Source organism: Scyliorhinus torazame, chromosome 8, assembly GCF_047496885.1.
Source record: "Scyliorhinus torazame isolate Kashiwa2021f chromosome 8, sScyTor2.1, whole genome shotgun sequence".
Lineage (NCBI taxonomy): Eukaryota > Metazoa > Chordata > Chondrichthyes > Carcharhiniformes > Scyliorhinidae > Scyliorhinus > Scyliorhinus torazame.
This window is the reverse complement of record NC_092714.1, coordinates 257,086,087-257,208,027: the sequence shown is the minus strand read 5'-3', so window position 1 is coordinate 257,208,027 and position 121,941 is coordinate 257,086,087. Positions and strand designations below refer to the sequence as shown.

The 121,941-nt window shown below is 48.1% G+C and overlaps 2 protein-coding genes across 3 annotated transcripts in view; one reads left to right on the top strand and one right to left on the bottom strand.

The window, feature by feature from the left end:
• The first annotated feature begins 7,166 nt into the window (after nt 1-7,166).
• Nucleotides 7,167-94,807, top strand: zhx3b (zinc fingers and homeoboxes 3b). 2 transcript variants are annotated; one of them, XM_072515150.1, is made up of 4 exons: nt 60,363-60,528; nt 62,676-62,876; nt 82,354-85,337; nt 92,862-94,807. In XM_072515150.1, exons 3-4 carry the CDS (start codon nt 82,526-82,528, stop codon nt 92,870-92,872), a joined length of 2,823 nt encoding a protein of 940 aa, XP_072371251.1. In that variant the 5' UTR covers nt 60,363-60,528; nt 62,676-62,876; nt 82,354-82,525; the 3' UTR covers nt 92,873-94,807. The 2 variants fall into 2 exon arrangements, with proteins under 2 accessions (XP_072371250.1, XP_072371251.1); XM_072515149.1 differs by lacking the exons at nt 60,363-60,528; nt 62,676-62,876 and adding an exon at nt 7,167-7,452.
• Nucleotides 94,808-116,598: 21,791 nt separating this feature from the next.
• Nucleotides 116,599-121,941, bottom strand: part of plcg1 (phospholipase C, gamma 1) — a 206,915-nt gene continuing 201,572 nt past the window's right edge. The window contains exon 32 of the mRNA XM_072515148.1: nt 116,599-117,128. Within this exon, the coding sequence (XP_072371249.1) occupies nt 117,089-117,128 (40 nt within the window). The 3' untranslated portion in view covers nt 116,599-117,088. The remainder of the gene's footprint in view (nt 117,129-121,941) is intronic.

The window sequence follows — 121,941 nt, the reverse complement described above, 5'->3', positions numbered from 1 at the left end:
TCTCTGCTCATCCACACTGCCAAGAATCTCACCATTAGCCCAGTACTCTGTCTTGCTGTTATTCCTTCCAAAATGAATCGCCTCACACTTTTCTGCATTAAACTCCACTTGCCACCTCTCAGCCCAGCGCTGCAGCTTATCTATGTCCCTCTGTAACTTGTAACATCCTTCCGCACTGTCCACAACTCCACCGACTTTAGTGTCATCTGCAAATTTACTCACCCATCCTTCTACGCCCTCCTCCAGGTCATTTATAAAAATGACAAACAGCTGTGGCCCCAAAACAGATCCTTGTGGTACACCACTAGTAACTGGACTCCAGTCTGAACATTTCCCATCAACCACCACCCTTTGTCTTCTTCCAGCTAGCCGATTTCTGATCCAAACTGCTAAATCACCCTGAATCCCATGCCTCCGTATTTTCTGCAGTAGCCTACCGTGGGGAATCTGATCAAACGCTTTACTGAAATCCATATACACCACATCAACTGCTTTACCCTCATCCACCTGTTTGGTCACCTTCTCAATAAGGTTTGTGAGGCACGACCTACCCTTCACAAAATCGTGTTGACTATCTCTAATCAAATTATTCCTTTCCAGATGATTATACATCCTATCTCTTATAAACCTTTCCAAGATTTTGCCCACAACAGAAGTAAGGCTCACTGGTCTATAGTTACCGGGGTTGTCTCTACTCCCCTTCTTGAACAAGGGGACAACATTTGCTATCCTCCAGTCTTCTGGCACTATTCCTGCAGACAAAGATGACTTAAAGATCAAAGCCAAAGGCTCAGCAATCTCCTCCCTAGCTTCCCAGAGAATCCTAGGATAAATCCCATCTGACCCAGGGGACTTATCTATTTTCACACTTTCCAGAATTGCTAACACCTCCTCCTTATGAACCTCAAGCCCTTCTAGTCTAGTAGCCTGAATCTCAGTATTCTCCTCGACAACATTGTCTTTTTCCTGTGTGAATACTGATGAAAAATATTCATTTAGCACCTCTCCTGTCTCCTCGGACTCCAGGCACAACTTCCCACTACTGTCCTTGACTGGCCCTACTCTTACCCTAGTCATTCGTTTATTCCTGACATATCTATAGAAAGCTTTAGTGTTATCCTTGATCCTACCTGCCAAAGACTTCTCATGTCCCCTCCTGGCTCTTCTTAGCTCTCTCTTTAGGTCCTTCCTAGCTAACTTGTAACTCTTGAGCGCCCTAACTGAACCTTCATGTCTCATCTTTACATAAGCTTCCTTCTTCCTCTTGACAAGTGTTTCAACTGCTTTAGTAAACCACGGTTCCCTTGCTCAACCACTTCCTCCCTGCCTGACAGGTACATACTTATCAAGGACACGCAGTAGCTGTTCCTTGAACAAGCTCCACATTTCCATTGTGCCCATCCCCTGCAGTTTTCCTCTCCATCCGATGCATCCAAAGTCTTGCCTCATCGCACCATAATTGCCTTTCCCCCAGATATAACTCTTTGCCCTGCGGCATATACCTATCCCTTTCCATCACTAAAGTAAACGTAATCGAATTGTGGTCACTATCACCAAAGTGCTCACCTACCTCCAAATCTAACACCTGTCCTGGTTCATTACCCAGCACCAAATCCAATATGACCTTGCCTCTCATTGGCTTATCTACATACTGTGTCAGGAAACCCTCCTGCACACATTGGACAAAAATGGACCCATCTAAAGTACTCAAACTATAGCGTTTCCAGTCAATATTTGGAAAGTTAAAGTCCCCCATAACAACTACCCTGTTACTTTCGCTCCTATCCAGAATCATCTTTGCAATCCTTTCCTCTACATCTCTGGAACTTTTCGGAGGCCTATAGAAAACCCCTAACAGGGTGACCTCTCCTTTCCTGTTTCTAACCTCAGCCCATACTACCTCAGTAGACGAGTCCTCATCAAACGTCCTTTCTGCCACCGTAATACTGTCCTTGACTAATAATGCCAACCCTCCCCCTCTTTTACCACCTTCCCTGAGCTTACTGAAATATCTAAACCCCGGCACCTGCAACAACCATTCCTGTCCCAGCTCTATCCATGTCTCTGAAATGGCCACAACATCGAAGTCCCAGGTACCAACCCATGCCGCCAGTTCACCCACCTTATTCCGGATGCTCCTGGCATTGAAGAAGACACACTTTAAACCACCTTCCTGCCTGCCGGTACACTCCTGCAACTTTGAAACCTTACTCATGACCTCACTACTCTCAACCTCCTGTATACTGGAGCTACAATTCAGGTTCCCAAGCCCCTGCTGAACTAGTTTAAACCCTCCCGAAGAGCATTAGCAAATTTCCCCCCCAGGATATTGGTACCCTTCTGGTCCAGGTGTAGACCATCCCGTTTGTAAAGGTCCCACCGACCCCAGAATGAGCCCCAATTATCCATAAATCTGAAACCCTCCCTCCTGCACCATCCCTGTAGCCACGTGTTCAACTCCTCTCTCTCCCTATTCCTCGTCTCGCTATCACGTGGCACGGGTAACAACCCAGAGATAATAACTCTGTTTGTCCTAGATCTAAGTTTCCACCCTAGCTCCCTGAATTCCTGCCTTCCATCCCTATCCCTTTTCTTACCTATGTCATTGGTACCTATGTGGACCACGACTTGGGGCTGCTCCCCCTCCCCCCTTAAGGATCCCGAAAATACGATCTGAGACATCACGCAATCTGGCACCTAACCTGCACATCTTTGGACACTAAGGGGTTGTTTAGCAATGGCTCATCCATCTAACCTGCACATCTTTGGACTGTGGGAGAAAACTCACGGGGAGAACGTGCAAACTCCACACAGTCACCCAAGGCAGGAATCCAACCTGGGTCACTAGTGCTACCCACTGTTCCACCCTTCTCTCCATGCTCCTCTTCCAAATAGTACCATGGGTCCTTTACATTCTCCCTGAGGGTCTCTGACAGTGTAGCACCATAGTTTCCACCATACTCAAGTCTTAAGAGCGGGACCTGAACTTGGAACTTTCTGAGTGAGAGGCGAGGATGCTACCAGCTGACGTAAACACGGTTGCACGATGGGCGGTATGGTAGCACAGTGGTTAGCACTGCTGTTTCACAGCACCAGGGTCCCAGGTTCGATTCCCGGCTTGGGTCAATGTCTGTGCGGAGTCTGCACGTTCTCCCCGTATCTGCGTGAATTTCCTCCGGGTGCTCCGGTTTCTTCCCACAAGTCCTGAAAGACATGCTGTGAGGTGAATTGGACATCCTGAATTCTCCCTCTGTGTACCTGAACAGGTGCCGGAGTGTGGCGACTAGGGGCTTTTCACAGTAACTTTGTTGCAGTGTTAATTTAAAAAAAAAATTTAGAGTGCCCAATTCATTTTTTCCAATTAAGGGGCAATTTTAGTGTGACCAATCCACCTACCCTGCACATCTTTGGGTTGTGGGGGCGAGACCCACGCAAACACGGGGAGAATGTGCAAACTCCACGCGGACAGTGACCCAGAGCCGGGATCGAACCTGGGACCTCGACGCCGTGAGGCAACAGGGCTAACCCACTGCGCCACGGTGCTGCCCATTGCAGTGTTAATATAAGCCTACTTGTGACAATAAAGATTATTATTAATTATTAATCAAACCAGGATTTTCTGATTGTTACCCTGTGGTGTGTGTTGGAAGGTCGAAATATGGTGAGAGGATATCTATGGTGCTCTTCACTGACAAAAGAGTGAAATCAAGGCAGCACGGTGGCGCAGTGGTTAGCACTGCTGCCTTAGGACGCCGAGGTCCCAGGTTCGATCCTGGCTCTGGGTCACTGTCCATGTGCAGTTTGCACATTTTCCCCGTGTTTGCGTGGGTTTTGCCCCCACAACCCAAAGATGTGCAGGGTAGGTGGATTGGCCATGCTAAATTGCCCCTTAATTGGAAAAAATGAATTGGGTGCTCTAAATTTATTATAAAAAAGAGTGAAATCACGAAGCATTTTCTTAGGCCAAAGGTAATGGGAATTGGCAACTCACCACCCCCCAGAGGTCTATGAATGTGAAGGTAATGGCATAGATTTTTGTGAGAGGGGGTATCGAGGGATATGGAGCGACATTAGGTAAGTGGAGATGAGATGCAGATGAGCTATGAGGTAATTGGACAACAGAGGAGGCCCAAGAGGTTGAATGCTCTATCACTGTTCTTCTGATCCTAACTTGTCTGCCAACACTTCCCAGTGCATTCATGGAACTGCGTCCCAGCAGACGTTTAGTTTGGAGTGGATTAGTAAAATGACACTGTGCTAGTGGCATGTACTGGAACAAAGTGCTGAAAGTGCCCTCGTAGGAGGTCACCACTATTACACAAATAGTCCACTTTCACTGATACATGTGAAGTGCAAATAAACACAAAACCATAACCTGTTTTGTCTCATTGATGAAACAATTAACCCACTGGTCTCAGAAAGCATCACACATGATCCCTATGCAGAGCTATCTGTACACACTCAAAAGCCACAAAATATAGGCAAGCAGTCGAGGTGACCTTCCCTGCTGGGCTTATGCATCCTGGACCTGTGAAAAAAATGGTTTGTGGCCAGGACTTGTAGCCGAATCAACAGGGAAGTCATCCATCCAAATTGTTTCCATTTTACGCACCAGGTGATTGCAGGAACCTCGCACTGAAGCACAGCAAAAAACTGAGCAGCAGCACCTTCTTAACCTCTCACCGTGGAGCTCAGTCCATTTGTTCACTGGGTTGCAAAAGAGTTTTATGGCCTGAGTATTCCAGCAGTGTTTTTAGAAGAGGCTAGGAGCATTTTCAGAAATAATTGTGCAGTATATCTCCAGCATCTTACTTCGGTCAATATTCTTGCACCGTTAGAATCTGTTATTCGCACAGTGGTAACTACAGGATGCTGTTCATCTTTACCTCTTATGCCATTCTTCACCTGTAGTGGACTTTCCAGGTTTGAAACTCAGCCTCTGGGCTACATAGGCCCACAAGCCCTGGAAAACTAGCTCTGAAAGCCCAGGCAGTATTTTTTTAAATACAAATTTACAGTACCCAATTATTTTCTTCAAATTAAGGGGCAATTTAGTGTGGTCAATAATAATAATCGCTTATTGTCACAAGTAGGCTTCAATGAAGTTACTGTGAAAAGCCCCTAGTCGCCACATTCCGGCACCTTTTCGGGGAAGCCGGAACGGGAATTAAACCCGCGCTGCTGCCTTGTTCTGCATTACAAGCCAGCTGTTTAGCCCACTGTGCCTTCACCTATCCTGCATATCTTTTTGGGTTGTGGGGGTGAAACCCACGCAGAGGTGGGGAGAATGTGCAAACCCCACGCGACAGTGACCCAGGGCCTGGATCGAACCCACATCTTCAGCACCGTGAGGCAGCGGTGTTAACCCCTGCACCTCCTTGCAGCCCAAGCCCAGGCAGTATTTACATTATATTTCTTATTTGGTTTGATTTTGCCTCTCAGCCAGGAGCTTTGGGCGCTATCCCCATAACCCCACATAACCCATACATCTCTGGACACTAGGGGGCAATTTTAGCATGGCCAGTCCACCAACCTGCACATTTCTGGACACTAAGGGCAACTTTAGCATAGCCAATCCACCTAACCTGTACATCTCTGGACACTAAGGGGCAATTTTAGCATGGCCAATCCACCAAACCTGTACACCTTTGGACTGTGGGAGGAAACCGGACTGTCGGGAGGAAACCCACGCTGGCACGGGGAGAACGTACAAACTTCACACAGTCACCGGAGGCCCGAATTGGACCCGGGTCCCTGGCGCGGTGAGGCAGCAGTGCTAATCACTATTGCCCCTTGTTTCTCCACAGATGCTGCCTGACTTGCTGAGTATTCTGTTGTCATTTCAGATTTCCAACATCCGCAGCACTTTGCGTTTAAATAGAAACGCTATTTGCTATGAGGAACATTAAAGATAGGAGGCTCTAACGGCACACACCCAGATTGGGGTTGTCCAATTTTGCTCTGTACTTCTGGTGGGGACAAGGTGTTCGTCGATATCACAATTGCATCGCCTGTTGTTATTAGCTGATTATTATTCCGCTCTTTAATTTCAGTCATATTAAATTTCAGTTTCAAAAGCTGTCTAGTAGCTAACCAATGGATTCGGGGGGACGCTGTAACCCCGACATCAAGGATCACAACTTTTATTCAATAAGAATTGTTTACAGCAGACACGTTGAAAAAGGATCTCGCTTTTACTAAATGTGTTTACTTTGACACACTCAATATTTTATTTTCTTCTTGATAACGATTTCCTGACCTCTTCACCGACAGATATGATTCTCAAGGTTAACCAGAGTTTACTGCTGCCGGGAACAGGAACAGATGAAATAATACTCGCCGTTACTTCGTGTGTGTGTGTGTTTGACGCTCAGGAATGCGTAAGACGATCTGTGTCAGAGGGAATTCCCAGGTTATGAGGTTTTAAAGACAGGAGGAGGGGGAATCCCTTTGAAATAAACAGTACCCTGGCAACAAGAGCGAGAGACAAGAGGCAACACTGGCAGCCACTTGGAGAGAAAGCGATCACAGCCACTCAGCAGAAAGGGACCATCAGGGGCAAGATTAACAGGTACAAGGCGCTCATTTCAAACACTCCACACACCCTCTGGTGTGGCCGTGCCGATAGTCGACCCACGAATGCCGCCTTAACTCATAACCGGCCCAGAACTAGCAAACCCCCCAAAGTTTGTATTAAAATGGACACTTATTTTTTTTCCAAGATGCAACATTTTTGCACATTTCTGCTGATCTAGAGTGGCCAGAGAGAGAGAGGGGGGGGGGGGGGGGGGGGGTATTGAGATGTAAACAGCAGCAAAGCAACAGTTGTGACATTGTGTGTCCATTGATTGTGGTAAAGCGCAGTGAATTTCACATCGGAAAGGGATTAGAAATGCCACTGTTGTTTGTGTTTTCAGGATTGGAAGAGTTAGATTGGAATATAGATATTGTGGACAGGTACATTCTGGTTTGCTGTATCTCGCCTCCCCCCCACTAATTGTCCCCGGGGAGCAGTAAGGAACCCCGCACTTCGCCACCTTTTTTAATTCCCCCACAAGTGTGAGCAACTTCCAAAGTATTTTGCATCGTTCGTAAGGGTTGGTGACGTTGGCCATCACGTGTGTCAGCGTTCTGGCGTCCGATGTGGGTTTTTTTTTGGGGGGGGGGGTGTTTGTATCTGTGAACCTTTTTCGTTTCGCCTTTCGCTCTGAGTGCTGGTGAATTTGGAGTTTTCTTTTTAAAATTGAAAAACATTTCAGCGGGTCGAGGATCAGACACACACACAGACACCAGGGAGCAAATTCAGCAGGAATCGGATCAAAGGAGAGGAGGAAGGGTTGCCTCTGTCGGTCGGGGCTTTGAAGGAGCCAGTTAATATATATATATATTTCTATAGAACATAACGCGTGAGGAGGAGGAGGCAGAGGCAGTAGCAGCTGGATCGTGGAGAGGGTGAGTTGTGTTTGGGAAGCGTTAGCTGATTTTGCTACTTTACATTGATACTCGATTGTTGCCACGTTCCAGAAGGCGCTACAATGTTGCCAATTCTGCCTGCGCCCACTCTTCCCCTGTGGGCTACCCCGTCTCTCTGCGTCTGGGTCTCACCTCCCATCCCCTGTCTTCAATCCCCTAAACACAGACGGGGGGGGGGGGGGGGAATAGGCAACCAGACCCAGGGAGAAAAGTAACCCAAATAAAATGGCGGCACGGCCACAGAGAGAGAGCGAGAGAGAGAGCGAGAGAGAGAGAGTGTGTAACGATCCGAGGGGATGAAATGAAAGGGGATTTAGGGAACCACTCCAGTTAGGCTCGGTTCTCTTCTCTCCTCACCTCCCGGGCAACTTGAGGGTGTCCAAGGTGTAACACACAGACTGGCTGCTATTCCAACCTCTTTATTTCCTTTACTTCCCCACTCCTTTTTCCTGGGGGGAAAAAAATAATGGAATCAATTGTAATTATGATAGTATGTATTCACCCCACCCGACTGTCAAAATTAGCACGAGTTTCCCCCTCTTTTAAGTGGAGGCTGCGAAATGCGATTGGGGAAGAGGTGAAATAGAGCGCGCTGATATTGATTCTTGAGGCTGCAATTGACCACAGTGAAACCGACCAGCGCTCGATGTGTCCATTCAGCGTGTCTGTGCGGGGTCAGCATAGTCTCTGGTTTGCTAGCATGTTCCATTACACAAATACCCCACGCTTTTTATATCGCTTTAACCAGCACACTGGGGTGGAATGTTACAGTTGCTATTTAACATTGTCAGCTTTGGACGACAGTGCGTCTGTGAGAGAGAAGCCACCGTCGTTTGCATCTAAATAATGTGTCCTTTTTTCAAGAAGAAAAGGTAAACGGTTCAAATCTTTTAAAATCAAGTGACTTTTTTTTTAAAAATGGGCATTACTTGTTTTAAATGGCTCACTTGGGGGAGGGGGGACCCTAACCCTACTCCCCCCCCCCCCCCCCCGCGGGCTCCCCGGCTCATGTAACGTTGCAAATGGAGAGCATCCGATTTGCTACTTTTTTAAAGGGACAGGGTCTGTTTCTTTGTTTTCTATTTGCTCTGGCCTACTGTAAATCAAGGCCGGGAAGGATTTCCTGACTGCACATGCGTCTTAAAGCACCAGTGACTCAGAGGACTGTTGAGTCGAGTCGGGACGCCGAGCTTTAGAAACGAGCCTGAGAACGGATATTTGCAATAAGATTGGAATTCTCATTTGCAGCTTTACAAGACATACCACATCCATGACTTTTACAGAGAATGGCAAGTGTGCTGGAATAGTTACAAATAATGTATTTGTTGTTAAACAGCGTCTTCCCATTTGTCAGGCAGTCAGATTGATACTTTCATTAAATCAAAACAAACCACTAAGAGTTTCTTTTGACTTCTAACTCAACCCCCCCCCCCCCAAATATTGATGTAACTCCACATTATTACAATTAAGAGAGTTTCATTCGTTTGGTCTTTTTAATGTATTGGATTTTTGAATCATGCATGTTTAACTTCTTTAAAGTTTCTCCCTCTTCCTATTCCCACCCTTTTTATTGTATTGTATTCTTACACTCTTTCCCCCCCGCCCCCCCATGTCTGCTCACTCTATTTCCCCCTCCAATCACAACGTAAAAGGGAGTGTAAAGGACCAGGCAGAAGTACAGGCCTCATCCACTCCACCCCAACATTGGCCCATTGTTGGGCATAGGGGCTGTCAGACGGTTGATATGGGTAACTATGCTCCCCTCAGGAGCCCTCCCCCGCCCCGTGGATACAGTCTTCAGCTAAGCAGCCAGTAACAAAATCATTCCATCTGTGGGAGGCAGGGCAGAATGCTGATCTCATCCCAAAACCAAGCCTCTTTTTTCATGGAAAATTTTAACTTGATGTTTTGCCTGGATCCCATTCAGTTGATTGCAGGTAGGGTTGTGCGCATAACAATATTAACCATCTTTTGGTGGAGGGGATCATTTGGAATCTGCTGCTTTTACAAAGCCATAAAGAACAGGGGTGGTTTTCATACAGGAGAATACACTGATGACTCCTCCCAGCCTGTGTGGGTCTCTGTGACTCTCATTTTCCCTTTTGTGAATTTCCCAACCTTGCCTGTCCTCTATGTCACTCTCTTTCGTCTTCTCCCTCCTTTTGTGTATTGCCCTTGCACTTTGTGTATGCTCTTTGACTCTCTCTTCCCCCCGGCCCCATTCACTATGATTATGGCTCTCTTTGATTTTAATGTTGTGTGTCATGTTGGTACATCTGTCTCCTTTGCCATCCTCCACTGCGCATGTGTTTTCTGCTGGCCATCCTTATTTTTCTTGTTCTGTCACTCCTTTTGTTGGCCTACCTTTCCTTGGTCACTACCGTCTGCTTCGTGCCCATGACTAATCCCCACACGCATGTGCTCTCTCTCTCTTCTCCCTCCCTCTCTTCACACTCTTCCATTTTGTAAATTCCTCCTTCCCTTCCTTGTCTCTCACCTCATGCCAAATGTTTTTAAAAACAAGTCAGCCTGTTGAGGGGGCAGTGAGCTTAAGATTTTACTTTGAGTGTAACCCTCACTCAGTTCTGAAGCAGGGGGGCCACAAACTTGCCTTTAAGATTTCTCTTATCATCTCTTGTGTAATTTGAGAGGCACTTTCGTACTTTAAGCTTCAGCAGTTTGGTTACAGGGGAGTAGCTTCTCATTACATTGTTAAAACTTGCATCTTTGTCCACATTGCAAAATCATAGACCACATTATGGTGAGCCTGTGTTGCTTTTGGCATATGAGAAACAGCTTGTTTACATGGTGCTCCGCAATGGGGGGCGAGAGACACGGTTTCTCCTCTGTTAACTGGATTTTATGTATTGTAAAAGTGTCTTTAAGGTAAATTGAACACCGAGATGTTATAGCTCCCCCCAAACCCTGCGCTTACAAAGTAACTTTCCAGCAGGCGCCAGCCACTTCAGCTCTTTGAGCCTGTTTCAGTCTTCAGTTCGATCTGGCTGTATCTTAACTCCCATTTATCCGCCGTAGTTCAATGTCCCTCAATAACTTTTACTTAACAATAATCTTGCCGATCATCATTTTGTAATTTTCAGTTGCCCTCTAACCTCGACAGCCTTTTGGGGCAAGAAATTGCCAGATTCCTCCAACTTATTTGGTGTGAAGAAGTGCCTCTAATTTTAAGGTTATGTTAAAGGCGATATATAAATGTACGGCATTATTTTATGACCCCTGTGTAAATGCACGCAGTTCTGGAGGAGGAGAGCATGGACGTTGCCATGCAGCACGGTAGCATTGTGGATAGCACAATTGCTTCACAGCTCCAGGGTCCCAGGTTCGATTCCGCCTTGGGTCTCTGTCTGTGCAGAGTCTGCACATCCTCCCCGTGTGTGCGTGGGTTTCCTCCGGGTGCTCCGGTTTCCTCCCACAGTCCAAAGATGTGCAGGTTAGGTGGATTGGCCATGATAAATTGCCCTTAGTGTCCAAAATTGCCCTTCGTGTTGGCTGGGGTTACTGGGTTATAGGGATAGGGTGGAGGTGTTGACCTTGGGGAAGGTGCTCTTCCAAGAGCCGGTGCAGACTTGATGGGCCGAATGGCCTCCTTCTGCACTGGAAATTCTATGATATGCCCAATAACTGGTTTGGCCCAGTGGGCTAGACAGCTGGTTTGTGATGCAGAACAAGGCCAGCAGTGCAGGTTCAATTCCTGTACCAGGTTACCAGAACAGGCAGCGGAATGTGGGGACTAGGGGCTTTTCACAGTAACTTCATACATGTAACAATAAAAGGTTATTATTATTATAACGTGAATTTATATAGTGCCTGTCCCTTTAAGTGTTGAACATTCCTGTGTCCTTAACAAGTGTTACCAAACAGAATTTGGCACTGAGTTGCACAAGGTGGTATTTGGACAGTTGACAGAAGTATTGGTCAAAGAGGTTGAGGCTGAGGAGCATCTTAAAAGAGGAGGGAGAAAGGCAGAGAGGGTTCGGGAGGGTGTTCCAGAGTTTAGAGCCAGACAGCTGCCAATTGTCGATCAATTAAATCGGGGCAGAGAAAGAAGCCTCAATGAATCATAAAAGTTTCTTTCAGATAGCTCCATCAATGACTGTGCAATAGGATGTGACCTTGAGAAGCAAAGACCCTCATCAATATAATCACCTAACCACACAGTTTAATTAAAATAAATACATTGCATTCATCCACAACTTAAGATTTTTATTTTGGGTTATAAACTTGGACATCAGGGCGGCACGGTGGTGCAGCGGTTAGCACTGATGCCTCACGTGCTGAGGACCCAGTTTCCATCCCCCTGGTCACTGTCCGTGTGGAGTTTGCACATTCTCCCCGTGCTTGTATGGGTTTCGCCTTCACAACCCAAAAGATGTGCAGGGTAGATGGATTGGCCACGCTAAATTGACCCTTAATTGGGGCAAAAAAATAATTTGGTCCTGTAAATTTCTTTAAAAAGAAAACGTGGACATCATTGGTGGGGTAGCTCATTGAATATTGCACCTATGGAGTTGCAACAAAATGCTAAATAGTTGAGGGAGTTAATGCTGCACTCTGTGGTGGGATTTAGTCTCACTTTTTTTGCATGTGTGTGTGTACACATTTTATACAATACAATTCCATCCATTTCTACTGTCTCTGCCCCTTTGTGCCTTCAAGCGGCTGTTCAGCGGATCGTTCCAGATTGGCTATTTTTCATAGACCCATCCCCTCCCTCTCTGCATTTATTCCTGCTGTGGGCAACATCTGTCCGTCCCACCCTGCCCCTTCTCACCCCATCCCTGTCCGCCCCAGTTGATATTCCTGGAACAGGGCTTCATGATATCACTGTTTGGGGAATTCTGAACAAAATGTCTGCTCCCAATCTGCCTCTGCCTCCCGACAGCAGAATTGTTTGGCTGCCTTTGTAGACCATAAAACATGTGGAAAGATTTGGCGTGTTCGGGTGTATCTATTTTACTACATGCTGTGAGCATGACGTGGTGGCTTCAATGACTTTAGGCACCTGCATAATTTTTTTCCATTTTTCAATGTCTGGGCTCTTATTCCCCCCCCTTCCCCCAACAGCCCCTGACTACCCGTTTACCAAAGACTGGTTTTCTTTTAATGGACTTGCATGAGAATAACCAATGCTTTCGGGCTAGGCTCAGTGCGCTGCTAAATATGTCATCTCTCCAGACGACTGCTGTGTCGTTTTTTTTTTAATGCCATCGCTTTCACAATCCATTCATTTCTGGACCTGTCTCCTGCTTTTGTGAACTGATTTCGGCTTTTTTTGTTGTTGAAAAAAGTTGCTTCAAAACCAGGCTGTCTTTACAATTTGTGTAGTTTTTATTGATACATTCCAGCAACGTAATTAAATGCACATCCAGCTGTTTTGTATTTCATGGAGAATTTTAAATCACAGCAAGTGACAAAATAAGCAAATTGTTTTTTTTCACCAGTTGAAATTTCAGGCCTTGAAGGAGGAAGGCCACAATTTTGATTTTAGGAGAATAACCCTTATTTTATTTTTTGTGGGTGGAGGGGGAAAAGCAAATTCTTCACTCCTCCCCATGGTGCACGCTTGCTCCCAACTGTGCTGTGCTTCTTTTGCTTGCTCTACGGTACGTCAGCAGCGGCAAATCTTCATTTTGCAAGCTTTGCTGGTGATATGTCGCAGGCTGGGGTGACCCTCATTGCCCAGTTCGATCATGTCTGTGCCTGGATAACAATTGGGTAAACTGGTTCACTTCTTTCCTGGCTAGTTCACGGCCCCCCCCCCCCCCCCCCCCCCCCCCCCCCCCCCCCCCCCGCCGCAGTACAGTCTGGGGACACTGGCTGATTGTACTGACTTCATTGCTCCTCTGGCTGTGACGAGCCCAGTCAGCAGAGATCATGGGTTGAACCTGTGCACAGCATGTAGTTCAGTTACACACCAATCCATTCGAGAAGCTATTGATGTCTTTTAGGAATAGCTTTGTTTTTTGTATGGCAATGGCTAAAGTCATTAAGTTCTTTAAAAACAAAAGCCAAAGAGCCAATGTGTAATGGGCTGATCCACTGAATTGCTTGTTCCATAGAGTGGTTAAAGGATGATCCTTAGTTCAAATTCCCCTCATCCCCTAGTATCTGTGATTCTCTCCGTCAATTCCCCGACATCTGTTAGTGTTCAATTTTAAGTGGTTGACGCTCCACGCACTAATTGCAATGTGGGCTCAAATTTTTAACCACATTCAGTAATGTAATCATTTTCCTTTTTAATCGCTATTAATTGGAAGAGCCCCTTTACAGCTGCATTTTAATCAAAATGTCTTTACATCCAGGGCAAATTCTAGTTAGGGTTCTGTAAATTTTTAACCACGTATAAATTGTACTTGTACAAAATATCCAGTAGGGACATAAGGTCAACCATACTGTGCCCCGAAGACGGGAATTATGCCAAATATCTTCAACCAGCCACATCACTAATGAGTTAACCAATTGTTAAAATGTTTAACTTTCACTTCCCCCCGCAATTTGGTATATAAGTTGTACAAAGTTTCGACTTGGCCCGGCAGTAGTTGGTGCAGAGGCCTCTTGGCATTGGGGGTGTGTGGGAAGGGAAGGGGAAGTCGAGCATGGCTTGTGGAAGGAAGGGGTATCTGTTTTTATGCACCATTGGTTGGGGAAAAGCTGCCAGTTGTCTGAGTTCTCTTATGCCGTGTGATGCCAGGATTTCTTGCAGCGTGTCAATTTATGGTCTACGTGGAAATCAAATCTTGTACACCCGGCTAAATGTCGTTTTTCAAATAGCCATTTGAAATAGTGTGCAGATCTAGCCATGCTAATTGTCAGCCGTGAAGTCATTTGTTCCTTTCGATGTGCCTCTTCTCATTTTAATACTGTATCCATTTTTCAACTATTTCATGCACCCCGTGTCCAAGCACGTAGTGCTTGCTCAAACAAACAACGAGGGCTGCTTTGCGTTCATTGCTTGCCTCGTGGTAACAATAATGTGCATGATGAATTTTGAATACGTTTTATGTAACTGGAAAAACACAAGACTACTTAGGCTTGAGAAGAACCAAATGAGCTGGTCACTACAATAGATATAGCTGCTGAAACAGATGGATGTATAGAAGATGTTTCCACTTGTGGCAGAGTTCCAAACTAGTCACTGATAGATCTGACAAGAAATTCAGGAGAAACATATTGGTGCAGAGATTGGTTAGAATGTGGGACTTGCTACCACAAGGAGCAGTTGAGTTAAATGGCATTGATGCATTTAAGGGGAAGCTGTTTTCAGGAAAAAGGAGCATGCTGATAGGGTTAGATGAAATGGGGTGGTGGAAGGCTGGCACGGACCAGTTGGTCAAATGCTCTGTTTCTGCACTGTTACGGTAAGGCTTTATGTAAACATAATGTCCAGAAAATGTTAATCTGAGGCTGCTATGTGAGATAAATCATAATAGTGAATCGAAGGTGAATAGGTACAAACTGATAAAAGGCAAATTTAGGAGCAATAGCAACTAAGCTTAGCTTGGAGTGATTAACCTGTGGAAGAGATGCAGGATAATGGGGGAAAATCTCAATATCTCTTTCTCGATGGATGAGCCCAGGTTTTCCACTTATATGGATCTTGTGAACATCCTTGAAAAAGCAGAGAATCTTGGACATGTTGCCGGTATTGCATTCTGTCATTAAGGTAAACTAAAATCTGTATGATCTTCTTGCATCAACTCATGCACCACCATTTCTTATTCAATATGGTAAACTACTGTCCACCCATAGCTTGTCTGTATTTCTGAGTCTCTACTAAATGTGAACCTATCAACCAGGTAGGATAGGTGGGCTACCAATTGTGTCTTTGTATCTGTTTCCAGGCCTGGATGTAGAAAGTACTGGGTTGTAATAACTGGCGACAAGGGGCTAACAACTATGAAGGAATATTAACAGTAAAAGGCGCCATAGTCCCAGATGACCAGAGGTTGCTTTCCCCTTTGATAGGGAGAGCTGACTGGTGGTGACACATCTCGGGTGAGGGGCAAGGTTGCGAAGGCAGGGCCACCATGACTAACCTCAGCCGCTACGGGAATTGAACCCGCGCTGCTGGCCTCGCTCTGCATCACTAACCAGCTGTCCAGTCAACTGAGCTAAACCAGCCACCCCCGCCCCCGCGTATTAACAGTACTGAGCAGCTCTTGCATGCTGTGTCTGCCCACGCCCTGGACTTCTACACTACAGATGCATGAAAACAGGCCCTTCGGCCTAACTTGTCCATGCCACCCCTTTTGTACCTGCGTCATCCCAATGTCGAGATGATCACTCGGTCTACTGTGGGAGCTGGAAGAAGATGTAGTTGCCTTCCTTTACACTGTAGGCAAGCCTTCCCCCAGTGCGGTGCTATTTTAAAAAATATATAAATTTCAAGTACCCAATTTTTTTTTTCCCCCAATTAAGGGGCAATTTAGCGTGGCCAATCCACCTACCCTGCACATCTTTGGGTTGTTGGGGTGAGACCCACGCAGACACTGGGAGAATGTGCAAACTCCACACGGACAGTGACCCGGGGCCAAGATTCAACCCTAGTCCTCGGCGGCGTGAGGCAGCAGTGCTAACCACTGTGCCACCGGGCCGCCCACCAGGGCGGCGTTATAACTAGCTGTTCTGGGGAGTGGGAGTTGGGGTGGGAGAGGTGGTGGTGAGGGTGCAGGGTGAATTGTTGCAGACTCCCCTTCTTTGTGTGAAGTAACCTAAAGCCCAGCAGAGACTGTGGTCCTGCCCAAATCCCACACTAATATGTAGTACTGGCAGAGACTGCCTGCTACCTCTTCCAGAAGGGATAACCTTGAGGCAGAGGCCCTTGTGACTGAACGGCGTAATATCCAGATATTGAGACTTTTAGAATGTAATTATGTGCATTTTTGTGGGGAGGGGGGAAGAAAAACAAGGCTATGCATGAGACACTGTGAAGCCCAAGTGAGCCATGACTTTTTTTTGAAGGGATTGAGTCATGCTGAGGGTTTATGTGTGCAGGGACCCGAGCTGCAACAAGCTTTGCTCCATAATCGCTACATGTTCCTGTGTGTTTACAGGCCTTGTGCCACACCCAGTCTATTTATTCAGCTTACAGTGTTTCATCTTCGAGGGTTGCATCTATCAGCATTTGGAAACCCCACTCCCTCGCCCTGGCTCACTCCTGATTTTTTTAAATATATGAGGAAGCTGGAGGCTGGCAGATGGGATAGTGCTGCATAGAATCTTGTAGAACATCCTGCGGCAGCTGAGCTGTGCCAGCAGACACTTTGTCAACTGCACTGCCAGCAGATGGGCAATTTTTTCAATACTAGCCCGGAGTAAATGGGAGCGACGTGAAAAATATGGGGGAGAAAGCTGCTTTAGAATGGATGGGGTTGAAGTGAGTCTGTCCTTGGATGTATGTGTGAATGGAATTCTGTTCTTAATGCTGCCTTTCATGTCCTTGGGAAGTCTGGCCTGGTACTTGTGGCATTTAACACTTTTTGAAATGCAGTCACTGTTACACAGGCAAACGTAGCAACCGATGTGCACACGGCATCATCCCACAGCAACATCCCACGAGAAACCGATGAGACAGGTGACCTCTGTGCTCCTGAAATCTTTCCCCGAGGCAGTGATGTTGATGTTTGAGAAACCACTTCAACTGCCCAGGCCCAAAGCTCTGGTATTTCCTTCCCCTCAGTCTCTCCACCCCGCTCCCACTCCCTCTCTCTCCCTCCCTCTTTCCCCTTCTTCCCTTTTAGTCACTCCTTCAGAACACAGCGTTTTGCTCTTGGTCATTGGTCCGCTTATATCCTTGTATGCCTTGGATGGCAAATGATGTCTAGCCACCTTCCACTGAGCCGCCTTGGGGCATTTTCCCACCTTTTTACTATGTAAAAGGTGCTATATAAATGCAACTCGTCGCTGTGGACTTTACTACACTTGGGTGGTGTTGAAATAACTATTTTATGTTGCAGTCTGTGAAGGACCAATTTGTTTCACACCTTTCAGATCTTGGCTGGGTGGTTAAAACACGAGGGCCAGAGTGGTTGTGAAATATTCGATTGTCCTCTTGGAAAACCAGGAGGCTCTCGCCCGGTTTTCTCGCTGTTTTTTTATTCCTCGTGCTTCCCAAGGGACTGAGCTTTGTCCAAATTGGCTGCTGCATTTGTTTACACAACAGAATAGGTGATTCATTGGCCATAGAGCACTGGACTTCCAAAGGATGCAAAGATACTACATTAATAAATGTAGGTTTCAACCAATATATAGATAGAAAAAGAGTTGCTCCTCAATGACCCAGAGTCCTTATCCAGTAACTGACCATACAAGCAAAAAGTTTCTGAATAATTCTGCTCTTTCTTAAGTTGACTGAGTGTAGCAAGAATTGTGGTAAGAACGCTACACTTAGGGCAGCACGGTGGCGCAGTGGGTTAGCCCTACTGCCTCACGGCGCCGAGGTCCCAGGTTCGATCCGGGCTCTGGGTCACTGTCCGTGTGGAGTTTGCACATTCTTCCCGTGTTTGCGTGGGTTTCAACCCAAAGATGTGCAGGCTAGGTGGATCGGCCACACTAAATTTCCCCTTAATTGGGAAAAAACCGAATTGGGTACTCTAAATTTAAAAAAAGATTTAAAAAAAAAAGAATGTTACACTTAACTCCAGCAGCCCTCAATGCAGAAGGAGGCCATTCGGCCCATCGGGTCTGCACCAATCCTCTGAAAGAGCACCCTACCTAGGCCCATTTCCCCCGCCCTATCTCCGTAACCACATCTAACCTGCACATCCCTGTAATGGTTAACTTTGGCATGGCCAATCCACCTAACCTGCACGCCTTTGGACTGTGGGAGGAAACCGCAGGAAAAGCATGCAGACACTGGAGAGCGTGCAAATTCCACACAGATAGTGACCCAAGCCGGCTTTGACCCCGGGTACCTGACGCTGTGAGGCTCCAGTGCGAACCACACCGGCCCTGTGCTGGAGAGGGTGAGAATTTGGTCAGGGTTCCACAATGCGCTATTGCCTACCCTCCCAACCTTTTCAATCTGTGCTGGAATTGTAAATGTGTGGGCATGGGGAGAATATAGAAACAGGCTTGTCAGTAAGGCATTTTGTGGGTGAATAGCCAGCAGACATTGACTGTGGAGGTTCACGTGTGACTGATGGCCAGATGACTAAGATACCAGGGAGTGCCTTTGCAATTTTATCCGAGCACGTCATCAACATGTGGGGAAGGGGGAGGAAAACTGAGAGATGAAAAATAAGTTCTGGCCTCCGCTGCATTCGCCTTCAGTTGGCTGGACAGTTTCAGGGCCCCTCTGTAACTAGCTCCACCATAGACTAGTGCTCCAATCTTCATTGTTACACTGGGACTGATCAAAGCAAAGGGGCCCTGAATACAAGATATTATAAATCAATAGGCGATTCAGGACAAACTTCATTACTTAGTGGTTAGAATGTGGAGCTCACTGCCAAATGGAGCCGTTTAGGTGAATAACATAGATTCATTTAAGGGGGAGCTAGAGAAACGTGTGAGGGCAAAAGAAATGGAAGGGAATATTATCAGAGTTCAGTGGAGTAGGGTGCAAAAATATAAGAAGTAAGAGTAGAATATATGGCCCCTCAATCTTTACCAGTATTCAATAAGATCTGAGACTCTCCAGTTCATTTTTATACCCCTTAATGCCCAAAATGAGGAGGCTCATGGGAAGTATTAACACCAGCATTGATCAGTTAGGTCGAATGGCCTGTTTCTGTGCTGTATTCTGTGCTGTAAATTCCATGTAATAGAGAAAAATAAATCGAGGATTTGTGTGAGGGTGGTGGTTGGGGCCAGCAGGTTTGCTGTTTCTGTCCTTTGATGGGGGTGGAGGAGTACGTGTCCCCCTGCTCGGTGCTACTCGGATGGAAACACTTAACGTGAATGGACTATTTGGGGAGTGGAAAGAGTTACGTGCGGATTATGTTTGCTGTAACACATGCTGGAGTTCTTGGGCCTTATCATTTTAATGTGGTTAAGCATCCATGGCATTTTCCCTAATTTAAAAAGTAACTCGGAAACAGATGTCAACTGCATTGACTGTGTTGTTATTTTTCTGTCTCTGCGTTTAATGAGGTAGAAATGTGTGCAGACTCTAGAAACTAGTTCCTGCATTATCAACCTTGAAACATCTATATATTCACTGGAACAGAAATTGTGACCACAGTGGCACCTTGCATTGTGAATAAGTTTGATTTGTGTACAGGTTTGAGTTCGGTTGGGAGTTGAACACTGGTAGGGACTCTTTATATTTATCAGGTTGGTTGGTGTCAGCTGAGAGCATTCCGTGCTTTACGTGCTTGAGGCCTAGTGGGACATGGTGTTATGGTAACAGTCAACCATAGTGTTGCTTTCAACATGGGTGTTTGTCCTATTGAGAGACTTACACGAAGGCCCAGTTCTAATGTGCCTTCACTTCACTTCACCATGCACCCATTCATATGGAAGCAGATTGGCAGGCTAGATGATTGTTGGGTATCACCGATTTTGCCTTTGCTCAACTTTCAGCACATTGATTCCGGGGATGAAAGGGTTGATTCCGGGGATGAAAGGGTTGATTCCGGGGGTGAAAGGGTTGATGTATGAGGAGAGATTGATACTCTTTTATATTCCAGCTCACACTTGCTGGAGTTTAGATGAATGAGAGGGGATCTGATCGAGGTATATAAAATATTAAAGGGGATTGATAAAGTACACGTAGACCAAATGTTCCCCCTTATTGGGCAATCTAGAACAAGAGGTCACAGAGAGATGGTTGAGAGGCGGTAGATTTAGAACTGAGATGAGGAAGAACTACTTCTCACAGAGGGTGGTGAATTTGTGGAACCGGCTGCCCCATAGTGCGGTGGAATGTGAGTCATTGAATGGTTTCAGGCAAAGGGGATAGATAGATAGATTTCTTGTAAAAGAAAAGGGTTAAAGGGATATGGGGAACAGGTAGGGAGGTGGATTTGAGACCAGGAAGAGATAGCTGTGATCTGATTGAATGGCAGAATAGACTCGAAGGGCTGAATGGCCCACTTCTGCTCCTAATTTCACAAATCAAGGAGTCACCGGCTAGTAGGAATGGCTCTTCTGGCTTTGTTATTTTCCTCCCCAGCCCCTTTCCTCCCGACCCTCCCCAGTTCAAACTGAAGGCTGTAGAAACCCAGTGACGGCCTGGCCAAGGTGAAGCTGCCACATCGCAACATCTGGGTCTTCAAAAGATAGTGAAGGCACCAAAATGCAATGGTCATATGTGCCATGGTTTTTAAAACTGGCTCGTCAATGAATCTGATTTTGTACAATAGGAAAGCAGCCTCACTCACTGAGGGATTGAATCTGAGACCTTCCATATCTGCATGGCTCAGGATAACACTGCGTACTGTCCTTGGCGTATCCTTGGAATAAAATATTATTAATTGTTACTTGCTCTCGTGACTGTCCTCCGTCTATCCCCCCTGCTCCCTTAAACTTTAGTTCATCTAAAAGTCTCACTGCCTGCATCTTAAATTGCACCAGTTTCAAAGTTCCATTTACCGCTGATCCGGTCCAGCAATTCTATTTTTAAAAATAAATTTAGAGTACCCAATCATTTTTTTTTCCAATTAAGGGGCAAATTAACATGGCCAATCCACCTATCCTGCACATCTTTATGTTGTGGGGAGAGACCCACGCAGACACAGGGAGAATGTGCAAACTCCACACTGACAGTGACCCGGATCGAACCCGGGTCCTCGGTGCCGTGAGGCAGCAGTGCTAACCGCTGTGCCACCGTACTGCCCCCTCCCCCCAAACAATCTCCCCCGTGCTTTCAAATTCCTCCATTGCCTCACCCCTCGATGCTGTAACTTCCTCCACTCCTGCAACCCACCAAGATCTTTGCATTTTTCCAATTCCTACAACTTGTATGACCCTGCTATGAAGCGCTCCACTGTTGGGTGGCCTGGGCCGTCAGCTGCCAGGACCCTAAGCTCTGGAATTCCCGTCCTAAATCTCTCCATATCTCTACCATGCACTCCTCCTTTTAATGCTCCTTCAAACATCTCGGCCACCTGTCCTAATATCTCTTTAAATGGCTTGCTGCTGTCGTATATTGTTATATAATCCTCTGGCGATGCACCTTGGAGCATTGTACGACCATAAAGGCATGATATAAATGCAGGATAAAAGCAAATTACTGCGGATGCTGGAACCTGAAACGAAAGAGAAAATGCTGGAAAAGCTCAGCAGATCTGGCAGCATCTGTCGGGACGGAAAAGAGCTAAAGTTTCGAGTCCAATGACTCTTTGTCAAAACTAACAGTCAGAGAACGTGGGGAATATTTATACTGTGGAGTGAGAATGAACGATGAGTCATAGCCTCATCTTGCTATTCATTCTCACTCCACAGTATGAATGCAAGTTCCTTCTGTCACTAGGTCAAAATCCTGGCAGCACGGTGGTGCAGTGGGTAACACTGCAGCCTCACGGCGCCAAGGTCCCAGGTTCGATCCCGGCTCTGGGTCACTGTCCGTGTGGAGTTTGCACATTCTCCCCGTGTTTGCGTGGGTTTCGCCCCCACAACCCAAAGTTGTGCAGGCTAGGTGGATTGGCCACGCTAAATTGCCCCTTAATTGGAAAAAATGAATTGGGTACTCTGGCCACTGTCAGCTGGCTTATTGATGAGAATGATGGAAACTGTACAGGCGTTAAACATACAAAGAACATTTATTTGTTGGTGACTGATCCTTCTGACTTCACACGGACAATGAAAACACTGAACAAAGTTCCGTTTATGGTAAGCTATCTAACCATCTTCCAATACCGCATCTGCCTTTAATAACCTTGGGTTGTAGGTGGTGGGTAATTATTACAGCCGGTTATATTAGGTCAGGATCGGAGTGAAGGTGAGCGCCTTTCTTGTAAAGTAGCTGCCCGATCGGCTGGCTGGGACGTCAGCTTGAGCTCAGGTTTTGGGGAGGAAGCTAGGAGTTTATGTTTACATGGATTCGTTACACTATTCCCGACTAAACTTACCCGGGCCTTTCTGGCTTTGTCGCTTTTTAAAATCTATTTAAACAGCGGATTTGATATAAACTCCTGCTGCAACAACATGTTAACATGTCGCTGGTCGTTTAAAATGGGAACGAGCAATTCTATTTAAAGGGTTTGAAGGTTGACCTGTTTACAATTCCCAAACTATCTCTGTGCTCAGTGTTGCACTCCCCTCCCTTCCCTTCCCCTCCTCTCCCCACCTGGACGTGGCGAGACTGCAGGGACAGATTCTGCTGAAGGAAAAACTCTCCCTTCTCCCCCCCCCCCGCCCCCCAAACACATCCCATCTGCTCTTTTCACATGAGCTGTCAGTGACCAAGCTCTGGGCTATTTGCTGGAAGCTCTTGAAGTTGCTATTTATACCACATTGGCCAGCTAGTAGTGGGGATTTTAATTGCTGTCCAGGGTCGTTTGACACCTCTTTGTCTTACCGGGATGGAAGGGGGGGGGGGGGGGGGGGGGGCGGGTGCGGTGTTGGGATGATTTAAAAGGGATTTTAGTTCAAGTGAGAATTTGCTCCTACATCGAGCAGTTACTAACCCGATTGCTCTGACAGGCTAACTGAGGTGCCATCAATAACTTTCTCTTTCTCAGTTAATTGTTTGTTTATCTTGTCTGCCATCACCAGCCCCCTTCCCCAGCTAAAGCCAAATGACTAACCTTCAACCTCGAGCGGTTGGAGTTTTAAACTTGTTTTTCTTATAACCAGGACCTGTGACCAGAGCAGTGACTGGGGTGACATTATTTTTCAGCTGGCAAGGTTGAGCTCTGTCCTTTTCTGTCTGGTCATTGTGGGAGTTTTATTACCTGTATTATGTTGCAGGCGCTATAGAAATCTAGTGATACCAAGAAGGACGGTAGAATGCTTGGTCAGCGTCGCTCCTACAACCAGTGCCATTAAAAAGAGGCTACCTGCCGATTTAATTGCTTTGGGAGGGCCGAGGGAAGCTGCAAACACTCAGCACGCCAGGCAGCATTTTTGGTTAGGGAAAAAGCAGAGTTCACAATTCAGGTCACTGACCTTTCATCAGAATGTAAATTGCATTGGTGTTTCTGGAATATTCCTGGCGCATTATACCTGCTGAGTTTGCTTGCGTAACAGCAATTGCAGCATTGCAAAAAGTATTTCATTGTCTGGTGCGCTTATCACGGGCGCTATCTGAAGGTGAGAACTTTATTTTTTGGAGTGCTGTTGTAACAGCATTTAAATAAAAAATAAAAATTTAAAGTACCCAATTCATTTTTTCCAATTAAGGGGCAATTTATCGAGGCCAATCCACCTACCCTGCACATCTTTGGGTTGTGGGGGCGAAACCCACACAAACACGCGAATGTGCAAACTCCACACATTCAGTGACCCAGAGCCAGGATCGAACCTGGGACCTCGACGCCGTGAGGCAGCAGTGCTAACCCACTGCGCCACCGTGCTGCCTTCTGTTGTGGCAGTATGAATATTAGTGCTTACATTACATGTAAAATGGTGGTTGGATCAACCTGCTGTCTTGCGCGACGCTAATTTGATGTGGCCCTTATGTGAGCCACTTTATTGTGTGGAATTGTCTTTTTTTGTTGTCCTTTGTTGAGAGCTGAGAACTTTGTATCCTACAATCCTCAAATCAATTTATTTATTAAAATTTATTTTTTTTTCGAATACCCAATATTTTTTCTCCAATTAAGGGGCAATTTAACGTGGCCAATCCACCTACCCTGCACATCTTTGGGTTGTGGGATGAAACATGGGGAGAATGTGCAAGCTCCACATGGGCAGAGAGCCAGGGCCGGGATTCGAACCCGGGTCCTCAGTGCCGCAGTCCCACTGCGCCACATGCCCCCCCCCCCAATCAATTTATTCTTATCCCAAATCAATTTATTCTCATCAAAATTAAATGGATTTTTATCTTTTCGTTTATAAGGCATGTGTTCTTGGGTATCAACGTTGGCTTCTTGTTGCCATTGCCTCTTTGTCAGAAAATTGCATGCTGAAGTTCCACTTGAGCACAGAATTCAGGCTGACCCCTGCAGTACTGAGGGATTGCCGCACTGTCTTTTGGTTGAGACAATATGTGAGAGGCCCTGCGTTCTTTCCTCAGGTGGGTGCCATAGATCCCATATCGCCTTTCAAATATAACCCTGGTATATCTATCTCCCTCAACCGTTATAATTGGGGCCGATTATCTGGGCGTGTAGCTGTATTTCAAGGATGTTTGTGGGAGCTTGCTGTGCACATATCAGCTTTCCACAGAAAAGCAGTGACACTTCAGATTGGCTGCAAAGTGCTTTGGTACGCCCCTGAGGTTGTGAAGGGCGCAATTATATGCAAGTTCTTTCATTAATGCAAACTGGATTATCTGCCTGGTCAACATATACCATTTAGTTATTGCTCATCTGTATAATGGTGTCTAGGATTACAGAAGTATTTGATTGTTAAATAAAACCAAATTTGTGCCAGACTTAGCTTGATCCAGTTTAAGGTGGTCCACAGGGCCCAGATGACAAAGATGTGCAGGTTAGGTGGATTGGCCACGCTAAATTTCCCCTTAATTGGGAAAAAATGAACTGGGTACTTGAAATGTTTTTTAAAACTGTGAAAATTACAAATAGAACAAAGAACAAAGAAATGTACAGCACAGGAACAGGCCCTTCGGCCCTCCAAGCCCGTGCCGACCATGCTGCCCGACTAAACTACAATCTTCTACACTTCCTGGGTCCGTATCCCTTTATTCCCATCCTATTCATGTATTTGTCAAGATGCCCCTTAAATGTCACTATCGCCCCTGCTTCCACCACCTCCTCCGGTAGCGAGTTCCAGGCACCCACTACCCTCTGCGTAAAAAAACTTGCCTCGTATATCTACTCTAAACCTTGCCCCTCTCACCTTAAACCTATGCCCCCTAGTAATTGACCACTCTACCCTGGGGAAAAGCCTCTGACTATCCACTCTGTCTATGCCCCTCATAATTTTGTAGACCTCCATCAGGTCGCCCCTCAACCTCCTTCGTTCCAGTGAGAACTGGAAATGCCTCAATAAAATATTTTCTGAAAACAAAATTGTACTTGGTGGCAATATTTACAATGATTAGCAAACCTGTATAACCTGGCCTCCTCTCTAACACTGATTCCATTGACATGGATATGGATGGACTGGAAGTGGCAGTGCACTCCTCATTATACATGTATGCCCAAGCTGTAAATTACTTCATCTTCTGGGGGCCCTTTCCTGATTGAAGATCTGGATGTGAGATTGGCATGGATGTCCACAGAACTGGTAGTGATTTTCTGCAGCTGCACCACCTCTGGGTGTGTTGGCAGCTGCGTGTTTGGTGTAGAATGATGGTTCTTGAAGTGTGCTGCACCAAGATTGACTAGTGTTTTCCCAAGGCGGGTGGTTTGCCGTACGGAAATTTGTATGGCTCTTTTTTTTTTGTATCATTTGCATTGAGACAAGTCCCCACAGAAGATCTAATTTGAATCTCTGCAGTCATCTATGCTTGCCCATCAATGTTGAATTTTCTGGAAGGTGGTCTTCATGTTGTTGAACCCAGCATTGACATGGGCACCCCGCCCTGTTCAGAGGGTTAAATGCAAAATCTGCCCTTGGGCATCTGCAGAAGATACTTGACTGCTAGGGGGAGCCTGAGGGCCAGCTTTGCCTACTGCTATTCCCGCGGCTGAGTTTGGTGACATTTCTTTTACCTCCCTGCCCAATGTGGAACTGCATTCCACCATTCCACAGAGGGAGGCGGTTGTGTCGTGGTAACGACACTGGACTAGTAATCCAGAGATCCAGGGTAATGCTCCGGGGACGCGTTCGAATCCCACCATGGCCAGTGGTGACATTTGAATTGTCTGATAATGTCCATGAACCCATTGTCGATTGTTGTTAAAACCCATCTATATTCTTCTAATATTCTTCTATAGGGAAGAAAATCTGCCGTCCTTACCTGGGGCATCTCCCTGGTCTGGCCTACATATGACTCCAGATCCACAGCAATGTGGCTGACTTTGAAATGTCCCCTCGAGCACAATTAGGGATGGACAATAAATGCCAGCCAGCAATGCCCACATCCCGTGAAAATACTTTTAAAATGTTGGCGCTCCATTGCACTTGTCTTGATCCTCTGTCGGTGATTAATTCTGAGAATATTCATTCCCTGTGGGTCTTGAGAGGAAAATACGTTTCCACAAAGGATGCGGTGAATTGGCAATCTCAAATCTATCTGATGTAACTAGGAGCTTTTAATAGTTGACTTAAGGACTGAGACACCGATGCAGTATTTAATACAGCGCAGGAAAGGATCCTTCATATTTAGCAGAATTTATGCAGTGTTGATGTGAAGTAATGTTATTTACAGAGTGACTTATTGTAATGATGTTGCTCAGACAATAAGCTTTAACAATTTCTCTGGAAATCTGGGTAAACCTACCCGGCAACTCTTGTTATCGCTGTCACCCCGTTCGCCAATCAGACAGAAACACTGATCAATACCAATCCATTTTGCTGCTGCTGTTGTTCTTGTTTGCTGATGGAGGGAACTTTCAACGAGGAAGGAAAAGAAGACACCGTTCTAACACAGCCAGAACATTGTCAAGTCTCTTCCAAACTAAATGCTGCGCATGTACAGGATCAGTTGTTTGGTCAGGTCTGAAGTAGCGAAGATGTAAGCCATAACTCTCGGCAATAGATTGTTTTGTTAAGTTGAAGCAAGTCCAGATCTCACAAGGCGCTGTGGGACATCAGCAGAAGAACTGTACTCTACCACAGTCTCGAACCTCATGGCCCGGCAAATTCCTTATTCTGCCATCAGCATCCAGTCAGGGGACCATCTGGTTCAATGAAGAGTATAGAAGAGCAACACCTCGGACGCGATTCTCCGCTCCCGCGCCGGTTGGGGGAATCGCCTGGTGCTCCATTTTTCCCCGCGACGCCGGTCCGACGCCCTCCCGCAATTCACCCAAGCGGCCAGAATGGCCCCGTCGAGTTCTGCGCAGCGCAGGCCAGAGAATTGCCCGGGACACCCAAAACGGCGATTCACCGCTACACCCGCTATTCTCCGGCCCGGATGGGCCGAGCGGCCTGCCCAAAACGACGGCTTCACACCGGCGCCATCCACACCTGGTCGCTGCCGGCGGGAACAGCGCGGGAATGCTGGGGGGGGAGCAGCCTGTGGGGGGGGGGGGGCGAAGGGGGTTCTATCACCGGGGTAGGACTCAAAAGGAGTCTGGCCCGCGATCGGTGCCCACGCCTCTCTGAAGGAGGACCTCCTTTCCTCCGCGCCCCGCAAGATCCATCTAACATCATCTTGCGGGGCGGCCTCGGGGAGGACGGCAACCACGCATGTGCCGACTGGCGCCGGCCAAACCGCGCATGCGCGGGTGATGCCAGTTACGCCAGTTATGCGGCGTCGGCCGCATCATTTAAGCGGCGCTGCTATTACGCGGCGCCAATGCCGGCGCGCGCTGACGACGCTGCTTTTGCGACATACCCCCCCCGAGTTTCTCGCGGCCCCGATCCTAGCCCATTTTGGGGCCCTGAATCGGTCGAGATCAGGGCCGTTTCGCGCCGTCGTGAACCTCGATAACGTTCACGACAGCGTGGGCACTTAGTCGCGGGAGCGGAGAATCGCGCCCCTTGTGTCCCTGAAAATTAAGTTCCAACCCGGTGAAGCTATGACACAGGGCTACGTGCATATTCGAGACAGAGCTAAATAACGCCATAATTAATCAATCAGATTAAACCTCTGCAGTCCTGCCAGATCCGGTTGTGACTGATAATGGACAATTAAACATCCAACAGGAAGAGCAGTTTCCATGAACATCCCCATCTTCAATTATGATGGAGCCTTGCATGTGAGTGCAAAAGACAATGGTAAAGAGTTTATAACCATACTTGCTGAGTGCATGATCCATCTTGTCTTCCTCCTGAGATCCCACCATCACAGATGCCAGTCTTCATTCAATTCACTTTGTGTGACCGCATTGGATGCCACGAATTCTGTAGGTCCCGACAACATTTTGGCTGTGCTACTGAAGACCTCCAAGTTCCCACAGCCTCTCCACCATCTATCAGCTATTTTAAGTCAGGAATGTGATGTAAAATCGTGCCCAGAATGCCGATACAATCCAGCATTTCACCCCTGACTGCACATGATGTTCAGCACCATTCGGACTCCTCAGACAATGGAAGCAGTCCATGTCCAAATGCAGCGTGACCTGGAAAATATCCAGGCTTGGGCTAACAAGTAGCAAGTTACATTTGTGCCACACAAGTGCCAGGCAATGATCATTTCCTACAAGAGAGAATCTAACCATTGCCCCTTGACATCCAATGGGATTACCATTGCTGAATCCCCCACAATCAACATCCTGGGGGTTACAATTGATCAGAAACTGAACTAGACTCGCCACATTAACACTGTGGCTACTAGGGCACTTGAAAGGCTAGGAATCCTAAGGCGAGTAACTCGCCTCGTCACCCCCCAAAGTCTGTCCAAAATCTACAAGGCGCACGTCAGGAGTGTGATGGAATACTCTCCACTTGCCTGGATGAGTGCAGCTCCAACAACATTCCAGAAGCTCAACACCACCCAGGACAAAGCAGCCCCGCTTGATTGCTCCTCCTTCCACAAACATCCAACCCCTCACCACTGATGAACAGTGGCAGCCGTGTGTACCATCTACAAGATGAACTGCAAATAACTCACCAAGGTTCCTTAGACAGCACCTTCCAAACCCACGACCACTACCATCTAGAAGGACGAGCAGTGGGTACCTGGGAACCCCACCACCTGGAGGTTCCCCTCCAAGTCACTCACCACCTCGACTTGGAAATATATCGCCGCTCCTTCAGTGTCGCTGGGGCAAAATCCTGGAACTTCCTCCCTGACAGCACTGTGGATGTACCTACGCCTGAAGGACTGCAGCGGTTCAAGAAGGCAGCTTATCACCACCTTCTGAATGGCAACTAGGGATGGGCAACAAATGCTGGCCTAACCAGCGAGGCCCACATCCCGTAAATGAATAAAAAAAAGAAATCCTCCACTTTAAACATTCGCTCCCTCTACCACCAAGGCACCCTGACAGGAGTGTACACCAACTACGAGGTGCATTGCAGCAACTTGCCGAGGCTCCTTTGACAGCACTTTGCAAAACCCACAACTGTTAACAACCTAGAAGGACAAAGACAGCAGAGGCACGATCACACTACCAGCTACAAGATCCCCCTCCATGCCACGCACCGTTCTGAATTAGAAATATATTGCTGCCATTCCTTCACTGTCGCTGAGTCAGTATCATAGATCATAGAATTTACAGTGCAGAAGGAGGCCATCGGCTCATCGAGTCTGCACAGGCCCTTGGAAAGAGCACCCGACTTAAGCCCACACCTCCACGCTATCCCAGTAACCCTACCTAACCTTTTTGGACACGAAGGGCAATTTATCATGGCCAATCCACCTAAGCTGCACATCTTTGGACTGTGGGAGGAAACCGGAGCACCCGGAGGAAACCCACGCACACACTGGGAGAACGTGCAGACTCCGCACAGACAGTGACCCAAGCCGGGAATCGTACCTGGGACCCTGCAGCTGGGAAGCAACTGTGCTAACCACTGTGCTACCATGCCTTCCTATCTGTACATACGTCAGCTGAATTACAGATGGATGCACACCAGCCATCTCTTGAGCAATTGAGGTTAGCTCTGCCAACGAGGCCCAAATCGTCTGAATTAATAATTTAGAAAATAATATCGAAGACCTAAGATTCAAAATAACCAAGCCTGACGTGAAGTCTTTGCTGTGTTTCTCCGAGGTGAAGTTTAAAGGGGTTGTGAATCAACCTGAATTTCCTCAACCATAATTCTAATTGTGCAGTAAACGTTTCAACACAGCTCATTAAATATTCAGCGTTCAGTTGAATTGACCGATATTAGCGAATATATTCTGAAAGGAAATTGCAGTGCGTCGCTACTCAGTTGTTTAAAGAGTAATATCTTTGCATTTGTTGCTATGTATCTCATTTACCCCTCACAACTGCCAATTCGAAGGCCTCGTCTGCTGAAATCAAATTTTTACAAAGGTGCCTCTTTCTAAGGATGGCGCACCAATGACAAATAGTACAACAAAAAAGGACACATTAGAATAATTGAGTTTATTCCTTGGTGTGACTTAGAAAGTCTCCAGTGTACCGACAGACATCACGTGTTCCCTTTCTTTTTTAAAATAAATTGAGTACCCAATTCATTTTTTCCAATTAAGGGGCAATTTAGCGCGGCCAATCCACCTAGCCTGCACATCTTTGGGTTGTGGGGGTGAGACCCACACAAACACTGGGAGAATGTGCAAACTCCACACGGACAGTGACCCAGAGCTGGAATTGAACCTGGGACCTCAGCGCCACGGGGCAGCAGTGCTAACCACTGCGCCACCATGCTGCCCTACGTGTTACCTGTCTGAACATGCCGACGAATACGGCCCCAACAAAAACACACAACCAACTGGTAACTGATGGATCTTTTCAACCACCTGCTCGGGAAAAGAAGCAACCTTTTTGAGCAGCTTCACCCCTAGCTGCCAAATCCTGAGTCGGAACAAGCCCCGGACAGTGTTTCTGTGCACCAGGAAAGGTTAGAGTGGGGAAGCCTGGACTTCAAAAGGAAACACGAGGGAGAACTGACAATCTCTTGCTGTGCTTTTCAAAAGCTGTTATTAATAGAACCATTACTTCCTGTTGCCAGTCAAACTCTTGAAATGTGATGTGCTGTGGTTTCAAAAAGATAAGAGTCTTGTTAAGAGGATATCTCTGTGAAAACCCACTGAGGAGAGTGTAGTGATCTCTGTATGTGCATGTACATAAGGGGTTAATGTTTAATCAGTAGCACCACATCACTAGAGGGGAGCTCTTTTTTTGTTTTGGAGCTCAGATGAATGAGGCCTCGGGCGTATTCGATAGAATTCAAAGCAACCCTACAGTGGAGCGGAAGGCCATTCGATCCATTGAGTCTACACCGGCCCTCTGAAAGTGCACCATAGCTAGGCCCACTCCCCGTAATCCCACTTAACCTGCATATCGTTCGACTGTAGGAGGAAATGGGAACACCTGGAGGAAACCTATGCAGATACGGGGAGAATGTGCAAACTCCACGCAGACAGTGACCCAAGGCTGGACTCGAACCCGCTTCCCTAGTGGAAGGGAGGTGGCAGTGCTAACCACTGTGCCACGGGCCACCCAGTTGACCTCATTGAAACGCTTAAGGGCTCGGCAGGGTAGATGCTGAGAGGCTGTTTTCCTGGCCTGGAAGGTCCAGGACTTGGCATCACAGTGTCCGAGAATGGAGATGATGAGAATTCCGTTCACTTTGAGTTATGTAATTTTAATAATTCTATACCCCAGGAGTGATGTGGCTGCCCAGTCCATGAAGGGGGTGGGGTGGGGGCTGGAATTGAGGTAGATGATCAGCCATGGTCTTATTGAATGGAAGCCATGATGTGGAGATGCCGGCGTTGGACTGGGGTGGGCACAGTAAGAAGTCTTACAACACCACGTTTGTTTGGAATCACTAGCTTTTGGAGCACAGCTCCTTCATCAGGTGAGTGAAAAGGTGGGTTCCATAACCACATATATAGACAAAGTCAGTGATGCAAGCTGATACTTTGAATGCGGGTCTTTGCAGGTAATTAAGTCTTTACAGGTCTTGAGACAATTCACACCTCTTTAATCTGTCATTATCCCTCTCTCTCAGCACCGCCTGGACCGTTAAAGATTCGCATTCAAAGTATCAGCTTGCATCGTTGACTTTGGCTGTATATGTGGTTGTGGAACCCACCTCTTCAATCGCCTGATGAAGGAGCTGCGCTCCAAAAGCTAGTGATTCGAAACAAACCTGTTGGTCTTTCACCTGATGTTGTGAGACTTCTTATTGAATGATGTAATAGACTTGAGGGACCATATGGTCTACTTTAGCTCCTATTTCTTAGTTTTGTTGCATAGATGAGGGGGAAAGCAGAGGCCTAAGCTTTGATTTTAAAGAAATGTCAGGATAAAAAGGGGAAATTATGCTTGCCCTTTATCAGCTAAGTAGCGGTGCTGATATGAGTTTCTGTTTAATGGCAACAGGCATAGCAAACGATTAAGATATAGGACTTTAGGAGGGGACGGCATGGTGGCGCAGAGGTTAGCACTGCAGCCTCACTCCGCCGCAGATCCAGGTTCCATCCCGGCCCTGGGTCACTGTCCGTGTGGAGTTTGTACATTTTCCCCGTGGTTAGCACTGCAGCCTCACGCCGCCGAGGACCCGGATTCGATCCCCGCCCCGGGTCACTGTCCATGTGGAGTTTGTTATTTTGATTGATTGATATTTATTGTCACGTACTGAAGTACAGGGGAAAGTATTTTTCTGCGACCAAGGGAGCGTACACAGTACGTACATAGTAGACATTAGAATAATCGACAGAGTACATTGACAAATGGTCCAACAACAAATTCTCCCTGTGTCTGCGTCACCCCAAAAACCTAAAGATGTGCAGGGTAGGTGGGTTGGTGACGCTAAATTGCCCCTTACTTTGGGGGATGGTGAAGCATTCCTTCCCCCTTGCCACTGACTACAGTTTCGGAATGGGCTTTATTTTTCTACTCCAAATACTACTACTGTGGTTTTGCAAGGAGCAATACTGGGCAGCACGGTAGCCTTGTGGATAGCACAATTGCTTCACAGCACCAGAGTCCCAGGTTCGATTCCAGCTTGGGTCACTGTCTGTGCGGAGTCTGCACATCCTCCCCGTGTGTGCATGGGTTTCCTCCGGGTGCTCCGGTTTCCTCCCACAGTCCAAAGGTGTGCAGGTTAGGTGGATTGGCCATGATAAATTGCCCTTAGGTGTCCAAAATTGCCCTTAGTGTTGGGTGGGGTTACTGGGTTATGGAGATAGGGTGGTGGTGTTAACCTTGGGTAGGGTGCTCTTTCCAAGAGCTGGTGCAGACTCGATGGGCCAAATGGCCTCCTTCTGCACTGTAAATTCTATGAATACTCTTCTCTATTCATCCAGTGGCATTGCAAGGAGCAATACTCTTCTCTATTCATCCCGTGGCATTGCAAAGAGCAATACTCTTCTCTATCCATCCCGTGGCAATGAGCAGCATGACGTTCAACTTGCAGATGTGCTTGGGGAATGCAAACCTATGAAAATGATGTTGAGATGCCGGCGTTGGACTGGGGTGAGCACAGTACGAAGTCTTACAACACCAGGATAAAGTCCAACAGGTTTGTTTCGATGTCGCTAGCTTTCGGAGGGCTGCTCCTTCCTCAGGTGAATGAAGAGGTATGTTCCAGAAACATATATATAGACAAGTTCAAAGATGCCAAACAATGCTTGGAATGCAAGCATTAGCAGGTGATTAAATCTTTACAGATCCAGAGATGGGGTAACCCCAGGTTAAAGAGATGTGAATTGTACCAAGCCAGGACAGTTGGTAGGATTTCGCAGGCCAGATGGTGGGGGATGAATGTAATGCGACATGAATCCCAGGTCCCGGTTGAGGCCTCACTCTTGTGTGCGGAACTTGGCTATAAGTTTCTGCTCGGTGATTCTGCGTTGTCGCGCGTCCTGAAGGCCGCCTTGGAGAACACTTACCCGGAGATCAGACGCTGAATGCCCTTGACTGCTGAAGTGTTCCCCGACTGGAAGGGAACATTCCTGCCTGGTGATTGTTGCGCGATGTCCGTTCATTCGTTGTCGCAGCGTCTGCATGGTCTCGCCAATGTACCACGCTTCGGGACATCCTTTCCTGCAGCGTATGAGGTAGACAACGTTCGGCGAGTCGCACGAGTATGTACCGCGTACCTGGTGGGTGGTGTTCTCACGTGTAATAGTGGTATCCATGTCGATGATCTGGCACGTCTTGCAGAGATTGCCATGGCAGGGTTGTGTGGTGTCGTGGTCACTGTTCTGAAGACTGGGTAGTTTGCTGCAAACAATGGTTTGTTTGAGGTTGCGCGGTTGTTTGAAGGCAAGTAGTGGGGGTGTGGGGATGACCTTGGCAAGATGTTCATCGTCATCAATGACATGTTGAAGGCTGTGAAGAAGATGACGTAGTTTCTCTGCTCCGGGGAAGTACTGGACGAAGAAGTATTCTGTCGGTTGTGTCCCATGTTTGTCTTCTGAGGCGGTCGGTGCGGTTTTTCGCTGTGGTTCGTTGGAACTGTCGATCGATGAGTCGAGCGCCATACCCCGTTCGTACGAGGGCATCTTTCAACGTCTGTAAAGGATGTCCCGAAGCGTGGTACATTGGCGAGACCATGCAGATGCTGCGACAACGAATGAACGGACATCGCGCAACAATCACCAGGCAGGAATGTTCCCTTCCAGTCGGGGAACACTTCAGCAGTCAAGGGCATTCAGCCTCTGATCTCCGGGTAAGCGTTCTCCAAGGCGGCCTTCAGGACGCGCGACAACGCAGAATCGCCGAGCAGAAACTTATAGCCAAGTTCCGCACACATGAGTACGGCCTCAACCGGGACCTGGGATTCATGACGCATTACATTCATCCCCCACCATCTGGCCTGCAAAATCCTACCAACTGTCCTGGCTTGAGACAATTCACACCTCTTTAACCTGGGGTTACCCCATCTCTGGATCTGTAAAGATTTAATCACCTGCTAATGGTCGCATTCCAAGCATTGTTTGGCATCTTTGAATTCACCTGAGGAAGGAGCAGCGCTCCGAAAGCTAGTGACATCGAAACAAACCTGTTGGACTTTAACCTGGTGTTGTAAGACTTCGTACTGTGCTCACCCCAGTCCAACGCCGGCATCTCCACATCAAGGCTACCATCGACACCGCAAACTGCCGGCTCAAAGTGGAGAGGATCTCCAGGAAGATCGCGCATATAGACACTGACATTAAGTTTCTACAAAGATGCAAGAAAGCAGACAAGATCCCGAAAGGGCTACAGATCACAAACCCACTCAAGTCGACCTACAACACAGACTACGCTGAGAGACTCTGCCGTCGCACCTCTCTCACACTCCTCAACCACCTCGTCCGCCAGCTCTACAGCAGACGACGCAACCTGGAAACCAAGATAGAGGCCATATTCTCAACGTGCCCTCGGATGCAGCAGACCAGCTGCGGAACACCGCCAAACAGATGAGACAACAATACTATGCCACCAATATGCACACCAAGAACAGGAAGCTTGAGAAACTTGGCATCACCACCGGCAGCAACCAAGCCACCCCCGGTACCACAGTAGAAAACAATACAGGGAAATCTATTGTCAACTTGTCAGACTACACCCTTCAACCAGACGAAATCGAAGTCCTCAGCAGAGGGCTCAATTTCTGCACCACCACCAAAATGGACCCCATCAGTCTCGCGGCAGACACGGAGGAATTCATCAGGCGAATGAGGCTCCGGGAATTCTTCCACCGAACCCAAGCAGACTATCAATGAACCGGAACAGCAGACCGAGAGATCTGCGGTGCGGCAACCGAAGAGGAAAGAGTCGAATTGGACCCCTCCGGAAGGCCGCTGCCTTAGACTCCACATGTATGCTCAAGCTGTCGGGAGTCGCGTCAATGCCAGATTCATCAGTCGCATTCACAAGACAGCCCCGAACGTCACCCAAGCACAACGCAATGCCATCGGCGCTCTCAAGACCAACCGCAGCATCGTCATCAAACCAGCAGACAAAGGAGGAGCCACTGTCGTACTGAACAGAACGGACTACTGCAAAGAAGTATACCGACAACTGAACAACCAAGAACACTACAGACAGTTACCCGCAGATCCGACCAAGGAACACATCCGCCAACTTAACAGACTGATCAAGACCTTGGATCCAGATCTTCAGAGCACCCTACGTGCTCTCATCCCACGTACTCCCCGCATTGGAGATCTCTACTGCCTCCCGATAATACATAAGGCCAACACACCAGGACTTCCCTATCGTTTCAGGCAATGGGACCTGGTGTGAGAACCTCTCTGGCTACATCGAGGGCATCTTGAAACCCATCGTACAAGGTACGGCCAGCTTCTGTCGCGACACGACGGACTTCCTACAGGAACTCAGCAACCATGGACCAGTTGAACCAGGAACATTCCTCGCCACAATGGACGTCTCGGCACTCTACACCAGCATCCCCCATGACGACGGCATTGCTGCAACAGCCTCAGTACTCCACACCGACAACTGCCAATCTCCAGACGCAATTCTGCAACTCATCCGCTTCATTCTGGATCACAACGTCTTCACCTTCAACAACAAGTCCTTCATCCAGACGCACGGAACAGCAAGGGGACCAAATTCGCACCCCAATATGCTAACATCTTCATGCACATGTTTGAACAAGACCTACTCACCGCACAGGACCTGCAACCGACGTTATACACCAGAAACATCGATGACATTTTTTTCCTTTGGACTCACGGCGAAGAATCACTGAAACGACTACACGATGACATTAAGTTCCATCCAACCATCAGACTCACCATGGACTACTCTCCAAAATCAGTTGCATTCTTGGAGACACTCATCTCCATCAAGGACGGTCACCTCAGCACTTTGCTTTACCGCAAACCCACGGATAACCTCACGATGCTCCACTTCTCCAGCTTCCATCCTAAACACATTAAAGAAGCCATCCCCTATGGACGAGCTCTCCGTATGCACAGGACCTGCTCAGACGAGGAGGAGCGTAACAGACATCTACAGACGTTGAAAGATGCCCTTGTACGAACGGGATATGGCACTCGACTCATCGATCGACAGTTCCAACGCGCCACAGCGAAAAACTGCACCCACCTCCTCAGAAGACAAACATGGGACACAACCGACAGAATACCCTTCGTCGTCCAGTACTTCCCTGGAGCGGAGAAACTGCGTCATCTTCTTCACAGCCTTCAACACGTCATTGATGACGATGAACATCTTGCCAAGGTCATCCCCACACCCCCACTACTTGCCTTCAAACAACCGCGCAACCTCAAACAAACCATTGTTTGCAGCACACTACCCAGTCTTCAGAACAGTGACCACGACACCACACAACCCTGCCATGGCAATCTCTGCAAGATGTGCCAGATCGTCGACATGGATACCACTATTACACGTGAGAACACCACCCACCAGGTACGCGGTACATACTCGTGCGACTCGGCCAACGTTGTCTACCTCCTACGCTGCAGGAAAGGATGTCCCGAAGCGTGGTACATTGGCGAGACCATGCAGACGCTGCGACAACGAATGAACGGACATCGCGCAACAATCACCAGGCAGGAATGTTCCCTTCCAGTCGGGCAACACTTCAGCAGTCAAGGGCATTCAGCCTCTGATCTCCGGGTAAGCGTTCTCCCAAGGCGGCCTTCAGGACGCGCGACAACGCAGAATCACCGAGCAGAAATTTATAGCCAAGTTCCGCACACATGAGTGAGGCCTCAACCGGGACCTGGGATTCATGTCGCATTACATTCATCCCCCACCATCTGGCCTGCGAAATCCTACCAACTGTCCTGGCTTGATACAATTCACACCTCTTTAACCTGGGGTTGCCCCATCTCTGGATCTGTAAAGATTTAATCACCTGTTATTGGTCGCATTCCAAGCTATGAAAATGATGGCAGATAAAGACTTAACTGACCCAGGAAGCCTGTACCACCACTCATGATGGCCGAAGCAACAGACCCATGAAGCCTGTACCACATTCCTGATGGCCAGATCATCAGGACTAGACACTGCTCCCGTAGCTACTTCCAGAGCCATGTAATCTCCTGGAAAAGGGAGAACAACTGAGAGAATCCCAGGGCCAATAAACCGCTAAATACAGCTGGAAAAGCTGTATTTCCCTGATTCCCTCGGACAACGAGAACCGGCCTAGGTGATGACTAGACCCTTTATTTTCTCTCAGTTTTGCTTTTAACCTAAACAGTGTTAAAAATAAAGCAATGGCAGTCTGGAATGGAGGTAACCCGCACTTTGACTTTTGAGTAATTTCAGAAGGAAATTTAGGGATGTGAACTTCCTCCTCTTTTTTTTTCTGCTTCCTGGTGTCTGAGAAGATGCTTGGCCTATGCTTATTGCCCCTACTATCAGCCACCCCTCGCAGACACGGGGAGATTGTGCAAACTCCGCACGGGCAGTGACCTGGGTCTGGGATTGAACCCGGATCCTCTGCGCCGTGAGGAAGCAGTGCTAACCACTGTGCCACCGTGCGGCCCATAGAGTTGGACAGACATTCGTTAGGCAAGAGGTACAGGGAGCAAAGAGGAAAGTGGAGCTGAGACTACAACCAAATCGGTCATGATCTTATTGAATGGTGGGGTAGGCTCGAAGGGCCAAATGGCCTACTCCTGTTCCAATGTTCCTATGTCTGGTACAGTCAATAAAGAACAGGCTGTTGGCTCGTTTGTTAAATACTGCTTCAATGAATTACATCGCACCTGATTTGGGTCTGTTTCTGGTTGGGGTAAAGATAACTTCTATAAATGGTAGGCAAGGCATAGCGTTGCTGTGGGCCACATCTGTCTTCTGGACGAGGTTTGATGAACTAAAGGCATCAGCGAGAAATTTTCTAGACTTTTGCCCCCATTAGTTGACCCCAGATTTAAAAAAAAAGAAAAGTTTTTTATTTGTCTCTCCAAGGAGGTTGCATGGGGTTGGGAGCGTGTGTTTTGTGTTACAGAAATCATTGCAGTTGCTCTTCCTCTCTGTCAGTGCTGTACAGCTGTATGACCGGAGAGAGATCCTTGCATTTATATGCCTGCTTCTAAAGCTCAAAAACGTCCGACTGCGCTCTTCCCTCTCGCTCCTTAACTCTGTTCTCTGCCAAATGTTCAGTTTAGTTAGTAACCATGCCAGCAGAGCTCAAGAATCCAGACTCCATCTGTGAATGGTTATAGGACTAGTCCAGCAAGGAAGCTGATTGATTTTACAAACCAAAACCATTCGGCCCATCGAGTCTGCACCGGCTCTTGGAAAGAGCACCCTACCCAAGGTCAACACCTCCACCCTATCCCCACAACCCAGTAACCCCACCCAACACGAAGGACAAATTTGTACACTAAGGGCAATTTATCATGGCCAGTCCACCTAACCTGTACATCTTTGGACTGTGGGAGGAAACCGGAGCACCCGGAGGAAACCCACGCATTCACGGGGAGCATGTGCAGACTCCGCACAGACAGTGACCCAAGCCGGAATCGAACCTGGGACCCTGGAGCTGTGAAGCAATTGTGCTATCCACAATGCTACCGTGCTGCCCTACTTTGGACTGCTTGGCTGATTCACAGGCGGTAAACTGTGTTGTGTTACGCTGCTTCGGATAACACAGGCTGCTACTTGATGCAGCCTTAACTAAAGGATGCTCCAGACTCTGAAATGAGTTCAATGTGTTTATTGAACTATTAACACAGTTCACAAATGAGTTCGACTCTCTGCTAATCTAACTGTAGTAACTCAGTCTAACTGTCCCAGCTTGCTCCAAGCCCCGTGCTGGGGTGTGATGCTGCTGATCAACCCTGTCTAACTCTCTAGATGTCTGTCTGTGGAATGAGGCAGGGTGTGAGTGCCTCATCCTTTTATAGTGTTGTGTCATGCCCCCTTGTGGTGATGCCACCTCGGAGTGTCCTGACTGCCCATTGGTTGTGTCCTATTCTGAGTGTTCATTGGTTGCATGTTTGCATATCATGACAAACTGAACAAAAAAATAACCACTTCACCCCACGGTGTGTTCCGTACAGAGTTTTAACATTAAGGTAACAGAACAAACCCACAAATGCTAGAAACTAAGGAAATCCAGGAAATGCTGGAGATGACCATCAGCTGAAAGAGGAAATATTTCCGATGAATCGCCTTGCCCAAATCGATGAGGCTTTTAAAAAAATATTGTTTCCTAATTAAGAACAGCCTCATTTCATGAAAGCCCAATATTGTTGGTGGTCAAAAGGGGCACGTTGGTGAAATTCAGTGAGTACTCCTGTCTGTGTAATGTATTGGTTGTTGTAAATTTGGGTGCCAAATCTGTATTAAAATTCTCAGCCTTCCCTATTTGCTAGGCTTTTTCTTACTTTGCTTTTGTGATTTACGGATGTTTCACCTGCTGAGGTCGGGACCTTTTTACAGTGTTAAAGGTGTTGTATAAATACAAGTTGTTGATTTGTAATGGCGACTATAATCCTTACTCAAATTCCAGTCCGGAGCTCCCAAGCTCCAGGTGGCACTATGTTTGTGATCTGGTCAGTTTTTCAGCTCACGAGGCTTCCTAATGTTGGCTGCATCCCCACCGTGTCCTTGCCTCGCCCTCCCTTTAGCACCTTCCTTTCTCTTGTTGTTCAGGCCCTGTCGACTCCTTTGTTTCTTTTTTGTCAGCGACCGATCATGCTGGACTCTAAGCTTGTATGGCTCTCTTGCCATTTATGGTGCCACCCACTCCCCAATGGCCAATGCCTCTCATCCATCCAAAGAATTGCTTGCCTTGTCAATCTCTGTGCCTGCACTGTTCTGATGCCGTGCCTCGTGGCTTTGCCTCCAGTTGCCCCGTGTTGCTCATCTGGTGCCTACCTTGCTGCTCAAGGCCTTCCTGGGATACACTGGGGTGACATCGGTTGACTACTCCCCCTGCCTCAGCTCATTGACTGCTGAAACCCTCATCCAATCCTTTGTAAGCTCTGAAATTCCCTCCGTATTCTCTCTGTGCACGCCTCTCGAACACGCTTTTCCCTTTTAAGACACTCCCTATAAAACACCACATTTCAAAATAGCTTTTCTCATCTGTCCTGGTTTCTCCTCAACAAAAACAGAAAATGCTGGAAAAGCTCAGCAGGTCCAGCAGCATCTGTGGAGAGAGAAAATAGAGCTAACATGGTAAAAGAGACTCCAGCATTTTCTGTTTCAGATTCCAGCGTCAGCAGTCTTTTGATTTAATTTTAGTATCTCCTGGTGGCTCGATGTCACATTTTACTTTATAATTCTCCAGTAAAGTGCCTTGAACATTTTTGTATATTGATGGTGCAACTTAATTGCAAGTTGTTGTTTGTTGTGAAGAGGAATGTGGAGAAAGCTGGGGAAAATAGTCAAATGAGTCCGACGAATACAGGGTGACACGGTGGCCCAGTGGTTAGCACCGTTGCCTCATGGCGCCAAGGGCCCATGTTCGATCCCGGCCCAAGGTCACTGTCTGTGTGGAGTTTGCACGTTCTCCCCATGTTTTTTGAAAAATTATTTTTTAAATTTAAAGTACCCAATTCATTTTTTTTCCAATTAAGGGGAAATTTAGCGTGGCCAATCCACCTAACCTGCACATCTTTGGGTTGTGGGGGTGCGACACACGCAGATACGGAGAGAATATGCAAACTCCACATGGACAGTGGGCCAGGATCGAAACCGAGCTCTCAGCGCCGTGAGGCATCAGTGCTAACCACTGCGCGCCATTCTCCTCGCGTTTGCGTGGGTCTCGCCCCCATAACCCAAAGATGAGCAGGTCAGGTGGATTGGCCACGCTAAATTGCCCCTTAATTGGAAAAATAATAATTGGCTACTCTAAATTTATGAAAAAAAAGAGAGATGAATACTGGGGGAGATATGTGAGTAAAAGATTAGGCAGGGGACATTGCAAATATAACGACCATAGGGAGAGTGTGTGCAATTGGAGATGGGCCACATTGAGTGATTTGGGTAAAACATTGGTAAGCGGCAGATGAACGCAAGATATTGCAGTGAGAGGGGAAGAGTCTTGAGACATGACGAGAGAAAGAGATCTGAGAGAACGTTGGTTGGAGAGCTTGCAAGGGCATGTCAAGAAAGAGATTGGGGTTACGGAGAAGGATATAGGGGTAAAAGGAATAAATACAAGTCTTGGGGCATATGAAAGAGATGCAAGGATAGATGTCAGCGAGGTCACCGGATAGTGCCACAGGAGATGTGCTGGTGTTAGGGGGATATATTCTCAGTTCCGAAGAAGAGACAAATTGCCCTCAAAATGTTAACCCTGTTTGTCTCTCCAAAGGTGCTGCCAGACCTGTTTGTCTTTTCCAGCACTTTGTTTATATTATACATTTATATATTCTGTCAAATTAGCTACATGATTCTTTTTTTTTCTTTTTTATTAAAATTTTTAGAGTAAACAGTTCATTTTTTCCAATTAAGGGGCAATTTAGCGTGGCCAATGCACCTACCCTGCACCTCTTTGGGTTTTGGGGGTGAAACCCACGCAGCCACGGGGAGAATGTGCAAACTCCACACGGACAATGACCCAGAGCCGGGATCGAACCTGGGACCTCGGCGCCGGGAGGCAGCAATGCTAACCACTGTGCCGCCGTGCTGCCCTTTGGCTACATAATTCTAACCAGTACATTTGTTTCTTTATCAGTCGGGCCCAATTATTGTATTATATTCTTGTAACCGTAGTTACTTTAGGTTGTCCAGCAGCTGGAGGTTTGTGTGGAGCTTTCGTCGAATATATTGCCATGATCTGCTCTGGTAATCTTGTGTATGGTGGGTGTTGTCCATACCGACCGTTTCCTCATTTCGCATCACTGGAGCAGAACTCCAGTGTGGATTGGATCACTTGAACATTCAACTGGTGACTTCATCCAGTGTGGCTGTGGATGTTGTCCCTTACTCTGTGCATTACATCTTCAGTGCCATGAACGGGTACCGTTGACACTTCTGACCATTGGCCTTCAATGAAGTGCCTTTCTTTAGCTGGAGGTCATAGATTTAACTTGAGTGCAGCAGCAGCCACTGCTGCTCAGGAAATTTCCAGGTTTGCTCAAGGTCTGGAACAGACTTACCTCTCTGCTCCCTGGCCATTGGCTTTATGACAGCTATCTGGGCGGCACGGTGGCATAGTGGTTGGCACCGTTGCCTCACAGCACCAGGGACCCGGGTTCAATTATGGCCTCTGATGACTGGCAGTATGGAGTTTGCACGCTATCCCTGTATCTGCGTGGGTTTCCTCCGGGTGGTCTGGTTTCCTCTCTCAGTCCAAAGATGTTCGTTGGATTGGCCATGCTAAATTGCCCTTAGTGTCCATGGATGTGCAATCTAGGTGGGTTTACGGCGATAGAGCAGGGGAGTGGGCCTAGGTAGGGTGCTCGTAGAGGGTCGGTGCAGAATTGATGGGCCAATGTACTGTAGGAATTCTATGCATTTATAAAGTACCCTGAACAGAGCCCCCCCCCCCCCCCAATCTATCACTGCCACTGGTGAACCCTGGCTGCAGCATGCGCCAGTGGCAGTACATACCATCTACGAAATGCACTCCGCATCTTGCAAAGGATTCTTCGACGGCACTGCTACCGTGACTGCTACCACCGAGAAGAAACAACAGGCAACAGATGCATGGGAACTCCCGTCACCCGCAAGTTTCCCCTCCAAGCCACACACCTCCCTGACTTGGAACAGCTCCTGCACTGTCGTTGGGTCTGGGCACTGAGGTCAATTGAAAATTTTCAATCCTCACTGGTGCCATATCAACTAATTGAGCGGAGACTTTACCTTGAAAGTTGTGGGTAAATTCTGCTTTTGAGTTCTTTCACCTCTCCATGGAGGCATCACAGCTGAATTTGCTCCTGTTGTGTGAATTCCGAGAAGGGCTCACATGATCATGGCTGGAGCTGGGAACCCTGGTGCAAATTTGCTTTCTGTTTTAGCCTGGGGCACAGAAGCCTACTCCAGGTGAGATAAACCTGATCCCTGTAGACAGGGAATTGAACGGTCTGCATTGCTGAGCTTTGGGAGCTGCCCTACATTTTATTTTTAACCCCGTGATACAATTTCTATGATGTACACGTTAGAATTTGAGACATATTCTCAACGTGGCGCTACCATGCGGGTGTGAAAGCAGGTTATTAAAGCATCGGTTCACTGCTTCTCAGCATCTCGTCTGAATTGATGTCTATCAATTTAATAAGCTAAATATGTGCTGACCTGTAGCTCCTCATGCACTTGCAGGGCTGACCCAGGTCAACAGGCTTTAGACCTCCACAGCTGGGCGGAGCCACAGGCGGAGCCAACAGCAGCACCAATAATAACATTCCAACAGTACAACAGCCAGCAACAACCAATAACAACAGCAATAACAATAAGTATATACAACAGTGGAGATAACAATACTAATAGAACAGTAGAACATCTATACAACAGCCTTACGTAGCCATACGTGGCTTAACACATTGATATCAGCAGGAGCAGTAAGCAAAAGGCAACATCAATCGATCGCAATGAACTTGACCTAAGAAGAAAATGTGTTCACTCCTAGCCACTATCCAGAGATCCTTTGTGGAATTGTCCAACTGTAAATGCATGCAAGTACGGTGTTGTCTGCCTGTCTCTGTGTGAATGTTTTCTGTGTTCACTGTATATCAATTGTGATTGGGGGTGGACGGCATTAATTGGGGTTTCTCTTGAGCACATATCAAGCAACATTGCTGGAAACACTTGCGGTTGAGTTAGGAGGTCTATACTTGTAGTGTTCCACTTTGTAAATAAATTAAGACTGTGTAAAGATTGGCGTCAGTATTATCTCTCACCAACTGGGTTTTCCAGGAAAGAACTATCTGCATACATGCAGGTGTGACTGGTAGCTCTCCCTCTCTGTATGCAGATGTGGCCGATATAACTGTACTCCGTTACCATGTGTATTTAAACAACATGCTGACACTGAACCATCTTGTTTCCCATCTTGCTGCTGAACATAAGAAATAGGAGCAAGAAGAAGGCCATTTGGCCCCTCGAGCCTGCTCTACCGATCAATAAGATCTGATTGTGGCTTTAACTCCACTTTCCTCCCTGTCCTCCCATAACTCCCTTGTCAACCAGAAATTTGTCTAACGCAGCCTTGAATGTATTCAGTGACCCACAGCCTCCACTGCTCTCTGGGGAAAGAGGATTCGGAACACGAATGACACTCGTCAGCCTTTTCAAAAGCCTGTTTTTTAAATAAACTTTATTGTCACAAGTAGGCATACATTAACACTGCAATGAAGTTACTGCGAAAAGCCCCTAGTCACCACATTCCGGCGCCTGTTCGGGTACACAGAGGGAGAATTCAGAATGTCCAAATTACCTAATAACACATCTTTCGGGACTTGTGCTGGGAGGAAACCGGAGCACCCGGAGGAAACCCATGCAGACATGGGGAGAACGTGCAAACTCCACACAGATAGGACCCAAGCCGGGAATCGAACCTGGGACCCTGGCGCTGTGAAGTCATAGTGCTAACCACTATGCTACTGTGCTGCCCCATAAATGGCGGTTACAAATGTAGATGTAGTTCCCACTATTCTGTGTAGTTTGAAATATGGATAACGGGACTTCCGGTGTTGGCCATGGAGATGTAGGTTGCACATTTGATAGCTCCCGCCTGTAACGGACTTTTGGACCTTTTTCGCCGGATTATATGGGATAAAGCAGTGAAGAGTGAGGCAGTAAGGAGAAATGCCCTGCCGGTGTATGGAGAATTGGACCAGAAGTTGATGGGTGAGATGACAAAAGTCCTATAAGGGAGACGCAAGCAGGGTTGGTAACAAAGGACAGCATGGCGGAGGGCAACGGCCGCGGGGAGACGGCACAGTGGTCGACGCAGCAGCTGGTGAAGTTTTTTGAGGATTGCTTCGCCAAGCTGAAGAAGGACACGCTGGACCTGATTAAGGCTTCGATTGATCAAGTGGTTCAGAATCAGGAAACCCACGGGAGAGCGATCCAGGAGGTAGAACAAAAGTTGTCCCGAGCACGAGGAGTATATAACCGTGCTGGAAAGCAAGGTGGGGGATGATGAATGACCGCCAGAAAGGAATGCAGGAGAAGCTGGAGGACCTGGAGAATAGTTCCAGGAGGCAGAATCTCAGAATTGTTGGCTTCCCTGAAGGCAGTGCGGGATCGGATGCGAGGACTTATGTGACGGACATGTTGGAGAAGTTGATGGGAACCCCCCAGCCCCCATGGCCCCTGGAATTGGAGAGTGCACAGAGCCCTCGCGAGGAAGCCCAGAGTGAACGATCCGCCGAGGGCCATGGGGGTACGTTTTCACTGCTTCATGACAAGGAACACTTTTTCATAGAATTTACAGTACAGAAGGAGGCCATTCGGCCCAGTGAGTCTGCACCGGCTCTTGGAAAGGGCACCCTACCCAAGGTCAACAACACCTCCACCCTATCCCCATAACCCAGTAACCCCACCCAACACTAAGGGCAATTTTGGACACTAAGGGCAATTTATCATGGCCAATCCACCTAATCTGCACATCTTTAGACTGTGGGAGGAAACCGGAGCACCCGGAGGAAACCCACGCACACACGGGGAGGATGTGCAGACTCCGCACAGACAGTGATCCAAGCCGGAATCGAACCTGGGACCCTGGAGCTGTGAAGCAATTGTGCTATCCACAATGCTACCGTGCTGTTTTGCGGTGGGCCAAGAAAGAACGGAGCAGTAAGTGGGAGAGCTGTGAGTTGCGCATTTATCAGGACCTGGGAGCGGATTTGGCCAAGAGGCGAGCTGGGTTCACTCAAGCAAAAACGGCCCTCTTTAAGAAGGGGGTGAAGTTCTGGATGCTGTACCCAGCCCGTCTGTGGGTCACACATGAGGAACGGGACTTTCTACTTTGAAACTCCAGACGAAGTATGGACCTTTATTAAAGAAATGAAGCTGGAGGCGAATTAAAAGACACTTAAGCCTTGGAGAAGTACTGTGGCAACGATTTGTGGTGCTGGATTGTAAAATTTAAGGAGCTCTATGAGAAATAATGGGCTGTGTGGATGGTTAAAGGTTAAAGGTTGATCTGTCTTGCAGGGACCTTGTTAGAGGTGTTGCTAACTTTGGTTGGCTCTTAATTTGTTGCCCATTGTGTCTTTACTTAATTTGCTCTGTTTCTATAACCTTTGCTCTAGAGTCGCCAGGTATCTTTATGATACCGCCACGAGGTTCAAGTTCAAGTCCTGATCAATAACTCACTACACCAATTAGGTGTAATTTGATCAAATCAAAACACATTTATTATACACAGTCAATCACTACTCATGCATAAAACTCTACTGACTAGACTATCTCTAATACTAAAGGGCCTATACTTACCTTTGGAACTGGCCCACCAGGTCAGGGGTACAAATGGCCTTTCGTTCGATTCTGAGCCTGCAGGATTCAAAAGCTGGTATGGGCTGGTAGCTAGGAGCGCCTATCTCGTAGCGTGCGTTGACTGGAGACTTACTTGGTTGGTGCGGCAGCTAGGCAGGTCATTGTCAAGGGTTGGTTCGAGCTGCTGAGTGACCCTGCCAAGAAGGACGAATTAAACTTGGGGACTCTATTTTATAGTCCCCAGGGGCTTTGTGCCGTTCGGGGTGGACCCCGTATCTGGTTCCAAGTGATTGGACTAGGTTCCGATCACTTGGATTGATTTCTCCAATACTGATCGCTGGGCGGTTCCTGAGTGTCCGTTGGCCTTCCTTTGTCTTGGCTCCTGCTGGCGCCGAGGAGTCTGGCTTGGCCTTGTTTACCTTAACTGTTTCCAATTGTTCCCGGGGATCGTTCATTAATATGCAGATGGCTGTTGGTTTCAGTGCTGTCTGGGTTTCTGCCAGTTTTAATACACAGGAAACTTTGCACCTGCTAGTATTTCCTGGCTTGACTGAATTTCCCTGCATTCTTTGCGGATTTACATTTTAATTCGGGAAGCGGCCAACCCAGGTGGCTACAGAGGGGGGGAGGGGCTTTGAAGTTAGTTCTGCTTTTTGGGTGACTTTTTTCTAAAGTGATTATTTCTTCACACTTTTTTTTTCTGTTGTTTGTTTACTGGGGAATGTGACGCTTTAAAAATGTTTATTCATGTGGGGGTAGAGAGGAGAGTACAATAGGGAGACAGACTGCTTGGTGCCGGGGCTGGGGTTATCGAGTCCGCATGGGTCAGCTGACTCTCGGAAGCGCAGTGGGGGGTGGACAGGTGTTAAGCTGGAGCTTGACTTGGGGGATTGGGTTTTTAGTGTTGTTGCTGGGGGGGGGGGGGGGGGGGAGAGTGGGGGTTGGGGGACCTGCTTTGCTGATGGGAGGAACTGTTACTAGGGGACAAATGGGAGGTCAGGAACGGCGACCGCCCGAGTGGGGACTTGTGAAAGCAGAGGGCGCGAGCTCGAGGCTGGCCTAAAAAGGGTGATGGCTAGTCGGCAGGGGGGGGAGGGCTGTTGGAAGCTCCCCGTCTAGGCTGATCACATGGAACGTGAGAAGACTGAATGGGCCTGTCAAGAGGGCTCGCGTGTTCGCGCATTTGAGGTAACTGAAGGCGGACGTGGCAATGCTACAAGAGACACACCTATAGGTTACAGACCAGGCGAGATTGAGGAAGGGGTGGGTTAGCCAAGTGTTCCACTCAGGACTGGACTCAAAGACGAGGGGGGTAGCGATCATGATCTGCAAACGTGTGGCATTCGAGGCAGGGAGAATCGTTCAGACAAGGGGGGGTAGGTACATAATGGTGAGTGGGAAGTTGGTGGTGGTGCGAGTGGTACTCGTGAACATGTATGCTCCGAATTGGGACGGCGTAGAATTTATGAGGCGGGTGTTAGGTAAGATCCCAGACTTAGAGTCACCTAACCTGATCACGGAAGGGGACTTCAACACAGTCATTGATCTGGAATTGGACCGGTCAAAATCCAGGACAGGGAGGAAGCCGGTTGTGGCAAAGGAATTGAAGGGTTTTATGGAACAGATGGGGGGGGGGAGTAGACCCATGGAGGTTTGCATGGCCGAGGACTAAGGAGTTTTCCTTTTTTTCACGTGTCCACAAGGTATACTCTCGCATCCACTTTTTTGTTCTGAGCAGGGCGCTAATACCTAAGGTGGTGGATACTGAGTATTCGGCAATCGCAGTGTTGGATCATGCCCCGCACTGGGTGGATCTACGGGTTAGTGTGGCGAGAGGGCAATGCCCGCTGTGGAGACTGGATGTGGGGTTGCTAGCGGACAAGGTGGTTGTGGGCGGGTTAACAAGTCCATCCAGAACTACCTGGAAACAAATGATACGGGGGAGGTCTCTGCAGCGACGGTCTGAAAAGCTTTGAAGACAGTAGTCAGAGGGGAATTAATCTCGATACGGGCCCACAGAGAAAAGGTGGAATGGGCTGAGAGGGATAGATTAGTGGAGGAGATACTCCAGGTGGACACGGGGCTACTGAGGGAGCAGAGGAGGTTACAGGTGGAGTTTGGGCTGTTGACCACAGGGAGAACAGTGGAGGAAAGCAAGGGGGGCGATCTATGAGTACGGGGAAAAGTCAAGCAGAATGTTGGCGCACCATGTGGGAGGCGCTGGGAAGGTTTGGGTTTGGTGAGGGCTTTATTGACTGGGTGCGGTTGCTCTATCAGGCACCAATAGCGAGTGTGCGTACGAACCGGCTGAGGTCGGGGTATTTTGAACTACACTGAGGGACGAGGCAAGGGTGCCCCCTCTCCCCATGCCTGTTTGCTCTGGCAATAGAGGGTTGGCCATGGGGTTAAGAGCCTCTAGGAACTGGAAAGGGCTGGTTCGGTGATGGGGGGGTGGAGGGGGTGGAGCACCTGGTCTCTCTCTACGCAGATGACCTGCTCTTGTACATTTCGGACCCATTGGAGGGGATGGGGGAAGTCATGCGAATCATGGGGGAATTTGGCAATTTTTCAGGGTATAAATTGAACATGAGGAAAAGCAAGATGTTTGCAATCCAGGCAAGAGGACCGGAGAAGAGACTGGGAGAGCTGTCGCTTAGAATGGTAGGGAAGAGCTTTCGATATCTGGGAATCCAGGTGGACAGGAAATGGGAGGTACTACACAAGTTAAACCTATCCCAGTTGGTAGAACAAATGGAAGGGTACTTTAAGAGATTGGACATGCTCCCGCTATCACTGGCGGGAAGGGTACAGACCGTGAAAATGACTGTCTTCCCCAGGTTTCCCTTTGTCTTTCAGTGCCTCCCCATCTTCATCCCCAAGGCCTTTTTCAAGCGGGTGAATAAGATTATTTTGGGCTTTGTGTGGGCGAGTAAAACCCCGCGAGTGAAGAAAGTGTTGCTGGAGCGCAGTCGGGGGGAGGAAGCGTTGGCGCTGCCGAAGTTCTGCAATTACTACTGGGCAGCTAATATAGCGATGATTAGGAAGTGGGTAGTGGGGGAGGGGTCGGCATGGGAACGGATGAAGGCGGTGTCATGTAAAGGCACCAGTCTGGGAGCATTGGTAACGGCACCTCTGCCGTTCTCGCCGGCCCGATACTCCACAAGTCCGGTGGCAGTGGCGGCTCTGAGGATCTGGGGGCAGTGGAGGAGATAATGAGAGTGGAGGGAGCATCGATTTGGACCCCGATTTATAACACCCACAGATTTGTACCGGGTAGGCTAGATGACGGGTTCCGGAGTTGGCAGAGGGCAGGAATTGGAAGGATGGGGAATCTATTGATAGATGGGAGCTTTCCCAACTTGAAAGCTTTGGAGGATAAATTTAAATTGCCAACAGGGAATGGTTTTAGGTATTTGTCAGGTGCATGACTTCCTGAGAAAATATGTGCCAGCCTTTCCGCTGCTCCCGCCACGGGGGATACAGGATAGAGTAGTTTCCAGTACCTGGGTGAGAGAGGTGAAGGTATCGGATATTTACCAGGAGCTTTCAGCGGCAGAGGAAACTCCGGTGGAGGAGCTGAAGGGCAAGTGGGAGGACGAGCTAGGAGGAGAGATAGAGGCGGGTCTGTGGGCGGATGCCCTCAGCAGGGTTAATACCTCCTCATCATGTGCCAGGCTTAGCCTGATACAATTTAAGGTAGTCCACTGGGCACACATGACAGTGGCTAGGATGAGCAAATTTTTCGGGGTAGAGGATAGGTGTGCGAGGTGCACGGGTAACCCAGCAAATCATGTCCACATATTTTGGGCATGCTTGAAGCTTTGAGGGTGTTGGCAGGGTTTTGCTAAGGCTATGTCCACGGTGCTAAAAACACGGGTGGTGCCGAGTCCGGAGGTAGCGATCTTTGTAGTGTCGGAAATCCGGGAGTTCAGGGGGCGAAGGAGGCCGACGTCCTCGCCTTTGCCTCCCTGGTAGCCCGGAGACGGATCTTATTAATGTGGAGGGACTCGAAGCCCCCGAGTGTAGAGACCTGGGTTAGTGACATGGCTGGGTTTCTCAGGCTAGGGAAAATAAAGTTTGCCTTAAGAGGGTCAATGTTAGGGTTCTCCCGGAGGTGGCAGCCGTTCGTCGACTTTCTCGGGGAAAATTAAAAATGTCAGCAGATGCAGTATTCCCGGGGGGGGGGGGGGGGGGGGGGGGGGGGGAGCGGATTGCTGTTGTATGGTTGAGGTGTGTGAAGATTGGGCTGGGGGGGGGGGGAATGTTTATTTTACCTTGTTCATGTCATTATTTTTGTTACTGTTATAAAAAATTTCAAATACCCTCATAAAATATTATTGAAAAAAACCAAATTTGGATAACATTGCATCTGAAAAGCCCTTCCACTAGGCCTCAGTTTTGCTGCAACTCCGCGTTCTGCAGTCGCCACCTCCGCTGACACACTAACAGTGCAAGCTATTGGGTATTTTCTGCTTTTCTTTCTTTGTTTTGGGAAGCCAATTAATAATCCACCGTTTTTGGAAATAGTAAGCGGCATATCTGAAAATGTGGGCCATGATTCCTCGTGCCTGTAATTTAAAATAAATAAATAAATTAGAGTATCTAGTTGTCTTTTTTTTCCAATTAAGGGGCAATTTAGCGCGGCCAATCCACCTGTCCTGCACATCTTTCTGTTGTGGGGATGAGATCCACGCAGACACAGGGGAGAATGTGCAAACTCCACACGGGCAGTGACCCTGGGCCAGGATCGAACCTGGGTCCTTGGTGCCGTGATACAGCAGTGCTAACCACTGTGCCACCGTGCGAGGGACGGCCTATAATGTGGGAGTCTGTGCCTAATCATACAGTGCAGAGGGTGGCCAATCAGCCTATCGACTCTTGACCTCCCCAGGCCTGATCCCCATAACCCCACCTAACCTTTGGGCCGCTTGTGGGTAATTTAGCATGGCCAATCCACACCTAACCTGCACACCGTTGGAATCCGTAGCACCCAGAGGAAACCCACGCAGACAATGGGAGAATGTGCAAACTGCACGCTGTCAGCAGGTCGGAATTGAACCCGAGTCCCTGGAGCTGTGAGGCAGCAGTGCTAACCACTGTGCCACCGTGCTGCCCCTAACCAGACCATCAAACACTATCCACTCACTGGCGGGTGTTCCAGTGGAGGAGGGAGAGTCCAGATGTACCTGACAGCAAGAACTATGTGGAGCAATTTAATTCACAGTGATCTACTCTTGAGATTGTCTGAAATTTACACCCCAGTGACAAATGTGGATCCTCTGGAACTGGCGTGTTCTTGAAAAATATGACCTTTTTTGCACAATTTCAGGCACTTGTTTCAACTGCTAACTTCACCGTCAGATTGTAGAAACTTCTCTTGAGAGGGTGGGGCGTGGAATAAAAGGAAGGCGGTGGGACAGGAGGAGGGCTGATGGAAAATTAGTTTCACGGGCAACATTTCTGTGGTAAAATTTCAGGATCTGATGGAGAGTGGTTTGAGGAAATTCAACAGGCTGGACAACTGCATTAACGATTTTCTTCCAAGTGCACAGATACCCAGGCAGGCACATAATAATAATCTTTATTATTGTCACAAGTAGGCTTACATTAACAATGCAATGAAGTTACTGTGAAAAGCCCCTAGTCGCCACATTCCGGCACCTGTTCGGGTAAACAGAAGGAGAATTCAGTGTGTCCAAATTAGCGAACAGTACATCTTTCGGGACTTGTGGGAGGAAACCGGAGTACCCGGAGGAAACCCACACAGACACAGGGAAAACGTGCAGACTCCACACAGAAAGTGACCCAAGCTGGGAATCGAAACTGGGACCCCGGAGCTGTGAAGCGGGAGTGCTAACCACCGTGCCGCCATAACACATCTGCAGACGCTTTTAAAACATATTTATTTTTACATTTTAATAATTTTTTTCCAATTGAGGGGCAGTTTAGCATGAGGCCAATCCACCTAGCCGGCACATCTTTGGGTTGTGGGGGCGAAACCCACGCAAACACGGGGGGAAAGTGTAAACTCCACACGGACAGTGACCCAGAGCCGGGATTGAACTTGGGACCTCGGCGCCGTGAGACAACAAGCTAACCCACTGCGCCACCGTGCTGCCCCACTGCAACGTTCTTTGTGACTTCCAGTGGTCGTGAAGTGCACTGTATTAAATGCTTCTGTTCTGTTACCATTTTCCACTAACAGCTGGCCCCTGTAATTTTAGCATTGTGCTCCGCCTTGGGAGGTGAGAGTGATTTTAAAAATAATTCTTTTAAAAAAAAAAAAAAAATCAAGCAACTTGTTCAGTCATTGCTTCAGAGATAAACAGGCAAGAAAATGTAAATGCTTCCCACAATTAAAGGCATGTGCTGTACTGTGCTGGCTGGCTGATGATGGTTTAAATGGTTGCCTCTAAACTGCTGCCTGTGCAAACTGGGCAGTCAGCTGTCCTCCTTTTTAAATTGCCTTTATTCCCTCCGACAAGCTCTGGTTAACGACCAATTCAGAATTCTAGAACCGGGAGGCTAATCTGAAGTACCAGTAATCCACGTCCAGAAGAATAATGTGTGGTTTTCTGAAACGGGGAAACGAGTTTCCTTTTTCCTGTTCACCAAAGACAGAAAAGTCCTGATTTGAGGCGAACAGGCCTGAGAGGGCATTTGAGTTTCCTTTGTGTTCTTTTTTTTTTCCTTCTACTCACTCTCTCTCTCTCTCTCTCTCTCTCTCTCCCTCTCCCTCTGCCCCCCGCTCCCCCCCACTCTCTCTCTCTCTCTCTTCTCTTCCCCCCCCCACCCCCCCCACCATGTGCTCCAGATACCTTGCCTCCTCTCCTGAAGGTGCTGCCTGCTGCTGGGCCCCGTTTCCATGGCTACTGATTGGGCCATGTTACTGGAGCATAGGGACAGAGCGAGGGTGCTGAGGGAGGGGTAGGTTTGCGTTGGGGACATTAAATGCCCATAACCCAGAGGCCTGCACTTTCCAGCGAATGGCAATTGGAAATGGGACCACGATTGATTTTAAATATATATGGTGCTCACTATTCCCCCCCCCCCCCCCCCCCCCCAAGTGATTTTTTTTTTTTTTTTTTTGCTCTCTCTGCAGTCCTTTTTTTTAATGATGTGTTTGGCTAAAGTTGCAATTAGAGCAGGGCTTTGAGCAGATATTCCCCACTGGCCTAATGGCCAGGCCCATCTGTCGACGCTGCCTGCCTAGGCAAAGTCAATTCTGCGCAGATCGGACTGGGGGCACCTCCACCATGTCTGAATTGTTCAGTACCACACAGCTTGGCACGTGTGTCCAAACACGCCTTGGAGAGGCCATAAGGTTTCTCGGGTGCCCTTCTACTTAAAACCACAGTCATCTTTGTGACGAGAGAATTTAAATAATCTTTTAATCTTTACTATTGTCACAAGTAGGCTTACATTAACACTGCAATGAAGTTACTGTGAAAAGCCCCTGGTCGCCACATTCCGGCGCCTCACGCAGGGAGAACTCAGAATGTCCAAATTACCTAACAGCACATCTTTCAGCAATTGTGGGAGGAAACCGGAGCACCCGGAGGAAACCCATGCAGACATAGGGAGAATGTGCAGAGTCCACACAGACAGTGACCCCAAGCTGGGAATCGAACCTGGGACCCTGGTGCTGTGAAGCCACAGTGCTACCCACTGTAGTTCATTTTCCTGTGCTGCTATATTGAGATAATGAATCGTTGAAACTGGTAATGAAACATTTATTAAACCTTGATTTGCATTTTTAAAAAATAATATTATTTTCTAGAAAACAGTGTTTTTACTTGTGCATCTGAGCTGAAGAGGGCAAAGGGGGTGGTGGTTTGGGGAGGCGTTGAATGATGTCCGTGGAGGAGAGGGTTCGCTGTGCCTGATGTTGGGGGAGGGGTCTGTTGCAAGGGAGCTGATGTTACTCGGTCTCCAGTGTGGGGGTGGGGGGGGGTTGCTCCTCTGAGTCTGAAGTTTCCTCTCCAACTCTGGGGCCACAGCAGGGGGTTTTGTGTGAGCTGAGCCGTGCCAAAATGGCTTGTCAGCCCTGAGGGAGTGAGTTCAGGCAGGCAGCGCCTTCGACTAGCATTCTGAACGGCTGTTCAAAGATGGTGCGAGTCTGCTAGGCCACAGCCTGGAGCCCGGGTAAACCACCAAGGGAGCAGAGAATGGCCGAAGCAAGGCAGAAAGAGACACGTGCATACAGTCCACTATTAACGAGTTAACTCCATGCTTCGAATATCCAATTATTTGAATTTGATGTAAATAAGACAGCAAATTGCAAATCCGACACAATTGGACCATTTGAACTAAGCAACTTTAATTTAAGAATGTACAATGTCAAAAGAATCCATCATTCAAAAACGCCATCCCTCGACCCCGAGCCCATTGCAGGCTTGCATAGACAATGCATTGCGTTCCACCAACTCTCAATCGGCTGCATGATTGTTGAACATGATCAAATCATCTGCACAATTTTAAATCTGCAAGACATCAATGTGCTCCGAAGATTACATTCATTCAGTCAGTTACAGCAAAAAGACTTTGGGCTCGTTCATTTTTTGTTTTTGTTTTGAATTTTTCTTTTCCAATTAAGGGGCAATTTAGCGCAGGCAATCTACATACGCTGCACATCTTTTTGGGTTGTTGGGGGGGGGCAGACCCATGCCCATGCCCATGCCCATGCAGACATTAGGAGAATGTGCAAACTCCACATGGACAGTGACCCGGGAACGGGACCGAACCCAAGTCCTCGGCGCAGTTAGGCAGCAGTGCTAACCACTGCGCCACGGTGCTGCCCCCATGCTCGTTTATCTTTTATTCTAGTTTTATTTCGCCCGTTAATACAAATCTCCTGTTCTGTATCATCGTACGTTCCAATCAGCAGAGCGGCGATCCTGTATCAGAAGTGATCCTTTTTTAAAAAAAATTTAGTCCCGGTGTCAACCATGGAAACATTTTCTCTACATTTTAAAAAAAATGCCAGCTGTTCTACCGTTGAATTTGTAACCAGGCGGGAACCCAGCAGTGAATATTTGAAAATCAAACTAAAATTAGGGATTTGCTCAGCACAGTTTAACTATCGGTGGCTGTATAAAGGTAATTTTCTGAGCATTCAGGTGAGCTACAGTTTTTAAAACATGCAAATACTCTGAGCACGTTGAGTATTCTTGCTGCTGATTTGAGGATTGGTTGAATGCATTGATGCAGGGTGGGGTTTTGGAGAGGTTTTTGAGTTACAAATTCCCCCGCTGTTTGCACAGTCTATGCGCAACTTAAAGTTTCTTAGTTCAAATGGCCCGAGAATTCAAATTTTTTTAGCACTAAGTTCCCACTTTGCTTGGCGCACAGTGGCGCAGTGGTGAGCACTGCTGCTTCACGGCGCCGAGGTCCCGGGTTCGATCCCGGCCCCAGGTCACTTTCCGTGTGGGGTTTGCACATTCTCCCCGTGTCTGCGTGGGTCTCACCCCCACAACCCATAGATGTGCAGGGTTGATGAATTGTCCATGCTAAATTTCCCCTTCAATTGGGGGAAAAAAAAAATTTGTTGAATGCAAATCATTGGATAATTCAATCTTTTAAACCATAAAGCAACTTCAGTTGTCAGTAATGGCTGTGTACATATGCTGCTATCCCTGGATGAAAGCAAATTACTGCGGATGCTGGAATCTGAAACTAAAAGAGAAAATGCTGGGAAATCTCAGCAGGTCTGACAGCCTCTGTTAGGAGGGAAAAGAGCTAACGTTTCGAGTCCAGATGGCCCTTTGACAATGCTCTGGTCCCTGTCTTGGTCTCTCTCTTTCTCATACATACTTTGCACTCTCTCTCTCTCTCTCTTTCTCTCTGGTCTATTATCCCTTCCATTCCTCTCTTTTAAAAAAAATTTTGTTTCCTCTGGTTTATTTCTGTCCTCTTTTCACTCACTGGCTCTGAATCCTGCAATTGCTATTACCGGATCATATTTGCTTTTCTTCCCGCTTTCTCCCTGCACACACTCTCTCTCGCTCTTTTCTCTCTTCTCTCTTCCATATAATGCACACACTTTTTCACCCCCACACTATCTTGCTTATCTCTCTAGACATTCTCCACTCTCCTTTCTTTCTTTCTCTCCCTCCCTCTCTCTCTCTCTCTCTCTCTCTCCTTCTCCCCCCTTCCAAACACACTTATGTTCTCACAAACACATGTTCTCTCTCTCTCTCTCTCTCTCTCTCTCTCTCTCTCTCTCTCTCTCTCTCTCTCTCTCTCTCTCCACATATACCTTCTCTCACTCTTTGGGGACAATTTTTAGCTCGTGTTAGCCGTCAGCGAGTTTTCAGTCTTGGGCTGACACTGGGGGAAATAAATATGGGAAAATTCCACCCCGATTTCTTTCCCCATCTCCCAACACCTTCATCACTCTCTCTCTCTCTCTCTCTCACTCTCTCCAGTCCGGGGGGGGCAGCGATGTGGTTGCAGGGGAGATCTTTCTCATTGTATTTCAGAAGTACGTCTGACTGATGAATTGTGCAGGAGTGGCCAGGTCATTGTGTGTCGCCGATAAATTCACTCTTGGCTCGGTCGAGGTAAATTCCAGGCAGCATAGACGAATACACTCCTCCAGCTCTTTGCTTATAATTTATTTCCTTATCACTTCATCTCCACTGTCCAAAATGAGTTTCAAACCTACTGAAGCAGCCATGAATAGCCTCCAGGAGATTGTTGTTGACTTTTCTTTACTACGCTGTGATGTCATGTAAGTTGCTGCTGGCTCCAGTTAATATGGAAAGCTGGCAGATGTGTGTGCGTGTTGTGTTATATTATTCTTCTGCCCTTTTTAAAATAAAAAATCTCGCATGCTTTTTTTTGCACTACTCAATATGGCGTGCGGGCTACGGTATATAAATTGCATCTCGGTTCAAGGTTTTGGGATCTCTTGCGCCATCCACCCTGCTGTTCTGCTGTCAGAGGGATTCTGTACTTAATGCAAAGAATTTTAATTGCTGTAAAGTAATGGTCCGCAAAATTTTTCATCTGTTGACCACCTACCAGTCCTACTGCACCCTTGCCACCCGCAAAAAAAAAACTAATCAGAATCGATGTGAAGAATGGCTATTGCTTATGGAACCTATAAATATTTTTCTGCTTTTTGCACTACTCCATTTCGGGGCATTATTTTATTTGAATACGAGTAAATTATTCATGCCAAAAGCAAATGTGCAGACATTTTAATTTTATAAACATTAATAATATAAGAAATTGCAACTGCTGGGCAGCATGGTGGTGCAGTGGTTGGCACTGCTGCCTACGGCGCTGGGGACCCGGGTTCGATCCCAGCCCTGGGTCACTGACCGTGTGGAGTTTGCACATTCTCCCCGTGTCTGCGTGGATTTCACACCCACAACCCAAAGATGTGCAGGTTGGGTGGGTTGGCCATGCTACATTGCCCCTTAATTGGAAAAAAAAATAAAAAATTGGGTACTCTAAATTTATTAAAACGAAGGGGGAAAAAGAAATTGCAACTGTCTGGTGTGTTATAAGATCTTCGCGGAGAAACTAATACTTGCATCTATATTAGTCTCACAAAATTAATAGTGACATAAATCGTGCCCATAATAATATATATACATTTTTTTGCTTGCGCTGATGACGACTCGTGCCACCCATGCAGGAGGCGCTCTTATGTGATGGGACGAGGGTTCTGGCCTGTGCTCCATTGACTCGGGCGTGGCATTGTGTGTCTGTAATTTGAGTTCGGGCCAGTCTGTGGACCATTAGGAGGACCTTCACGGTGCACATTCAGAGAGCCCCTCCTGTAAACCATGGCTTGGCTACTACATCCTTAACTGGTTGGCTTGGGGGAAAGAGAGGCACATGCCAATGTTAAAATTAACTACTACGATTAACGCGCTCACTCAAAGACTAGTTCTTCGTCTTTAACCCCCACCCTCCTGGACTCCCATCCGCTGCCCCGCCTCTCCATTAAAGAATAGATGTTTGCTCTCAGTTTTGTGTACCCCCCTCTCTTCCCCAAATTTCTATGCACTATTTCTGTGCTGTATACCGTGTCATCTTGCTGAAGACAAATTTATTTTCTTAAAATATAAATTTAGAGTATCCAATTGAATAGGATGGGAATAGAGGGATACGGACCCCGGAAGTATAGAAGATTTTAGTTTAGATGGACAGCATGGTTGGCACGGGCTTGGAGGGCCGAAGGGCCTGCTCCTGTGCTGTACTTTTCTTCTTTGTTCAATTCCATTTTTTTTTTTTCCAATTAAGGGCCAATTTGGCCTCGCCAATCCACCTACCCTGCACATCATTTGGGTTGTGGGGGTAGGACCCACGCAGACACTGGGGAGAATGTGCAAACTCCACGCAGACAGTGACCCGGGGCCGGGATCGAACACCGACCGGGTCCTCAGCGCCGCAAGGCAGCAGTGCTAACCACTGCGCCACCGTGCCGCCTGAAGGCAAATCTCTAAGCACTATCTTGCTGAAGGCAGTCCATTCCACCAGGACCTAACCCACTCATGACACTAGCATTATTGCAAAACTCCGAACACCTGATGGGCAAGGCAGCCGATTTGGAAAAACTAGTGAGACGGCAAAGGAAATGAGAAAGCCCATTTCATTGGGTGGGTTTTGGAGAGCCTGTTGAACAACATTTCGAAGCAGTCAGACAGCAACCCTGTCTGTGTTCATTTATTCTGTTTGCAACCAAAAAGAAGACAAAATTCCCTTTGTTGATTTTTTTTTTTTTTAAGTGTCTATCCAAAGGAAATAAATTTTCATTTTCAGTGCATGTGGAATGTACTGAAGCAGGATTTTTAAGATGTGGAAGTTGTTCCTGGAGATGGCGGGCAGCAATACATTACTGTCAGGGGTCAGGATGACCCACCACTCTTATGATCTGGAAAGAAGCCTTAAGGAACCATCATGCCTTCAAAAAGTGGATCACACTAAGGTGAGGATATTGCCCTGTCTTTCTTTTTAAAAAAAAAACAAAAACAAATTTAGAGTACCCAATTCATTTTTTCCAATTAAGGGGCAATTTAGCGTGGCCAATCCACCTAGCCTGCACATCTTTGGGTTGTGGGGGTGAAACCCACGCAAACACGGGGAGAATGTGCAAACTCCACACGGACAGTGACCCAGAGCCGGGATCAAACCTGGGACCTCGGCGCCATGAGACTACAGGGCTAACCCACTGCGCCACCATGCTGCCCGATATTGCCCTGTCTTGATATGGGATGAAAGATCCACATGGGGGATGGAGCCTTGAGATAGTAACAAAATCTTTAAAATGCTGTGGGTGCACAAAAAGATGAATGATCAAGGGCAGCACGGTGGCGCAGTGGTTAGCACTCCTGCCTCATGGCGCTGAGGTCCCAGGTTCAATCCTGGCTCTGGGTCACTGTCCGTGTGGAGGTTGCACATTCTCCCTGCGTTTGCGTGGGTTTTGCCCCCACAACCCAAAGATGTGCAGGGTAGGTGGATTGGCCACACTTAATTGCCCCTTAATTGGAAAAAATGAATTGGGTACTCTTAAAAAAAAAAAATATGAATGATCAATGTGGGAACGATGTTAAAGGGGAAGTTATTCTTAAATATAAGAAACACCTGAACAGACAAATGCCTAGCAAGGGAGTTGGTACAAGTTAAACGGCAGATAAATGCAAATGACATTATACAGAGAATTATATTGCAAGAAATAATTTTCATGCCTTGAAATGATTTAGTCTTGAACCACATTGCAGGTCTATTACGAGACTTGGACAGAAGAAAAGGCAGAAATTAGAATAGACGGTGGCTCCTTTTTTTCTTTATGCAAAGTTGGGGTTGTCCCTATGCAAAGTTGGGGTTGTTCTCCTAAGAAGGTTGAGAGGGGATTTGATCGAGGCATTCAATATCATGAGAGGTCAGGACAGAGCAGAGGGAGAGAAATTTCCCATTGGTGGAATGATCAAGAACCAAAAGACACTGATTTAAGGTGAATGGCAAAAGAACCAGACGTAACACAAGGAAAAGCTTTTTTTTTTAAACACAGCGAGCGGTTAGGAAATGGAATGCACAGAGCGTGTGGGAGAGGCAGATTAAACCTTGGCTCTCAAAAGCAGTGTCCTTCAAACTTTTTTTCCGGGGACCCATTTTTACCAACCGGCCAACCTTCGCTACCCACCATTTTCTCTTGCCTTGTTTGCTGCTGACAAAAATGGAGTTAATGGTTTTTATGTCCCTTTGGCTCTCATACACGCTCCTCCAATGGAACCTGTTGGATGAAGGTGAAGCCTTCCGGTATCCGAAAGTATGGAGTCTCCATCTGTTCAAAGTTCTTCATTTTGTTCCTGTAAAATCTTATCAAATAAACCCCCCCCCCCCGAACTTTGTAAAAAAAAAAAATGAATAAAATAAATGAAAAAAATAATAATTAAATGAATAAAATAAATGAATAAACCCCCCCCGAACTTGTAAAACAAACAGCTGCGACCTATTTTTTAAAAAAAAAGTGGCCGCACTGCGCATGCATGTTCGATCATCAGTGCGCATGTGCGTTGATGATCTGGCACGCATGCGCAGTGCGGCCGCATTTTTTTTACATGTTCGCGGCCATTTTGAAGGCCGCTTGCAGCCGGCGTTATTAACAGTCGGCTGCTGCGGCTGTTGGGCGCAGATTTGCGCGACTGGGTGCGCCGCGACGGACGGCTCCACGACCCTCCCGACACCCGCCCGCGACCCACCTGTGGGTCGCGCCCCCAAGTTTGACAATGCCTGCTCAAAAGGATGATTCTCCTGAAGATAGAATTGAACAGGACTGCGGCAGAGTGGGGTTAGCTGAGTTGCTCTTGCCAGCACGGACATGACACACACTGTCTGTGTTGTAACGATTTTATGATTCTAGTAGGGAGGAGAGACTCTCCAAGATGAGAGTCCTGAACAGGTTAAGAGGATCACCTGGTATATGAAAGTAATGCATTTGATGATTTATGCTTCTTTGCATCGAATATGCCTTTACACACTGATTGTACACTCGTGATTAATTTGTCTAATTCTGCAGTTCCCAAAGAAAGTTTTGTCTGTGTATTCATTGAATGCTATCTTCTGTCTTCACAGAGTGAAGAGAACTTGGTCTTCAGGGCATACCACAGAAGAGGCGTTGACAAGAACACCAACCATCGCTACATACACCAATCTAATCTTGCACAAACATCAGCCCAGATACAGCCATTTATCAACAAATGTACAAGAATGGGGATGAAGAACCATTTAAAAATCACACAGCAATGCGATTGAAGAATTAGCAGAAGGGCAGAGGTTGCCATAATTTTTTTAATATAAATTTAAAGTGCCCAATTCTTTTTTCCCACCAATTAAGAACCATTTTTCTTTATAATAATCTTTAGTATTGTCACAAGTAGGCTTACATTAACATTGCAATGAAGTTACTGTGAAAAGCCCCTAGTCGCCACACTCCGGAGCCTGTCCGGGTACACAGGAGAATTAAGAATGTCCAGTTCACCTAACAAGCACGTCTTTCGCAACTCGTGGGAGGAAACCGGAGCACTCGGAGGAAACCCACGCAGACACGGGGAAAACGTGCAGTCTCCCCACAGACAGTGACCCAAGCCGGGAATTGAACCTGGGACCCTGGAGCTGTGAAGCAACAGTGCTAACAACCACGTTTAGCGTGGCCAATCTACCTACCCTGCACATCTTTGGGTTGTAGGGGTGAGACCCATACAGACACGGGGAGAATGTGCAAACTCCACGTGGACAGTGACCCGGGGCCGGGATCGAACCCGAGTGCTCGGCACTGTGCGGCAGCAGTGCTAACCACTGAGCCACCGTTCCGCCCCCATTCCAGACTTGATTTATTTTAAAACAACAACCGTGACTTTTTTTTAATCCTGTATTTATTTTTAAACTGAATTCTAATTCTCAAATGGCCAAGGTGGAATTTGGATTTATGCTCTTTGGATTCCCAGTCGACTACCATAACCACTATGCTATCGTAATTGTTGGCTTATAAAACTTTTGCAGCCATCTCTCTTACTTGAGGAACTCTGTGGCTGGTGGTAACTTCAGTCTCCACATCCTGCATGCCAAGCTGGTGCTCTTATTTTGAATCAATTTGTAGGTCATTGTCCATGGAATGTAATTTCACATCTACCCCAATCAAGCATCTAAAGCATTGTTTTATAACTTGTATTTATAATATTGTATTATCACACCCTCAGGATATACGCACAGTCCTTTTTACAAGCAGCAGATTCATTGTTTAAAATTGAAGTCATTGCTGTTTGTCGGCAAATGTTTGTCTCCTGTTCATTCACGTCTTGTACACTGGCAGAGATTAGGGCTGTGCCGTCGCAAGGTTGCAACTCCTGTCCTCCATGTCCTGTCCTGCTGGTAACTGCTCCTGCCAGGCAATCTGCTGTCACGGTGTGTCACACCCGTCTGTCTTGCGCCATCCTCACCCATCCACTGTAATTTGCCTATAACCACGTTTTTTTTTAAAATGTTTACAATTAAGGGGCAAATTGGTCTGGCCAATCCACCTACACTGCACATCTTTGGGTTGTGGGAGCGAGACCCACGCCGACACGGGGAGAATGTGTAAACTCCACACGGACAGTGACCAGGGATCGAACCCGTGTCCTCGACGCCGTGAGGCAGCAGTGCTAACCACTGCGCCACCACCTATAGCCACTCTGTGACAACCAATTATGCCGAGGTAGACCCCTCTTCCTGCAGCTCTTCACTTTGCCCTCCAGAAGAGAGCTCTGTAGCTTTTCAGCCAAATGGCCAAAATACTGAGTTTTCTTGGCGTCAACACATGCTTCATCTTCACAAAATTACTTTTAGCTCACTCTGTCCTTCTTCTAATGCTGGCATTGCATCGAACATCTTCTGCGATCATTTGTCTTAAAGAGACAAACTTATCTACTTGCTCCAGAGTGACACCATCCACTTCAATTGTCACTCTAGTTTCTTCCAATGTAGCCCTTCTGAATGCTGATGTTATTCCTTTTTGATATTCCTACTCGGTCCACATTCTTAGAAGTTTCTGATCTACAGTGCTTTATAGGGCCTCTTCAGACTCGACAAGTGGCACTGTGTCATTTGCGCGCCTGTGGTTTCTTATATTCTTGCCTCCAATTTTTACCCTCCAGTCTTTACCCCGGAGAGTACATCTGACTACGAATACTGGTTCTGGGTAGTTTGGATAACAACCCTGCCATGGCAATCTGCAAGACGTGCCAGATCATCGACATGGATACCACCATTACACGTGAGAACACTACCCACCAGATACGCGGTACATACTCGTGCGACTCTGCCAACGTTGTCTACCTCATACGCTGCAGGAAAGGATGTCCCGAAGCGTGGTACATTGGCGAGACCATGCAGACGCTGCGACAACGAATGAACGGACATCGCGCGACAGTCGCCAGGCGGGAATGTTCCCTTCCAGTCGGGGAACACTTCAGCAGTCAAGGGCATTCAGCCTCTGATCTCCGGGTAAGCGTTCTCCAAGGCGGCCTTCAGGTCGCGCAACAACGCAGAATCGCCGAGCAGAAGCTTATAGCCAAGTTCCGCACACATGAGTGCGGCCTCAACCGGGACCTGGGATTCATGTCACATTACATTCATCCCCCACCATCTGGCCTGCGAAATCCTACCAACTGTCCTGGCTTGACACAATTCACACCTCTTTAACCTGGGGTTACCCCATCTCTGGATCTGTAAAGGTTTAATCACCTGCTAATGCTCACATTCCAAGCATTGTCTGGCATCTTTGAATTTGTCTATATATATGTTTCTGGAGCATACCTCTTCATTCACCTGAGGAAGGAGCAGCCCTCCGAAAGCTAGTGACACCGAAACAAACCTGTTGGACTTTAACCTGGTGTTGTAAAACGTCTTACTTGTGCTCACCCCAGTCCAATGCCGGCATCTCCACATCATGGATAACTTTGGTGACAGTACATAGCCTTCACCAGGCAGCCCATAATTCAAGGAGCCAGCCGCCCATTCATCTTCCTTTTTCAAAGGACTGGGTCGCATTACATTCCCTCCGCTATGGCCCTGTCTCATCTCCTACATGTCTCTCTGGTCCAACCTGTGCCTGGTGCAGCCGATCTGGCTGGGGTGTACTTTGTTCAGCCAGTCTTGCACCTGCTACACCTCTTGAGCTCATGGAACAAGACCCCCTCCCCCACGACCACCACTAGGAGGGACTCAAGAGTGACCATTGCGTCCAGTGTGGAGTTCAAAACCCGGGTTCTGGCCCGAAGTTCAGAGGTCAATTTTCATTTATTTCTTCTCTCTGTTGGAATGTCCATGATTGACCGCTAACAGGACCTCAATAATCCTTTGAGGGCTATTTTTTTTAAAAGATAGAAGATTGTGCTTATTTGTGCCACAACATTAGGGGGCGCACTTCTTGCACATGCACAGATACAGTGTCAGTCGCAGGGAATCAGACTGTGACCTTGACATTTGCAACTACCAGACAGTCATCCTACGGTTTGAGATGCAAACTGAAATCTGGTATTGGGGAGTAAATTAAAATAGGATCATGTTGAGATTGACTGTTGCGCTGGCGGGGGCAGTGTGGGACCAGGTAAGTGTGCATGTGCAACTCTTTCCAGTCAGCAGCTGGAGTTGGTGATTACCAATGGGCATCTCAAAGAACTTTACAGCCAATTAAGTACTTTTTGAAGTGTAGTTGCTGTTGTAATGTAGGAAACATAGCAGCCAATTGGTGCACAACAGATTCCCACAAACATCAATGTGATAATGACCAGCTAATCTGCCTTTTGTGTTCTTGATTGAGTGATAAATATTGGGCACAACAGAGATGAGCTCCTGGTCTTCTTCAAGATCGTACAATGTTAGCTTTTGTATCCGCTCAAGCAGGCAGATGGGGGCCTCAAATTAACGCCTCATCCAAAAGATGACATCTCCAACAGTACAGTCCTCCCTCAGTACGACACTGGGAGTGTTGGTTTGAATTTCTGTGCTCAACCCACATCTCAGCCCGGAGGCAAGATTGCTACCAAGTGGGAAGCAATTTAGTCTGTGAGCAAGACTGAGTCACATTACTGCTTTCATCTGGGTTTGTTTCTTTTGTTTATTCATGTGCCTGGCCACTTATTCATTATAAACGGCAGGCGAAGGACAATATGGCTCTCAAACCTTAACTTGCACTTGGCAAGGTGCGAGATGTTGTTGTCAGCGGCCACTCCAGGGTCAAGCGTAGAACAGGTCAGTTGTAGGATAAATCTCTCCCTCTATTTGCTCCAATGTTGTCCCTACCAACCTCCTGAACAGTCAATGCGTTAGAATGTTTCTATACCTCCCTAACTCATACACCTACCCCACCCTGTTTTTTTTTCCCCTCTCCCCTCAACCTCCCTTTGTGAACTCTCATTGAAATTCTGGTTTACGGCAACCCTTGATCTCTTTGAGCAGAATTACTGCTGCTTGCAGAGACTGTTGGACCCGTTGAAGTAAACTGGCTTAAATCCAGCTCCCACAGGTGAAAAGATTGTAATATGACGTGACTACTTCCCACATAACGCCACATTGTAATGTTTGCATAGGATATGGGGCAAAGGAACGCATCATTCGGACCACCCAGCCCATGCTGGCATATACCAAGCATGCAGCAGTGTGCTGGAACAATAATCATCCAGCCGTTGGTCAGTGAAAATGAGGGCAGCGTTGTACACTTGGATTCGGAATCTTGTTCTCTCTTTATAACACCGGATTGCCCTCCACTGCTTTCTCCTCCATGTCTTGAAACTCTGCAACCGCTGAATCGGAACAGCCACAGCAGCACAGTGGTTAGCACAGTTGCATCACAGCTCCAGGGTCCCAGGTTCGATTCCCGGCTTGGGTCACTGCCTGTGCGGAGTCTGCACGTTCTCCCCGTGTCTGCGTGGGCTTTCTCCGGGTGCTCCGGTTTCCTCCCACAGTCCAAAGATGTGTAGGTTAGGTGGATTGGCCACGCTAAATTGCCCTTAAGTGTCCAAAAAAAATGTTAGGTTGGGTTACGGGGATAGGGTGGCGGTGTGGGGATAGGGTGGAGGTGTGAGCTCGGGTAGGGTGCTCTTTCCAAGGGCCGGTGCAGACGCGATGGGCCCAATGGCCTCCTTCTGCTCTGCAGGTTAGCGTTGTCCTGGAGTCTCTGGGCTGAATCTTCTGTCCTGTAACAATTCTGTGGGTGACGGGGTGAAGCAGGAGGAAGGCACTCGATGAGAGGCAAGATGGGCTGGACGGCGTCCTCTTGTTTTTAGTGATTCTGTAAAGAGTGATCTCCAGGATACCACTGCGAACAACGCAGGAGGGAAATAATATTATCGGGTCGCGAGGGGGGGGGGGGTGAAAACCGTTAAAATGTTAATACGAGTTCTAAAAAAATATCGGAGATTGAGTAAAAGAGGGCTTTTGGGGAACTGGCCGAAACAGTCATCCAATCAGGTCATGAAGAATCTGTTTGCATTCCAATTGGTGGCGATGAGTGTGTTAGACAGCCAATGGTGAGAGTTTGGAGGCAGATCCGTTAGTGCAGGAGGAGCATGAGATGAAACCAGTGTATCCAGTTCATAGTATTCACTGGGTGGGGCGGGGGGCATATTGGAAATCCAGGAAATGATTGAATGCTAGGAGCATTTTATTTAATTACTATAAATTTAGAGTACCCTATTCTTTATTTTTTCCAATTAAGGGGCAATTTAGCGTGGCCGATCCACCTACCCTGCAAGCTAGGGGCATTTTAGTGTTCTCGATATAAGTAGGAGCAAAAAAAGGACCTCCACGATCTCCGTGCTTTCCCCAATTCCGGAACTTTATGCATGATTTTTATTTATTTTTTATTTTTTTTTTAATTTAGAGTAGCCAATTCTTTTCCAATCAAGGAGCAATTTAGCGTGGCCAATCCACCTACCCTGCACATCTTTGGGTTGTGGGGGCGAAACCCACGCAGACACGGGGAGAATGTGCAAACTCCACACGGACAGTGACCCAGAGCCGGGATCGAACCTGGGACCTCGGCGCCGTGAGGCAGCAGTGCTTCCCACTGAGCCACCGTGCTGCCCTGCATGATTTTTATTGCTCCATCATCGGTGCCTGTGACTTGAGTCGACTGTCCCAAGCGCACTCGTGAATCCCTGTCTCCTCAAAACCTCTGATTAAGCTTCTGGTCAGCTGTGCTGATAGCTCCTTATGTTCGCTTGGTGTCCCATTTTGTTTGCTAATGGCTCCTCTGAAACACCTTGGGAGGTTTCCCTGCGAAATCTCAAGTCCATGCAAGGTGTTGTTGACGAGTAGTTTTTGCTGGGATCTGCCGTATGTTTGTCTGGAGCCAGTCAGACTGCCTGATGCAGAGGCTGGATGCAAGAAACAGAAAATTGCTCCATTTCCCAGGGGCAGCTGTCACCCACCTATTTTTTTTTTTTTTAATGAGTGCAGGAGTTCATTCGCAAGGAGAAGGAAAATAGTCTGTTGTTGCGGCTCCAAGCAGCGTTTAGCTTTTAATCTGATGTCCCAAGGCAGTCTGTGGCTTAAGCTCACTCACCTTCACTTGCTGAAGAGACCTCAGAGGAGACTGTCACACCCTCTCGTCTGCAGGAAGATTTAAAAAAAATGGTGACAGTGTTTTTCTTTTATCCACATGCAACTCTCTTTGCATTCATTGTTGGAGACGTCATATCAAACACCGCAACTAAATGGTTTATTTGGCAGAGTTTACTCTGTAGAAGCAACACCTACTCGGGTAGCTGCACTAACTATACTTGTTTAAAAATCTCGCCCAGGGCTTCCACACGAAGCTGACATGTAACAAAGGGAGACTTGTATTTCCATCCCGTTTATGTAAACCACCTTTGTAGCAGGAGCATATTTACTAAATATCTATATATATATTTAAATCTCCTTTTGCATGTTCTCCCCATGCCTGCGTGGGTCTCGCCCCCACAAACCAAAAAGATGTGCAGGGTTAGATTATGGCTATGCTAAATTGCCCCTCAATTGGAAAAAATATATAATTGGGTACACTAAATTAAAAAAAATATATATTTCAATCTCCTGCAATGGTTTCATTATGAAAAGCAGAAGCCAAAGATATTGGGCGGGATCCTCCGCTCCACCAGGCAGCGCACTCACGCCCGCAGATTTCCTGACGGCGTGGGGGTGCCCACAATGGGGAAACCCCATTGGCCGGCTGCTGGGACGGAGAATCCCGGAGTCGGCGGGGGTGCGCGCACCGGAAAACGGGCGCGGCGGGACGGAGAATCCCACCGATTGCGTTCGATGATCAATCAGTGGTGAGTTAGTTATTCTCTACTGGCAGTTTGGAAGGCCCCTGCACTCTGGAGTAGCGAAAAGCAGAAATCGGTAAATCTCTGCCTTTCCCAGCCCCACTGAACTGGTGCGAGTGCTTGGCCGAATAGCCGACCATTTGTCCACCCTCCTGCGTGAAGGATATTACCTGGGCAGGTTTGCGGCCAGTACCTGGGCAGGTCTCGATGCTTACAGACTATGAGATTGTTGCAGCAAAAGACCCCCCCCCCCACCCACCCACAACAACAGAAATCCATTTTTGATGCGAATCCCCTGATTAGCGAAGGGATTAGTAAAAATTTAGGAAATAGGAGCAGGAGTAAGTCTGATGTCTCGAGCCTGCTGCACCAATCAAAAAGATCATGTCTGATTTCCCACCCTAAACCCATGTCCTTGTGGCAACAAAGTTGGTGCATTGGCAGAATATATATATTAATATATATGGCTGGAGGTTGTCCAGTTGCTAGCAGTATTACAGAAGAAGCCAGAGTGACCTCGAATTGTACTGACCCGAGATCGAGACCTGTGTGCATCACTGGGCAGCACGGTGGCGCAGTGGGTTAGCCCTGCTGCCTCACGGCGCCAAGGTCCCAGGTTCGATCCCGGCTCTGGGTCACTGTCAGTGTGGAGTTTGCACATTCTCCCCGTGTTTGCGTGGGTTTCGCCCCCACAACCCAAAAGATGCGCAGGGTAGGTGGATTGGCCGTGCAAAATTGCCCCTTAATTGGAAAAAAATGAATTGGGTACTCTAAATTAAAAAAAAAAAAAAAGACCTGTGTGCATCAGACTGACCAGGAGAACGCTCTGCATTGCCAAATAACTGGTACAGAACGGAGTGGTGCCATGGGCTATGATGATAGGTGGGCTGAGGCGGGTGGGGTTGCTCTAGTGATATTCCCACTGCACGTGTAATCCAGGGACCAAGGGTCCAATCCCACCACGGCAAATGGTGGAAATTTGAATTAAATTAAAATCTGGAATTGAAAGTCTTAACGATGACCACAAAAACCATTGTCGACCATTGTAAAAATCCACCTGGTTCGCGAATATCCTTTTCGGGAAGGAAATTATCCATACCTGGTCTGACCCACAGCAATGTGATTGGCTCTTTAAAAGAAATGCCCTTGGCAAAGGCCTAGCAAACCACTCTCCGTTCAAGGGCAATTGAGAAGGGCAACAAATGCTGGCCCGGCCAACGAAACCCACATTCCATGAATATATATTTTTTAAAATCAGGGTTGCCAACCCTCCAGGTTGCCCTGGATTCCTAGAATTAAGATTCATCCCCCAAACACTGCTACAAGCCACTCTGAATGAAAAATCAGGACCATAATGAAAGGACTGTTTGACAGGTCGGGATGGTTTGAGGTGGGAGGTCAGTGATGAAACCTCCAGGGATACCATCAAGCAGAATTGGCAACCTCAACCGCCAACCAATCTAGTTTGTGCGTGTGACGTTGCCTCCCGACTGTGAAAGGTCTTGAGAAGGCTGACCAGGGCGAGAGATCTAGGGGGCCTCTTGTGTCAGACGCAGCACTGACTGGAGTCAGGCGCACGGAGCGCGAGATGGATTATTGTCTGTCTAACCGTCAGCTCTTGACTTGATTCATTCCCCTTCCACCCCCCACCCTCACCCCGGCAAGCAGACTGATTCCATGGAGAAATGCTCCCGTGCAGCACACTCTTTTCCTGCCGTATTGCTGGCATGCCCTGGGGTGTGAGGTGGCAGGGGTGAATGCAAGCTTTTAGCCAAAACAAAGGTGCACAAAATAAGTACGATTTTATTTTTTTTCGTTGTTGTTGAAAGTTTCTTCTTAAATGGGACTGGTGATTCTGTCATCTGTGGTCTAAGGCCTAGGCCTCAAGGAGTTAACTAAAGTGGGACAGAACTGGCTGTCAGCAACTCTCTCTCTCTCTCTCTATGGTTCAGTAACCTGATGGATGTCATCAACACTAACTGAGTAAAATATATTAAGGCACAGGCAAAGGAGAAGGGGAAAAATATATAGGATCTTGTTTGTTCTCCAGCGCAATGATTTCCGTCTATATTTCTGCTGTTCTCTCGTTCTTCTGAAGCGACTGACTGACTGGTTTCATGAGTGCCTGCAGCCTAGGCCTGTTTGCAAACATAGCAAAATGATGAGCACAGGAGGGCGAACTGGCCAATCAAGCTGCCCGACACCACCACATGACAGATGTGCCATCACCGACTGGACACACACTTTCCCCCTTCTGCCCAATGCAATACCCCCCCCCCCCCCCCCCCCCCACCCAACCACCACCGTGTTATCTCCTTGGAGAGGCACGAAATGCATTCTGGGTCAAGCAGGAAATAAATACTCTGGAAAATTTACTCTCTGATCCCCTCAGGTGATTCAAACCAAACCAGGCGTTCTATGGACCATGTGAAAGCGGTAAATCTAGTCAATGGGTCTAGTAATAAACGTGGAATTTTTACAGCACCTATGGAGGCCTATCAGCCCATCATACATAATTATGCTATCTCGCTGAAGAAACTAGTCCCATTTGCCTTCTTTTTAAAGTCACTTGCGTTACGACATGGACAACACAAGTATTTCAGTGGCTGTGGTGCGCTATGAAATGTCTAGTGGTCACAAAAAGTTCCATGTAAATGCAGGTTTTTAGTTCCAGCTCGTTCAAATATTTATCCGCTTACCTTTTAAATAAACTATTACAGGTCCTGCTTCTCACTAGGACATTCCATGTCCTAACAATTCCTGGAGTTTATAAAAATAAAAATAAATCGTACTGCCATATTTATTGCCAAGGAAATGGTCTCCTGTTTTGCCACTTACCGATTCACTGGCTGGAAATCCTGAGCTGGATTCTCCCGTCCCCCAGCTGCATGTTTCTCGGCCGCGCGCGGCTCGCTGGCGGTTGGATTCTATCCTCCCATCGCTAGTCAATGGAATTTCCCATTGAAACTACCCCATGCCACTGCGGGACTCGCTGGCGGGGCTGGGCTGCCAAGGGGAAAAGTGAATCACGCCGGCTGGAGAATTTCAGCCCGTATTTCCTCATTTATTGTAGGAGCCCAGCACATCTGTGCAAAAGACGAGGCTGAGGCATTCGCAACAATCTTCAGCCCGAAGTGCCGAGTGGAAGATCCATCCCGGTCCCCTCCAGAGGTCCCCAGCATCACAGAGGTCAGTCTTCAGCCAATACGATTCAATCCACGAGATATCTAGAAACAGCTGAAGGCACTGGATATTGCAAAGGCTATGGGCCCTGACAATATTCCAGCAATAGTATTGAAGACCTGTGCTCGAGAACTTGCCGCGTCCCTAGCCAAGCTGTTCCAGTACAGCTACAACACTGGCATCTACCCGGCAATGTGGAAAATTGCCCAGGTGTGCCCTGAACACAAGAAACAGGACAAATCCAACCCAGCCAAATGCCGCCCTATCAGCCTACTCTCAATCATCAGCAAAGTACTGGAAAGAGTCATCAACAGTGCTATCAAGTGGCACTTACTCAGCAATAACCTGCTTATGGGCACTCAGTTTGAGTTCCGCCAGGGTCACCCCTGACCTTGTTACAGCCTTGGTTCAACTACGGACAAAAGAGTTGAATGACAGAGATGGCGAGAGAGTGACTGCCCTCGACATCATGGCAGCATTTGACTTGAGCATGGCATCAAGGAGCCCTAGCTAAACTGGAGCCAATGGGAATCGGGAGGGGAAAACTCTCCACTGGTTGGAGTCATACCTGGCACAAAGGAAGATGGTCGTGGTGGTTGGAGGTCAATCATCCCAGCTCGAGGACAACAACGCAGGAGTTCCCCAGGGTAGTGCTCTAGGCCCAGCCATCTTCAGCTGCTTCATCAATGACCTCCCTTCCATCTTAAGGTCAGAAATGGGGATGCTTGCGGGATGACTGCATAATGTTCAGGACCATTCACGACTCCTCAGATAATGAAGCAGTCCATGTCCAAATGCAGCAAGACCTGGACAATATCCAGACGTGGCTGACAAGTGGTAAGTTACATCGCACCACACAAGTGCCAGGCAATTACCAACTCCTTTAAGGGAGGATCTAACCATCGCCTCTTGACGTTCAATGACATCACAATCATTGAATCCCCCACAGTCAACATCCTGGGGTTACCATTAACCAGAAACTGAACTGGACTAACCATATTAATGCTGTGGCTACCAGGGCAGGTCAAAGGCTAGGAATCCTATAGCAAATAACTCACCACCTGACTCCCCAAAGCCTGTTCACCATCTACAAGGCACAAGTCAGGAGTGAGATGGAATACTCTCCACTTGCCTGGATGAGTGCAGCTCCAACAAACACTCAAGAAGCTCGACACCATCCAGGACAAAACAGCCTGCTTGACTGCTCCCCCCTACCACAAACATTCAGTCCCTCACCAGCGACAAACAGTGGCAGCCGTGTGTACCATCTACAAGATGCACTGCAGGAACTCACCAAGGCTCGTTAGGCAGCACCTTCCAAACCTACGACCACTACCATCTAGAAGGACAAGAGCAGCAGATACCTGGGAACCCCACCACCTGGAGGTTCCCCTCCAAGTCACTCACCACCCCGACTTGGAAATATACCTCCATTCCTTCACTGTCTCTGGGGCAAAATCTTGGAACTCCCTCGCGAACGGCACAGTGGGTGTACCTACATCACCGGGGCTGCAGCGGTTCACAAAGGCAACTCACCACCACCTTCTGAAGGGCAACGAGAGGGGGGGCCCATCGGTTCCCGTTTTTAATGGAATGGGGAAGGCACATGGTATTGCACGAGGGATCACAGAAGCCAGCTCACACAGTGAGGGGTTCTTTGCTGTTAATGGACCCTGGATCAGGCTGTTTATCTCAATACTGAGCCGTAACAGTATATTCCCGAATCTTGGGGTTCTGTGACAGATGTGAATAGTCATGTTGTACTGGAGGCCATCCAGTAAAGAACAAAACGTTTGCACAGAATACATTTGGAAAAAACCGATAAAAAAGTATCCATCCCTTTTACAATTCTCTGCGCTCGTCCGATCTCTTACACTTTTCTCTTCTTATGAATAAAGCTCCGTTTCCAAGTGCTTTCTCCACAATATGCAGCCTCGTATCGCTGTATTATCTTTGTCTCTCTCTTCTGTATGCACCGTAGGGCTGTAACATCCTTCTGAATGCTCAGAATTGGACAGTCTAACTGCAATCTGATTCAGGATTACCTTTTCGCTCTTGCTGGCTCCCGATTTCTTTTCAGAAATATAGTTCGGATGCTGTATGTTTCTGATTTTTTTTTTTAAATGAGTCCTGATGATTAAGCTGAGTCTTTATTTCAAATTTAAATTCGCCAATTCTTTTTTTTTTCCAATGAAGGGGCAATTTAGGGTGGCCAATCCGCCTACTCTGCTCGTCTTTTTGGGTTGCGGGGGGGGGGGGGGGGTGAGACCCACGCAGACATGGGGAGCTCACTCGTTTAATAGGGGGAGCTGACAGCGATTTGCCCTTGGAGTCATCTGAAAAGGCAGGAATAAATTTAAAGTTGTTGGCCACGTTGAACTGGATCAGTGCCTTACACCTGAGGGCCCAGAACCATAGCTTGTAGTATCAGTGGCAGCTCGCCCAAGGTGCTTTTTTTGATTTTGGTGATAGGGATGGTTTATGTGGTCATTCTGACCTTTTACACCATCAGCTTCTGCTGCCAGTCAAACCCCTGAATGGAGATTGTGTAGATCATAGCTTGGCATAGGGCACGGAGACATCCTTCAAATTATGCAAATAGCACGTTGGCATTCTGAACAGATTGTGCCTTAATTTGTTTTGTTTTTTAATTTAGAGTAGCCAATTCATTTTTTTTCCCCCCCCATTAAGGGGCAATTTAGCGTGGCCAATTCACCTACCCTGCACAGCATTGGGTTGTGGGGGTGAAACCCACGCAGACACGGGGAGAATGTGCAATTTGTGACAATAGGAATTTTATATTTACTTCACCCCTGAACATGATTCTCATCATTTCCTACAAAACAATCAGGCAGCAGATAATCAAATAACATTTGTTCTACATAAGTGCCAGGCAATGACCATCTCCCAACAAGAGAAAATCCAACCGTCTCCTCATGACATTCAATGGAATTACCATTGCTGAATCCTTTGAGGTTACCATTGACCAGGAACTGAACTGGACTAGCCATATAAATACTGTGGCAGCTGAAAGAGTGTGAATTTTGCGATGAGTAACTCACCTCCTACCTAACTCACCTCCTACCTCACCAAAGTCTGTCCGCAATGTACAAGGCACAAGTCAGGAGTGTGATGGAATACTCTCCACTTGTTTGGATGAGTGCAGCTCCAACAACGCTCAAAAGTCTCGACACAAAGCAGCCCGTTTGACACCACATCCACCACCTTCAAAATTCTCCACCACCAATGCACAGTGGCAGCCGTGTGTACCATCGACAAGATGCACTGCAGCAACTCGCCAAGATTCCTTTGTCAGCACCTTCCAAACCCGTGACCTCTACTACCTAGAATGACAAAGTGAACAGACACATGGGAACACCACAACCTGCACGTTCTCCTCCAAACCACACACCGTTCTTATTTGGAACTCTGATGTTGCTGGGTCAAAGTCCTGGAGCTCCCTCCGTACCAGCACTGTGGGTGTACCTACACAACATGGACTGCACCCGTTCAAGAAGGCAGCTCACCACACACTTCTCAAGATCTATTATGGATGGGCAGTAAACACAGGCCTAGCCAACGATGCCCACATCCTGCGAAATAATAAAAATAAAAATTGGTTCTCTTCATTCTGTCTCGGTATCTGCTATCATAGATTGTCATAGAATTTACAGTGCAGAAGGAGGCCATTCGACCCATCGAGTCTGCACCAGCTCTTGGAAAGAGCACCCTACCCAAGGTCAACACCTCCACCCTATCCCCATAACCCAGTAACCCCACCCAACACTAAGGGCAATTTTCGACACTAAGGGCAATTTTTCATGGCCAATCCACCTAACCTGCACATCTTTGGACTGTGGGAGGAAACCGGAGCACCCGGAGGAAACCCACGCACACACGGGGAGGATGTGCAGACTCCGCACAGACAGTGACCCAAGCCGGAATCGAACCTGGGACCCTGGAGCTGTGAAGCAATTGTGCTATCCACAAGGCTACCGTGCTGCTATTCTCTCTTTGCACGCAGTGACTTTTTCCAAATGTATTCTGTGCAAACGTTTTGTTCTTTACTGGATGGCCTCCAGTACAACATGACTATTCACATCTGTCACAGAACCCCAAGATTCGGGAATATACTGTTACGGCTCAGTATTGAGATAAACAGCCTGATCCAGGGTCCATTAACAGCAAAGAACCCCTCACTGTGTGAGCTGGCTTCTGTGATCCCTCGTGCAATACCATGTGCCTTCCCCATTCCATTAAAAACGGGAACCGATGAGCATTCCAGTGAGACCAGGCCAATTGTTTATTTTCTCAATTTAGAGTACCCAATTCTTTTTTCTTTCCAATGAAGGGGCACATTAGTGTGGCCAATCCACCTACCCTGCACATCATTTTGGGTTGCGGGGGTGAGACCCACGCAGACACGGGGAGAATGTTTAAACTCCACACGGACAGTGACCTGGGGCCGGGACCGAACCCGAGTCCTCGGCGCATGAGGCAGCAGTGCTAACCACTGTGCCGCCGTGCCGCCCTCCCAGGCCAATTGTGAACCAATGAACCGATTCGCTTTGCACGGAGCACATGAAAGAAACCAAATTCTATGTGGGGAATATGAATGATTGGAACACAGTTTTCAATGAAGTTGGGTCATCATCTCGTAATACGGGGAGTAACATTGCCCATATTCGCCTGGTTTTGGGGTGAGCCTTACGGCTTCTCTTGCCCTCCGTGTGCTGAGAATTGGTTTGCCAAGCTGTCAGCCAAACCCCTTTGAATGAGAGAACCTCTGGCATGGGAGCCATGATGGGGCTTTGGCAAAGATACCTGCTGGTAACTCAGAATCTGCATCCATTCAACATTGAGGTGCCCCGATATGTCATAATTGGACTTTTCCCCATTGTCTCAAAACCAGCAACACGATTTAGACGCAACTGGCATTCCAGCTCATTTGCTCTGAGCAACATCCCAGATAACATCCCTGATAACATCTGTCATTCAGGCATTTAACCCATTTTCAACCTCCCAACAGCAGCTCGGGCCAAGTGGATAAATTTTGAAATGTGGCCCTTCTTAATTTCCTCTTTTAGAAGGTGCCAATTATTCAACCAGTTGTTTGTTTGTTTGTCCCAGCCGAACCCTCCAGATGTATTACAGTCTTTGATCAAACTGAGATGGAAAGGGAAGTAATATAACACCAGGAGTAAAAACGACAGATCATTTCTCTGCGCTTAATGCTGTGCTCCAAAACAATAGCAACTTGCATTTATAGAACACAATGAAAAAGCCTAAAGACCTTAATCTTAATGTTGTTTAAGAACTGGGTAATGAGCATTAATGAAAAGTGAATGAAAGACCTTTTCTCTTTGGTTATTTAGAACGCTAATGAATGTGTGCAGCGTTCCACAGCCACATTGTGAATGAATGAATAATTTGCTTTGCGTCAAACTTGGAGTTGGGGAGCTTAACAAAAGATATTATGAATCATCACCTCAACAATTAACAAATAAATAAGACAGTGCAGCTATTCAAGGTGTAGCTGACATCAGTGGGTGCATTGCAGGGAAGGCGAAGCTGTTCTTGGAACACAGTGAGAGTAAGGTACATGTGCACAGTCCTCAGTCACTGTGCTGCAATGAACTCAACCAGCTTTGCGTGGGGAGAGAGGAATGTGTGGGGAGGTTCAGGCGCACTGTGGAGACTCCAGTCCCTGGCGACCCTCAGACAACCAATCACTGGCAGTGACTATATTGGCCCCTCAATTTTATCTTCCAGACATTTTGGGGTGTCTGAGTGGCTTTTGTGCATCTGATATTTCACTGGCGTTTGGTGAAAGAAGTCAGAGGGTCGTCTAATTCACCATCTATCATTCTGATGGCTACATGATAACAATATTTACAGAGTTGTTGACTAATCGTAGTAAGTAATATGTATCAATTAGTCTACAACAGACTCAGACTTGACACAAGAGGAACTTCTAATGGTTGGGTATTTTGGCATTGATAGGTCCAAATTCATCAGTTTGGATATTCTGAATCCTCCCTCAGTGTACCCGAACAGGCGCCGGAGTCTGGAGACTCGGGACTTCTCACAGTAACTTCATTGCAGTGTTTTTTTTTTAATAAACATTTTATTGAGGTATTTTTGGTATTATAGCAACAACACAATAAACAATGTACATGAAACTATAACCATAGTGCAAAAGCCATATCTCTCCCCTACAGGTCCCACCTATTATTAACCCCCTACTCTAAGCTAAACTAAACCCCCCCCCCCCGCTTCTGCTAACGATTAACTTTCCATGAAGAAGTTGACGAACGGTTGCCACCTCCGGGCGAACCCCAACAGTGACCCTCTCAAGGCAAACTTGATTTTCTCCAAACAGAGAAAGCTAGCCATGTCCGATAGCCAGGTCTCCGACTTCGGGGGCTTTGAGTCCCTCCAAGCTAATAGTATCCATCTCCGGGCTCCCAGGGAAGCAAAGGCCAGAACGTCTGCCTCTTTCTCCTCCTGGATTCCCGGGTCTTCCGACACCCTGAAAATCGCCACCTCTGGACCCAGCGGCACCCTTGTTTTTAACACTTTGGACATGACTTCTGCAAACCCCTGCCAAAATCCCCTAAGCTTCGAGCATGCCCAGAACATGTGGACATGGTTCGCTGGCCCTCTCACACATTTTGCACACCTGTCTTCCACCCCTAAGAATCTGCTCATCCGGGCCACTTGTCATGTGAGCCCGATGAACGACCTTGAATTGTATCAGGCTGAGCCTGGCACATGTCGCGGACGCGTTGACTCTACTCAACGCGTCCGCCCATAGACCATCCTCTATCTCTCCTCTCAGCTCCTCCTCCCACTTGCGCTTCAGCTCCTCGGTCTGCATCTCCTCTGACCCCATAAGTTCCTTGTAAATGTCTGAGACGCTCCCTTCTCCTACCCACCCTCTGGAAACTACCCTGTCCTGAATCCCCCTTAGCGGTAGGAGTGGGAAGGTTGACACCTGTTTACGTAGGAAGTCCCGCACCTGCAGATACCTAAATTTGTTTCCCTTCGCCAACCCAAACATTTCCTCCAGCATCCTCATACTCGGAAAGCTCCCCTCTATAACCATGTCCCCTATCCTCTCAATCCCTGCTGTCCGCAATATCCGGAACCCCCCATCCTTACTTCCCGGGGCAAACCGGTGATTATTACAAATTGAGGACCAGACCGATGCTTCCTCTGCTCCCACATGTCTCCTCCATTGCCCCCAGGCACTCGGGGCCGCCACCACCACGGGGCTGGTGGAGTACCATGCCGGCGGGAACGGCAGAGGCGCAGTTACCAACGCCCCCAAACTGCTGCCCTTGCATGAAGCATACGCTCCCATGCCGTCCCCTCCCCCACCACCCACTTCCTGATCATGGCTATATTCGCCGCCCAGCAATAGTTACTAAAATTTGGCAGCGCCAGCCCGCCCTCTCCCCGACTCCGCTCAAGCATTATCTTCCTTACCCGCGGGGTCTTGCCCGCCCAAACAAAGCCAGAGATCACTTTGTTGACCCGTTTAAAAAAGGACCGCGGAATAAAGATGGGGAGACATTGAAAAACGAACAGGAATCTCGGGAGCACCGTCATCTTCACCGTCTGCACCCTCCCAGCTAATGACAACGGGAGCGCATCTCATCTCCGAAAATCGTCCTTCATTTGGTCTACTAGCCGGGCCAGATTTAATTTATGCAGCCGGTCCCATTCCCGTTCCACTTGAATGCCTAGGTACCTAAAGCTTCCCCCTACTAATCTAAACGGCAGCTCCCCCAATCGTGTCTCCTGTCCCCTCGCCTGGACCGCAAACATCTCACTTTTCCCCATTTTTAGCTTACACCCCGAAAACCGGCCAAATTCCTCTAGAATCCTCATGATTTTTTCCATCCCCTCTAATGGGTCCGATACATACAGAAGCAGGTTGTCTGCATAGCTCATTGCAGTGTTAATGTAAACCTACTTGTGCCAATAAGAAAGATTATTATTCTAATCTATTTTGCTTCCCTTTCTTTTTCGATTTTGCTCATATTTCCATTCATCTGTGATTTCCCCTGTCATCCACAGGTCACTAAGTGCCCCTCCCCCACATCATCCATGCGTCACGCCATGAAGTGCTCCCCATGAAACCTCGGTGTTACATCATTAAATGCTCGTCTAGTTGATGGGCAGCAAAGCTATTAGAAGGCCTGTATGTGATTGCTTCATAATAATAATAATCTTTATTGTCACAAGTAGGCTTACATTAACACTGCAATGAAGTTACTGTGAAAATCCCCGAGTCACCACACTCCGGTGCCTGTTCGGGTACACTTTGAGGGAGAATTCAGAATGTACAATTCACCTAACAGCACGTCTTTCGGTACGTGTGGGAGGAAACCCGAGCACCCGGAGGTAACCCACGCAGACACGGAGAATGTGCAGACTCCGCACAGACAGTGACCCAAGCCGGGAATCGAACCTGGGACCCTGGAGCTGTGAAGCTCCCATGGAGTGCTACCCATTGTGCTACCGTAGACACTTGTTGGCGCTACGAGCATCTTCCTCTGTGGAAAGGGCACGTTTTGCTTTCTGGGACATTGCCTGCATGCACTTGTGCAAGATATCATTTTCACACAGCCAAAAATTGAAGATAATTTTCTTCCTCCACGAGAGTTTCAATGAAGTGTAAAAATGGCGACGGGAAATTGGCACTCGCAATGCACTGTGGGAAACAACTGGCACTCCAATTTCTAATTTTCTGCCCCCGAATCCGGATTGAACCTGGACTCTGAGAAGAATATTTTGAGCTGTGTTGGAGTAAAAAAAAAGTCTCTGAAAAAAACCCGAGGATGTCCCATCGCATTTTGGATCCAATTTGGTATATTTGTAACTGCAGTCTGAATTGTAATGTAGGGAAATGATTCAGTCAATGTGCTCATGGCAAATGTTCTATTATTGAACCAAGGGTGACTAGTTACAGGTCAATGACTTGGGGAGCAAATTAAGGTGATGAATGAATAATGTTTAATATGGTGTGCATGATACATTCACATATATTAATTTGACCGATTTGTCCAGTCATACATTGGTGTGAATATGCCGCCTGACAACACTGACTATTTTACATGGTGCTCACAGCCACCTTGACACCAACTCTCTCTTCTAGAAAAAAGGAACAATGTGAAAATTACATATTCCATTGGTAAAATGTGAACTTTAAAATTGGCAAATTGTTTGCTTTAATGTACCTCTAACTTTTCTTTCTTGCTTATGTCTTGCAGGCGGGTCCGTCCTTGAGCGGTTCCGAGCATTCGGCGAATTGTCCCAGTTGAGAGACACTCAAACCGAGACAAGTTTAATGGCGAGAGGAGGACTGTAAACAGGGGGTTTGTGCTTTGTTGAGGCTAAGGACTTCAGCCCCACTTCCCTCTTCACATCGCATTGCCATTCATCATGGCCAGCAAGAGAAAGTCCACCACTCCTTGTATGATACCAGCCAAAACCTTGGCCATGCACGATCCAGTTATGGACATTACCCCAGAATACAATGAAGATGATGAAGCTTCTCCGCAAGCATTTCCCATCGAAGATCTGTCTGCTGCCGAGGAGGCATTCACGGTGATCAGTAATAACGAGGTTGCAGAGCGCGGTGGATTTGAATGCAAGTACTGCAGTTACACAAGCCAGGACTACCACGCGTTTACTGTGCATATAGAATCAGAGCACTCTGACACAAGTGTGGACCAACTGTACGTTTGTGTTGAGTGTAACTTTAGTGCCAAGAGTCAGGAGTCCCTGACGGTGCACAACGCCCTGAGCCACCCCAACGAGACCAACCTGAAAGTGAGCGTCATCAAAAAGAACAGCCAGACGGTTGTGGAGCAGGGCGTCTCTGAGACGAATAGCAATGACAGCAGAGAGAATGGCGAGGAGGCGGAAACTCAGTCAGAAATCTCCATCAGCAAAACGCCCATCATGAAAATGCTAAAGGCCAAGCCGGAAGGCAAGAGGATCACCGTCTCTCACGCCGGAAGGGAAGAGCCCAACGATGAAGGAGGGGTGGCTGAGGAGACTGTGAAAAAAACTGAGGGCCCGGACGTGACGGAGGTTCTGTCAGCCAATGGGCTGACGACCCCTTCCCAAACCGTAAATGGGACGGCTGTCTTGTCTGTGCCTGTCCTGCAGGCGGGCGTGACGCAGATAGTCCCCGTGATTCAGCGGCCAGCTTCGAGTAACAGTTCCAGCCCCCTCCCCAAAGTCATGATCCCGTTGAGTAGTATCCCCTCGTACAATGCAGCCATGGACTCCAACAGCTTCCTCAACAACTCCTTCAATAAATTCCCCTACCCGTCGAAGGCTGAGCTGTGCTGGCTGACTGTGGTGACCAAGTACCCAGAGGAGCAGCTGAAAATCTGGTTCACCGCCCAACGGCTCAAGCACGGCATCAGCTGGACTCCCGAAGAAATAGAGGACGCCCGCAAGAATATGTTCAGTACCATCATTCAGAGTGTGCCACAACAGACCATCACGGTGCTGCCCACGCAGGTGACCACCACCAATGGCGGGCAGCATGTCTTGCAGGCCAACTTCCCTTGCCAGCTGTTGACTCCGGGGGGCAATATTGTTGTCACCCAGCCGGGTGGGGTGGTGAAAGGAGCCACGTTGGCGGGCTCCCCCGTCGCTGTCAGCCTCGCCACCATCGCCAAACCACAGAACCCCTCAAAACTTCAGGTGCAGAAGCTGGGGGGTTCAGTGGTCAGTTCAAATGTCAAGATTCTAGCCGCCCCCTCGGTGGGTCAGCCAGGGGCTGTGGTCACATCCAGTCTCCTCACGACGTCTAATCTAGTTTCGGAGTTTGGGACCTACAAGTACAAGAAAACGAAAGAGCAGCTGGCGGCTCTGAAGCAGAGCTTCCTGCGAGCTCAGTTCCCAGAGCACGAGGAGGTCGACCGGCTTGTAAGAGTGACAGGTTTGCAGGGCAAAGAGATTCGGAAGTGGTTCAGTGACCGCCGGTACAACTACAAGAACCTAAAGTGCAACCAATCCTTCGACGCAAGCAGTGTCAATGTAGTCCCCACTGAGCTGGCCCCCGAGGAAACGCTCACCCTGCCTTTGTCCACTACCTACTTGCCGATCTCGCACCAGTTCCGCCGGCAGTGGCAAACCAACTGTGACTTCACCCCGCCCAAGTTCAAGGGGAAGTCGGCCGAGCAGCTCAGCGTCCTGGAGCACAGCTACACTCAGAGCCCCTTCCCGCCCGAGGAGGAGGTGGACAGATTGCGGATCGAGACCAAAATGACCAGGCGGGAGATCGACCTTTGGTTCTCCGAGCGGAGGAAGGCCAATCTGGACAAGCAGGCCTTGAAAGCCCACCAGGAGGACCCGGACCTCAAAGACGACATTGATTCTGGGGAGGAGGAGGAGGACTCTGACGGCGAAGGGACGCCGAGCGACAGCAGTTCGGTGGACATGAAGAGGCTTATACTCCCTCAGGAGCGGCTCAAGGTCAGCCCCTTGAAAATCTGCCTGAAAGATGGCTCAAACATGTGCATCCAGCCCAAGATTCTGCAGGCTGGCAAGCCGCTGAATCTCAGCTCTGTCCCCTCAGGCGCGTCCCCAAACGCTGTCAAGTACAAAGGTCAAAATAAGAAAACGGTTCACCAGCTTCACTTGATGAAGCTACAGTTTATGCGGACACAATGGCCAACAGTTGAAGAGTATGACGAGTTGGCTATCAAATCACGGTTGCCCAGGACCGAGGTAGTTCGTTGGTTTGGCGACGCACGATACGCATTAAAAAATGGACAGCTGAAATGGTACGACGATTACAAAAAAGGCATCTACGCCATCCGCTCCGGCAGCAACAGCTTAATTACCGACGTACCGGTGGACAATTATAGGCTCAAACGAACACCCTCCAAAAAAAGTGGGAAAATGGTCCTGTTCGAGTATTACACCCAGCACCGGATGCTTCACGAGGAGGATCTAGACCGGCTCTGCGAGAAGTCTTGCATGAGCTACGAGCAGGTGAGAGACTGGTTTGCAGAGAAACAGACTGAGGACGCCATGTACATGTCAGACTACAGCAATGAAGATCAGCAGTCGACCAACGGGGAGAGCGACAAAGTGGACAAGGCCAAATGCGGTCAACGCTTCGCAACGGAAGAAGTCTACTCTGATGTGACAGACAACAGTGATAACTGGGATATCCCTTCACGGGAGGGCCAAGCAGAACTGAATGAGTTTGATGCTGAGAACATTTCTGGTGAGGCTTGAGTTGCAATGAGTATAGCAAAGCTAAACTGATACAAAGAGGTCTCCCTGTAGTGTCTGCTGTCAGTCACAAAGTTGATGATGTGGTTTAAAAGAAGGGAGAAATACTTTGAGAGACTAACCAAGCATATTTTAACACTTTTATCTTCAAATGATTTCCTATCAGCACAGAATACAGTAAGAGATCAATAGTTGTAATCCTTGGGGTGTGGACGTTGCTGTTAAGACTGGGCATTTATTGCCTGTCCCTCGGAGCCCTGAACAGCCCATAATACAACTGAGTGGCATGCAAGACGGGTAGGAGTCAACCATAGAAAGCATGCAGTGCAGAAGGAGGCAATTTTGTCCATTGAATCTGCACCAACCCTCCAAAGAAGCCTAGGCCCACTCCCCTGCCCTAACCCCATGCCAATCCAACTAACCTGCACACCGTTGGACAGTGGGAGGAAGCCGTAGCACCCGGAGGAAACCCACCCAGACACGGGGAGAACAAATCCCGAAAGACGTGCTGTTAGGTAATTTGGTCATTCTGAATTCTCCCTCCGTGTACCCGAACAGGCGCCGGAATGTGGCGACGAGGGGCGTTTCACAGTGACTTCATTGCACTGTTAATGTGAGCCTACTTGTGATAATAAAGATGATTATTATTATTAACGTGCAAGCTCCACACAGACAGTCACCCAAGGCCGGAATCAAATCTGGGTGGGTCCCTGGCGCTGTGAGGCAGCGCTGCCGACCACCGCGCCACCCCCGTGGAACTGAAAAAGCAAAGATTGGCATTATCGTGCTTTCACAACCCCAGAACATTCCAAACGTCTATTAGCCAATAAAATACCTTTGAAGTGTTGTAATGTCGGAGACGCACCAGTTGCTCCCACAAACAAAAATATGATGCTAACTGGATAATCTGTTTCCAGCAATAAAAGTACAACACCACAGATACTGGAATTGGAAACAGAAAATGCAAGAAAAGCTCTGCGGGTTTGGCAGGCATGGGAAGTTCCAAAGAAGAATCATACTGAACTCATAGCATTAACCCTATTTCTCTCTTCACAGATGCTGCCAGACCCGCTGAGTCTTTCCAATGTTTTCCGTTTTGATTTCTGTCTCTCGAAATGTTGATTGTGGGATAAATATTGACCAGGTCACCCGGGGTAACTCGTCCTCAGATTAACAACCGTTACCATCCACCTGGGACAGCAGATGGATGACCTCAGTTCATCGCCTAATCTGAAAGATAGGACCATCAAAGAAATGTCCCGCTCCTTTGGCGCCGCAGTAAAGTGTCATTTTAGATTTTTGTCCTCAAATCTGCGGAGGGGACCTTGAACCCCCAATCTTCTCACCCACGGGTGAACCGCGGCTGACCCAGTGCGACTGCAGTCTGTATGCCAGACTCGGTAAGAAGGAGACGTTCCCTTCCCTGAAGTACGTCAGTGAACCAGCTTGGGTTTTATATGACAATCTGGCAGCTTTGAGGTCACATTTTACAGGCGGCAGCTTTATATTTGCAATTCCAGACCCTTTAAACTTGATTCAATTTCTTACACCACCACAGATTATGGTTTAGTGCTGTAGAGGAGATGGGTGAAGCCAGAACATGTTAATGGGCCAATACATCAAATCCTCACGCGTGCAATGTCCGTCCCCTTAATTCAGTCTAACGATCCACGCTACTTATAGAACCTTAAAGTAATTGGAAGCCATTTGGCCCCTAAACCTTTCCTGGCTCTTTGAAAGAACCATCCAATTAGTCTCAGTCCTCTGCTCATGTCCTGCAGCCCTGAAAATGGCTACTTATTTTTAGTATATAACCACAACCCTTTTTGAAAGTTACTTTTTTAAAAAAAAATTTTTATTAAAGGTTTTCATAAAATATCAATAACAAAATGAAAAAAGGAACCCAACAGGGTTAAGTACAAAACACAGTCCAGAAAAACAACCCTCCGTACCCCCCTCCCCCCAGTACATAAATAATAAATTAACATTAACACCCCGACTTAATACAACAAGTATATACAGCCCCTCCAATGTAAATAACAAAAACAAAAATGAAAGTTACTTTTTAACTTGCTTCCACAATCTCTTCAGGCAAGTTATTAGCTGGTATAGAGGACCAAGATGGCCATCAACCAATTCCTTGGTCTACTGTAATGTTCCAGTGAAGCACATTGCAAACTGGAGGAACTGCACCACATCTTCCTATTAGGCATGTTACAGCCTTCCAGACTTAACATTGAGTTCAACAACTTCAGACTGTGGGTTCAATCCCTGTCCCGGGTCACTGTCCGTGTGGAGTATGCTCATTCTCCCAGTGTCTGAGTGGGGTCTCGCACCACAACCCAAACAGATGTGCAGGAGGTGAATTATCCATGCTAAATTGCCAATTAATTGGGGGAAAAAAGAATTAGGTACTTTAAAACATCCCCCCATTTTAAAAAAGAATACATTTGGAGCCCCAATTCATTTTTTCCAATTAAGGGCCAATTTAGCATTGTGTGGGGGCGAGACCCACGCAAACACGGAGAGAATGTGCAAACTCCACACGGACAGTGACCCAGAGCCGGGATCGAATCTGGGACATCAGCGCTGTGAGGCAGACGTGCTAACCACTGCCACTGTGCTCTCACCCCATTTTTATTTCTGTCAATTTATTTTTATTTCTTCCATTGATCTGTTTTTCTGTTACCATTGTCCCCCACCCTCCACCCCACTTGGGCCATCTGTTCTTTATCCCTTGTTGCCCCTTTACACACGGCTCACCTTTGTTCAGCCAGTCACACATTCTAATATCTTTATGTGCCACTATCAGCACCCTTCTTAGTCTTAATCGCCCCCATTTACATTTTGTCTTTCTGCCCATGATAAGGGGAGTAAGGTAGCACAGTGGGTAGCACAGTTGCTTCACAGCGCAAGGGACCCAGGTTCGAATCCCGGCTTGGGTCACTGACTGTGCGGAGTCTACACTTTCTCCCTGTGTCACCGTGGGTTTCCTCCGGGTGCTCCGGTTTACTCCCACAAGTCCAAAAAAACGTGCTGTTAGGTGAATTGGACATTCTGAATTCTCCCTCTGTACCCGAACAGGTGCCAGAATGTGGCACAGTAACTTCAATGCAGTGTTAATGTACGCCTACTTGTGACACTAATAAAGATTATTATTATATCCAAGACATCTTTGTCAATCTCCACCTATCGCTGGCCCCCTATCCAGCCCCCACCGCTCCATGGCCCCCACTACAGTATAAGTCTGACCCTATTTCCAGTTCTCTCCAGCTTTGTCAAAGAGTCACCCAGACTCGAAGCGTTAGCTCCCTTCTCTCTCCACAGATGCTGTCAGACTTGCTGCGATTGTCCAATACATTCTGTTTTTATAACCAATTCAAAGTGATTCTCCTTTTCCATTCTGAGGGATCTTTTTATTAAGCTGATAATTGCAAGCATTTGGAAAGAAAGTCTGGCGTCGCAGATTGCAGTGTCTGGTATTCCACTCCCAGCTTATACCAAGCAATCCATTCATTCCCTTTCTTTAACGGGTATTGCGAAATCTCAAGCTACTGTTAGTTCTTTGATTTCTCTGTTAGTGAATCACCACTCCGTTAGGCCGCAGAGGGTACAATGGTGCTGTGATCACAGTAGCGGTCCAACGACCCAGGGACTGTGAGTTCGAATTCTACCATGACACATGGAACTCGATAATCTTGCTGTTTGTGGACTGACAGCAGAAGAAGGGCCGTTAAAGTTACTGTACTTTTGTAAAACCCATCTGGGTTCACCGATCTTCAGGGAAGGGATCTTGGCACCTCTCAATGAATAAAAAGAACAAGGGTAGCAAGTGTATGGGAGCACCATTGTCTCAAATTTCACCTCCAAGACACACCCACCATGACTAGGCCATACGTCGGCCCTTTCCTTCATTGTCGCTGGGTCAAAATTCTGGAATTTCCTGCCTAACAGTACTATGAGGGGGTGGCCCCACCACACAAACCTCAGTGGCTCGAGAAGGCGGCTCCCCATCACCTTCTCAAGGGAAACTAATGTGATGGCCAATGAATGTCAGCCTTGCCACATCCTGAGAATGAATTTTAAAAAAGGATTTGCATTTATATGGTGGCTTTCGTGGTCGCCAGCCATCGCAAAAGCGTTCTCCATCCAAGGAAATATTTTTGAAGTGTAGTCACCATTGTAATTCAGGCATTAGACATGACTTCAGCCCCCCATTGAACCCCACTAAGTGATTGGTTTTGAAGCAGTAAAGTACGCAGTTGTGAAAACAGTTTCTGTTTAAGAAGACCCACAATCTTCTCAGGCCAGTTAAGGGATGGACAATAAGGCGATTGTGACTCTACACATAAAGTGAAGCCCCCTAGATTGCTTGAATTGAATTAATCATGTTTTATATATTATATACTTTTTTAAAAATATTGCCAATTAAGGGGCAATTTAGCAAGGTCAATCCACCTACCCTACACATCTTTGGATTGTGGGGGTGAGACCTACGCAGACACGGGGAGAATGTGCAGAACCGGGTCCTCGGCTAAACACTGCGCCACCGTACCGCCTGTTATGATATACGTATAAATATGTGATATAATAGTATATATAAAGGTAACTTTTAATTACAGGAAACTCTGTGTGTCACGCACCATCTGTATTTAGGCTATACGTGGATGGACACAATCAATTGTGTCACAGAACCACAAAAAGCGTCTATCCGGTGGGGGTTGTGAATCATTGTGGTCACTCAGAGAAGTGCTCTCGTCACACACAGCCTCAACTAATGATCTGTACCATACTAAAACTTAATAAAAACATTTCTGCCAAAATTCTGCTCCCTCTTCCGCCAACATTCAAACCCCCCCCCCCCCCCCCCCCCCCAACCACCGATGAACAGTGGCAGCCGTGTGTACCATGTACAAGATGCACCGCAGTAACTCACCAAGGCTCCTTAGACAACACCTTCCAAACCCACGGCCACTACCATCTAGAAGGACAAGAGCAGCAGATACCTGGGAACCCCACCACCTGGAGGTTTCCCTTCCAAGTCACTCACCACCCTGACTTGGAAATATATCGTCGCTCCTTCACTGTCGCCGGGGCAACATCCTGGAACTCCCTCCCTAACAGCACAGTGGGTCTACATACACCTCAAGGACTGCAGCGGTTCAGGAAGGCAACTCACCACCACCTTCTGAAGGGTAACTAGGGATGGGCAATAAATGCTGGCCTAGCCCATGTCCTGTAAATGAATAAACAACATTTTACAAGGAGACTTGTCCTGTAGGTTCGGTCCTGAGCACGAACGTGACAAGGATTGTTCATATGGTTTGACATCTTTAGTCGGATATATTTGTGGGGCTGTGATCGTATGACCTTCCCCGGAAACCCCCACCCATTCCTCCTCCCATGCTCCTACCATTGGTCAGCTGCCACATCACACAACATTTCCAAGCCAATCACAAAAGTGATTACCTGATTGGATGATTATTGACTATCGATTCAACAGCGTCTTTCCTCCACTTTTTCGGAGCAAATGGTGAACATGTTCAAAAAGATGAAACAGTTTTGTTTCCTGGTCCCTCTGATTATTTTCCCCCTGGGCTTTTCACAACAATATCCTGGAAATTAGTCCTTCACTATTAGCGACTGCAGGGCACTCCTGGTGGATTGGTAACCCTAATTGTCTGTGCAGAGAGAACTGCGTCCATGGAAATATTTTTTAAAAACTGATAGAAAGTTATCTTAACCCCATAAATGTTACAGCTATGTCAAGAGTAAAATAACACCGTGAACTGTGACTATGTCATCACTAAACCATATAGACCATATATTCAGTCCATAATTTCTGCTAGCCTGTCCCATATGAGATGATGGGGAATGGAAAATGCCCTGCAGCTGGCTTCAGTACCTGTAGATTTATGTTTGAGGACAAATAATCTCTTGTTGTTGCTCTTGGTTGCCACCCAGTGATCCCTGTTGGGAATTGCACGTGTGTGAGCTCTGGGTGTGTCTTGGTTCGACGATACATTGGCCCCAGAGATAACACCTGTGATGAGGCATAGACATGAAGAACGTCCACTAACTATGAGGTGCTAGAAGACTGTGGCACCCGTTGGAGCTTGCCAAAGTGAAAATACTGCCTCCTACAGGCCACACCAGACTAGAGACCAGCTCCAAAGGCTTCTCCTAAAGGTGCATTGAAAACTAACTACAAGAAGCCGCGTTTCACTGCTCTCCTTTCTCTTGGTCACTAGGCTTTCCCATCTAAATGCCGGAGGTCAGGCAAAGCCCAGGACTAAGTAAGCAATGGGCACTTGCTGGTTTTTGTACACAGAAACTGTAAATGACCATCGGGTCTGGGGACACCTCCCCAGTGCCTTGTTGCTAATATTTAGTTATAATCGCTCTGTGTTTGGAAATGTATTGAAAACACGTTGGGGTTGAACAAGTCACTTTACCATTGACATTGAGTTGCCAACCCTGGTTCGCCATCTTCCTGGAGGTTTCACCATGTGACCCCCTGCCCTGCCTGTAACCAACCCCACCACCACACTCCTGCCATTGGCCGTGCAATATATATCTAATAATAATCTCTTTATTGTCCCAAGTAGGCTTACATTAACACTGCAATGAAGTGAAAAGCCCCTAGTCGCCACATTTCAATGCCTGTTCGGGTACACTGAGGGAGAATTCAGAATGTCCAATTCACCTAACAAGCACGTCTTTCGGGTCTTGTGGGAGGAAACCGGAGCACGCGGAGGACACCTTGCACACTCCCCATCCCATGCCAATTGGAAAGCAAATAAGGTCTCAATTACTCAATGGGACGATGTTTGTCTGTCAGTCAGTCAAACCAAGTTTTCAACACCCCCTCCCAATAACTAATACATTTTTAAAAAGAATGAAAAAACAATTTAAAAATAAAATGTCACTAAGGTTTTTCTCCTGCAGGTTGCTCTTAACAGTGACCTGGAGAATAATCCATAGAATCCCTACAGTGCAGAAGGAGACCATTCAGCCTATTGGGTCTGCACTGACCCTCTGAAAGAGCACCCCACTCAGGCCCACTGCAAACCCTATCTCCATAGTCCCACCTAACCTGCACATCTATGGACTGGAAGGAAACCAGAGCACACGGAGGAAACCCACGCAGACATGGGGAGAACAGGAAAACTCTGCACAGAGAGCCACCCAAGGTCGGAATTGTACCCGAGTCCCTGGCGTTGTGAGGCAGTGGTGCTAACCACTGTGCTACTGTGCCACCCAATAATCTTCAATTCCTGGAGAATCTGGACTAATCATCACGGGTTGGCGACCCTACATTGACCAACTGATACCCCATCATGCATTTGTTCTCCTTGTCCATTGGACTTTGACCGTCCGTAGTGGACATTGCGCACTCTGCTAATAAAAACCTATTTTCACTGCTGATGAAAAATCAGGTGGCAGTCAACATTCGCTCATGCTTTGTGGAAGCTCTCTCACCATGTTCTTTTTTCCCTTCCCTTTGCTGTTGCAGAAGCAGAGTGACAGGAGATGAGCACCTTTGAAGAAAAGGAATGAAGCTGTGGTTTATTTCTGTCTGAAGAAAGTCTTCGACTGTTCTGGGCCTGATGCTGCCTTTAGCTGCTGCTCAGAGTGATCAGATGCTGCATTGGGAGGCTGCAGCTGTGGTTCAATCTCTCTTGTGTTTTTGTGTGTGTGTGTGTGTGTGTGTGTAATGGCACCATTACTGTAAATAGACAGTGATATAACTGACACAGGAAGGGCGAGGTGCCTGCCTGCGTTTTGAGCACCCTGCAGTTGCCAGAGTCGAGGAATTAACGTCCGTGCGCAGAAGCCTTTTTTTTGTTGTAAATAACAGGACAGGAAAAGAAAAGAGTGAGGTTTTGACGTGTTTGTAAAATGAAGTCTCTCAAATCAGGTGAATCCAAATTGAGATAATGGCGATGGTGGCGCTGAGGTTTGATGTTTGGAACAGGGCCAACCCACCACGAGGCCTCCTCGTTGGGTCATCGTTCCTCGACGGGGCGGAACGCGTTAGTAAAATAATTTGGTAAATCCCGGCTTGCACAGGGTTCGAGACCTGGATATACTTTTGTTCTCTCCAGGATTTTCCTGGTGTTTTTATTGTGTCCTCCCCTCCCTCTCCGCCCACCTCCCTGCCACTCACCACCCTGCCCCAACTTTGTATCTGTGCTCCAGGTGGCACATTTTTACACGGGGAGAATTGGACAATTGAACCCATTCCCGTCTTCGGACAGCACTGGCGGTTGGCTGCCACCTGGTGAAGTGGAGCATGCACCAAGTGAGCAACGTTTCCGCCGCAAAGTAAAGAACGGTCTTCCGGGGCATGCAGGCGTGGGGAGAGAGCGGAGCAAGGCGGATAAGATCCACTGTGACCTGCACGCCTTCTGTTGATACCAGCCCTCGAGCCTAATCAGGCTAAAAAGAAAAGTGTGAACGACTCGATTCTAATCAGAGCTTTGTTCCACTCACGTTTGCGTGGGGCAGTTTAAACCAAAATGACATCTCCGGGAAAACATTTTTAAAAAGGAGTTTTTACTGAGGGAACTGTGCGACTGGGGTCCGGTTCTGGATTTGGTATTTAAGCAGCAAGAGACGACTCAGTTAATTCAGTGGTATGAATGATGGGTTAGATCTGTGCTCATCAGAATAGGAACTGTCAAGCAAGTGATATGCAGGGAGAACTGTACTAATTTAAAAATATATATATATATGTGTGTGAGTGAGTGCGTGTGTGTGTGTGTATATATATTAACAGTCATCGTCGCTATGAGAAACCAAAAAAAAGTATAATTATTTTGCCTGATGCGGCTCTTAACGGAAGACTTGGGGGGCATGGGGGGGTTGGGGGAGGATCTGTGAAGGGGAGGACTGGATTATGGACATACAAATGGAAAAGTGTGCAGGTATCCAAGCAGAACTGCAACTTGCCATGTTTGCTTACAGGGCTGTCGTTACCGAGGAGCTTAACATCTAGAATGATCTTGCCCAGTCTATTGAGGCAGCTGCTCCCAAGCTAGCCTTTTCTTCTGATTGCTGAATGTATTACCTGGGTACAAACTTGACTGAGGGATAAACCCACCTCGACACAACACTACAAACATGTTTCTGAGGGAGGCGGGGAGGCAGGTACACGAAGGGAGCGGCACCTTTGCACCGTGAACCTTTCATTTTCCCGGCCTGGATTTCCAAACGATTTAAGAGACGGTGGTTTCAGATGCAGAAGTTGGACTCTTTTGGTTGACGCGATTCGACCTTTTCAACAACTTTTAACTTAAACTTTCGGATCCTTTCTTCTTTCTAGATAATGGGATGGCATTAGTAATGGTGGAACTGTCATCCTTTTAAGTGTTTTATTGTAAGGCAGGAAGAATTTCCTGCTGAGATGCCTTTGTCTGTTGCTATGTGATCACGTTGGATAAAGACAATTCTCTCCTACCTCGGTGAAATTCAGTGACAATGTTTGATTTGAAAGCTTTAGTCATTATTTGAACTCTTCTTTTTAGTTGATGGCAGAGTGTACCCCACTTGGGTTTCCGTTCCTATCTGCAATGGCAGACCAATACTTATCGTGTCATCCTTTTAGAGAACTAGCAGGTCACCCAACCCATATTGAGAATGGAAATCTTATTTCTAGTGTGCTTAAGATTCCACCATCAACATCGCCAACTGGGACTTAAGCTCTTTTTATTAAAAAAACAAATCCATGTTTGAATTTTGTGCAATTTTGATTTTAGGTTTAATTTTACCTACACAGTAAACTTCCCTTCAAAGACAGATGGCCCAGTGAGATTGTCCATTGGGTAACTCAGTCGTACAGGTCAAGAGGGTTCTAGAATTCCCTCACACCAACCAATCAGAGCTGGGATTGTGGTATCTGGCTGTAATTATCCCTAAAGCACAGGGTTCAAGTGGGGAAAGATGCCCAGTGTCTCATATCCTGATTGCTATTCCCTGGGGTCCCCTGAGATTTTTTTTTTTACTTTAGAGTACCCAATTCATTTTTTATTCCAATGGAGGGGCAATTTAGTGTGGCCAATCCACCTAACCTGCACATCTTTGGGTTGTGGGGGTGAAACCCACGCAGACATGGGGAGAATGTGCAAACTCCACACGGACAGTGAACTGGGGCCGGGATCGATCCCAGGTCCTCAGCGCCGTGAGGCAGTAGTGTTAACCACTGCGCCGCTGTGCCACCCTTGGGATCCCCTGAGTTGAGGATGGGTTTCAGCTCACATATTACTAACGTCTTGCCCCCACCCCACACCCCTGCTGGGATCATTTAACATAAGTGAGCAGATGTGGTGATGTAGTGATATCAGTAAAAAGCACCATGAAGCTGTCACTGTATTGCAACAAAATGGCCTCTAGGGAAGGGAACTTGCCGCCGTTACCCATTCTGGCCGCTGTGTGACTCCAGACCCACACCAGTTTGGCTGACTCTTTACCTGCCCTCTGTAGCAGCCCTGCTTTGCTTCAGAACACGCCATCACTACTTGTCCGGTCATGTCGGGTTGGAGAATGAATGCTGACCACGTCTGCGATGCCCTCTTCCCAGGTGTGACTAAAAATGCAATACGGACAAGTGGGCAAGGTTCCTGAGTCGACCTTGGAAATGTTCCTCATCGAAGAGTCAATCACTTCAGGAGGGGAGAGAAATTGGGAAGGAAAAGACCAAACTGTTTACTGTGCGCTAGGCATGCACCATGAAATAACTGTGGGGTGGCTTCATTATAATCTGCAAACGAACTGGCTGAAAGGTAAAATAGCAAGCAGGCCAATAGTGCCCCTTTCAGTCTTTGGTGCGCTACAGATTATTGGATTTAAAAATCCAACTTGTACTCGTCAACAAGACAGGGTATACCTTAAAGTGACCCTGCCCATCTACCATTGATTAGACTCATGAGAAATGGGATTGAGTTGGCTGGTTGCGGTGTGTTATTGGTGAAGGATTGCAGCGTGCGTCCAGCCCAATAGTTCAACACTGAAGGGAACCATTATAACCAGCAGAGACAATGCAGTAAGACAGAGCACTGGAGCGACGGAATGCCTAGGAGTAAGTTATATAAGGCTGGAGGCTGATGAAGGTGATTGGGCTGTCTAAAGTTATCAACCTCCATTGAACCCTGCGATTATGTCCCAGCATTTTGTTTGTTTGATGACCAAGAAAATAAATGGAAATGGAAAGAAATAATTTTCAATTATCTCCCAGAATTTGGTGTTATTTTCCAGTGATCTGGCCGCCGCATTTAAAAAAACATGTTTGTTCATTTATATGAGGTGTGCCTCACAGGCAAGATCAGCATTTATTGCCCATTCCCAATTGCCCTTGAGAAGGTGGTGGTGAGCTACCTCCATGACTACAATTCAGTGGCTTGCTAGGATCTTTCAGAAGGCAAGAAGGCCTTGCAAAAAAACATTTGGAGCCCAACCATGTGTTTAAAAGAGGTAATGATTCCTCTTTAGAGAACCCGTGGGTGGCACGACAGCACAGTGGTTAGCACTGTTGCTTAACAACTCCAGGGTCCCAGGTTCGATTCCTGGCTTGGTTCACTGTCTGTGCGGAGTCTGCACGTTCTCCCCGTGCCTGCGTGGGTTTCCTCCGGGTGCGCCGGTTTCCGCCCACAGTCCAAAGATGTGCGGGTTAGGTGGATTGGCCATGCTAAATTGCCCTTGATGCCCATAAAAGGTCAGGTGGGGTTACTGGGTTATCGGGATAGGGTGGAGGTGTGGGCTTAATTAGGGTGCCCTTTTCGGGGGCCGGTGCAGACTCGATGGGCTGAATGGCTTCCTTCTGCACTGTAAATTCTATAAGGAGTCAACAATATTTGCCACCCTTCCTTGAAATGGCAATGCATTTCCAGGCGCATGACAGCGTGCACAATGATGCATGAAGCCACACACTCTCTCTGTTGCTCCATCTCTGGTGCTATGGAATTGAGAGGAACATAAAAACATTGAGCAGGAGTTGGCAATTTAGCCCCTCGAGCCCGCTCCGCCATTCATAACGATCCTGGCTGATCTCCTCTCGACCGGAACACTTTTCTGCCCGTTCCCCATAACCCTTCAACCCATTACTAATTACAAATCTGCCCATCTCCTTAAATTGACTCAATGTGGGCGGCACGGTGGCGCAGTGGTTAGCACTGCTGCCTCACGGCGCCGAGGACCCGGGTTCGATCCCGGCTCTGGGTCACTGTCCGCGTGGAGTTTGCACATTATCCCCGTGTCTGCGTGGGTCTCATCCCCACAATCCAAAGGTGTGCAGGGTAGGTGGATTAGCCACGCTAAATTACCCCTAAATTGGAAAAAATGAATTGGGTACTTTAAGTCAATATTTTGAAAAAGTTGACTCAATGTCCCAGCATCCACAGCGCTCTGGAGTTGTGAATTCCTTAGGTTCATGACCCTTTGAGAGAAATACTTTCTCCTCATCTCTAATGGAATGTAAATGAGAACAAGACCTAATGTTTTTTTAAAGTCAAGGATTTGGCAGCTAGAATAGTTAGCAAACAATGAGGAGCAGAATTGCACTGCTCTGCATTGCTAACGAACAAATACATTGCATCTTTTACTATAGACACTGGTATGAATATCACTCCTTCGCCTCCCTATTCTTGCGGTGTCATACAGCATTTGACAAAATCAAAGTAAAAACCATTGTACTAAATTGAACTAGAAACATAGAAATCTATCTGGCCTCTTCCCCCCCCCCCCCCCCCCCCCCCCCCCCTCCATTCCTTGCCCATTGACTAGCCTAGTGAGTACAGATACTGTCTGGTGTAGTACCCCGGTTTGGCTCAGTTAGCTGGACAGCTGGTTTGTGATGCAGAGCGAGGCCAGCAGTGTGGCCCGTACCGGCTGAGGTTATCCATGAAGGCTCTGCCGGCTCAACCTTGCCCCTTGCCTGAGGTGTGGTGATCCTCGGGTCAAATCACCACCAGTCAGCTCAACCTCTCAAAATGGAAAGCAGCCTCTGGTCATCTGGGTGTATGGTGACTTTAGTTTACTTTTCAAAATCACATGTACCAAAATGTACTCCCAAGTTTGGTCCTTGATCTAACATTGTGTTAAGTAATCTCAGCAAGGGAAGTTTAAAAAAAATAAATTTAGAGTACCCATTCCCCGCCCCCCCCCCCCCCCCCTCAAATTTAGCGCGGCCAATCCACCTACCCTGCACATTTGGGCTGTTGGGGCGAGACCCACGCAGACACGGGGATCAGCAAGGGAAGTGCTTGGATATTGTGATGCACTATCAATTACCACAAAGATGAGAGTAGTGGAATAATCGAGGCTTTATTGAGCAAAGATGTTGTGCCTCCTGTAGCTGGAACCAGAATGGCTGCAGCACCGGCGAGCACACACATTTATACTCCGCCTACTGGGCGGAGCCAGCAGGCAGGGATTTACACATGTACCTCTAGTATATGTGTCTTACCGTAATAAATATAATACAGCTAGTGGTGACTACCACATATTGCAATTTGACTTTGTGGTCTTGGGCTAGGAAGGGGAAAAGACAATGCGGGTTTCCTCCACCTGATTGCCGTCCAGCTAATCCATGCTGGAATATACGGATATGAAGACGTTGAATAGAGCAAGGAGTGGATTCAACATTCACACCCTCCCTGGCTGAAGAACCTATCTCATCAACAACTTGCATTTATAAAGGGGCCTTTAAGATAGAAAATATCCTTTGGCACTTAACCAATTAAAATGTGACACCGAGCCAAGGCAGATATGTTCGGATAGGTGACCGGAATGTTTGGTCAAGGGATAGGTTTTTAGGAGGGTTTTAAAGGGGAGTGGCAGGTTCAGGGAATTCCCAAGGCTGTAGGGTTAGGCAACTGAAAAGTGGCTGCTTCATTTGGACATTTTGGCTCCAAATGTGACTCATTTGCAAATCAACACATTTTATTCCAGGGCGGCACGGTGGCGATGTGGTTAGCACTGCTCTTTAAAAAAACATTTTTTTTTTTAAGAGTACCCAATTTTTTTTCCCAATTAAGGGGCCAATCCACCTACGCTGCACATCTTTGGGTTGTGGGGGTGAGACCCACGCAGGCACGGGGAGAAATTGCAAACTTCACATGGACAGTGACCTGGGGCCGGGATCGAACCCAGGTCCTCAACGCCGTAGGCAGCAGTGCTAACCACTGTGCCGCCCAATTAACACTGCTGCTTCACGGCGCTAGTTCGATCCCGGCCCTGGGTCACCGCCTGTGTGGAGTTTGCACATTCTCTCCATGTTTGCATGGGTCTCACCCCCACAACCAAAAGATGTGCAGGGGGCGTGGATTGGCCACTCTAAATTGCCCCTTAATTGGGAAAAAAAAATTGGGTACTCTAAATTTATTCTAAAGAATTTGGGGAGGGAGGGAAAGTGTTAAAGCCGTGGAACTTGCAGTATTTTCCTTTTTGGTTGGCGTTCTTACCTAGCCCTGCTCTGCCTAGGATGGCGTCTGTTGCTAATAGTCTGGTTCTGTCCTTGTAATAGCTGAGCAATCACGTCAGATATTCAGAGAGAGTCTCTTGCCAGCGCCTTCCTGCTGTCTCTGCGCTGTGCCATCGCGTAAGGGTGCGCCCATTCTTGCTCGAAAGTCAGCCTTGGGCCAATAGCGAGGCTGCGTCTTTCCCAGACATAATGGCTGTGATGTTGCATTGCCCTTGTGAGTCTTTCGTCATCCAAGTGCTGTTTATGTTTTAATTGTTGAGCCATGAGAAGTTCAGGTCTGAAAGCTATGTCACCGCAGATACAACTGTTTTATATTCCTTTTGCTCGGTCTTCAACCTAGAGAGGGACAGTGAAGGTCACCGGTTGTCAGAAGATAAATCCTTCCTCCTTGCCCTTTGACACCCCCTCACTGTCCACCCCCCGCCATAAGTCCAACAGGTTTAACTTGAGTATCATTTGCATTAAATCTAAATATTGTGACATTCAGAGTGGTGAAATCTGTGTTGATCTAGGGTCCAGGTTGTTTGTCCAGGTGGTGAGGGAGCGGAATGAAGCAGAAGGATTTTGTATCGTTGTGCTGTACGTCTTTTGTGTTTGCTTGCAATGATGGCAATGGTTATGTCAAGGCTGAATACAGCATAGTGTCCTTGCCCCCATGCCTATTTTCTTTAACGGTAAACCACGACTTTGTAGCTCCAGGGAATAGATGTCATAGAAATCATAAAATCCCGACAGTTCAGAAGGAGGCCATTCGGCCCATTGAGTCCGCACCAACCGTCCGACAGTTCAGAAGGAGGCCATTCGGCGCATTGAGTCCGCACCAATCGTCTGAAAGAGCACCCACCCAATCCTCATAACCCCACCGAACCCGCACATCCCTGAACACTATGGCCAATCCACCTAACTTGCACATCATTGGACTGAGGGAGGAAACCGGAGCATCCGGAGGAAACCCACGTAGACACGGGGAGAAAGTGCAAACTCCACACAGACTGTCACCCCAGGCCAGAAGTGAGCCCGGGTACCTGGAGCTGTGAGGTAGCAGTGCTAACCACTGTGACACCGTGTCGCCTTTGTACCACACGAATACAAGCCCTGTATTTCGGAATTCCGGATTAGGGAATAGACTGTTCAGCATCTCAAGCCTCTTTTGCCCTCTTGTTAGATCACCGATGATCTCTGCTTCAATTCCTGTTACCTGCCTTTAAGCCAGACTGCATTTACCTAGTAAATATCCATTGATGGCCACATTGATAATATCAATTGTGCCAGCATTCCTGGCCTTTTGAGGGCAGGAATTCCACATTTCTGCTACTCTTTTGTGTGGAAGAAGTGATTTCCAATTTCATTCTAATTTTGAGATTGAGTCCCCATGTTCTTGAGCCTTTCACCAGAGGAAATAATTATACTGTATCTACCGTTTCAATCCATTCATTATTTTGATCACTCCTCAACCATCTAAACTCAGGAGAACTTGAGCCATGTTTAGATAACCTCTCCTTACCATTTAAACCCAGCATGATTCTGGTGATCCTGCGCTGTACCCACACCAAGGAGAATATCTCCTTCCTTGTGCAGAACCTTATATAAAAGTCACCTACACCCTATCTGCAGCCTATGTCACAAGATTATTTCCAATTTTGTAAGCATTTATATCTGCATTGGGGCTGGTTTAGCATAGTGGGCTAAACAGCTGTATTGTAATGCAGAACAAGGCCAGCAGTGTGGGTTCAATTCCCATACCGGCCTCCCCCAACAGGCGCCGGAATGTGGCGACTCGGGGCTTTTCACAGTAACTCCATTGAAGCCTACTTGTGACAAGTGATTATTATTATCATTAATCTTACCAAATGCCGCCTGGAAGTCCATATGGATAACATTCCCAACCGCTCCCCTGTCCACTACAATAGTGAGCTCCTCAAAAATGTCACCTAAATTAGTCAATTATCGTTTACACGACCACACTGACTCTTTGATCAATCAAAGAGTGTTCAAATGCACAGTCATTATGTCCCTGCTGATAGATTCCAGTAGCTTTTCCACAGTTGACAGATCCATCCATGTTTCTTCCTCCCTCCCCTTAATGCACAATTTTGCAAATCAAAGCCACAATATTCAAATTTAGGTTGCCTTCAGAAATGATGCCCAATGCAGCTGCAATTTGTGCACCCATTTCCTTTGATGCCACATTGTAGAATCCATCAGGTCTGGTCTATCTTAAGTCCTGTTATTTTCCCAATTACACATTTTTAATTTATAGTAAATCCAATATGTTCCTCCCTTGGCCTTACTTTTAGATTCCCTTCGAGCCTTTGGTATTTGTCCACTTCCCCTTCTGATGGATACATAATATTCATTCAATATTATAATCTTACCTACACCTACCTGTCTGTAATGGGCCCACATTCTCCCTTCCCATTCTCCTCTTAGAACCATTAGAAAACCTTTTTCTGTTAGCTTTGATAATTTTCCATTACTTTCTTCTCCCCGTTGGCTTTTTCTTTGAGCTCATGAGCTAGAATGTTGTCTCTCACCTCGCGTAGTGACCATTTAATGGGGACTGTCAGCTTCCACCTGTGCAATGTGTCGTACCACAGAGGGCAACCACCTGGAGATGATATTATCGAGTAAACTGCAGAGCAGCAGACATGGGCAAATCCTACAGGATGGTATCGGGCACACTTCACTGGTATTTTTCTTTTGCACATGGTAGGAACACTCCACCCAGCTGGAATGAGTTTTTATCTTTTTGTGATCAATTTACTTTTCATTAAGGCTGAGTTTTAATTCTCTACATGTGGAGCTCCTGGTTCTCGAAGGCTCAGGCATGAACCCTATTGTGCCAGGAAGAGTAAGGAGGGAAAAACACAATCAAACATAAAAGATAAGGTGGCACTCCTTAATGTTCAAGACCTTCGCACACAGCTACTTCTCTGGATTTTTCTGGCGCATACTATACTGTCTTTCTTCCGAGAGAGAAAAAGATAACAACCCTTTGGGGATGCAACTTCGATTCTTTGTAGTAAATTATTAAATAAAATAATCCTGGGATGAAGCAGACACGTGCAACTCCCCAGCCCTGCCAACCCCAGGAAGCTGCTAATGCATAGCCAAAGCCTTGGAACTGCTCCTTGATGATAGGCGGAGGCTGAATCTCCTAACCCGTAGGAAGCAGCGAGCGTAGTCAATAGTGAGATTTTCCCTCGAATGGACTTGATCCAACATTGAATTGTAAAACGCATCCTCCAACAGCTACGTTAGTGTGTTTTATATTACTAGTATACTTTGGTTTACTAAATTGAAAAAAAAATGAATGCTAAATTATTTGATTAAAATTTTCAAATAAACCTGGACTGCACTTTGTGTTCTTTTTCAATGACGATATTTTGCGTTCTCCTGTTATTGATATACCATCAATTCACAACACAATCATATGAACAAGTGAACGAAGGCTTTATTACACAAAGAACAAGCCTGCCAGTGACTTCTGTACAAAATGAGCGCCACCCACGGGGCGCAGGACTATATACCATCCTGGGGGGGGGGGGGGGGGTGGAGCCCACCGGGGTTCCAGCTCAATCCTTAAAGGTTACACAGGCACCACATCTCCAGGTGAATACATTCACCACATTCACCCCTGTTTAAAAAAAAACACAAAGTCCGGCGTGGGTCAAATGTCCAGTCTATCCGGAGGCCGGATCGTCCTTTTAGACCTCCTCAGCTCTGGCGGTGCGGCGGGCACGGACGTCGTAGATGATGGTGACTCCGAGAGCGTGTTCGGAGCTTCTGCCTGGCGTGTCGGAGACAGTTGCGGGGTAGTGGTCGGCAGGTGGCGGCAGTGAAGGCGCAGGGGGCAGTGCAGGCACGGGGGGTGGTGTAGGCGCGGGAGGACACAGGAGCCCCAGGGAGGCGAAAGAGACATGGTTGGTGGCGGTAGGCGATGCTGGGATGTGGGGGGGGGGGGGGGGGGCGCGTTGGCAGGGGAACCAGCGAGCGGCAGGTCCCATAGGGAGACTGTATCTTGCCGTCCGTCTGGGTGCACGACGTAGGCGTAATGGGGATTTGCGTTCAGCAGCTGGACCCTCTCGGCTAGGGGGTCGGTCTTATGGCTCCTCACATGCCTCCGGAGAAGGACAGGCCCTGGAGTTGTCAGCCAGGATGGAAGCGAGACCCCGGAGATGGACTTCCTGGGGAACACAAACAAGCGGTTGTGAGGGGTCTCATTCGTGGCTGTGCAGAGGAGCGACCTAATGGAGTGGAGCGCGTCGGGGAGGACCTCCTGCCAGCGGGGAACTGGGAGATTTCTAGACCAAAGGGCAAGAAGGACGGCCATCCATACCGTCGCGTTCTCCCTCTCCACCTGCCCGTTGCCCTGCGGGTTGTAGCTGGTCGTCCTGCTCGACGCGATACCCTTACCGAGCAGGTACTGACACAGCTCATCGCTCATAAACGATGTGCCCCGGTCACTGTGGATGTATGCAGGGAAACCGAACAGTGTGAAGATGCTGTGCAGGGCCTTTATTACTGTGGCCGAGGTCAGATCGGGGCAAGGGAAGCGGGAGTACTCGTCAATGACGGTCAGGACGTACAGATTGTGGTTGGTGGACGGGAGGGGCCCCTTGAAGTCGATACTGAGGCGCTCAAAGGGCTGGGAGGCCTTTACCAGATTGGCCTTGTCTGGCCGATAGAAGTGCGGTTTGCTCTCCGCGCAGACTTGGCCATCCCTGGTCATGGCTCGGACCTCCTCGGTGGAGTAGGGCAGGTTGCGGGACTTAATAAAATGGACAAGCCGGGTGACCCCTGGGTGGCAGAGGTCGTTGTGGAGAGCCCGCAGTCGGTCCTCCTGCGCGCTGGCGCAAGTACCGTGGGACAGGGGATCTGAGGGCTTGTTGAGTTCCCCAGGATGATACTTAATATCGTAAGTGTAGGTGGAGAGTTCGATCCTCCACCTCAAGATCTTATCATTTTTAATTTTGCCCCGCTGTGCCGTGTCAAAAATAAAGGCTACTGACCGTTGGTCGGTGACAAGGGTGAACCGCCTACCAGCTAGGTAGTGCCTCCAATGCCGCACAGCTTCCACAATGGCTTGCGCTTCCTTCTCGACAGGAGTGTCGAATATCGGAAGCATTGAGGGTTCTAGAGAAGAAGGCTACGGGCCTGCCCGCCTGGTTGAGGGTAGCAGCCAGGGCGACGTTTGATGCATCGCTCTCTACCTGAAAAGGGATGGACTCGTCCACCGCGTGCATGGCGGCCTTAGTGATATCGGCCTTGATGTGGTCGAAGGCCGAGCGGGCCTCAGCCGTCAGGGGAAACGTAGTGGTCTTAATAAGTGGGCGGGCTTTGTCCGCGTAGTTGGGGACCCACTGGGCTTATTATGAGAAAAGCCCCAGGCACCATTTGAGGGCCTTGAGGCTGTGGGGAAGGGGAAGTTCCGTGAGGGGGCGCATGCGGTCGGGGTCGGGCCCCAGGACTCCGTTTTCCACGACATAGCCGAGTATGGCTAGCCGGGTTGTGCGGAAAACGCACTTCTCCCTAATATATGGGAGGTTGAGGGATTGGGCGGTTTGGAGGAACTTAAGGTTGGCGTCGTGGTCCTGCTGGTCATGGCCGCAGATGGTGACATTGTCCAAGTACGGGTATGTAGCCCACAGCCCGTACTGGTCCACCATTCGGTCCATTGTTCTCTGGAAGACCGAGACCCCATTGGTGACGCCAAAAGGGACCCTGAGGAAGTGGAAGAGTCGGTCGGCTGCTTCAAAAGCGGTGTAGTGGCGATCTTCCGGGTGAATCGGCAGCTGGTAGTAGGCAGACTTCAGATCCATCGTAGAGAAAACCTGGTATGCGCGATCTGGTTGACCATCTCCGCAATGCGGGGGAGGGCGTACGCATCCAGTTGCTTGAACCGGTTAATAGTCTGGCAGTAGTCCACCACCATACGGTTCTTTTCCCCAGTCCTGCCAACCACCACTTGAGCTCTCCAGGGGCTGTTGCTGTCCTCGATGACCCCCTCTCTCAAGAGTCGCTGGACCTCTGACTTGATGAAAGTCATATCTTGTGCACTGTACCACCTGCTCCTGGTGGCGATGGGCTTACAGTCGGGGGTGAGGTTCGCGAAGAGCGAGGGGGGGGCGGCCTTAAGGGTCGCGAGGCTACATACCGTGAGGGGGGGGAAGGGTCTGACGAACTTCAGGGTCAGGCTTCAGTGACTGCATTAGAAGTCCAGTCGAAGCAGTAGAGGGGTGCAGAGGTGAGAGAGGACATACAGCTTAAAAAGGGCATACTCAGCACCCTGTATCGCGAGGTTCGCGACACAGTACCCCCAGATCCGGACCGAATGGGATCCAGAGGCAAGGGAGATCGGTTGAGATGCGGGGTAGACCTTGGATCCAGATCTTCAGCGCACCCTACGTGCTCTCATCCCACGTACTCCCCGCATTGGAGATCTCTACTGCCTCCCGAAAATACACAAGGCCAACACACCAGGCCGTCCTATCGTTTCAGGCAATGGGACCCTGTGTGAGAACCTCTCTGGCTACATCGAGGGCATCTTGAAACCCATCGTACAAGGTACGCCCAGCTTCTGTCGCGACACGACGGACTTCCTACAGAAATTCAGCACCCATGGACCAGTTGAACCAGGAACATTCCTCGTCACAATGGACGTCTCGGCACTCTACACCAGCATCCCCCATGACGACGGCATTGCTGCAACAGCCTCAGTACTCAACACCGACAACTGCCAATCTCCAGACGCAATTCTGCAACTCATCCGCTTCATTCTGGATCACAACGTCTTCACCTTCGACAACAAGTTCTTCATCCAGACGCACGGAACAGCCATGGGGATCAAATTCGCACCCCAATACGCCAACATCTTCATGCACAAGTTTGAACAAAACCTACTCACCGCACAGGACCTTCAACCGACGTTATACACCAGATACATCGATGACATTTTGTTCCTTTGGATCCATGGCGAAGAATCACTGAAACGACTACACGATGACATCAATAAGTTCCATCCAACCATCAGACTCACCATGGACTACTCTCCAAAATCAGTTGCACTCTTGGATACACTTGTCTCCATCAAGGACGGTCACCTCAGCACTTCGCTTTACCGCAAACCCACGGATAATCTCACAATGTTCCACTTCTCCAGTTTCCACCCAAAACACATTAAAGAAGCCATCCCCTATGGGCAAGCTCTCCGTATACACAGGATCTGCTCAGACGAGTAGGAGCATAACAGACATCTACAGACGTTGAAAGATTCCCTCGTACGAACGGGATATGGCGCTCGTCTCAGCGATCGACAGTTCCAACGCGCCACAGCAAAAAACCGCACCAACCTCCTCAGAAGACAAACATGGGACACAACCGACAGAATACTCTTCGTCGTCCAGTACTTTCCCGGAGCGGAGAAACTACGACATCTTCTTCACAGCCTTCAACACGTCATCGATGAAGATGAACATCTTGCCAAGGTCATCCCCACACCCCCACTACTTGCCTTCAAACAACCGCGCAACCTCAAACAAACCATTGTTTGCAGCAAACTACCCAGCCTTCAGAACAGTGACCACGACACCACACAACCCTGCCATGGCAATCTCTGCAAGTCATGCCAGATCATCGACATGGATACCACCATTATACGTGAGAACACCACCCATCAGGTACACGGTACATACTCGTGCGACTCGGCCAACATTGTCTACCTCATACGCTGCAGGAAAGGATGTCCCGAAGTGTGGTACGTTGGCGAGACCATGCAGACGCTGCGACAACGAATGAACGGACATCGCGCAACAATCACCAGGCAGGAATGTTCCCTTCCAGTCGGGCAACACTTCAGCAGTCAAGGGCATTCATCCTCTGATCTCCGGGTAAGCGTTCTCCAAGGCGGCCTTCAGGACGCGCGACAACGCAGAATCGCCGAGCAGAAGCTTATAGCCAAGTTCCGCACACATGAGTGCGGCCTCAACCGGGACCTGGGATTCATGTCGCATTACATTCACCCCCCACCATCTGGCCTGCGAAATCCTACCAACTGTCCTGGCTTGATGTAATTCACACCTCTTTAACCTGGGGTTACCCCATCTCTGGATCTGTAAAGATTTAATCACCTGCTAATGCTCGCATTCCAAGCATTGTCTGGCATCTTTGACTCTCTATATATATGTTTCTGGAACATACCTCTTCATTCACATGAGGAAGGAGCAAGCGCTCCGAAAGCTAGTGACATCGAAACAAACCTGTTGTTTAACCTGGTGTTGTAAGACTTCTTACTGTGCTCACCCCAGTCCAACGCCGGCATCTCCACATCTTAACTCTAGAAGTATCAGCACCATAGAGCCGCTCCCAACAGTCAAACACTAAAGAGCTGGGCTTCAGCACTGGGGATCTTCTGCGACCAAAGGGTAACTGTGTGGATCGGGGACGGCATCTGAGCACAACTGGTTTGCTGGATTGCACACTGAGAGAAGGCGGAACAAGTAAGAGTGGGAGAGGTTTGGGGGATTAGAGGGTCCCGGGATGGAAGCCCGAACTGATTGTTGGTCTCGCTCCTTCAATTCCTTACAGGTAGCAAAATGGATGGTGGCGTTTGTCCTGCAGCGGCTGCCCTCATGGTGCTGGTGGCAGCCGGGGCGGCCAGATGCCGGTGAAGGCAGCAGCGATGACGCGGACTGGAGGCGGCACCCCATGTGCAGGGGGCCGCCGCGCACCATGAGGACCCGGCCGCCCATCAGGCTGAGGAGGAACCAGAGGCAGACGCCAATGACGGCCCAAGGAGTTCAGGCGTTGTTGGTCTGTCGATGACATAACGGACAGCATGTGCTGCAGGATACTCCGTCTCAACAAAGAGACAGTGCGGCACCTGTGCCACGTCCTCGCAGACCTGGCACCCCGTGGAGGAGGCCGCGAAAGTGACCACAGCCATGAACCTTTATGCAACCAGCTCATTTCAGAGCTCCAGGGCACCTGTGGCATTTCGCAATCTACAGCCCAGAAGGTGCATCCGGGAGGTCATGGATGTCCTGTCTGCCCGGGTCCAGGCCCACCAAGATGCCCAGGCTGCAGGATTCTCTGCCATTGTCGGGTTGCCCCAGGTCCAGAGGGAAATCGATGGCTCACATGTGCCCTTTATTAACAGGAAGAGATTCCACTTCCCGAATGTTCAACTCATGTGCGACCACTGCCTCTGTATCATGCACGTGTGTGCCTGCTACCTGGAGAGCCTGCATGACAGCTACGTCCTGGAGCACTCGGAGATCTCCGATGTCTTCGAGGACCACCCCAGGATGACGAGTTGGCTGTTGCGTGATAAGTGGTACCTTCTCAGGTCCTGGCCGTCATATGTCTGGACCATTTCAGCTCCTGGTCAATGGTAACCCCCAGGATGTTGATAGTGGGGGGATTCAGCGATGGTAATGCCATTGAAGGCCATGGGGAGATGGTTAGATTCTTTCCGGCACATCTTTGGGTTGTGGGGGTGAAACCCACGCAAAAACGGGGAGAATGTGCAAACTCCACACGGACAGTGACTCAGAGCCGGGATCGAACCTGCGACCTCGGTGCCATGAGGCAGCAATGCTAACCACTGCGCCACCGTGCTGCCCGACATCACAATAGTGACAACCCTTTAAAAAGAGCTTCACTGGCTGCATACAACTTTGGAATGTGCCGAAATGAAGGCTCTATATAAATCAAGATATTTACTTTTTAGATATTTACTGAACTCCGGCTGCAATTTTGAAACACTTTTATTTCACGTTTTTTCAAGTTGCAAGAAGCCCGGGGTCACTGTCCGTGTGGCGTTTGCACATTCTCCCCCTGCCTGCGTGGGTCTCACCCCCACAGCCCAAAGATGTGCAGGGTAGCTGGATTGGCTAAAATTGCTCCTTCGATTGAAAAAAAAAAATTGGGCACTTAAGATTTTTGGAAAATAATCGTTGCAGGAAGCAGAAAATAGGATAGCCAGTTTGCATTATTCCTTCTGTAAGTGACGTTCCAGGCTGATTAGTTCATTCTTATGAATCCTACCAACAGGCTTCCAGGGATGCTGAAGGAGGCCTCCTATCGTTGGTTTCACAAATACCAGAAGCAGCACTCTGAGGGGTTGTGTTATTTCCTTCCTGTTCTGCTCAAAATTCTTCTCTTCCAAGTTTTCTTCCCCGCCCCCCCTCTCTCTCTCCTTCATAAATGTCTGCTCCCACACTCACCTCCCATCATCTAACAAAGTCCAAATCGCCGGTTCCCACCCTCTCCCCATATACATTGCGCTGGTTCTCAAAACCGAGCAGGGCTCTGTACAGACTGGCTGGGGCCTTCCTTTACAATGTGCAGTCCTGTGCCAACATCTGAAAGCACTTACATGGAAAATGAGAGAGGACACTGAAGAGGAAAGCGGGAAAGAAATGCTAGCGCACATCTCCATGGTTGGGATGAAAGGGCAGAGAGACCGCACTGGGGACTAGCAGCTGTCTGGCAATGCTTACATGGCGGAGTATTGCTGCTTGCTTTGTAATTGTAGCGTCTAACATTTCCACAGAATGCTCATAATCTGCGTGCAGGCCCTACATTCCCACTGCAGCTACAAGAATCGCAAAATAGATAGACTCAGTACAAAATTAAAGGCAAATTGGGCGGCACAGTGGTTAGCACGGCTGCCTCACAGCGCCAGGGTCCTGGGTTCGCTTCCGGCCTTGTGCGGAGTCTGCACGTTCTCCCCGTGTCTGTGTGGGTTTCCTCCGGATGCTCCAGTATCCGCCCACAGTCCAAAGACGTGCAGGTTAGGTGGATTGGCCAATTTAAATTGTCCTTCGACGTCCAAAGATGTGCCGGTCACTGGGGCTATGGAGATAGGGCAGGGAGAGTGGGTTTAGGTAGGGTACTCTTTTGGAGGGTCGGAGCATGCTCGATGGGCCGAACGACCTCCTTCTGCACTGGAGGAATTCTATGGGGATGACCAGAAAGACTGGATATGGACACACGTTACACCCCTGTTGTTTAATGAAAAGCATTTGAATCACACATGAGCAGGGCAATTTAGGATCATTAGTGGACTGCAGCTGTTCATCATCCTGCCATTCATACCTCCTCTCGTCACATCTTTTGTGCCTTTAATTATCCCATTACCACTCCCATTGGCCTTGGAGCATCAAACTTTTTGGGCTGGATTCTCCCAAAATGAGACTATGTCCCCACGCCCGGCGTAAAAACGGTGCAGTGTTATTCCCGAAATTCCTTGAAAAAAGTTAGATGAATTCATAGTCCTGCAGGGGGCGAGCAGGGACCCGGAGTGAATCTCGCAGCTTTTGCTGCAGATACGGGCCCCCGCACGTCCGGGCCAGAGGCCGCGCATGTGCACAGTGGTGGCCTCCGGTGGCTGCACCGGGCTCCATGGCGGACTTGGGAGCCAGACAAAGAAATGAACCCCTCTGACCGGACGCGCTCCGAGCCTCAAACCTCACACATTTAATCGCCGGCCACCTATAAGGCCCCCCCTGGTCTCCGATGCGCCCGCCCCTGATCAGGACGGCCGCGGACTGAGTCCGCAGGCCGACTGGCAATAGATGGTTAGTTCCACGCCGTCGGAAACTCGGCCGGTCAGGAACGGAGGGTTTCTGTGCTGGCCTCTGGCAACGGCCCCCCGGCGGCGCGCCGTACTCCGCGGTGACGCTGATTTTCGGTGCGCGGAGAATCGATGAACCCGCGCAGGGGCCGATTACGGCGTGAAACTGGATTCTCCGCCCCGGCCGCGCTTTCAATCTCTCCTGTTGTCCACCCCATTTCAGTCCTTCCCTTTCGCTCTTTTGCCATGCACACTCTCTTTTCACTTGTCTAAGAACTGCTACATTTCTAACTTTTCCCAGTCCAGAGGTCATTGACCGCAAACATTGGGCAGAATTTTCCACTCCTGCCAGCAGCAGGAATTGTGGCGGGCGGGAGAGCTGGATTTGCTGGAGGCAAAGGGCAGCACGGTAGCATTGTGGCTAGCACAATTGCTTCACAGCTCCAGGGTCCCAGGTTCGATTCCGGCTTGGGTCGCTGTCTGTGCGGAGTCTGCACGTCCTCCCCGTGTCTGCGTGGGTTTCCTCCGGGCGCTCCGGTTTCCTCCCACAGTCCAAAGGTGTGCAGGTTAGGTGGATTGGCCGTGATAAATTGTCCCTTAGTGTTGGGTGGGGTTACTGGGTTATGGGGATGGGGTGGAGGTGTTGACCTTGGGTAGGGTGCTCTTTCCAAGAGCCAGTGCAGACTCAATGGGCCGAATGGCCTCCTTCTGCACTGTAAATTCTATGATAATCTATGAAAATCAGCTTCACCACGTCGGGGGAATCGGTTTGGGAGTTTGTCCGCCTGACTTTCACGGTGGGTTAAAGGTGGGTTGAGTGTCCCATGGAGCAATGTCAGGAACTCCATTTGCATCTCACGAATGCTCGTTAAAAGCCCAACACACTGGAATCTTGCCCTCCCTCCCTCACCTCCAAATTTAGCTCCCTGCCAGTGGAAATCTAGAATGTTTCATGATTGCACTTGGCAAGATGGACTTCTTCCAGGATTTTCCAGTCAGTGGCCGTTGCTTTTGCCTTCCTTTCACTGAGAGACTATCGGCTGCCTGTCTCACACACGCTGCACCAAAGCTGGGCACAGGGGAGGGGTGAGACCGAGCCAGGACTGATGGGGGGTTGGGTGAGTGTCTTTAACACAGAGCTAGCTAGGTTCTTAAGGGGATCAGTGGTTATGGGGAGAAGACAGGAGAATGGGGATGAGAAACACATCAGCCATGATCAGATAGTGGAGCAGACTCTAAATGAAAATGAAATGAAAATCGCTTATTGTCACAAGTAGGCTTCAAATGGCGTTACTGTGAAAAGCCCCTAGTCGCCAAATTCCGGCGCCTGTTCGGGGAGGCTGGTACGGGAATTGAACCGTGCTGCTGGCCTGCTTTAAAAGTCAGCTATTTAGCCCTGTGCTAAACCAACCCCTTTATGGGCCGAATGGCCTAATTCTGTTCTTATGTCTTATGGGGTGGTGTCCAGGACCCAATGGAACAGTTAATTGGCTGCCTGGTGCCATTTAAATATGGGGCCTCAGAGGTAAAAGCAGGACGGGCATAATTAAGGAGCTGAACAGTGCAAGATCTTGCACCTTCAGCCGCCCAACTCTCCAGTGGAAGTCACGGCAACTTTCATATCACCACCAGACTTAGTCTGGGATTTTCGGGACCATTTTATGGGACCCACTTTTGACGGGACCAGACAACCCCAGCGGTGCCGGACAATCTCATCTCTTAGCACTGGAACGGAAAACTCCGTCCGGTAACTCCGGCCGGGATTTTATGAAGTCCACCCTTCCAATTGTCATTCACGTGGCCTCACCACATTAGGGTGCATAAGGGGCAGGAATGGGCCATTCGAGACTGCACTGCTATTCGACTAGATCATGGCTGACCTGAACACATCGTCCTGCACTATCACCGCCCCCCCCACAGAGGCAACGCATCATTGGCCAGTGGTGGGATATTCTGGTCCCACCGAAGGCAATGATACTTTCCATGATATGTTCGACGTGCTGCCAGGAAACCCACCAACCCTCCAGAAAACTGAATATCCCGGCCTACGGTTTCTCCCCACACGGTGCTTCGTGTAACAGCCACACCCAGGTCACAAACCCAGGACCCAGCCCATCTGCTCCAGAACCGTGAAGAGGGAGTTCAATTCAGCCTTACCGAACGTCCATAGACACGATTATCCCCGGCTCCCCCCCCCCCCACCGCCGGTGTAAGGACTACGTTAAGGAACCGCCTCAGGCTGGCCGACCGCTTTCTGACCATCCCCCACTGCCCTTCCCCCACTGCCCATCCCCCACTGCCCATCCCCCACTGCCCTTCCCCCACTGCCCACCCCCCACCTGCCCTTCCCCCACTGGCCATTCCTCATTACCTCCGGGAGACCTGACTCCGAACTCAACACTAAGCCCTGAATCAAACGTTTTGCATCCACATCGCCTGACCTGCCGAGTGTTCCCAGCATTTTCTTTACCTCTTGCAGATTACATCGCAGCCTGCTGCTCTTCCTCTCCTTTCCCCTGCTTTTTAAAATTTATGACATCCAGCTTTTGCTTGGGTTCCACAAACACCAGTTTCCCTTGGTACCTCTTCAACCGTGAGCCTGGGACGGGAGTAGTTGCAGCATTCTGAATAGCTGGTGGCATCGCAGATGACCCAGGTCTCTTTGGGCATCCACAATTCCCAAACTCTCACCATTTAAGAAATACTCTTGCAATCCTGTTTCTGCCAAAGTGGATAACTTGTGTTCCAACGGACAGATTCTTACCCACTGACTTGTTTACCTGTAAAGACTCGCATTCCAATCATTCATTACATTCCAATCTGTAATTATTTTGCAATTGTGTCTCTGCCTATCGATGCTGAGTTTGTGAACCTGCCTCCACTTCACCTGATGAAGGAGCAGCGCTCCGAAAGCTTGTGATTTCAAATAAACCTGTTGGACTTTAACCTGGTGTTGTGAGACTTTTTACTGTGCCCACCCCAGTCCAGCGCCGGCATCTCCATATCGTGACTTTGTATAGCTCATGATTCTAAAGTGCTTGGCGGCACTGTGTCGCAGTGGTTAGCACTGCTGCCTTACAGCGCCGAGGACCTGGGTTTAATCCCGGCCCCGGGTCACTGCCCGTGTGGAGTTTGCACATTCTCCCCGTGTCTGCGGGATTCCTACCCCCACAACTCAAAAGGATGGGCAGGGTGGGTGGATTGGCCACACTAAATTGCCCCTCAATTGGGACCTCGGCACCGTGAGGCAGCAGTGCTAACCACTGCGCTGCCATGATGCCTGATCTTTCACCTCTACCAGCTGAAGGAATGTCATGCAAAGGGTATCATCACTCTGTTGTCAGCTTGGATTTTGGGCTCAATGTCCTGCATATAACGCTGTGACCCAGGCTAAGCAGTACACTGAGCCACAAATTGACCTTTTAAAAAAAATTTAGAATATCCAATTCATTTGTTTCCAATTAAGGGGCAATTTAGCGTGGCCAATCCACCTATCCTGCACATCTTTTGGGTTGTGGGAGCGAAACCCATGCAAACACGGGGAGAATGTGCAAACTCCAGAGTGACCCAGAGCCGGGATCGAACCTGGGACCTCAGCGCCGTGAGGCAACCGTGCTAACAACTTGCGCCACCGTGCTGCCCATACAATTTGGCCATTGAAGGTGTTCAATTTCAGTGAGAGGATCTGTACTTTGGGAGATTGGGATTTAGCCGCATCGTACTGCCTGACTTGGAATCTCGCAAGAGGTCTCTCACAAAATCGCCGAGGCTGGTAAGGCCTCAGAGTTTAATGAAATCTCGTGAGATATCTTGATCTGGATCCCACCCTCACAGTGTGGGATCCAGATCTGCATATTTAAATGAGCCATTCGCCTCATTTAAATATGCGTTTGTGGGACTCTCCCGGTGTCCGGGATCTAACGGCCATGCCTGGGAGACCAAACATGGACCAGTCGGAATGGCACTTGGTGGTTCTGTCAGTCTATTAGAGACCCCCGGGTGGTCAGGGGCAAGGAAGGCTGGCACCCTCTCTGGCACCCTGGCATGCTGGCTGGGCATGTTCGCAGAGCCACCTGGGCACTGCCAGGGTGTCTGGGGAACTGCCAGGGTGCTAGAGTTATGACAATTTATCAAGCAAGCATTTTCAGAGGTCACAGGTTACAGACAATTGTCAAGCCATCCAAGGGGGCAGGGGAGAAGAGAATTACTTTTACCGATGAAAAAAGAAACCTGCTGTCAAAGCTTTTCACCTTGCACTCATCAGGACAGCTAGCAAGTAATTACTAACTCTAACGGGGACAAAACATTTAAGCTGCACGAGCAGAGAAGAGAGTGCTGATTGGACTTCGATTGGTGAAGGCGTTGCCACGGCGAATGCAGCATGTAACAGTTACCTGACCAGCTTTGTTCGAATTCAAAGGGCAGCACGATGGCACTGTGGTTAGCACTGCTGCCTCACAGCGCCAGGGACCTTGGTTCAATTCCGACCTCGGGTGACCGTGTAGAATCTACGTTCTCCCAGTGTCTGCGTGGGTTTCCTCCGGGTGCTCCGGTTTCCTTCCACAGTCCAAAGATGTACAGGTTAGGTGGATTGGCCATGCTAAATTGCCCCTTTGTGTCCAAAAGGTTAGGTGGAGGGGGGGTTACTGGGTTATGGTAGTAGCGTGGATCTAGGTCGGTTGCTCTTTCAGAGTGCAGACTCAATGGGCTGAATGGCCTCCTTCGGTGCTGTAGATTTCTTTGAAACATGAGCAAGCCGACTCTGATTGGTCAAGGAATCGCCCTGAGGAATAATGCACTGCCTTAAAGAGCATTGGATAGGTACTTGAGGAGAAAAACTATTGCAGGGCGATGGGGAAATTGGATAGTTTTTTCAGGGAGTTGCCACAGACAGGACGAGCTGAATGGTTTCTTTGTGTGCTGTAAGATTCAGCGAACTACCTTGCTTGCATGCCTGAATGATTCTGAATCATGGGCACTCCAACCTGAGTTTGTCACCCAGGTACTAGGCCATTATAGCACAGAGCTCCGAGTAGGTTTTTTTCACTGGGATATAGAGAGTTGCCCAGTACCTGGCTGCAAAGAACCTTTTTTATTTTGTGGAACAGAAGCCCCAGTGACCCGTGAGCCAATCACCCGACAGCAACAAATCCACTGGTTTGTTGGGAGTCCAAATAAATCATACAGGACAAAATCTTACATCATGGACAAGTATTTAATAAACAGACTCTACTTTATGGCTGGTTCTGCCTTAGGGTGAAAAGCTTGTTTACCATTATATTACACTATACTAACACAGACACATTTTATATTTGATGCGTCCTTTAAGTAAGAATAATCCTCACAGTTTAATAAGCAGTAGATCATGAACGACCGACCAGGCCAAACACTTCAACTGAGAAGTAATTACAAAGATGAAACACTGGCTAGTTCCCATCTCCGCCCAGTGGGAATTTTATCATTCTCCTCTTCTTTCAAACTTTTTTTTTTGACAGCGCGTTAAAAAAAAAATGTCACTTATTCCGATGTTAAAATGCACTTTCCTGCGAATACAAGGGTTATGAGTCGTACTGGAGAAGCTGCCCGAAATAGGCCAGAGCAGCGAGAGTTTCCACAGAAACCAAATTACAGCAGTCCACCTCCCTAGAACTGACAGGGAATCCGGACAGTCCGTCTCCACCAGCCCTCATCTGTTATCGCCGCTTATCCTCGTTCTTCTCAATAATCTGAATAAAAGAAACACATGATGTTGTTTACGATTGTAAGAATTAATTAATTAAAACTAAAAATACATTTAGAACAGCTACCAAGGGGGCGCAGTGGTTTGCACTGCTGCCTCAAGACGCCGAGGTCCCAGGTTCTATCTCGGCCCTGGGTCACTGTCCGTGTGGAGTTTGCACATTCCCCCCGTGTTTGCATGGGTTTCGCCCCCACAACCCAAAGATGTGCAACGTAGCTGGTTTGAACACGCTAAATTGCCCCTTAATTGGAAAAAAAAATGAATTGGGTACACCAAATTAAAAAAAAACTAGCTGCATTAAGACATCCCTGTTCCTGTGCTCCAGTACTCTCACAATGATAATCTTTATTATTGTCACAAATAAACTTACATTAACACTGCAATGAAGTTACTGTGAAAATTCCCATAGTAGCCACACTCCACCGCCTGTTCGGGTACACCTAGAACATAGAACATTACAGTGCAGTACAGGCCCTTCGGCGCTCGATGTTGCGCCGACCTGTGAAACCACTCTAAAGCCCAGCTACACTATTCCCTTATCGTCCATATGTCTATCCAATGACCATTTGAATGTCCTTAGTGTTGGCGAGACCACTACCGTTGCAGGCAGGGCATTCCACGCCCTTACTACTCTCTGAGTAAAGAACCTACCTCTGACATCTGTCCTATATCTATCTCCCCTTAATTTAAAGCTATGTCCCCTCGTGCTAGACATCATCATCCGAGGAAAAAGGCTCTCACTGTCCACCCTATCCAATCCTCTGGTCATCTTTTACGCCTCAATTAAGTCACCTCTTAACCTTCTTCTCTCTAACGAAAACAGCCTCAAGTCCCTCAGCCTTTCCTCATAAGATCTTCCCTCCATACCAGGCAACATTCTGGTAAATATCCGCTGCACCCTTTCCATTGCTTCCACATCCTTCCTATAATGCGGTGACCAGAATTGCACGCAATACTCCAAATGCGGCCACACCAGAGTTTTGTACAGCTGCAACATGACCTCATGGCTCCGAAACTCAATCCCTCTACCAATAAAAGCTAACACACCGTACGCCTTCTTAACAACCCTCTCAACCTGAGTGGCAACTTTCAGGGATCTATGTACATGGACACCGAGATCTCTCTGCTCATCCACACTGCCAAGAATCTTACCATTAGCCCAGTACTCTGTCTTCCTGTTATTCCTTCCAAAATGAATCACCTCACACTTTTCTGCATTAAACTCCATTTGCCACCTCTCAGCCCAGCGCTGCAGCTTATCTATGTCCCACTGTAACATCCTTCCACACTGTCCACAACTCCACTGACTTTAGTGTCATCTGCAAATTTACTCACCCATCCTTCTACGCCCTCCTCCAGGTCATTTATAAAAATGACAAACAGCAGTGGCCCCAAAACAGATCCTTGTGGTACACCACTAGTAACTGGACTCCAGTCTGAATACTTCCCATCAACCAGAGGGAGAATTCAGAATGTCCAATTCACCTAACAAGCACGTCTTTCGGGACTTGTGGGAGGAAACCGGAGCACCCGGAGGAAACCCACACAGACACTGGGAGAACGTACAGACTCCGCACAGACAGTGACAAGCCTTCCTAACTGCTTGTTTTACCTGCCTGCTTGCTTTCAGGTGACTGGTGCGCAAGGACGCCCAGGTCGCTTTGTGTGTAAACATTTCCCAATCTATCACCATCTAAATAATACTCTGCCATTTTGTTTCTCTGTCGGGAGTGGGTAACTTCACATTTCCTGCATCTGCCGTGTGTTTGCCCACTCGCTCAACTTGTCTGATTCACCTTGAAGCCTCTTAACATCTTCCTCACCACTCACATTCCTACCTAGTTTTCTGTCATCGGCAAACTTGGAAATATGACATTTGGCTCCCTCATCTAAATCATTGATGGAAATTGTGAAGAGCTGCGGCTCAAGCACTGACCCCCAATCTTTGTCTGCCATCCCGAAAAAGACTCATTTATGCTGGGTTGAAGTTACAAGCAGATCAGCCATGATCTTACTGAATGGTAGAGCAAGCTCGAGGGGCCGAGTGGCCTACTCCTGCTCCTAATTGATATGTACTCTGTCTCCTGTCTGCTAACCAACTTTCAATCCATGCTAATACACTGCCCCCGATCCCATGTGCTTTAATTTTATACCCCACCCTCTTATATGGGAACGTTCTCAAAAGCTTTCTGAAAATCCAATACACCACATCCACTGGTTCTCTCTTGTCTATTCTATTAATATGTCTTACAACACCAGGTTAAAGTCCAACAGGTTTGTTTCGAATCACTAGCTTTTGGAGCACAGCTCCTTCATTCACCTGAGGAAGGAGCTGTGCTCCGAAAGCTAGTGATTCGAAACAAACTGGTTGGACTTTAACCTGGTGTTGTAAGACTTCTTACTGTGCTCACCCCAGTCCCACGCCAGCATCTCCACATCATATTCTATTAATCACATCCTCAAAAAACCCCAGAAAGGTTTGTGAAACATGCTTTCTCTTTCATAAATCCATGTTGACTTTGTCTAATCCAGTTGATATTTTCAAAATGTTCTGTTATTGCTTCCTTTATAATGGACTCCAGCATTTTTCCTAACTACTGATGTTGGCGAACTGGTCTGCAACGTGGCAAATTGCCCAGGTATGCCCTGTCTACAAAAAGCAGGACAAATCCAACCTGACCAATTACCATTCCATCAGTCTACTCGGTAAAGTGATGGAACGGGTCATCAACAGTGAGATCAAGCTGCACTTGTTTAGCAAGAACTTGCTCACTGGTGCTCAGTTTCGGTTCCGTCAGGCCACCCAGCTCCTGATCTCTCGCAGCTTTGGTTCAAAAATGGACAAAAGAGCTGAATTCCAGAGGCAAGGTGATGGTGGCTGCCCTTGACATCAAGGCAGCATTTAATCGGGTATGAGATCAAGGAGCCCTAACAAAACTGGACACAATGGGAATCAGGGGGCAAAACTCTCCACTGATTGGCATCATGCCTGGCACAAAGGAAGATCGCTGTGATGATTGGAGGTCAATCATCTCGGTTACACGACATCACTGCAGGAGGTCCTCAAGGTAGTGTCATAGGCCCAACCATCTCCAGCTGCTTCACCAATTATGTTCCTTCCATCATAAGACCATAAGACATAGGAGCGGAAGTAAGGCCATTCGGCCCATCGAGTCCACTCCACCATTCAATCATGGCTGATTTCAACTCCATTTACCCGCTCTCTCTCCATAGCCCTTAATTCCTCGAGAAATCATAAGGTCAGATGTGAGGATGTTCTCTGATGATTGTACAATGTTTGGCACTAATCACGACTCCTCAGACACCGAAGCAGTCCATGTCCAAAAGCAGCAAGGCCTGGACAATATCGAGGCTTGGGCTGACAAGTGGCAAGTAACATTTGGGGCAGCACGGTGGCGCAGTGGTTAGCCGAGGTCCCAGGTTCGATCCCGGCTCTGGGTCGCTGTCCGTGTGGAGTTTGCACATTCTCCCCGTGTTTGCCTGGGTGTCACCCCCACGACCCAAAAATGTGCAGGCTAGGCGGATTGGCCACGCTAAATTGCCCCTTAATTGGAAAAAATGAATTGGGTGCTCTAAATTTATTTTTTAAAAGCGGCAAGTAACATTCGTGCCACAGAAGTGCCAGGAAATGACCATCGGCAACAAGAGAGGATCTAACCATCGTTCCTTCGCATTCAATGGGCACTACCATCACTGAATACTCCCACAATCAACATCTTGGGGGGGGGGGGTTACCATTGATCAGGAACTGAACTGGACTAGCCATATAAATACTGTGGCTATAAGAGCAGGTCAGAGGGCAAGAATCTTGTGGTATGTCACCTCCTGACTCCCCAAAGCCTGTCCCGCATCCAGAAGGCACAAGTCAGACGTGTGAAGGAATACTCTCCACTTGCCTGGATGAATGCAGCTCCAACAACACTCAATAGATTTGACACTACCAAGGACAAAGCAGCCCGCTTGATTGCCGCCTCATCCACAAATATTCACTCTCTGTACGGATGATGCGCCGTGGCAGCATGTGCACCATCTACAAGACACAGTGCAGGAACTCCTTAGGACAGCACCTGCCAAACCCAAGACCATTACCATCTAGAAGGACAAGGACAGCAGACACATTGGAAGACGATTATCTGGACGTTTTCCTCCAAGCCACCCAACACCCTAACTTGGAAAAGGGGTGGCACGGTGGCGCAGTGGTTAGCACTGCTGCCTCATTCCTCTCAGGTCCTGGGTTCAATCCCGGCCCTGGGTCACTTACGTGTGGAGTTTGCACATTCTCCCCGTGTCTGCATGGGTCCCACCCCCACAACCCAAAAGATGTGCAGGTTAGGTGAATTGACCACGCTAAAGCGCCCCTTAATTCGGAAAGAAAAAGAATTGGGCACTTTAAATTAAAAAAAATAAATAAATCATGATTTGGAAATGTATCGCTATTTCCTCACTGTCGCTGGGTCAAAATCCTGGGCTTGCCTCCCCAACAGCACAGTGGGTACAGTTAGGCCAAGACGTTCTTTCGAACTGTTAATTAATGTTCAACAATTGTGAGAACGGTTTTGTCTTCTGACATCAAAATGTCGTTTGTTACAGTGGCATGGGTGAATGGCTTTGTGTAACTATGGTTACCAGGTTTTACATTCCTTGCTCCCTCACCATTCTCAGCTTCGACGTCAGCTACAGACTCAGGCCACGCCCTCTGGGTGCTAGCATTGCCGATTCTGCAGGATTGCCCCGGTGTCTCCAGGAATAGAAACGCCCAGGGGAAAAATTATAGGAAC

Coding starts and splice junctions, on each gene's coding strand:
- zhx3b (XM_072515149.1), top strand. CDS start 82,526: ATGGCCAGCAAGAGAAAGTCCACCACTCCTTGTATGATACCAGCCAAA.